At 50.9% G+C, this 143,084-nt stretch overlaps 3 protein-coding genes across 4 annotated transcripts; 1 reads left to right on the forward strand and 2 right to left on the reverse strand.

The window, feature by feature from the left end:
* Positions 1 to 30,376: 30,376 nt before the first annotated feature.
* Positions 30,377 to 46,166, reverse strand: LOC134341259 (NEDD8). The gene is made up of 4 exons (XM_063039117.1): positions 46,059 to 46,166; positions 38,442 to 38,489; positions 35,425 to 35,507; positions 30,377 to 30,873 (listed from the first exon to the last, which is right to left on the reverse strand). The coding sequence occupies exons 1-4, from the start codon at positions 46,074 to 46,076 to the stop codon at positions 30,786 to 30,788; spliced, it is 237 nt and encodes a 78-aa protein (XP_062895187.1). The 5' UTR covers positions 46,077 to 46,166; the 3' UTR covers positions 30,377 to 30,785.
* Positions 46,167 to 46,719: 553 nt separating this feature from the next.
* LOC134341255 (GMP reductase 2) lies at positions 46,720 to 78,608 on the forward strand. Its single transcript, XM_063039112.1, has 9 exons — positions 46,720 to 47,028; positions 48,596 to 48,715; positions 55,322 to 55,405; positions 56,518 to 56,691; positions 60,809 to 60,890; positions 66,149 to 66,255; positions 67,097 to 67,139; positions 76,599 to 76,758; positions 77,888 to 78,608. Exons 1-9 carry the CDS (start codon positions 46,942 to 46,944, stop codon positions 78,066 to 78,068), a joined length of 1,038 nt encoding a protein of 345 aa, XP_062895182.1. The 5' UTR covers positions 46,720 to 46,941; the 3' UTR covers positions 78,069 to 78,608.
* Positions 78,609 to 79,104: 496 nt separating this feature from the next.
* On the reverse strand, positions 79,105 to 109,206 carry LOC134341254 (uncharacterized). Of its 2 annotated transcripts, XM_063039111.1 has the most exons (12): positions 109,111 to 109,206; positions 105,259 to 105,458; positions 103,598 to 103,699; positions 98,255 to 98,356; positions 97,202 to 97,309; positions 96,805 to 96,916; positions 94,586 to 94,808; positions 91,566 to 91,648; positions 90,852 to 90,946; positions 88,635 to 88,736; positions 83,101 to 83,141; positions 79,105 to 79,765 (listed from the first exon to the last, which is right to left on the reverse strand). In XM_063039111.1, the coding sequence occupies exons 1-11, from the start codon at positions 109,127 to 109,129 to the stop codon at positions 83,139 to 83,141; spliced, it is 1,149 nt and encodes a 382-aa protein (XP_062895181.1). In that variant the 5' UTR covers positions 109,130 to 109,206; the 3' UTR covers positions 79,105 to 79,765; positions 83,101 to 83,138. The 2 variants fall into 2 exon arrangements, with proteins under 2 accessions (XP_062895181.1, XP_062895180.1); XM_063039110.1 differs by lacking the exon at positions 83,101 to 83,141 and having other exon boundaries at positions 79,110 to 79,765.
* Positions 109,207 to 143,084: the final 33,878 nt, after the last annotated feature.

A 143,084-nucleotide genomic window follows, 5' to 3' on the forward strand; every position in this document is an offset into this window, starting at 1 on the left:
CAGGCTGAAGGTCACAATGGCCCAGGTGTCAAAGGTCCGTGCAAGTCTGGGACTCGAGGCCCAAAGGTAAAACCTGTGAGCAGCGAGTCCAAAGTTGGAGGCCTGACGTTTGCAAATCTGAGATTCCAGAGCCAAGGACGGGAGGCCGGAAGCAGCTTGTCTGTGTATGTGAATGGTCCGCTGGGTAGGAAAGGGGCTTGCTTTCCTGTTTTTGTCTTGATCTGCGGTTTTAGCCGATTGTGGTGTTCAGCTGAACCTTGTGGGCATGGTATGTTGGCACCGGAATGTGTGGTGGCACTTGTGGGCTATCACCAGCTCACCCTTGCCTGTGTCGGTTAATTAATGTCAGATTTAAGATTGTTCAACGTTACTTCCAGTACAGAAGTGTAAAGGCGGACAAATAATTGTCAGCCCAGATTCAATGCAGCACAAAAAAATACACAATATCAGAAAGGAAACAATAGAAGATGGCGGTGCGACGCAGCGCGCGCGGCCGTTGTGAATGATATCGATGTGTGTTAACTAGGGGCCGTGCACAATCCTGATTTGATGGGGACAGCCGTGAGAAGCACGGAGGAACATCTGGAGAAACTTCTGAAATGCCCGCTTTGCTGCCGCTGCTACTGTGCGATCGAGAATCTCCGGAAGGGAAGGCCCCAAATCCTCGGCTTTGCCTATTGCCTGTTGCCGGGTCGGGATCGAAGCGCTTGGCAGAGATGGTGCTCGGTGCTCGGTGTCGGAGAGCTGGTCGGAGGCTCGGTGTTTTCGGACGGACTCGGAGTCGGACTGTGGTCGGATGCTTCCGGGATGCTGCATCGGCAAGTTTGCGGCGCTGGAGGTTCACCGCCTGGGTGAGATGATGGGACTTTCAAGAGACTTTGAGACTTTTACCGTGCCATGGTCTGTTCTTATCAAATTACAGTATTGCTTTGCACTGTTGTAACTATATGTTATAATTATGTGGTTTTTGTCAGTTTTTTTAATCTTGGTTTGTCTTGTGTTTCTGCGATATCACTCTGGAGAAACATTGTATCATTTCTTAATGCATACATTACTAAATGACAATAAAAGAGGACTCCGTGTCCTCATAATCTAATCTAATCTAATAACTTGGCCGTTCAGCAGGACCAAACGTCGCCTGTTTACTCTTTTCCATAGATGCTGTCTGGCCTGCTGAGATCCTGCAGCATCTCGTGTGTGTTGCTCAGATTTCCAGCGGCTGCAGATTTTCTCTTGTTTGTAAATATATAAGATAGCTCATATACATAGATTAATTGTATGTCCATAAAGTGACACTTGGTACAGGAGTGTCTGTACATAAGTCAGGAAAATAATTAATCAATTAATTTGTTCATTCATTTATTCCTTTATCTATTTCTTTATTGAGATACAGCATGGAACAGACCCTCTGACCCTTCAAGCCCCACTGCCTAGCAACCCCCGATTTAACCCCAGCCTAATCGTGGGACAATTTACAATGTCAATTGACCTACTAACCGGTAGGTCTTTGGACTGTGGGAGGAAACTGGAGCACCCGGAGGAAACCCATGTGGTCACGGGGAGAACGTACAAGCTCCTTACAGGCAGCATCAGGAACTGAACCCCTGTTGCCTGTACTGTAAAGCGTCGTGCTGGCCACTACGGTACTGATGAGAAAGTAGTGGCGGTTCGGGGCTTGGGCGGGGGGGGGGTGGAGTTGTTGATCAGCTTGGAGAAACCAATTGTTTTTTTGAGTCCGGTGGTCCTGGTGTGGGTGCTACGTAGCCTCCTCCCTGGCGGGTGTGGGACAGACGGTCCATGAGCAGGGTGGGTAGGTTTGATTAGTTGGCCAGTTGAGCCTACCCGTTGTGGAGCCTGTACAATGCGGTACAGTTTCCGTGCCGGGCAGTGATGCAGCTTGTTGGGATGCTCTCCGCTGTGCCTCCATAGAATGATGTGAGTATAGATGTGCAAAGCCCAGAATAAGACAAAAATCACACTTTTCACTGTATGTTTGGAAGCACATCTGATAAATAAATCCAAATTCTCTTCGTGGACTCAGAGAGTGGAAATTGGGAGAATGCACAACAGTTCTCATCGAGGGGTCACTAGTAGAAAGGGTCAGCAGCATCAACTTCCTGGGTGTCAACATCTCTGAAGGCCACTTCCTGGGACAAACACGTTGATTCGATTAGGAACAAGGATCACTAGTGGCCATACTTCATTAGAAGTTTGATGAAACTTTTGTTAGGTCTCCAAAGGCTGTTGCATATTCCTACATATGGAGAGCGTTCCGACTGGATTCACCCCCGCCTGGTGCGGAGGCTCCGTGAACAGGATCAGAAAAAGCTACAGAGGATTGTAGTCTCGGCCAGCTCCCGGAAAGAATAAAGTTGAATGTGATTCCTCCTTGGAATATGCCATCTGGAAGAAGGTACAGGAGACCCAGGACTCACACCACCCGGTTCAGGAACAGTTATCACCCCTCAACCATCAGGAAGAAGGTACGGGAGACCCAGGACTCACACCACCCGGTTCAGGAACAGTTATCACCCCTCAACCACATAAAATGGAAGTCCGTAAGGCAAAAAAGGTGTTAGCTTGGAGTGGGATTATTAGGAGAAAGCACAAGTGAACCAGCTCACTGCAATGCTTTCAGAAAGTTAAGGGAGTACAAGTCTACTGCCTTAAAAGGGGCACCTTCTTGGGGCGAGGGGGAGAGAGTTTTGTCCTAGGCTAGGTCACAGCTGGTGGCTAGTGTTGAGACAGGAAACAGTATGTCAAGACAGTCAGAGTATGTCGGGAGAGTTAGACTTGGAGAAAGAGGGGAGGCTGTGTGAAAGTGTGTCCACATTCCACAGATCAGTATTATTTTGATATCTGTGCTGGTACTACTCACTGCTGTAGAGATTTGCTTTCCCTTTTGTATTATATTTGTGTTGGTTGTAATGAAGTGTTTTCTTGTGGCCTTGAACACATGTGCCGTCTCCTTTGCTTCTGAGCGCATCCGCAGATTTCTCCAACCCTGCCGAAGGGTCTTGGCCCGAAACGCCGACTCTACTTTTTTCCCATGGATGCTGCCCGGCTGGCTGAGCCCCTCCAGCACTTTGTGTGTGTTGCTCGGGTTTCCAGCATCTGCAGACTTTCTCTTGCTCATGAATTTTTAAATAATTTTCGTTTTAGAGCTCCATCAGGGCAGTAGCCTGCCCACCATTGAGGATATCTTCAAAAGGCGATGCATCAAGAAGAAGGCATCTCTCACGAAGGACACTCACCATTCAGGATATGTCCTGTGCAACAGCCACAGAATGCCGGAGGAACTCAGCAGGACAGGCAGCATCCATGGGAAAGAGTGAACAGTCAACGTTTCGGGCCGAGACCCTCCATCAGGAGCTCTTCTCATCAGGATATGTCCTCCTCATTACTACCATTTCTGAGGCAGATGTTGCCAGAATAACCGATGCCAAGATCAAGGAAGGTATTTTTGTTGGTCCACAAATCAATGATAGGCAATTGAAAGAACTTCTAGTGGGACTGGAGAAAATCGCATGGAAGGCATTCAAGGATGTTGTTGAAAATTTTCTTGGCAACTGCAGAGCACCAGGTTGACAACATGCTTCAAGCATACAAAACCATGAAGTGTACCATGTCACTAAAAATTCATTTCCAGCATTCCCATTTAGACTTCTTCCCTCCAAATCCGTCAATGACGAGCACGGTGAAAGGTTTCGCTGGGCCATTGTGGTCATGGAGAAATGGTATCAGGGCAACTGGAATCCATCAATGTTGACTGATTACTGTTGGACACTTAAGCGATAAGCCTCAGACACTGAGTATAAATGAAAGTCATCAACAAAATATCTTTAGCTTAATTGAACTATTGCAAAGCGTCAGCGCCACAATACAATTAAATACATTATATTCAATAAGACCATAAGATATAGAAGAATTTGGCCCATTGAGTCTGCTCCGCCATTTCATCATGGCCGATCCAATTTTCCTCTCAGCTCCAATCTCCCAATTCCCCCCACCCATCCCCGAATCCCTTCATGCCCTGACCAATCAAGAATCTATCAACCTCTGCCTTAAATATACATAAAGACTTGGTCTCCACAGCTGCCTGTGGCAAAGAATGCCACAGATTCACAACTCTCTGTCACAATGGGGTGCTGGGAACGGACCCAAACGCAAGACACAGACACTGAAGTACAAGGAACAGGACTTGACTAGAGTAGGGACGTGACAGGATTCAGGCAAGGAGCAGGGACAAGAACGCAGACTTGTGCTTGGATCCCGATCCAGAGACTGGACAAGGACCCAGAACCTGGGTCTTGCCACTGGCTCGGGCCCCAGAACCAGGCATGGACATGACATGGCTACCGGACAGGACGTGGCTGGGGTCTTGGCTCTTGAACTTGGAGACAGGCTGGGGTCTTGGCTCTTGAACTTGGAGACAGGCTGGGGTCTTGGCTCTTGAACTTGGAGACAGGCTGGGGTCTTGGCTCTTGAACTTGGAGACAGGCTGGGGTCTTGGCTCTTGAACTTGGAGACAGGCTGGGGTCTTGGGTTTTGAGGCTGCGGAGGCTGATAACTTGGAGGCTAGAGCTCGGAGACAGACTGAGAACTGCATATCAACATAGAGCCGGGACTTATCCTTAGAAAAGCCAGGACTCATCTCTAACACGACATCAACATGAGACAGGACAGAACACAGACATAGAGCTGAGACTCATCCATAGACAAGCTGGGACTCAACTTTATCTCCACATCAAGGTGGGACAGGTCCACCTGTTGGGTAACGGCAGAATGGCCGGACTTACCCAACAGAGGCGAGGACAAGACAAGACAGATCCCCCACAAAGCAACGGCAAAATGGCCTGACTTACCCCATGGAGGCAAGGACAAGACAAGACAAGACAAGACAGGACCCCCTGCAGGGCAAAGGCAAAATGTCCTGACTTACTCCATGGAGGGGGGGGGGACAAGACAAGACCGATCCCCCCACAGGGCAATGGAAAAACGGCCTGGCTTACCCCATGGAGGGGGGGGACAAGACAAGACCGATCCCCCCACAGGGCAATGGAAAACCGGCCTGGCTTACCCCACAGAGGTGAGGACAAGAAGAGACAAACATCAAAGAACAACAGACAGTTCCATCTCTGCTCCGGGGAAGCTCCGAGTCTCAGTTCAGCCAGCAACCTCAGCTGGCTACGGAAACAGCCGGATCCCTACCTAGCTCGGAGTGGCTGGTAGCCACTTAGCTGGCCCGGGAAACAGCTGAATCCATACCACAAAAACAGCTCCGACTACCGACAGCAAGGCTCCATGAGGGGATGGTTCTCCAACACGGCCTAAAGATGGCAAGTGGCCGCTCCAGCCTTCCACCGGCAGGTTGCTCCCAGGGGATCTTGACAAAACAAACCAGCAGCTCACACTCAACCACAAGGCTACTTATATTCTGTGACAAGAATACACATAGATTAAGATGTTAGCTGTCCTGTGTGATCAGCAGTTGGTCTGCCACCTGTCTTCAGGAGAGAGAGAGATAAGGAAAATAATGGAGCAGCATTTGGAGATGTGTAATGAAGGGACGGGAGAGAGAGCTGTCAAGAGCCGCTCCCCCTTTGAACCCTGAACTGTTTGAAGTGATGGACAGGCGATACCCCAGCAGGGGGATAAAAAGGGACAGGTTCGCTAAGGCAGGACACACACACGACACCCGAGGTAACGAGACCCTGGAAGCGGTGCGTCTCTCACAAGTTGGTGGGAAGTACCGGGCCATAAATGCACAGGGTGGAAAGGCACGATCGGCGGGAACCTGGTGTGTGTCCACCCTTGCCTGGGTGCCAGGTTCAGCGCAGGGAAACGATCGTACCTGGAAACGGAGGGAGTCACGGTCGGTGACCTCAGATGACATCACAAAGGGCTCGTCCGAAAGCTGACTGCGAAGGTCTGTGTGGAAACCGTTTGAATATTCATTCGTTTTTGCTCTCTCTCTCCTTCCCCCACATCATCTCCCACGGCAGTGATTACTGCGAACTGAACTGAACTTTGCGTCACTTTGAAACTGGTCATTTGCCCCTAGACAACGATAGAGCTTGATTGATCCTGTTATCTGAATTCTGTGTACATGTATGTTTATCATTGCTGAACTGTTGCATTCATTATCCTTTTGATTAGAGTACTGTGTTGCTTGTTTCTTTAATAAAACTTTCTTAGTTCTAGTAATCCAGACTCCAACTGAGTGATCCATTTCCGCTGGTTTGGCAACCCAGTTACGTGGTATGTAACAATTCCAAGCCCCAAGATGAGAATCAGGTGCCTATGATTAACTCAATCAAAACAAGGGACAGCCGGAAGACCCGGAGTCCCGAGTCCACGGACTGGACCATGAACCGGAATGCAGACTTCATGGACCGGACCATGACACTCTCTTGCTAAAAAAATTCCTCCTCATCTCCATTCTAAAAGGACGCCCTTCTATTCTGAGGCTGTGTCCTCCGGTCTCAGACTCTTCCATCATAAGAAACATCCTCTCCACATCCACTCTATCAAGGCCTTTCACCATTTGATAAATTTCAATGAGCTCACCCCTCATTCTTCTGAATTCCAGTGAATATAGGCCCTCAGCCATCAAGTGTTCTTCATATGACAAGCCATTCAATCCTGGAGTTATTTTGTGAACCTCCTTTGAACTTTCTCCAGTTTCAACACATCCTTTTTAAGATAAGGGACGCAAACCTCTTCACAATACTCTAAAGGAAGCCTCACCAGTGCTTTATGAAGTCTCAATATTACAACTTTGCTTTTATATTTTAGTCCTCTTGAAATGAATGTGAACATTGCATTTGCCTTCCTCACCATTGTCTCAACCTGCAAAGTAACGTCTAGGAAATCCTGCACAAGAACTCCCAAGTCCCCTTGTGCTTCAGTTTTTTGTATTTTCTCTCCATTTAGAAAATAGTCAACCCTTTCATTTCTTCTACCAAAGTACATAACCAAACACTTCCCAACAGTGTATTCCATATGTCACTCCTTTGCCCATTCTCCTATCTGTAGACTCTCTACTTCCTCAAAACTACCTGCCTCTCCACCTATCTTTGTATCGTCTACAAACTTTGCAACAAAGCCATCGATTCCATCATCCAGATCATTGATATATAACATTAAAAGAATTGGTCCCAGCACAGACCCCTGTGGAACACAAGTAGCCAACCAGAAAAGGATCTGTTTCTTCCCACTCTTTGCCTCCTGCTAATCAGCCACAACTTTATCCATGCTAGAATCTTCCCTGTTATACCATGGGCTCATAGCTTGTTAAGCAGCCTCATGTGTGGCACCTTGTCAAAGGCCTTCTGAAAATCCAAGTGCACAACATTCACTTTGTCTATCCTGCTTGTTATTTCTTCAAAGAATTCAGACAGATTTGTCAGGCACGATTTTCCCTTGAGGAAACTATGCCAACTATGGCCTATTTTATCCTGTGTCTCCAAGTACCCTGACACCTCATCTTTAATAATCAACTCCAACTTCTTTCCAACCACTGAAGACAGACTAACTGGTCTATAATTTCCTTTCTTCTGCCTCTCTCCCTTCTTGAAGATTGGGTGACATTTGGAATTTTCCAGTCTCCTGGAACCATTCCAGAATCTAGTGATTCTTGAAAGATCATTACCAAAGCCTCCACAATCTCTTCAGCCACCTCCTTCAGAACCCTGGGGTGTACACCATCTGGTCCAGGTGAATTATCTACCTTCAGACCTTTCAGTTTCCCAAGATTACTTCACCCTAGTAATGCTAACTCCGCACACTTCATGCCCCCTGACATGTGGAACTTCTACCATACTGCTCGTGTCTTCCACAGTGAAGACTGATGCAAAATACTTATTCAGTTCATCTGCCATTCCCTTGTCCCCCATTACTATCTCTCCAGCATCGTTTTCCAGTGGTCTGATACCCACTCTCACCTCTTTTTTACACTTCATGTATCTGAAGAAACGTTTGGTATCCTCTTTAATACTCCTGGCTAGCTTACTTTTGTATTCCTTCTTTACTTGCTTAATAAATTTTTTAGTTGCCTTCTGCTGTTTTAAAAGTTTCCCAATCCTCTAACTTCCTGCTAATTTTTGCTCTATTATATGCCCTCACTTTAGCTCTCGTGTCAGCTTGACTTCTCTTGTTAGCCGTGGTTGTGTCATATTGCCTTCAGATTATTTCCTCCTCTTTGGGTCCTCTCCCACATTAAAGTCACTATCCCTGCTACACTGGACTCAGACCAGTTTGCCTATAAAGCAAACAGGTCCGCGGAGGATGCCATCTCATTAGCTCTTCACACTGTCCTGACACACGTGGAGGGAAAGGGCACATACATGAGGGTGTTGTTTGTTGATTATAGCTCTGCTTTTAATACTGTCATCCCCAGCGAGCTCATCTCCAAACTCCACCTGCTAGGCCTCAGTTCATCACTCTGCAACTGGGTCCTGCATTTCTTGTCAGAGCGTTCGCAGGCAGTGAGACTGGGCCCTCACCTGTCCTCCACTACCATCCTGAACACTGGTACACCACAAGGTTGTGTATTGTGTATCTACTCCCTCTTCACTTACGACTGTGTACCTGGATTTAACAGCAATACCATCATCAAATTCGCAGATGACACAACCGTGATCGGGTTGATCTCCAGCAGAGACGAATCAGCGTACAGAGCCGGGGTACAGAACTTAGTGAGCTGGTGCTCAGAGAATAACCTGTCTCTTAATGATGGATGCGTGGCTGAGAGACTGGTGCAGGGGGCAGGGCTTCAGATTCTTGGATAATTGGGATCTCTTCTGGGGGAAGTATGACCTGTTCAAAAAGGACAGGTTACACCTGAACCTGAAGGGGACCAATATCCTGGCGGGAAAGTTTAATAGAGCCGTTAGGGAGGGTTTAAACTTATTTGGCAGAGGGATGGGAATTGGAATGACAGAGCGGAGGAGGGGGAAAATAGAAATAAATCTAAGATAGTGAGCAGTAAAGATGTCAGGATAGACAGGCAGGTGATGGGGCAAATTTGTAGCCATTGGGATGAGTTGCAGTGCAATAAAGTTGCAGTGAAATCAAAGCGAAAAGTATCAAATACTGGTCTTAAGGTGTTGTACTTAAATGCACGCAGCATAAGGAATAAGGTGGATGATCTTGTCGTACAGCTACAGATTGGCAAGTATGATATTATGGCCATCACTGAGATGTGGCTAAAGGATGCATGTCTCTGGGAGCTGAATGTCCAAGGATACACGGTGTATCGGAAGGATAGGAAGGTAGGCAGAGGGGGAGGCATGGCTTTATTGGTAAGAAATGATATTAAATCATTAGAAAGAGGTGATATAGGATCGGAGGGTGCAGAATCTTTATGGGTTGAGCTAAGAAATCGCAGGGGTAAAAGGACCCTGCTGGCAGTTATTTATAGGCCTCCAAACAGCTGCAGGGATGTGGACTACAAATTACAACAGGAAATAGAAAAGGCTTGTCAGGAGGGCAGCGTTATGATAATTGTGGGGGATTTTAACATGCGAGTGGATTGGGAAAATCATGTCAGCACTGGATCTCAAGAGAGAGAATTTGTAGAATGTCTGCGAGATGGCTTTTTAGAACAGCTTGTTGTTGAGCCCACTAGGGGATTGGCTGTACTGGATTGGGTATTGTGTAATGAACCGGAGCTGATTAGAGAGATTGAAGTGAAGGAACCCTTAGGAGGCAGTGATCATAACATGATTGAGTTCACTGTGAAATTTGAAAAAGAGAAGCCGAAATCTGATGTGTCGGTATTTCAGTGGAGTAAAGGAAATTACAGTGGCATGAGAGAGGAACTGGCCAAAGTTGACTGGAAAGAGACACTGGCGGGAAAGACAGCAGAGCAGCAGTGGCTGGAGTTTATGCGAGAAATGAGGAAGGTGTAAGACAGGTATACTCCAAAAAAGAAGAAATTTTCAAGTGGAAAAAGGATGCAACTGTGGTTGACAAGAGAAGTCAAAGCCAAAGTTAAAGCAAAGGAGAGGGCATACAAGGAAGCAAAAATTAGTGGGAAGACAGAGGGAAGTTTTTAAGAACTTACAAAAGGTAACCAAGAAGGTCATTAAGAGGGAAAAGATTAACTATGAAAGGAAGCTAGCAAATAATATCAAAGAGGATACTAAAAGCTTTTTCAAGCATATAAAGAGTAAAAGACAGGTGAGAGTAGATGCAGGACGGATAGAAAATGATGCTGGAGAAATTGTAATGGGAGATAAGGAGATAGCAGAGGAACTGAACGAGTATTTTGCATCAGTCTTCACTGAGGAAGACATCAGCAGTATACCGGACACTCAAGGGTGGCAGGGAAGAGAAGTGTGCGCAGTCACAATTATGACAGAGAAAGTACTCAGGAAGCTGAATAGGCTAAAGGTAGATAAATCTCCTAGACCAGATGGAATGCACCCTCGTGTTCTGAAGGAAGTAGCTGTGGAGATTGCGGAGGCATTAGCGATGATCTTTTAAAAGTCGATAGATTCTGGCATAGTTCCGGAGGACTGGAGGATTGCAAATGTCACTCTGCTATTTAAGAAGGGGATAAGGAAGCAAAAAGGAAATTATAGACCCTTTATCCTCAAGCATAATCTTCTTCCTCTGTGCCGTGCCAATGGGTTTTGGGACGGCCAGTGAAATAAAACTTGAGGAATTTTTTTTTTTAACAGAGATGAAGGTCTCACTCTGAGTAAGAACCGGAATTCAATTGTGAACAGGGTGGGACAGCAGAAGCCTGATTGGATGAGGACTAACCAATCAGGAGGGGTGTAATATACCACTGGCCTAGCCATGTCCAGGCATCATCCCTGATGAAGATGGCAGATTTGTCATCGAAATGTTGGTTAAAGTTGATACCTGTACCTGGCTGGAAGCCCGCCAAGAGTTTATCTTTCTGATTTATTATTTATTTGTTGACATACAGTGTGGAGTACGCCTTCTGGCCCTTCAAGCCTCTTAGCAATCCCTTTGTTTAACCCTAGCCTAATCACGGAACAATTTACAAAGACCAATTAACCTACTAACTGGTACGTCTTTGGACTGTGGGAGGAAACCAGATCACTGGGAGGAAACCCACAGGGTCTCAGGGAGAACCTACAAACTCCTTATAGTCAGTGGCGGGAATTGAACCTGGGACACTGGTACTGCTGACCGCTACGCTACTGTGCTGCCCCCACCGTTGCCCGTCTCCCCTTTAATTTTAATCTCTTCCCCTGTCTGTGCCTGCAGGAAGGAGACGCAAGAGAGGGGTCTCAGGGTGCTGATGGACGTTCGTGTCAGCTGGCCGGCAGCTGCGATCTGGAAAGCCCTTGATACCTTCCAGGTGAGACCACCACCCGCAGTCCGCAGTGGGGAAGCTGAAAGCTAATGGCCTCCTCTTTCGTCCTGCGTGTTCGTCTATTTTTTACTGGGTCTCCGGAGCAGTGGGACTGTGCCTGTTTGGGCTCTGTCAAGGATGAGGTTACAGAGTACCTGGAGGCATATGACAAGATAGGCAGAACTCAGCATGGATTCCTTAAAGGAAAATCCTGCCTGACAAACCTATTGCAATTTTTTGAGGAAATTACCAGTAGACTAGACAAGGGAGATGCATTAAATGTTGTATATTTGGATTTTCAGAAGGCCTTTGACAAGGTGCCATACATGAGGCTACTTAACAAGATAAGATCTCATGGAATTACGGGGAAGTTACATACGTGGATAGAGCGTTGGCTGATTGGCAGGAAACATAGGGTGGGAATAAAGGGATCCTATTCTGGTTGGCTGCCGGTTACCAGTGGTGTTCCACAGGGGTCTGTGTTGGGGCCGCTTCTTTTTACATTGTACATCAACGATTTGGATTATGGAATAGATGGCTTTGTGGCTAAGTTCGCTGACGATACGAAGATAGGTGGAGGGGCCGGTAGTGCTGAGGAAACGGAGAGTCTGCAGAGAGACTTGGATAGATTGGAAGAATGGGCAGAGAAGTGGCAAATTAAGTACAATGTTGGAAAGTGTATGGTTATGCACTTTGGCAGAAAAAATAAACGGGCAGACTATTATTTAAATGGGGAAAGAATTCAAAGTTCTGAGATGCAACGGGACTTGGGAGTCCTCGTACAGGATACCCTTAAAGTTAACCTCCAGGTTGAGTCAGTAGTGAAGAAGGCGAATGCAATGTTGGCATTTATTTTGAGATGAATAGAGTATAGGAGCAGGAATGTGATGTTGAGGCTCTATAAGGCGTTGGTGAGACTTCACTTGGAGTAGTGTGGGCAGTTTTGGGCTCCTTATTTAAGAAAGGATGTACTGACATTGGAGAGGGTACAGTCCGCTCTTGGACTGTATTCCTTGGAGTTTAGAAGAATGAGGGGAGACCTCATAGAAACATTTCGAATGTTAAAAGGCATGGACAGAGTGGATGTGGCAAAGTTGTGTCCCATGATGGGGGAGTCTAGTACGAGAGGGCATGACTTAAGGATTGAAGGGCACCCATTCAGAACAGAAATGCGAAGAAATTTTTTAGCCAGAAGGTGGTGAATCTGTGGAATTTGTTGCCACGGGCAGCAGTGGAGGCCAAGTCATTGGGTGTATTTAAGGCAGAGATTGATAGGTATCTGCGTAGCCAGGGCATCAAAGGTTATGGTGAGAAGGCGGGGGAGTGGGACTAAATGGGAGAATAGATCAGCTCATGATAAAATGGCGGAGCAGACTCGATGGGCCGAATGGCTGACTTCTGCTCCTTTGTCTTATGGTCTTAATACAGCAAAGACTAAGGAGCTAATTATCAATTTTGGAAAGCCACGGGATGACGAGTGCGCTCCAGTCTACATTAACGGAGACGTAGTGGAGAGACTGTCCAGTTTCAGGTTTCTGGGAATACATATCTCAGAAGACTTTACATGGTCCACTAACACCACAACAATAGTTTAGAAAGCACAGCAACACTTATTTTCCCTCAGGACGCTGGAGAAAGCTGGTCTACCTGAACAGATGCTGGTGACCTTTCACCGCTGTACCATAGAGAGCATCTGAACATACTGCATCTCTGTGTGGTATCTCAGTTGTACAGCAGCTGATAGGAAAGCACTTCAGTGGGTCGTCTCTAGCACACAGAAGATCATCGGGACACAGCTCCCAGCCCTGGAGGACACCTACAGCTCTCGCTGCCTAAGGAAAGCTACAAGCATCTGTAAGGACAATACACACCCATGCAATCATCTGTTCGAACTCCTTCCATCTGGCAGACGTTATAAGATTTTCTATGCCTGCACTTCCAGACTGAAAAATAGCTTTTCCCCAGAGCTATAATTGCTCTGAACCAATCGATCAAGCATCATCCATAAATTTGTTGTATTGCTACTTTAATACTGGTTTTATGGCTGTCATGCATCTGAGTTGTGCTTTTGTACTGCAGGACATTGCTTGTACTGGCTGGTTACTCGATTTTATTTATTGTTTATTTATTTTATTTGTTGCTTTATAGCATTGAGAACGAGAGTTGCAAACTCACTTTCGCTGTATTGGTGCGTGACAAATTGTACTATGCAATGACAATAAAGATATTTCATTCTTTCATTCATTTCATTCATTCATTCTATATCCTCTGCCTTCCGAATTGCTTCCAGAAATTCCAGCGTTGCTGCTCTGCCATCATCCCTGCCAGTGTTCTTTTCCAAATCCTCTCCTACGCCTCTGAAATTCCCTTTACTCCACTGTGATACTGATGCATCTGACTTTAGCTTCTCCTCAAATTTCAGAGTGAATTTGATCATATTATGATCATTTTTAAAAGTTAATAAAAGTAAATTTCTTGTTTCTCCAAATTCCTGCGCAACACAAGCAGTCTGAAATTATATTTGTGTTCAACTTCGAGCAGTACATCATAACCACAGCAGATTTCTGAGGAAGCAATACCTCTGAAAAAAATTGCTGTCCAGTGTTATATTTACATCAAGCATTATAGTGTCCCCTCCTTCTCAGCTGTTCTCTCTGTATCGAGGACTTCCATTCCAACTCTGTTGGTTCTGAGGCTAGATGTAAGAACCGTAGCCTCTCCTGACGGCAGGGAAGCAGCCGGCAGACAGGATGGTTGGGGTGGGGTGCTCCTGAGGCAGGACCGCTGTGACCACCCCACGCACCCATTCCGACCCTTCAGACCCGTTCCGGCTTCTCCGGTAACTGAAAGAAAGCAAAAGCAGCAGAAAGTGTTGGGAACACTCAGCAGGTCGGTCAGCATGTGTGGAGGGAGAATGCTTCAGGTTTGACCTGGGGAGGAGAAAGAAAGCTAGTTTTCAGTAATGGAGGAGGGGAAAGCAGTGGATAGAAGAAGGGGAATATCTGTAGGAGAAGGAGGAGAAGATGGCGGTGCGACGGCAGCGCGCGCGGCCTCTCCAGTGATGAATATCTGTTATCTGTCAAGTAGGGTACCACGCACAATTCTGATTTGATGGAGACGGACGTGAGAGTACGGAGGAACATCTGGAAAACTTCTGAAATGCCCGCTTCGCTGCCGCTGCTACTGTGTGGTAACCAGAAGCTCCGGAGCAGAAGGCCCCGAATCCTCAGCTTTGCTTGTTTCAGCGGCCAGGGCTAGGTCGAAGGCGCTCGGCAGAGGATGGCTCTCGGAAGGCTGTATCGGAGGGGCTGGTCGGAGGCTCGAAGTTTTCGGACGGACGGACTCAGTGTCGGCTGTGATCGGCTGCTTCCAAGGCATCGGCAAGTTGACGGTGCCTGGAGGTTTATGGCAGGGAGTTTCTCCCTTTTGCCTCCTGCTATCAGGGACTAGGGAGTCGATCGACTCGGGACTTTGAGACTATTTTTACCGTGCCCATGGTTTGCTCTTCATCAAATCATGGTATTGTTTTGCACTGCTGTAACTATATGTTATAATTATGTGGATCTGTCAGTGTTAGTCTTTGGTTTGTCCTGTTTTCTGTGATATCACTCTGGAGAAACATTGTATCATTTCTTAATGCATGTATGCATTTCTAAATGACAATAAAAGAGGACTGAGTGTCCTCATAATCTAAAACAAAATCTCCGAGAGCGTTAGATCAAGTGGGGGAACGTGGAGCAGGTGCGAGCACATTATGTTTCTGTCTGAGTACTGCGTTGAACGTGAGATTGTGGGACGTACAAACCAGACAGTACAACCACGACTAGACTGAGAAACACTGAGCAGAGACCGTAGATGCTGGACCCTGGAGCAACAAGTCATCGGCCGGAGGAATCCCCGGGGCCGAGTGCTCACCTCGCCGCTGCTGTAAGACTGAACCGTTAACCACATCATCAAGTCCACTGTTGACACAGCAGGTGCTTGGCCCCATCAAAAACGGCAGTGAGACATCGCACAGAGCGGCCAGTAGAACGATGTGAGCACAGCAACTTGAATCTCACCGTGGATGAGACCAAAGAGATGATGGTGGACTTTCCAAAGGTGCAGGCTGACCACTCCTTACTGCACGTACACAGCTCAGCCACGGTGGGAGTGAGCAGCACCAAGTTTCTAGGAGTGCACGTAATGGATGATCTCACCTGGCCCCCCAACACCACCTCTTTGGTCTGGAGAGCACAGCACTTCCTGAGGAGATTGAAGTGAGCAGGGCCTGCTCCCTTCCCCCCACTCCCCCCACCCCACCATTTTAACCAAATTTTACAGGAGCACCATCGAGAGTGCCCTGACCTGGTACGGGACCTGTGAGGCATCTGACCGCAGGTCCCTACAAAGGATAGCGAGGACTGCTGAGAGGATAAATGGGGTCTCTCTTCCACCCATTTGAGATATTTCTCCAGAGTGCCGTGCGTGCAGGGCTCCCTCCCATCCGTCCAACAATCTCTTTGACACCCCCCCCCCCATCCCACTGTCAGGCAGGAGATATCATAGCACTAGGGTAAGGACTGTGAGAATAGGAAACAGCTTCCTCCTCCAGGCCGTGAGATGGACTGAACTCCCTGCCTCCATCCAGGTCTCATCACGTATCAATCACCAGTAACGTTATAACCTTTACTCTTTAACTTGTGTCAGAAATGCACCTTATGCTAAATGTCTGTCCTCTGGGATACATTCCATTATTTGTTAATTTATTTGTGGCACTGGTATTTTATGTATTGTGTGTGAGTTATATGTACTGTGATGTGCACCTTGTTCCGGAGGAACGTTGTTTTGTTTGGCTGTGAACATCTGTATGTTTGAATGACAGTGACCTTGAACTCATTATGTGTATCTGTAATGGTTGACCACAGTGACCTTGAACTCATTATGTGTATCTGTAATGGTTGACCACAGTGACCTTGAACTTGAACTCACTGTGAGCATCTGTACTGAGAGTAACCTTGAACTGAACTCACTGTGTGTATCTATACTGAGAGTAACCTTGAACTGAACTCATTGTGTATATCTGTACATTTGAGTGACAGTAACCTTGAGCTTGAACTCATTGGGTCAATCGGTGTCTGTGGGAACAAAGGAACTACTGACATTTCGGGTCGGAACCCTACTTCAGAACTGATGGTGCTGCTCCGAAGCAGTGGTTCTGTCGAACCTGTGTGCCCCAAACCTTGAACACTTAACAATCAAATGCCACAATTTCTATTTACCTCTGGAATTCTCATCCGTGATCCTCACCAAAATGTACATCGCACCAGTGGCAGACTATAATCAAGCACCTGAGATACTGCACGATGCCATCTCTAAACAAGGAACGGCCCACCCCGACACATTTCAGATCAAAGTCACGATGCCATCTCTAAACAAGGAACGGCCCACCCCGACACATTTCAGATCAAAGTCAGGGACTTCAACCAGGCATGTTTGAAGAAAACCCTGCCCAATTACCATCACCATATGACCTGTGGCACTAGGTGTCCCAACACACTGGACCACTGTTATTGTTCCTCCATCGTTGACGTCGATGAGGACCTCGACACCATTATTGATGGTGTCGAGACTCGCGCGTGATTTGGATTTAAGTGAGGGAGAGTTGCGCAGCGTCAGCCTCACTCTCTCTTCCCAATTCCCATCTGGATCCAGCGGCAAGACAGAGTCTAGACGGCTGGAGATGGGACTAGGCGCAGTGGATGACCAGGACGTCTTCTGTGTCTTGTCCTGCTCTACACGTTCCACGACGCTTGCAGAGACCGCCTTCTTGACCGTTGGACCTTCCATTGGTCTCGTCCGCTCAATCCGCCGGAGTCTGTCTTCACATGCTGGGATAGACAACTCCCTATCTCACCGAGGGGTTGAGACCCGTCGGCTACCCTCACCTGGTTTAGCCGGCTTGTCAAAGCCGTTGCCCGGGGTGTGGCCGCTATCGCATGCAAACAGCTACGGGGAGCCACAGGTGAGAGCTGAGTGCCAGGTGGGGACCAAAGGTGGACTAACCACCTTGAAAAGGACGTGACATGTTCCCCCACCAGAGGTGCTACCACTCCCTGACACCCCATACACCCCAGACCATTGTTATATTAAGATGAGGAGCGCCTACCGTTCCATGCCCAGACCTCATTTCAGTAAATCAGATCACTTGTCTGTCCCTCTCCTACCTGCATACAGGGGGAGGCTAAAGAGCAAAACTCCAGAGATTAAGACAACAAAGAGGCGGTCATGGGGGGAAGAGGAGCGACTATGGGATTGCTTCGAGTCAGTGGACTGGACTGTGTTCAAGGACTCATCTGAGTGAATACGCTGTGGTCATAATGAACTTTACAAAGACCAAGTGTGTCCTCTCAAAATCATTCAGAGTCTTCCCCAACCAGAAGCCCGAGATGAACCATGAGATCTGCAATCTGCTGAGGGGCAGGTCAGAGGCATTCAAGTCTGGAGATCAAGAAAGTTACAAGAAGTCCAGGTACAATCTCTAGCAAGCCTTCTCTCGGGCGAAGTGGCAATTCCAGACTAAACTTGATTAATGAAGGATGCTCGACAGTTGTGTCAGGGCTTGAATGCTATGATATCTTATAAAGTTAAATCGAGTGACATAGGTGACTTCGCTTCCAGATGAGCTCAATGTCTTCTCTGATCACTTGATCATCAGAACATGGAGGAAGCATCGCAATCTCCCACAGCCCCCGATGGTCCTGTGATTTCAGTCTCTAAGGCCATCGGGAGGGTGAACCCATGAAAAGCATCCGGCCTAGATGGGGGTTGCTGGCCAAGTACCAAAGACCTGTGCTGATCAACTGGTTGGAGTGCTCACTGAGATCTTTAACCTCTCGCTTCGGCAGTTTGAGGTACCCATCGGCAGGCTTCACTCCTACCGGTGCTGAGGAAGAACGTGGTGATCTGCCTCATTGACTACCATCCAGTACCGCCTACATCCACACTGATGAAGTGTTTTGAGAGGGTGGTGATGAAACACACCAACTCCTGCCTGAGAAGCGACTTGGATCCGTTCCAGTTTGCCATCAGGTCCTATCTGCAACAGGTCCATTTCATTGGCTCCCCACTCAACCCTGGAACGTCAGGACAGCAAAGATGCACACATCAGGATGCTCTTAATCGACGACAGCTCAGCATTCAATACCATCATCCCCTCAACAGAGATGCACCACAATTTGTGCTTGGTCTCCTGCCCTACTCAATTTACACCTATGACTGTGTGGACAAAACACAACTCCAACACCCTGTTCAAGTTTGCCGAGGACACCTCTGCTGTGGTGATGAATCAGCAGACGGGAAGGAGATTGAAACTCTGGCTGAGTGGTGCCATAACAACAGCCTCTCACTCAGTGTCTGTAAGACCAAGGAGATGATTATTGACTTCAGGAGTAGGAAACCAGAGGTCCATGAGCCAGTCCTCACTGGAAGATCAGCAACTTCGTTGGTGCTACCTTTTCAGAGCACCTGTCATGGGCCAGGCATGTAAGTGCAGTTACGAAGAAAGCACAGCCTCGTCTCTACTTCCTTAGGAGTTTGTGAAGATTCAGCATGACATCTAAAACTTTAACAAACATTTATAGATGTGTAGTGAAGAGCGGATTGACTGGCTGCGTCACAGCCTGGTATGGAAACACCAATGCCCTTTGAATGGAAGATCCTACAAAAGGTTTTAAGTATGGCCCAGTCCGTCACAGGTAAAGCCTTTAATTCAGCACATCTACACAGAGCGTTGTTGCAGGAAAGCAGCCTCCAACCCCTAGGTCACGCTCTCCTCTCACTGCTGCCATCAGGAAGAAGGTACAGGACCCTCAGGACTCACACCACCAGGCTCGAGAACATCAGACTCTTGAAGCAGAGGGCATAACTTCACTCGCCCCATCATTGAAATGTTCCCACAACCTGTGGACTCACATTCAAGGATTCTTCATCTCATGCTCTCGATATGTATTACATACTTTAAAAAAAATTCTCAGCTCGAGCTGGTAAAACCTGAGTACAGGCATAGCCAAGCATGCTCATGTGTCAATTGCTAGGAACTAACGGACTATTGTAGTGGTGTTTAGTGGCTGTCTGAAGATTTACATAAATATTATTATGTAGACCTAATTGTTGAATGCTATTGTGTGGCCAAGTGGTTAAGGCATTCGTCTAGTGATCTGAAGGTCACTAGTTCGAGTCTTGGCTGAGTCCTTGAGCAAGGCACTTAACCACACATTGCTCTGTGATGACACCAGTGCCAAGGTGCATGGGTCCTAGTGCCCTTCCCTCGGACAACATCGGTGTCGTGGAGAAGGGAGACTTGCACCATGGGCAACTGCCAGTCTTCCATACAACCTTGCCCAGGCCTGCCCCCTGGAAACCTTCCGAGGCGCAAATCCATGGTCTCATGAGACTAACGAATGCTTATGCACAAATTATGTAGTGATCCGTTGTAGATATTACCATTGGAACAATGTATACCCTGTTCATGTTCCACAGTCTTTCAATTTCCTCTTTTAATTCAGAATATTTCTGGTGTTTTTCATTTATTGATTTCTGTAAGTTGTGTGTGCTTGGAATGGTGATATCTATTACGTAAATAAGTTGTTCTTGCTTGTTTATCCAGATTTATTATATCTGGACAGTTATTATCGATTGTCCTATCTGTAATAACTGATCAGTCATAATATAATCTGTGCTATCTTGACTCTAAAATTGGATCAGGCTTGTATTTTAAAGTGAGATTATTATTTCTTTCTTTTTGTTGTCAAGTTGCTGCGATCTTTCATTGATCCTGTTATGGTTATTATTCTATAATAGATGTATTGAGTATGCCCACAAGAAAATGAATCTCGGGGTTGTATCAGGGGACAGGCATGTACTTTGAAACTTTGGAACTTTTTGAGAGTGGAGAGGGAAAACAGCAGAACCGAGAGGGGAAGTAGTGAAGCAGGAGTTCGAGGTGGCCGGTGGGCTGAAGACACGCTAAACATGACGGACAGAGGCACAAGAGATTCTGCTGGTCCAGAGCAGAAACATCGGCAGTTCCACCAGCTTCAAAAGGTGGCAGCATCTGTCATTAAGGACCCTCACTGGCCTGGACATGCCCCCATTCTCGTTACTACCATCAGGGAGGAAGCACAGGAAGATGAAAACATACACTGAATGGTTCAGTCAGAGTGCTTCTTGCCCTCGGCCATCAGATTTCCAAACAATCCGTGAACACCTTGTTGTTGCTCTTCTGCAGTTTGTTTATTGTCGCTTACAGTAATGTTTTTGTCTGCTGCCACTAAACAATAAATTTCACAACATGTAATATTGTATATAGGCATCCGTTAGTCTCGTGAGACCATGGATTTGCGCCTCGGAAGGTTTCCAGGGTGCAGGCCTGGGCAAGGTTGTATGGAAGACCAGCAGTTGCCCATGCTGCAAGTCACCCCTCATCACGACACCGATGTTGTCCAAGGGAAGGGCACTAGGACCCATACAGCTTGGCACCGGTGTCATCACAGAGCAATGTGTGGTTAAGTACCTTGCTCGAGGACACAACACGCTGCCTCAGCCAAGGCTCGAACTAGCGACCTTCAGATCACTAGACCAACGCCTTAACCACTTGGTCACGCGCCAACACAACATATAATAATCTGTCTTCTTTTCACTCCCCCCCCCCAATAATGCTGACTGACCAGCTGAGTTCCTCTGATGCCCGAGATGAGAGGTAGGCTGTGCCAGGCCGGGGGGAAGGAGCAGAGGTGGGGTGATGAGGCAGTTCCAGGTGGGGGGACCCAAAAGGGAGAGAGGGGAGGAGGGAGGAAAAGCAAATGGAGTGAGGTGGGGGGAGAGGAGAGTGAAGGTTGGAGTTGGCTGCTGGAGGGAGATAAGGAGGAACACAAAGGGCAGGTAGCACTACTCTCTGAGGTAAAGGGGGTGAGAATGCAGACCATTAGGGAAAGGGTGAATGAGAGTTGGAGGCAAACTGGTGGTAGTGGCGGGGGGGGGGTGGAGTGTGGTTGGATCCAGGAGCGGGGAGAGCGACAGAGATGGGTAAAGTGGGGGAAGGCAGGTTCTGGAGTGGGAAACAGGACACCAATGGTGGGACTGGAGGAGGACCAGAAGGAGAGAGGGAGGGCGAGAAAGACGTTATTTTATTCAGGGGTACAGCACAGTAACAGGCCCTCCCAGCCCAACGAGCCAGCACCACCCGATTATACCCACGTGACCAATTAACCTACTAACCTGCACGCTTTTGGAACATGGGAGGAAACCAGAGCACCTGGAGGAAACTCACGCCGTCATGGGGAGAACATAATTACAGACAGGGCACCTTTGAACCCAGGTCATTGGCGCTGTAGCAGTTTACACTAACGGCTGTGCCACACTGGCGTTCCGGGGATTTCGGAGTTTCTCTGCCGGGCCAATCGAATCAGGAGAGAGAGAAAGGAGGCGACACACACGTCCAGGACTGAGATTCAAGAAGAAGCATTTGTGGGCTTTTGGCATTTTCTTTCTGGCAGCCAAATGGAATCAGGAGCGAGGGAAGAGGCATCTCGGGTTTCTACCACTGAGTCTGGTGCTGTGGCTCAGAAGGGAAGTGAGGAGAAGGGGACTGCAGTGGTGACAGGGGATTCCATAGGACCAGACCAGACAGGAAATTCTGTGGGTGCAGTAGAGACACAGGGATGGTGTGTTGTGTCTCGGGTGTCACGGTGAGGCACATCTTGGATTGGGTCCATGGCATTCTGAAGGGGGAGGGTGAGCAGCCGTAAGTCTTGGTACATATTGGCACCACTGGTATAGGTGGACAAGGTGAGGAGGTCCTGAAGAAAGATTTTAGGGAGCTAGGTAGATAACTGGGAAACAGGAACTTCCGGGTGGTGATCTCTGAATTGTTGCCTGTGCCAGGTGCCAGTGTGGGTAAGAACAGGATGATTTGGCAGGTGAGTGCGTGACTGAGGAACTGGTCCCGGGGGCAGGGGTTCAGATTTATGGATCATTGGGATCTATTCAGGGGAAGTTACAACCTGAACAAAAAGGGGTGGGTTACATCGAAACAAGAGGGGAACCAATATCCTTGCAGGTTTGCTAGAGCTGTTAGGGAGGGCTTAAACTAATTTGGCAGAGGGATGTGAACTGGAGTGATATGACTGAGGATAGGGCTGTTGGCTTACCCGCAGAGGAAGTGCGTAGTGTGACTGACATTTATGACAGGCAGACAATAGGGCAAAACTGCAGTCAGTGGATGGGTTTTATTGTAACAGGGACAAATTCAAAAGGGTGACACTTACAGGAGTGAAGGTGTGATATTTGAATGCACACACTATACAGAATAAGGTAGATGAATTTGTAGTGCAGGTAGAGATTGGCAGGTATGACATTGTGGGCATCACTGAGTCGTGGCTGAAAGAAGGTCATAGTTGAGAGCTTAACATCCAAGGATGCACATTGTACAGAAGGATGTATTGTGCAGAGGGGGTGAACTAGCTCTGTTGGTAAAAAACTGAAATTAATCCTTTGAAAGATGTGACATAGGATCAGAAGAAGTAAAATCATTGTGGGTAGAGTTAAGACACCGCAAGGTTAAAAAGATCTTTATGAGAATTATATACATAACTCCAAACACTAGCCAGGGTGGGAGATAGAAGATGCATGTCAGAAGGGCAATGTTACCACAGTCATGGGGGATTTCAATATGCAGATAGTTTGGGAAAATCAGGTTGGTGCTGGATCCCAAGAGATGGAATTTCTGGAATGCCTATGAGATGGCTCTTGTAGTTGAGCCCACTAAGGGTATCAGCTATTCTGGATTGGGTGTTGTGTAATGAACCAGATTTGATTAGGGAGCTTAAGGTAAAGGAACCCTTAGCAGGCAGTGATCATAATATGATGAAATTCCCCCTGAAATTTGAGAGGAAGATGCTGAAGTCAGATGTATCAGTATTACAGTGGAGTAAAGGGAATTACAGAGGATGAGAGAGGAGCTGGCCAAAGTTGATTGGAAGGGGACACTAGTAGGGTTGATGGTAGAGCAGTAATGGCTGCAGTTTCTGGGGGCAATTTGGAAAGTGTAGAATAGATACATCCCATATAAGAAGATAAGGTATTTTAAAGGCAGGGTGGGGCACTGTGACTGACAAGAAAATTCAAAGCCAACAAAAAACCAAAACACACACATTAAAGTTGCTGGTGAACGCAGCAGGCCAGGCAGCATCTATTGGAAGAGGTACAGTTGACGTTTCGGGCTGAGACCCTTCGTCAGGACTCATGGTTTTGGTTCGTCAAAACCAAAAAAGAGACCAGATAAAAGAGCAAAATTAGTGTTAAGTTAGAGGATTGGGAAGCTTTTGAAAACCAACAGAAGGCAACTAAAAAGCCATAAGGAAGGAAATGATGAAATATGAAGGAAAGATAGCCAATAATATCTACGAAGATACCAAAAGTTTTTTCAGATATATGAAAAGTAAAAGAGATGTGAGAGTACATATCGGACTTCTGGAAAATGATGCTGGAGAGGTAGTGATGGGGACAAGGAAATGGCAGAGAGACTGAATAAGTATTTTGCACCAGCAGTATGCCAGTAGTTTGAAAGTGTCAGGGGAAGAAGTGAAGTCGCTATTAGTAGCGAAAAGGTGCTTGGGAAGCTGAACAGTCTGAAGGTAAATAAGTCACTTGGACCAGGACTACGCCCCAGGCTTCTGAAAGAGGTTGTGGAGGCATTGGTAATGATCTTTCAAGAATCAATAGATTCAGGCATAGTTCCAGAGGACCGGAAAATTGCAAATGTCACTCCACTCTTTAAAAAGGAAGGGAGGTAGAAGAAAGAACATGAGTCTGACCTCAGGTGTTGGGAAGATGTTGGAGTCTATTGTTAAGGATGACGCTTTGGGGTACTTGGAGGCACATGATAAAATAGACCAAAGTCAGCATGGTTTCCTTAAGGGAAAATCTTTTCTGTTGGAATTCTTTGAGGAAATTACAGGCAGGATTGACAAACGAGAATTACAAACCCCATTTCCAGAAAAGTTGGGATATTTTCCAAAATGCAATAAGAACAAAAACCTATAATATGTTAATTCACGTGAACCTTTATTTAACTGACAAAAGTACAAAGAAAAGATTTTAAATAGTTTTACTGACCAACTTAATTGTATTTTGTAAACATACACAAATTTCGAATTTAATGGCTGCAACACACTCAAAAAAAGTTGGGACAGAGGCATGTTTACCATTGTGTTACATCACCTTTCCTTTTAATAACACTTTTTAATCATTTTGGTACTGAGGATACTAATTGTAGTAGATTTGCAATTGGAAATTTTGTCCATTCTTGCTTGATATAAGACTTCAGCTGCTCAACAGTCTATGGTCTCCGTTGTCTGATTCTCCTCTTCATGATGCACCATACATTTTCAATAGGAGATAGATCTGGACTGGCAGCAGGCCAGTCAAGCACACGCACTCTGTGTCTACAAAGCCACGCTGTTGTAGCCCGTGCAGAATGTGGTCTGGCATTGTCCTGCTGAAATAAGCATGGACGTCCCGGGAAGAGACGTCGCCTTGATGGCAACATATGTCTCTCTAAAATCCTAATATATGCCTCAGAGTCAATGGTACCTTCACATACATGCAACTCACCCACGCCGCGGGCACTGATGCACCCCCATACCATCACAGATGCGGGCTTTTGCACCTTTCGCTGATAACAATCTGGATGGTCGTTTTCATCTTTGGCACGGAGAACTCGACGCCTGTTTTTTCTGAAAACTAGTTGAAATGTGGACTCATCTGACCACAGCACACGGTTCCACAGTCTTTCGGTCCATCTGAGATGAGCTCGGGCCCAGAGAACTCACCGGTGTTTCTGCATAGAGTTGATGTATGGCTTCCTCCTTGTGTAATACAGTTTCAAGTTGCGTTTCTGGATGCAGTGACGGACTGTGTTGAGTGACAATGGTTTTCCGAAGTACTCCTGAGCCCAGGTGGCTATAATTGTCACAGTAGCATGACGGTTTCTTAGGCAGTGCCGCCTGAGGGCTTGAAGATCACGCGCATTCAACAGTGGTTTCTGACCTTGCCCTTTACGCACTGAGATGTCTCTGAATTCTCTGAATGTTTTCACAATATTATGTACTGTAGATGTTGAAAGACCTAAATTCTCTGCAATCTTGCATTGAGAAATGTTCCTTTTGAACTGATTAACAATTCTCTCACGAATTTTGGCACAAAGGGGTGAGCCGTGACCCATCCTTGCTTGCAAAGACTGAGCCTTTGATGGACGCTACTTTTATACCCAGTCCTGATACCTCACCTGCTACCAATTAGCCTGCTTAATGTGGAGTCTTCCAAACCGGCATTACTTGAATATTCTGTGCACTTTTCAATCTTATTTTAACTCTGTCCCAACTTTTGTTGAGTGTGTTGCAGCCATCAAATTTTAAATTTGTGTATGTTTACAAAATACAATTAAGTTGGTCAGTAAAACTATCGAAAATCTTTTCTTTGTACTTTTGTCAGTTAAATAAAGGTTCACGTGAATTAACATATCACAGATTTTTGCTTTTATTGCATTTTGGAAAATATCCCAACTTTTCCGGAAATGGGGTTTGTAGTAGTTGTCATGTACTTGGATTTTCAGAAAGCCTTTGACGAGGTGCCATACATGAGGCTGCTTAGCAAGATAAGAGCCCATAGTATTACAGGAAAAAGTTCAGCGTGGATAGACCAGTAACTGACTGGTAGGCAAAAAAGAGTGGGAATAAACAGAATCTTTTCTGAATGGCTGCCAGTGACTAGCGGTGTTCCATATGGGTTGGTGTTGGGACCAATTGTATGTCAATGATTTGGATGACAGAATTGATGGCTTTGTGACCAGGTTTCTGGATGATACAAAGATAGGTGGATGGGCAGGTAGTTTTGAGGAAGTAGAGAGGCTACAGAAGGATTAGACAGATTAGGAGAATGGGCAAAGAAGTGTCAGATGGAATACAGTGTTAGGAAGTGTATGGACTTGCACTTTGGTAGAAGAAATAAAAGCGTAGACTATTTTCTAAATGGAGAGAAAATACAAAAATCTGAGGTGCAAAAGGTCTTAGCAATCCTTCCACATGAGGTGACACTTCACCTGTGAGTCTGTTGGGGCTATATACAGTGTCCGGTGCTCCTAGTGTGGCCTCCTGTGTATTGGTGAGACCTGACACGGTTTGGGAGACCGCTCCACTGAACATCTATACTCCAACCTCCAGAAAAAACGGGATCTCCCAGTGGCCACCCATTTTAATTCCACTTTGCATTCCCATTCCGATATGTCCATTAATGGCCTCCTCCACTGTTGTGATGAGGCCACACTTAGGTTGGAGAAACAACACCTTATATTCCATTTGGGTAGCCACCAGCCACCGCCCCCCCCCCACCTTTCACCATTTCCCTTCCTCACCTTATCTCCTTGCCCACCCATTGCCTCCCTCTGGGGTTCCTCCCCGCTTTTTTTCTTCCATGGCCTTGTCTCTTTCACCAACTTCTCAGCTCTTCATCCCTCCACCTCCAAGTTCCACCTATCACCTACTGTTTCTCTCCCTTCCCCCCACCTTTCAAATCTACTCCTCAACCTTTTTTGTCCAGCCTTGCCAAAAGGTTTTGGCCTGAAATGTCAACTGTATTTTTTTCCCCATAGATGTTGCCTGGCCTGCTGAGTTCCTCCAGCATTTTGTGTATTGCTCGGACTTGCAGCATCTGCAGACTTTCTCTTGGTTGGGAGTCCTTGTGCAGGATTTCCTGAAGGTTAACTTCAGGTGAGGAAGGCAAATGCAATGTTAGCATTCATTTTGAGAAGACTAGAATATAAAAGCAAGGATGCAATTTTGAAACTTTATAAAGCAATGGAGAGGCCTCACTTGGATTATTGAGAGCATTTTTGGGCCCCTTATCTAAGAAAGTGTGTACTGACACTAGCCAGGGTTCAAAGGAGGTTCACAAAAATGATTCCAGGATTGAATGACTTATCATATGAGGAGCATTTGATGGCTCTGTGCCTGTACTCACTGGAATTTAGAAGAATGAGGGGGAATCTCATTGGAACATATCAAAGGTTGAAAGGCCTCGATAGAGTGGATGTGGAAAAGTGGTTTCCAATTGTGGTGGAGACTGGGACCAGAGGACACAGCCTCAGAGCAGAGGGGCATCCTTTTAGAATGGAGATGAAGAGGAATTTCTTTAGCCAGTGAGTGCTGAATCTGTGGAATTCGTTGCCACAGGTGGCTGTAGAGGCCAAGTCATTGGCTGTATTTAAGGCAGAGGACGATAGATTCTTGATTGGTCAGGACATGAAGGGGTATGGGGAGAAGGCAGGAGATTGGGGCTGAGAGGGAAAATGGACCAGCCATGATGAAATGGCGGCAGAATGGATGGGTTGAATGTCTTAACTGCTCCAGTGTCCTGTGCTAGTCCGTGCGTTCCATTCGAGGACAGTTCATAACTTGAGCTGTTTGTAGGTTAGGGGTGAACGGAAACAGTGTGTGGGAGAGGGTCATAGACACAGCAGTGATGTGGGGGGGAGTGGGATAGCAGGCACCAGCCACTCTAACCAACTCAGCAAGTGATTCACGAGGCCCCCGATTGTTGTGGCTGTTTGGTGGGATGGGGAGTAGTTTCAGGGGAGAGGAAAGATCTGGATCCTGCCTGGTAGGAGGTTCCTATAGGTCTGCGGCAGCCTTCCCCCCTCCCACCTCACCATCCGTCCCCCAGTCTCTCACCCATCGGATTGTCCATCTGCATGTATTGCCCACAAGATGGGCATTTGTGACCCAGAGGGTGAAGCCTGGATTCAGTTCTCCAACTGCAGTAACTCCCTCTGTGTGGGTCAGAACTGGCTGCCTCTGCCCAATGAGTCAGTCGGTCAGTTCTTTCTGAAGAATGCGTGAAGACATTTGCTGGCTGCCCCCAGCACGTTCTTGGGCAGGTTAATGCGATAAACAAATCTGAGACTGAATCAATTTGGCTCTTGCACTTTACTGGCCAGCCGCACCGCACTCTGTCTGTAACTGCAACATTTTGTTCTTCACTCTGATTGCTTGATCTAGTTCTGTCTCAACGCCCTGCTCGAATGAGTTTATCCATATGGACAGTGCGCAAGAAAGCTTTTCTCTCTCCGTCCACAACTAAACCTTGTCTGGGATTTGGCACGTGTGGCCTGCTTTGTTTTAGATGAGAATTGAATGGATGGCCCGCACTGTGATTGACAGCCTTGCCCACTGAACACACAGGAGTGCATTGTTGGCAAGACCACACTCAGGAGATTATCTTCAGTTTTGACCACCACAGGATGATTAAGATATTGAGGGTTGAAGCCAGCATCCAGCAGCTTCCCACTTATTCAATTCCAAACACTCGTTTATCTCTGCAGATGCTGCCTGTTCATGTGAGTGTTTCCAGCACCCTCTGCTTTCATTTACTTTACACCCCGCTCCACTGGGGCTCATTTTTCTCACCTCCATTCCCTCTTAATCTCCACCCTGAATGGACCACACTGTCATGTCCACCCTTCTGAGCTTCGGGAGGGGTTTCGACATGATCTCCTCTCACTCTCTTCAACCCCAGAGTACAGACCTTAATCTCTCCTCATCGGACAATTCCACCCTGCCCCATCCTCCCTCTCCCCAATGCCTCCCCCAAGGTTTGATCTGGTGAACCTCCTCTGCAGGAAACAATGTTCCAGGTGTGGTCTCACCAGGAGCCTGCACCATTTGACCAAGGAATCTCGACTCTTGGTGTGCTAAGGGTTGGCGGAGAAAATGAGAGAGACAAAGGAGGTGTACAGTCTAATAGCAAGTGACCATCTCGGTCCCTTTTCTTGTGATCGCAACACACTTTGCACATTGTTGATGTGCCACAAGATGGATTCACTGTTTCATTGGTGGGGAGCAGGGGCAATTGGGGGGGGGGAGAGGGGCTGCGTGGCCTTGGTCATAGTGAGGACTAGGCCTGAAGCCGCAGTGTTGCCTGATTACAGCCGCCAGAAGCAGTGTGCTCCACCGGGGGGTAGTGCAGCCTCTGGGCTGCGCCCCACCCCGCCATGTTTGCTCAGCAGGAGGCAAGCTCCAATGTGGCTCGAATCTGGACTTTATAGCACAGCTGCATCTTACTGATAGCTTTATGTGCTTGCTATCTCATACATGCTACAGGTGTGCTTTGTGCTGTGTGTGACTGTTGGTACAGTGGTTTTCACGTTAGCCCTGGAGTAATGCTGCCTCGTTTGGCTGTGTTTGAGTGACAATTAAACTGGAATTGAATTGAATACACAACCCGTCCAAGGTGCTTTCCTGACTCCAGTCCCATTTTCCTGTAGTTGGCCCATATCTAGCTGAACTTTTCCTATCCCTGTACCTGTCCCCACTTCCTCTGGCAGCTCCTGCCACATACCCACCACTCACGACCCTTCTCAATCTTTCCCCTCTCACCTTAAGCTAGTTTTAGACTCCCCTACCCTGGGGAAAAAGGACTGTGACCACAGTATCTGTGCCTCTCATAATTATATAAACCTCAACAACCGTTCAGCCCCCTTCGCTCCAAACCGTCCTGTCTCTCCTCATGACTCAACCCCTCCAGTCCTAGCAACACCCCCAGGAATCCTTTCCGTGCGCTCTTTTGGCCCGATGCCCTCCTGTGGTGACCAGAATCAGTACAGTCTCAGCAGCAACTTGTAGTACCGTGACACAGGAGTCCGCGGAGATTCGGGAGCTGCAGAGTGTGGTCACAAACCATCCACTGGAGTTTCTCAGCAGGGTCCATGAAGCATCGGTGGGAAGGAGGAGACGTCGCTGCAGGGTTTTCACCCGAAATGCCAACTGTCCCTCCCCTCCTGCTCGAGGGAATGAGCATCCACCTTAGTAATCAGCCACCTGAGCAGAAAGGAGGGTGAGTGAGCGAGGCGAGGTTCCAGCCCGCCATGAGGTAACTCACAGGCCGAGCGGGCTCATGTTCATGGTCCCCACAGGCAAAAAATAAATCCAACAGCAAATGAAGGGAAACCATGGAGACGCAGGGCTCAGGGAAGCAAAACACAGTTCGGTTTAATGGATCGTTTCTCTCCCTTCACAGTGCCAACACTGTCCCCCAGCTCCCACCCGCCTGCCCGCTCCGGTGCCCCGATGCTCCGGCGTCCATGTCCCCTCCCAGTGCTGGGGTCGGGGAGGGGGGTGTACAGTGGACCGAGACAACGTAACCCCAGAAATTAGAAGCTGATGCACCTCGACATCAAAAGAGAATCCCACAAAACCAGATGCAAACTGTTCTGGCGAGTGCCGTCAAACAAGTGAAGTGTGTGTGTGTGTGTGTGTGTGTGGAGTGGTGGGGGTCTGCAGAGGGAGGCACATGGTGTGGGACCACAAATCAATGTGGGGGGGGGACAGCTTAACCCAACCACCCCCTTGCCCTGCCGTCATCGAGTTCCTCCTCTCAAGGCCAGGACCAGGTGGAGCACAGACCCTCCTTGTATCTTGTAGTCCGCTGCTGTTTTTTCATCATTCCTGTTGTGTAAAGGAAATTGCGTTAATCAAAGTCCATCTTATTCCTCCTTCGTTCTCCCCACCCCCACCTGACCCTGGTACAACCCCTCTCCGAAATCTGAGCCACTCAGAAGGTTTAATTGGCGATGAGACAGCATACCGGAGATAGAATGGCTGCTTGAGTGGTGTCATAACGATAACCTTACACTCAAGATCAGCAAGGTCGTAAGGTATAGTAGCAGAATTAGGCCATTTGGCCCATCGAGTCTGCTCTACCATTTCATCATGGCTGATCTAATTTTCCTGTCAACCTCCATCTCTTGCCTTCTCCCCTGACCCTTCAACCTCTGCCTTACATACAGGTGTCCCCCGCTTTTCGAACATTCGCTTTATGACACCTCGCTGTTACGAGAAAAAGCAGCGTGTGCCCCAAGCAGCCAAGCTCCTCCTCCTGAACTGCTTTCTAGCCGGCATTGCTTAAACATGTGCCTGTGAGCAGCCATTAGCAAGATGATTTCTGAGGTATCGGAAAAGCCTAAAAGAGCTCGGAAGGGTGTTACACTTAGCGTAAAACTGGACATAATTAAGCGTTTCGATCGTGGTGAACGAAGCAAGGACAAAGTGAGTTTGGCTGTGGAAGCTGGCGAAGAGGTTTTGGCATCTCATGCCAAGAACTGATAGATGAAGAGCTGATGCAGTTGGAAGAGGAAAGGATAACAATCGAAACCGAATGCAGTAGCGAACGGACCAAAAGTGAAGTCGTCCAAGAACTGAACGTGAAACAACTGCGTAAGATTTTCGCTTCAATGATTACAGAAAAGTACGACTTTAATTTTGAAAGGGTTTAGGGCATATTTGCAAGATGCTTTGAGTGCTTACAAAGAACTGTATGATAGAAAAATGCGTGAGGCTAAGCAGTCAAGCATACTGTCGTTTTTCAAGCCTTCCACATCAGCCACAGCAGACCACAAACCTCGACCTTTGACATCGAGGCAGGCAGACATAGAAGAAGATGACCTGCCTGCCCTGATGGAAACAGACGACGATCAGATGACACCCCAATGTCCCATCACCCCAACCCCCAGGCCGTGGACCGATACATTGCCGCGTAGAATGTAGCGGTACCTGGGATGCACCCAGCACATCTTTAAGAAAAAAGGCGAAATAAACAAGCTAATTAATTAGGTGCCACCCGGCATGTAAATGTCGGCCTAGATCAGAGGCGACACAATCAGCAATCGCCTCTGATCTGGGCCAACAATTACGTGCCGGGCGGCACCTAATTAATTAGCTTGTTTATTTCGCTTTTTTTCTTAAAGATGTGCTGGGTGCGTCCTGGCTACCGTTGGACTCCTGCATGCTTCGCGGATCAGTATTGGTCAGCGGCCCAGAGGGTGGGGGCCACTGCACCACCCAAACTCCGACTCAGCCTAACACACCATCATCAGTGTGCTCGGCGCTGCCTTCCCGATTCCGGGAAGTGATACTACACTGTACATACATTACTTCTACTTTATATCGGCTGTGTATTTTTACGCGTTACTTGGTATGATTTGGCAGCTTCACAGCTCAAAAGTTACTGGAGAGAGTGTTTCTGCCGAGAGCGCTTGCGTGAGATTTTCCCTATGGAGAACAGTGCGGCAATGATTGTGGAAAAGTATTTCTACTTTATACAGGCTGTATATTTATCATATCATTCCTGCTTTTACTATATGTTACTGTTATTTTAGGTTTTGTGTTATTTGGCATGATTTGGTAGGTTATTTTTTGGGTCTGCGAACGCTCACAAATTTTTCCCATATAAATAAATGGTCATTGCTTCTTCGCTTTACGACATTCTGGCTTACGAATCATTTCATAGGAACGCTCTACCTTCGGATGGCAGGGGAAACCTGTATACATAAACACTTGTCCTTCAGAGCTGCCTGTGGCAACAAACACCACAAAAACCACTCTCTGGCTAATGAAATTCCTTCTCATCTCCATTCTAAAAGGACGCCCCTCTATTGTGAGGCCGTGTCCTCTGGTCTTAGACTCTCCCACCACAGGACAACCTCTCCACATCCACTCTATTAATAAAGCCTTTCACCATTTGACAGGTTCCAATTAGGTCACCTCTTATTTTTCTGAATTCCAGTGAATACAGGCCCAGAACCATCAAACACTCTTTATATGACAAGCCATTCAATCCTGGAATTATTTTCCTGGGCCTCCTTTGAACGCTTTCAGTTTCAGTACATCCTTTTCTAGATAAGGGTCCAGAACTGCTCACAATGCTCCAAGTGAGCCTTTGCCACTGCTTTATAAAGTCTCAACATTACATAACTTGATTTTATATTCTGGTCTTCAAATGAATGCTAACATTGCATTTGATCTTCCTCACCACAGACTCAACCCGCAAATTAACCTCTAGGGAATCCTGCACAAGGACTCCCAAGTCCCTTCCTGCCTCAGCTTTTTTTTGTATTTTCTCTCCATTTAGAAAATAGTCAATCCTTTCATTTCTTCTACCAAAGTGCATGACTATACACTGTATTCCATCTTCCACTTCTTTGCCCATTCTCCTAATCTAAGTTTTTCTATAGCCTCAAAATTACCCACCCCTCCATCTATCTTCTTATCATCTAGTAACTTTGCAACAAAGCCATCAATTCCATCATCCAAATCATTGACAAATAAAATGTAATACGAAGTGGTCCCAACACAGACCCTGTGGAACACAACAAGCCGCCGGCAGCCAGCCAGGAAAAGCTCCCTTTATTCCAACTCTTTCCCTCCTGCCATTCAGTCACTGCTTCATCCAGGCTAGAATCTTTCCCGTAATATCATGGGCTCGTAGCTTGTTAAACAGCCTCAGGTACAGCACCTTAGACCATAAGACACAGGAACAGAATTAGGCCATTCAGCCCATCGAATCTGCTCACCAATCCATCATGGCTGATCCTGGATCCCACTCAACCCCACACACCTGGCTTCGCACCATATCCTTTGATGCCCTGACTGATCAGGAAACGACCAACTTCCGCCTTAAATATACCCATGGACTAGTCTGTGGTAGAGCATTCCACAGATTCACTACTCTCTAGCTAAAAAAAAACCTTTTTACTTCTGTTCCAAAAAGTTGCCCCTCAATTCTGAGGCTGTGTCCTCCTCTGCTCTGGATAACCCCACCAGAGGAAACACCCTCTCTACATCCAACCTATTTAGTCCTTTCAACATTCGGTAGGTTTCAATGACATCCCCATGCATTCTTCTAAATTCCAGTGAGTACAGGCCCAAAGCTGCCAAACGCCCCTCATATGTTAACCCCTTCATTCCCAGAATCATCTCTGTGAACCTCCTCTGGACTCTCTCCATTGACAACACATCCTTCCTGAGATAAGGGGCCCAAAACTGTTGGCAATACTCCATGTCCGGCCTGTCTAGTGTCTTATAAAGGCTCAGCATTATCTCCTTGCTTTTTTATTCTATTCCCTTGAAATAAATGCCAACATTGCAATTGCTTTCTTTACCACAGACTCAACCTGTAAATTAACCTGCTGGGAGTCTTGTACGAGGACTCCTGAGTCCCTCAGCACCTTTGATGTTTGAACCTTCTCCCCATTTAGATAATAGTCCGCACTGTTGTTCTTCTTAAAGACAAAGGCCTTCTGAAAATTCAAGTACACATCAACCGATTCTCCAACCAAGGAACCGAATGAGGACTTCAGGACGGGGAAGACAGAACTCACACCAGTCCTCAATGAGGGGTCAGTGGTAGAAAGTGAGCCGAGTAGAGGGGTGGTGGGCAGGCAAGGAAACTGTGGTCCCTGGGCGATGAGCTGCCCGAAGGCAACCAGGTTACTGGGTGTAAAATCCAGCTCCGGCCCGTTTTTAGTCACTATTTCCCTGCTTTCCCTGTCTCTTCCTCCTCACTCCCAATACACAGGATGACAAGTAGTTTCAGACTTCGCCAGTTCTGTCACAGGCTCAAGCCTCCTCACCATCAAGGGCACCTTCGAAATGCGGTGCCTAAAGAAAATGGCATCCATGGTTAAGGACTCTCCCCATGCAGGACATGCCCTCTGCTCATCACCACCATCAGGGAGGAGGTACAGGAGTCTGAAGACCCACACGCAACATTCTGGGAACAGCTTCTTCCCCTCTGCCATCAGATTTCTGAATAGTCAATGAACCCATGGACACCACCTCACTATTTTGCTGTCTTTTTGCAATATTTATATATTTCTTCCTGTAACTCATAGTATTTTTTAATGTCCTGCACTGTACTGCTGCCACACAAGTAAATAACAAATTTCATGACACACGTCAATGATAAAAAGCCTGATTCTGACTCTCTCTACACCCTGGTAATAGGAGTGCGAGCATGCGTGTGTGTGTGTGTGTGTGCGCGCGCATGTCCGCCCACCTGCTCAGGCCACCGGTCTCCTCTGCAGAGTAACTGAAGCCCAGCACACTTCCCCGCAGCAAGAGGAAAGCGTGGGTGCGGATCTTCCTCCTTGAACCCAGTAATGCAACCACGCCCCCAGCCATCACCGTAACCACCCCCTCGCCATGCCCCCGAACACTCACATCTGTTTTCCACTGTAGATGAGGCGCTGTTGTTGCGGGGGAATCCCCTCCTTCTCCTCCACGCGCTCTTTAATCCTCTCCACCTGCCCAGCAGAAACACGTCACTTGGTTCAGCGGGACAGCATCCACACCCCACCCCACACCAACAATGAACACTGGCCTGCCTGGGCCACCCCCACAGATACAGTCATTGCACAGAAACAGGTCCTTCAGCCCATTACATCCACGCTGATCCCCTCCCTCCCATCTACACTGCTCCTACTTGCCTGCTCCAGGACCGTTTTATCCCACACGCTGCCGACTGAAGCCTCTCGAACCAGCTCAGCCACGCTGACCGTGATATCTGTCTGCACTACACAAAACACTCGGAGACGGAGGCAGAGTTAAGATGGCGCTAAGCGGCGAGTCCTTTGCTTGCATCTTCAGAAACAGCTCTGTTTCCATCTTTATTCTTTCCCTTTCAGGGTTCTTTTGAAGACCCTGACCCGGAGTTACACACTGACCGGTTCTTTGCGGGAACTGGACCCGCTCTCGGGGTTTCAGGACCGGCCGTTGTTCGGCACGCCAAGGGGTCAGCCTGAGAGGCGGCCTAGTGTTTGGGAGCCTAAGATCTCGGGGCTCTGGAGATGGGCGGATTGAGAGTCAGTGTCACAGCCGGAGACTCGTGTGTCATTGGGGAAGCCAGAAAATCTTTTGCCGTGGGCCCGAAGACCTGAGATCTTTGCAACCTTCAGGCACAGGGCTTGTAAAAAGCAATGAAACGGATTTTTTAAGATTGTAAACCAGCGGGTTGTTATGTCTCCCGCTCGCTGTGAAAATGAGGGACACCTCCCTCTCCCTTGCCAGGGAGGGAGAGAACCTGTGGGTTGCCGAATGCCGGATGAATTGCTATAGTCTTTGGGGTAACTGCAAGGTCTGTGTCTTCACTATCGCCTAGCTCACGCCTGTGCTTTTTGTGGGGGGGATTGTTGTTCACCACCGCTAACACGCGGGAGGGGGGAGCTGAGGGGGAGACTTTGGTGTTCTCACGTTTAACTGTTGTTCATTCTTTGGGGCACTTCTCTGTTTTCGTGGATGTTTTGCGAAGAAAGAGCATTTCAGGATGTATATTGTATACATTTCTCTGACATTAAATTGAATCTTTGAACCCTGTATTCCCATTCCAGGGCTTCCCAACCTTGGGTTCACGGACCCCTCGGTTAACGGCAAGGGTCCATGGCATAAAAGAGGTTGGGAACCCCTGCCCTTTGCCTTTCCCATCCTTGTACTAGTACAACTGACTTTAACTGTACCTGCCTCCTACCAGCTCCTCTGGCAGCTCGTTCCACATTCCCACCACCCTCACCTTAAACCTGTGCTCTCTAGTTTGACCCCCCCCCCACTTTGGGGAAAAAGACCGACCATCCTCCACATCTGTGCCCCGCATAATGTTATCAACCTTCACAAGTTCATCCCTCAGACTCCATCATTCCATCATGGCAGATTTATTTGCCCTCTCAACCCCTTTCTCCCCGTAACCCTTGACACCCTTACTCATCAACAACCTACCCTCCACTTTAAATATACCCAATGACTTGGTCTCCACTCTCTGGCTAAAGAAACTCGTCACCTCTGCTCTAAAGGGATGTCCTTGCACTCTGAGGCTGTGTCGTCTGGTCCCAGACTTAAAGGACACACCCACTCTACCTCGGCCTCTCAATGTACGATAGATTTCAATGATCTAGCCCCTTGTTCTTCTGAATTCCAGCCACTACAGGCCCAGAGCCATCAAATGTTCCTCACACATTAACCCTTTCATTTCCAGGATCATTGTTTTGTGAATCTCCTCTGGACTCTCTCAATGACAGCACATCCTGCTTTAGAAGTGGGGCCAAAACTGCTCACAGTATTATTGTCATATAACTACATATATGTATACCGTCAAACGAGACGTTTCTCCGAGCCAGGGAGTAAAGCACAGTAGTACATAAAACACACAATAACTTATGAAAGCAAGGATAATATTTACAGATGAATTACACATAAAGAACATAAATTAAATATTGTAGGGTACAGAACAATTAACCAGTGACACTTCAAATGCGACAGGAAGTTCAGAAGCCTAATGGCCTGAGGGAAGAAACTGTTTCTCATCCTAATGGCTGAGCTCCTGCAGCATTTTGTGATTGTCCCTCTGGGTTTCCAGCCCCTGCAGAATCTCGTGTTTACACAAGGCTTCACGCCTTACCTCAGTACAGGTATCCCCCACTTTTCCAAAGTTCGCTTTTACGAAAGACCTACATTAGGACCTGTCGTCACCAACCGAAAGAAATCCGAGGAGGATTTTCGCTTTTACGAAAAAAGGCGAAAAGCGAAAATAGCATTCAGCGTTTGTTTTGCAGCGAGCCGTTACTGTACAGAGGCAGCGCGCACCCCGAGCAGCGAGAGTGGCGCCGCCAAGCTTCTTCCCCGGGAACTACACTCAGCATCAAGCTGCCATAGCTTTGAACTGTGTCTGTGAGCATCTGTGCTTTATCTCCATTTCTTTTGTGCATCCGTTAGCAAGATGTGTCCTAAGGTATCAGAAAAGCCTAAGAGAGCTCGTAAGGGTGTTACGCTTAGCGTAAAACTGGACGTAATTGTTTCGATCGTGGTGAACAAAATAAAGACACTGTGCGTGCGTTGAACTTGCCTGCGTCCACCATTCGTACAATTTACACGCAGAGAGAAAGAATCTTGAAAGCTGCCGATGTTACTATTGGTTCTGCTGGTAGCAAAGTGGTCTCATTTAGTTGGCATCATTCCTGCTTTTACTATATGTTTGTGTTATTGTAGGTTTTGTGTGATTTGGTAGGTTATTTTTTGGGTCTGAGAACACTCAAAGATTTTTCCCATATAAATTAATGGTAATTGCTTCTTCGCTTTACGCCATTTCGGCTTACGAAAGGATTCGTAGGAACGCTCTACTTTCGGGTAGCGAGGGAAACCTGTACACGTGACAGTAGTAAACGAGTTACCCGAGGCAGCCGAGATCTCACCTTGTCAGTGGGTTCAATGTCGATTTCAATCTCCTTCCCGGTCAGCGTCTTAACGGAAAGAAAGGAGGAGGTCAGTGTGAACGAGAGGAGCAGATGTAGAGAGATTACAGCAAGCTATAAACATAGAGAGCAAGAGATTTTAACTTCTTCCCTAACACTGACTGGGCCAACGATATTAGAATTTGAGAAACTTGTCCAAGAAAACTTCCTTTACCAATATCTAGAGGGTCCTAGTAGGGTGAACTCTCCCGTGCCTCAATGACCCAGAGGGCCAAGTTGGCTGGAGTCAGGGCCTTGTGCTTTGACTCTTGGTAGGGTCACCCATGCCAAAGGGGTCAAAGGGCAGAGGCCAGACTGAGAGTGATTCATCAGACCTCCAGGTTCAGGGGTTCAGCTCAGGGCCAGCAACCCTGACTGGTCAAAAGTTGTTTCGGAAACCGCCATGAAGAGTCATCCTTTACACTGGGAGGAGGAGGACCTTCATTGCTGCCCTAAATGCCAGCGGTGTAACGGGCAGAGAACATAGGACATTACAGTATAGCAGAGTCCAGGCTACTCTGAGACCCAGGAAGGGTGTAACACGGGACCTGTCTGTGGGGAGTGCGATAGGGCAGTGGTGGAAGTGTCTGTCAGTGACAACTTTGGGTCCAGTGGTCATCATTTTATTATTTTTTAAAATAGCCATGAGAAATGATACGACCGCTTCACAGATTAAGGCCCTGAACTGTGGCAGAGCAAAATTTCGGAGCCATTTGCTGGGATCTGCCAGATGTTAATTGGATGAGATTGCTGGTAAGGAAAGGAGAATCAGGTGTAATATCACCGGCGTATGCATATGGTTTTGCTGCAGCAGCACAACACAATCATAATAAAAACTATAATTACAACCAATACGGGGAATTCCAATTAATTGGGCTGCCAGTTAATTTGGACAGCCACTTATTTGGGACAAAAAGACAAAAGCTAAGTGCTAAGATAGCTGGGATTCCCTTCGTTTAATGGAAACACTCTGCCGTTCAATTGGGACAGGAGACTTGCCGAACGGTTTCTAACTCACATCAGTCGTGTGCCCTTCTGTGGCTGCTAGACACCAAGGATCTTAAATAGCCTCAGTTCCACGTGCCTGTGTTACGCCATCCACTTGGGCCAACAGACGCCGGTTCAAAAAGCAGTGTTTTTTGATCACTTTGTTTATTTTGACTTTATGCAGGAAGATAATCAAGGGCCCATTATCTGCTCTAGGTGCTGGCACTGACTTTGCTCGTTTACAGTCAGTCAGAAGAACACGGCAGTGTACTCTGGACGAATTCCTCCGTCGGTAACTATTCGCAAGTTTTAGAGTACAGTGGTATTGGCAATGTTCTCTATTACACTTAAATACTTAATTTGTTACTCAGTTAAACGATTGTTTAACTATTTCCATAAAACTTCAGTAAATTGGGCCAAAATGTACTGATCCCGAACAACTGGAATCCGCTGCACATAACAGTAAACGAGTAGCGCAAAAAGAGAGCAAAGAGTGACTGGGGTAGTGTACGTGGATTCATTACCCACTCAGAATTACGATGTCGGAGCAGAAGACCCCGTTCCTGAAACTTTGAGTGTGTATCTTCAGGCTCTGATGGTAGTAATGAGAAGAGAGCAAGTCCTGCGTGATGTGGGCCCTTAATGATGGATGCTGCCTTTCGGGGGCATTGCCTTTTGATGATTCCTGCTTACCGCGGAGGCTGGTGACAATGGAGGAGCCTGCTCAGTTTACAAGGGTGCGCCCTTTCGAAGTGTGACGTCAAGAGTCTCAGGGCCTGCGTGCTCTTTTTAGGGTTAAGGCTGGCAGGTTCTGTGAACCCCGGCCGCTGAGAGATATTGATGCTGTGGTTAAGGAGGCGTGAACTAGTGAATCTAGTTAATAATTAGGAACAGTTACCAGCATGCATTATGGTAGGAGTTTCATTAGATTGAGGAGATTTGGTCTGTCACCAAACACACTCAAGAACTTCTACAGGTGTAACGTGGAGAGCATTCTGACTGGTTGTATCACTGTCTGGCACGGTGGCCGGGGACTACTGCACAGCATCAAAAGGAACTACAGGAAGTTGTAAAATTAGTCAGCTCCTCCTGGGTACTAGTCTCGGTCGCATCCAAGACAGCTTCAAGGATTGGTGCCTCAGGAAGGCAGTATCCATCACCCAGGGCACGGCCTCTTCTCATTGCTACCATCCAGAAGCCTGAAGGCTCACACTCAGCGATTCAGGAACAGCTTCTTTCCCTCTGCCATCACATTTCTGAACAGACCATCAACCCATGAACACTACCTCACTTCTTTAAAAAATATTATTACAGTTTTTGCAACATACATCAAAGTTGCTGGTGAACGCAGCAGGCCAAGCAGCATCTATAGGAAGAGGCGCAGTCGACGTTTCAGGCCGAGACCCTTCATCAGGACTAACTGAAGGAAGAGTGAGTAAGGGATTTGAAAGCTGGAGGGGGAGGGGGAGATGCAAACTGATAGGAGAAGACAGGAGGGGGAGGGATAGAGCCGAGAGCTGGACAGGTGATAGGCAAAAGGGATATGAGAGGATCATGGGACAGGAGGTCCGGGAAGAAAGACAGGGGGGGGGGTGACCCAGAGGATGGGCAAGAGGTATATTCAGAGGGACAGAGGGAGAAAAAGGAGAGTGAGAGAAAGAATGTGTGCATAAAAATGAGTAACAGCTGGGGTACGAGGGGGAGGTGGGGCCTTAGCAGAAGTTAGAGAAGTCAATGTTCATGCCATCAGGTTGGAGGCTACCCAGACGGAATATATAAGGTGTTGTTCCTCCAACCTGAGTGTGGCTTCATCTTTACAGTAGAGGAGGCCGTGGATAGACCTGTCAGAATGGGAATGGGATGTGGAATTAAAATGTGTGGCCACTGGGAGATCCTGCTTTCTCTGGCGGACAGAGCGTAGATGTTCAGCAAAGCGGTCTCCCAGTCTGCGTCGGGTCTCACCAATATATGAAAGGCCACATCGGGAGCACCGGACGCAGTATATCACCCCAGTCGACTCACAGGTGAAGTGATGCCTCACCTGGAAGGACTGTTTGGGGCCCTGAATGGTGGTAAGGGAGGAAGTGTAAGGGCATGTGTAGCACTTGTTCCGCTTACACGGATAAGTGCCAGGAGGGAGATCAGTGGGGAGGGATGGGGGGAACGAATGGACAAGGGAGTTGTGTAGGGAGCGATCCCTGCGGAATGCAGAGGGGGGGGGAGGGAAAGATGTGCTGAGTGGTTGGATCCCGTTGGAGGTGGCGGAAGTTACGGAGAATAATATGTTGGACCCGGAGGCTGGTGGGGTGGTAGGTGAGGACCAGGGGAACCCTATTCCTAGTGGGGTGGTGGGAGGATGGAGTGAGAGCAGATGTACGTGAAATGGGGGAGATGCGTTTAAGAGCAGAGTTGATAGTGGAGGAAGGGAAGCCCCTTTCTTTAAAAAATGAAGACATCTCCCTCGTCCTAGAATGAAAAGCCTCATCCTGACAGCAGATGCGGCGGAGACGGAGGAATTGCGAGAAGGGGATGGCGTTTTTGCAAGAGACAGGGTGAGAAGAGGAATAGTCCAGATAGCTGTGAGAGTCAGTAGGCTTATAGTAGACATCAGTGGATAAGCTGTCTCCAGAGACAGAGACAGAAAGATCTAGAAAGGGGAGGGAGGTGTCGGAAATGGACCAGGTAAACTTGAGGGCAGGGTGAAAGTTGGAGGCAAAGTTAATAAAGTCAACGAGTTCTGCATGCGTGCAGGAAGCAGCGCCAATGCAGTCGTCGATGTAGCGAAGGAAAAGTGGGGGACAGATACCAGAATAGGCACGGAACATAGATTGTTCCACAAACCCAACAAAAAGGCAGGCATAGCTAGGACCCATACGGGTGCCCATAGCTACACCTTTAGTTTGGAGGAAATGGGAGGAGCAAAAGGAGAAATTATTAAGAGTAAGGACTAATTCCGCTAGACGGAGCAGAGTGGTGGTAGAGGGGAACTGATTAGGTCTGGAATCCAAAAAGAAGCGTAGAGCTTTGAGACCTTCCTGATGGAGGATGGAAGTATATAAGGACTGGACATCCATGGTGAAAATAAAGCGGTGGGGGCCAGGGAACTTAAAATCATCGAAAAGTTTAAAAGCGTGAGAAGTGTCACGAACATAGTTCGGAAGGGATTGAACAAGGGGTGATAAAACCGTGTCGAGGTATGCAGAAACGAGTTCGGTGGGGCAGGAGCAAGCTGAGACAATAGGTCGGCCAGGACAGGCAGGTTTGTGGATCTTGGGTAGGAGGTAGAAACGGGAAGTGCGGGGTGTGGGAACTATAAGGTTGGTAGCAGTGGATGGGAGATCCCCTGAGCGGATAAAGTCGGTGATAGTGTGGGAGACAATGGCCTGGTGCTCCTTAGTGGGGTCACGATCGAGGGGTAAATAAGAGGTATCCGCGAGTTGTCGCTGTGCCTCGGCAAGGTAGAGGTCAGTACGCCAGACTACAACAGCACCCCCCTTATCAGCGGGTTTAATAATAAGGTTAGGATTAGTGCGGAGGGAGTGGAGAGCAGAGCGTTCCGAAGGAGTGATGTTGGAATGGGGACAAGGTGCGGTGAAGTCGAGACGGTTGATGTCCCGTCGGCAGTTAGCAATAAAGAGATCCAGAGCAGACAGAAGACCAGAGCGGGGTGTCCATGAAGAAGAGGAGGGTTGAAGACGAGAGAAGGGGTCATCGGTGGGGGTGGAAGAGTCCTTGCCGAAGAAGTAGGCTCGGAGACGGAGGAAGAAGAGTTCCGCATCATGGCGAACACGGAACTCGCTGAGGTGTGGGCGAAGGGGGACAAACGTGAGGCCCTTACTGAGGACAGAGCGTTCTGCCTCTGACAGTAGAAGGTCGGAGGGGATGGTAAAGACCCGGCACGGATGAGAGCTGGGATCAGAGGGGGGAGGGGGGAGGCTGGGGGTGTCAATGGAGAGGGGAGGGTTGGGGTGAGAGGAAGATGGAGCCTCTGAGGGCCCAGGAGCTGACGGTGGGATCTGAGGAAGACGGGGCTGCGGAGTGGTGGTGGGGGAAGGGGAGACGGGAGTCACAACAGCAGCACATAAAGACCCGGCCTGGAGTTCAAGGCTGGAGTCGCAGTTGGTGGTTGCGCAATCGCTGTGAAGGTGTCCATGGTCGTTGCTGGAGTCCGGGTTTTGAATATGTCCTGAGGTGTTGGAGCCGCCGAGATCAATGGCAGGGGCCGCAATTGAAAGTTCATGCCTGCTAGCGTCGGGGCCAGCAGGCTCTGGAGTCCGTAGATGTAAGATTACAGTTTTTGCACTATTTTTAATTTACCTATTCTATATATATATACATATATATATATATATATATATATAGACTTACTATATTTGATCTACTTACTTATTTTCCCTATTTATCATACATTTCATTGAACTGCTGCTGTTAAGTTAACAACTTCCACGACATATGCCATTGATAATAAACCTGATCCCTCAATCATCAGGCTCTTGAACCAAAGAGGGTAACTTCACTTGTCCCATCGTTGAAACGTTCCCACAACCTATAAACTCACTTCCAAGGACTCTTCATCTCATGCCTTCAATATTTATTGCTTATTTATTTATTACCATTATTTCCTTCGTTTTATATTTACATAGTTTGTTGAAAACCAAGTTGATGCGGTCTTTTATCGATTCTATTATGGATCTCTGCAAGAAAACGAATCTCAGGGTTGTAAATGATGACATACATGTACTTCGATAATAAATTTACTTTGAATCTCAGATTCCTTTATGACTGCAAGAAGTGCGGGAATCCATTTAAAAGTTAGAAGGGCAGAAAAAATTAGCATTGCCTTTTGCGTATGGAGCCAAAGGAAATGGGAGAGATTTCTAAGGAATATTTTTCTTCAGTTTTTGCTGAGGAGAAAAAGATGGAAGTTGAGGAAATGGGGGGATTGAAAGGTGTTGTCTTGGATCACGCATGATGTAGCGGGAAGGAGTATTGGATGGCTTAAGGTGGACAAATTCAGAGCCGCACCTGTGGGGACTTAAGAAGAAATTGTGGAAGTCGTTGCTCCATCTCTGGGCACAAGTGAGGTTCTAGAGGACTGGAGAGCGGCTAATGTGGTGCCATTGCTTAAAAAGAGTAGAACAAACAAGCCAGGAGACGACAGGCTGGTGAGTCTGACATCGGTGGTGGGTGAATTGCTGGGGGGGGGGTGCGGCGGGCAGGGGGGGAATCCTGAAGGGAAGATCCAGCAACACTTAGAGAAAAAAAATGTTCGATTCGGGACAGTCAGCATGGCTTTGTGAGTGGAAGATAATGTCTGACAAATCTCTTGCATTCTCTGAGCAGATAACCAAGAGGGGAGACAAGGGTAGGGACGTGGATGTGAAGCAGATTTTTAGCCCCACATGGCAAGCTAATTTGGAAGGTCAGATTGCATGGGATCCGGGAGGAGATAACAGAATGGATCCACAATCGGTTCAGTGGAGGAAGCAGGGGGCGATGGTCGAAGATTGTTTCTCTGGCTGGAGGCCCACGTCAAGAGATGAGCCAGAAGTTGATACTGGGGCCTTCGTTGTTAGCAATTTATACAAACAATGTTTTTTGTGAATATATACAAGGCATTGATAACAGGTTTGTGTATGAAACTAAAATAGATGGTATCATAGACTGTTTAGGTTAAAAAAAATCAAAGACAGATCTTGATCGTCCAGTTATGTGGGCTGTGGATTAAAAACAGGCTTTCCATCCACACAAGTTCTGCATTTTGAGAGATCAAACCAAGTTAGGACTTGATGGAAGTCCTGATGAAGGGTCTCGGCCCAAAACACTGACTGTTTATCCCCATCCATAGATGCTGCCTGACCTGCTGAGCTCCTCCAGCATATTGTGTATATTGCTCTGGATTTCCACCATCTGCAGTACCTCTTGTGTCTAGGGTAGGGCTTATACAGGGAATGATACGGCCATGGGGAGTGTTATATTCAGGGACAGACCTAGGAATGCAAGTGTATAGCTTGTTGAAAAGGTGTCTCAGATAGATAGAACGGTGACAAAGGTGTTTGGCATGCTGGCTTTCTTCAGTCAGGGTCCTGAGTACAGGAGCCAGTAAGTTATGTTACATAAGATATTGCTGAGGCCACACTATGAGTATTCTATTGCATACGGTTCGGGTTATCCTGCATTGAACACATAGTATGAAAATGTAGAGTGCGGAAGAGATTATTTAATACTGGGCAGGCAAAATGGGAGGGGCTGCTGCCTCTGGTGTTGACCTGTGATAGGGAACATGGGGAGGGGGTTCACTCTAGAGGGGAATGCGGAATTACAGTGCGTTGGGGAGGCATTGTTAAAGGGAGAGTGAATGAATTTAGAGACGGGATGGGGTTATCCACCCGAGGGTGCATCTGCTAGGGGGACGGAGGGAGAGGCTAGTGGGGGGCCATGGCCAGGCTAAGGAAAGGGCGTACGGGCCGGGGGGCCGGGAGGGCGGAGGTGAGGAAGAGGGGCGTATGGGTGGATCAGAGAGAGGGGTATCGGCAAGGCGGGGAAGAAGGGTACAGGGGGAAGGGAGTAGCCCCAGCGCCCCGCTCTCACCTTCACTTTAATCAGCATCCTCGTCTCTCTTCGTTCGTCGCCGCCGCCGTCTCCGCGCTGAGGTCATTCACATCCGGGGTCGCCGCCTGCCCGTAGCCAATCGCCGTGCGCTCTCTCCCGGTTTCTATGCTCCCTCCCCGCAACCAATCGCAAGCAGTGCCTGCCCCAGATCAACCAATTGCAACGCTAGAATGTGTTTCGCCTCCGGTCCGCGCGCAGCCAAGCCTCCATCCGGCCAATCCTAGTGCCGCCCAGGGCTTCAGTTATCCAATCGTGATTCCAATGGGAGGTTGTTCCTAACTAATAGCAGCGCCGTTCTGCTAGAAATAGCCCAATCAGGACGTTGCTGCGCCAGCGATGCGGCCAATCGCAACGCGGCTTTTTCTCAGCCGATTATCCACATGATTTGACGCCTCTCCTTTCCTGACTCTTCCAACTGATCACTCATCATTTATAATATTTAATTCGATATTTCCTAGAAATGCGGAAATGAAATATGTCTCCAAAGCTATTTCGTGTAAAATTTGATACACAATTTTCCACAGGCTTGGTGTTCGCAACGGAGGCGTGAGGACATATAGACTACATTACCCGGCGTGCAGGGCGCGGTGAAGGGAGAGCCGCGATTGGTGGGTTGTGGACGCAACGTCAGGCGCGCCCACGCTCTGCTTTCCTGCCACCGGAGTTGCTGCAGAGACGGGCGGCGCGAGACGCTCCCTCGAGACGAGACCACCGCGTGAAGGCTGGAGGATCACATGACCGGGGCCCGAAGGCGCCAAAGTCGGTCGATCACGTGGCGAGAAGGAGGCGGAAGCCATTTTGCGACCCCCCCCCCCAAGAAAGGCCAAGTACCCCGTAAAGAACCCCCTGCCCCGAAAGGAAAATGCCCCGAATAGACAACGACATTAAGCTGGACTTCAAGGACGTCCTGCTCCGGCCCAAGCGGAGCACGCTGAAAAGCCGGAGCGAGGTACATCTCCCAGGGCTCGCTGGGTGGCGGGCACCTTGGCATCCAGCTTGTAAAGGAAAACCTCGCCTCCCAGACCTGCCTGTACCCGTCTCCTCAGCTTCCAGGGACCCTCGTCATGGGACGGTGGAATGGGACCGCAAATCCGCCTAAGCTCCCCCATCAACAAACCGAGCGTTGTTCGAGGATGGAATGCTCCCACCACAACAATCCTTGGCTAAATGGAGCTGGGGGAGGTGGGAGTGGCTGATGCCTGTGCCCGGCCAGATAATTCTGGCTTGTGCACGGATTACAATTACGCTCCCCCCCCCCCGAGGGAATATACTACAATCACATTCTACAGTGGAGGGGGTTGGTCAAAAGCATCGCAGGGGCTGTTCATACCGGTGCAGGAGGGGAGGCTCTTTATTTACCCCCATCTCCTCACCACCACCGTCATCCCTACAGCAGGCGGGTCGCTGTAGTCTTGGACACACTGCTGCATTTTGCCTGGTTTCTGGAAGGTTCTACGGTGGCACGAAGGGAAAGTCTGGGGTTACCTGGCATTCCACACTGTCCACAGGCTTTTGCTGGGGGCAGCGGTGTGGATGAGATGAGATGAATCAGGCTGGGTTGGGGTGGGTGAACCTTCTTTGCTTGGCAAAGACTTTGTCCAGATCTGTTTGCACACGAATATCAGGAAGCCCTCCTAAGGTTCATATAAACCGGCCTGCATCCAGTCCCCATTCCGTACCAAGCTCTTTGACCAGCACCTGATCCCGTAGTCTTCTACACCTTGGATCGGATCACTCTGTAACTCAAAACCCTGCTCTCCAAGCAACGACCTTGAGAAACCTTTTCACAGCCTCTGCAATTTAACCTCATCCTTCCTGCAGCATGGTAACCGGAACTGCAGAGCAATAACTATAACCTGGGGTCCAGCCGCTGCACCCGGTACTTTATCCAATAAAAGCCAATGTGCCAAATGCTTGTTACACCACTGGTGTTGTTACTTTCAGGGATTAACATAGTGCCTCGCCCTAAACCAGATAATAATAATCATCCCAAGAAGGATTTTAATGAGAAAATTCTTCACCTAGGAAGATTTGCATATCACCCCCATCACCCTTGCCTCCCTCGTCTGTCCTGCCCTTGAATATATCTGATGACTCAGCCTCCGCGGCTCTCTGCAGAAGACAATTCCCAAGATTGCCCACCCATCTGCAGATCAAATTCCTCCAAGTCTCCTTTGTAATATGGCCCTTGTGGCTAAAGGGATCAGGGGGTTTGGAGAGAAGGCTGGTACAGGGTTCTGAGTTGGATGATCAGCCATGATCATACTGAATGGTGGTGCAGGCTTGTAGGGCCGAATGGCCTACTCCTGCACCTATTTTCTATGTTTCTATGTCACCCTTTATTCCGGATTTGGATTCTACAACACCACCACCCCCCCTCCCCCCCCCGCCGGGTAAACTCCTGTAGAGACCCCTCAGCTCCGTCCTGTCGCGGACCATTTCATTCATAGAACAAGAGTTGACAGTGTTCAGCCGGCCAAGTCTTGTTCCGTTCTCTTGTCATGAACCTATTGCAGGTGGACCTGAAGAGGAGCTTCGTGTTCCGTAACTCCAAGCAGTCGTACAGCGGCATCCCCATCATAGCGGCCAACATGGACACGGTGGGAACATTCGAGATGGCGAAAGCCCTGGCCAAGGTACAGTACGTGGGGTGAATGGGACTCACAGTGATTCCTGCTTTAAACTAACAGAAAATCCATAATCTGATACTTGGAGTATTGCCAACAGTTTTGGGCCCCTTATCTCAGAAAGGATGTGTTGTCAATGGAGAGAGTCCAAAGGGGGTTCACAAGGATGATTCTGGGAATGAAGGGGTTAACATATGAAGGGCGTTTGGCAGCTTTGGGCCTGAACTCACTGGAATTTAGAAGAATGCATGGGGATCTCATTGAAACTTAACCGAATGTTGAAAGGAATAGATAAGGTGGATGTGGAGAGGATGTTTCCTATGGTGGGGGTGTCCAGAACTAGGGGGCACAGCCTCAAAACTGAGGGGTGACCCTTTAGAACAGAGGTAAGGAGGATTTTTGTTTAGCCAGCGAGCAGTGAATCTGTGGAATACCCTGCCACAGACTGCGGCGGAGCTCAAGCCCATGGGTATATTTAAGGCGAAAGTTGAGAGCTTCCTGATCGGTCAGGACATCAAAGGATATGGTGAGAAGGCAGTTGTCTGGGGTTAAGTTGGATCCGGGATCAGCCATGATGGAATGGTGAGCAGACTCAATGGGCTGAATGGCCTAATTCTGCTTCTCTGTCTTATGGTCTTATGATGTTGTCAACATAGCTTGGCTCTTAGGCTTGTGACGTACGTAAATTAAATAAGTTAATTTATTAATCACACCGCAGTTGGAAACAAACAGTGAAATGCATTGTGTTAACAGCCAACACAATGTGTGGCGGGCAGCCCACCAGTGCCAACATAGGATGCCCCCAGTGTTCAGCAGAACAACAGCTGGCCAGTGTACAAGTAACAGCAGCAAAAACAAGGAAGTCTGAGTCTTTTCCCCCGAGGGAGAAGTGTCCAGTGCTCGGGAGTGTAGGTTTAAAGTGAGAGAAGCAATGTCTAAGCGAGATTTACAATGCCAGTTTTTTCGGGCAGAGAGCAGTGGGTGCCAGGGTGGCAGTGGAAGCATGTATGAGAGTGGCATTTAAAAGTTCAAAGTACATTTACTATTACAGCGTGTATACTCGATACAACTTTGAGATTTGCCTCCTTACAGACAGCCACAAAACAAACTTACTGACCATTTTGGCGGTGTTGACGGCTTCCTTCATCGTGTCAGCAGCTTCGTCTCAGTTTTCACTGACGGCTTTACGAGTCCCGGGTGCAGATTCAGGAATACCGTCAAACTCGGATGTAGAAGGGTTCCTCATTGCTGTTTCCCTAACAGTTCTGTTTTACCAGTCAGGGTTGCTAGCCCTGAGCTGAAAACCAATAAAACCCGGGAAATAAAAGACCGTCAAACGCGCGGTGTACAGAAAAAACGAACAACATTCAGAACTGAAGCCACAAAACCAGTCACAGCCGATCCAGGAGCCTGTTAGGTGCAGGCCACAGCCTCGGTTCAGTACCGAGACGAGTAACCCTCAGAGAGCAGCGAGCAGTTATGAACGGACAGGGAATGGAGGGACGTGGTCCGGAGCAGGGAGATGGGATTAGGTTGGTGGGCTGAAGTGGTTTATACGGCACAATCTTTCATCCAGATCTGGCCCACCCCCTGCTCTGCTCCCGGGTGTTCAGCAGGTGGGGAGGCCCCTCCTCCTTTGATTCTTATCAAATTGCTTCTGTTCCCTGAAGACACAAAGGACTTGCAGATGCTGGATCTGGAACAACTAAGCAAGAAACTGTCTTTAAACAAATCATGGAGGTCACAAAGGCCGGTCTTAAAGATAGCGGAGTCAAGGGATATGGGGAGAAGGCAGGAACAGGGTACTGATCGTGGATGATCAGCCATGATCACAGTGAATGGCGGTGCTGGCTCGAAGGACTGAGTGGCCTACTCCTGCACCTATTGTCTATTGTCTTATGTGCGATGAAGGTGTATCCAGCCTAGATGAACTCCACCATGAACGGTGCCAGGCCCGGCTGCAAAACGAGGAGGGTGGGGCATGGGGCTAACAACCTCATCCCCTAAAAACACAGAACTACAGAACCCCCGGAGTCCTTAACCCTGGGGGGGGGGAAGATCTTTAAACATTGGTTACATTGATAACTTGAAAGACCCGGCTCAGGACAGAGGACTCTGGCGAGCTGCCGCGGCGACCTCTACTCCGGCAGGGGTGGTGGGGTTAAATAGAATCTCCATGAGCCAGTTGGGATATTGGAATCAGCGGAGAGCATGAGAGGTGTCCAGGAAGAGACTGGACAAGGGGAGACAGGATAGTATAAAGAAACGAGTTGGCTGAGGCAAGAGTGGGCAGAAACAGCGGGCCTGCTGTTGCTGGAGATGAAAGTGGGCTCTTACCCCTCCCTTGTCTACAGATTTGATGACAAAGGTGGAGGCAGTCAGGTTGGAGTGGGTGAGAGCTGAGAAGCCAAAGAGGCCAATGTTGTATTAGCAGGTGGAAGTGAAAAGACTGAGAGAGGCTGAGGAGTTGGGGAGAGGGTGTCCAGGTGGAAGGGGAGGGCTGGAGACAGGAGAAGGGGCTCCTCCTCCAGCTTTTGCCATGAGCGATGTTCACTGTGACTGCACGTTCCTCGCCTGTGCCCTCCCTTGGTAAGACTGTAGACCTCAATTCCTGTGCATCGGTGGTGGAGTGGGTGGACGGTTGTGGACAGGCTGCCAATCCTGTGCCCTGTGGTTGAAGCTGCACTTGTCCAGGTGGATTCAGAGAGGTTGGGTACGGGCGGAAACATGCTGGCGGGGTCCAGGTCCAGAGAGCTTCGATGCGACATGGCCTGGGTCCTGCTGCAAAGAACAACCCAGTCTCTGGACGGTTTAAACATTGGGCCAGATGGATTGGAAGGGCTGTATGTCGGGACCGGAGGCAAGGGTTGGGATGGTTCTGCTCGCTGCTCCATAACGTTACTCCCCTCTTTGCTGCTCTGAGGCTGTGGGCCTGCTCAAGGCTTCATGTCTGAGGACTCACTTTCATTCTAAATGCTAATTGCTTACTTTGATTGATGGCACAGTGTGTTTATTTTTCTCTATGCACATGGGGTGTTTGTGGGTCTTCATTTCAATTGGTTCTTTTGGAGTTCTTGTTTTGTGGCTGCTTGTTAGGAGATAAATCTGGAGGTTGTATAATCTGTTCCAAATTCTAAAAGCTCAAAGTCCAAAATACAAACCCCATTTCCAGAAAAGTTGGGATATTTTCCAAAATGCAATAAAAACAAAAATCTGTGATATGTTAATTCACGTGAACTTTTATTTAACTGACAAAAGTACAAAGAAAAGATTTTCAATAGTTTTACTGACCAACTTAATTGTATTTTGTAAACATACACAAATTTCGAATTTGATGGCTGCAACACACTCAACAAAAGTTGGGACAGAGGCATGTTTACCATTGTGTTACATCACCTTTCCTTTTAATTACACTTTTTAATCGTTTTGGAACTGAGGATACTAATTGTAGTAGATTTGCAATTGGAAATTTTGGCCATTCTTGCTTGATATAAGACTTCAGCTGCTCAACAGTCCGTGGTCTCTGTTGTCTGATTCTCCTCTTCATGATGCGCCATACATTTTCAGTAGGAGATAGATCTGGACTGGCAGCAGGCCAGTCGAGCACACGCACTCTGTGTCTACAAAGCCACGCTGTTGTAGCCCATGCAGAATGTGGTCTGGCATTGTCCTGCTGAAATAAGCATGGACGTCCCGGGAAGAGACGTCGCCTTGATGGCAACATATGTCTCTCTAAGATCCTAATATACGCCTCAGAGTCAATGGTACCTTCACATACATGCAACTCACCCACGCCGTGGGCACTGATGCACCCCCATACCATCACAGATGCGGGCTTTTGCACCTTTCGCTGAAAACAATCTGGATGGTCATTTTCATCTTTGGCACGGAGAACTCGACGCCCTTTTTTTCTGAAAACTAGTTGAAATGTGGACTCATCTGACCACAGCACACGGTTCCACAGTCTTTCGGTCCATCTGAGATGAGCTCAGGCCCAGAGAACTCGCCGGTGTTTCTACATAGAGTTGATGTATGGCTTCCTCTTTGCGTAATACAGTTTCAAGGTGCGTTTCTGTATACAGCGACGGACTGTGTTGAGTGACAATGGTTTTCCGAAGTAGTCCCGAGCCCAGGTGGCTATAATTGTCACAGTAGCATGACGGTTTCTTAGGCAGTGCCGCCTGAGGGCTTGAAGATCACGCGCATTCAACAGTGGTTTCTGACCTTGCCCTTTACGCACTGAGATGTCTCTGAATTCTCTGAATCTTTTCACAATATTATGTACTGTAGATGTTGAAAGACCTAAATTCTCTGCAATCTTGCGTTGAGAAATGTTCCTTTTGAACTGACTAACAATTCTCTCACTAATTTTGGCACAAAGGGGTGAGCTGTGACCCATCCTTGCTTGCAAAGACTGAGCCTTTGATGGACGCTACTTTTATACCCAGCCACGATACCTCACCTGCTACCAATTAGTCTGCTTAATGTGGAGTCTTCCAAACTGGTGTTACTTGAATATTCTGTGCACTTTTCAATCTTATTTTAACTCTGTCCCAACTTTTGTTGAGTGTGTTGCAGCCATCAAATTCTAAATTTGTGTATGTTTACAAAATACAATTAAGTTGGTCAGTAAAACTATTGAAAATCTTTTCTTTGTACTTTTGTCAGTTAAATGAAGGTTCACGTGATTTAACATATCACAGATTTTTGTTTTTATTGCATTTTGGAAAATATCCCAACTTTTCTGGAAATGGGGTTTGTATTTTGGACTTTGAGCTTTTAGAATTTGAAACAGAAAAGAAGTATGCAACAGTAATAACAACAAGTTCCTTTACTTGCAGCCGGTCTTCAGAGATGTGGTCATAAAAGATCAAAAGTGCCGACAGGCAAGAAAATTCCAACAAATCATTTCCTTTTAACCAAGCCGTTTGTGAAAGTATCCGTACCTTTCGGTATTTAGAGGTCTGTGGGAGAATTAGCATCATTGGATTTCTGAGTCTCAGGTCTTCTGTAAACCAGGGAGCACCAGTCAGACTCCCGACTCCCTTCTGTAAACCAGGGAGCACCAGTCGGACTCCCGACTCCCTTCTGTAAACCAGGGAGCACCAGTCAGACTCCCGACTCCCTTCTGTAAGCCAGGGAGCACCAGTCAGACTCCCGACTCCCTTCTGTAAACCAGGGAGTACCAGTCAGACACCCGACTCCCTTCTGTAAGCCAGGGAGCACCAGTCAGACTCCCGACTCCCTTCTGTAAACCAGGGAGCACCAGTCAGACTCCCGACTCCCTTCTGTAAACCAGGGAGCACCAGTCAGACTCCCGACTCCCATCTGTAAACCAGGGAGCACCAGTCAGACTCCCGACTCCCTTCTGTAAACCAGGGAGCACCAGTCAGACACCCGACTCCCTTCTGTAAACCAGGGAGCACCAGTCGGACTCCCGACTCCCTTCTGTAAACCCGGGAGCACCAGTCGGACTCCCGACTCCCTTCTGTAAACCAGGGAGCACCAGTCGGACTCCCGACTGCCTTCTGTAAACCCGGGAGCACCAGTCGGACTCCCGACTCCCTTCTGTAAACCCGGGAGCACCAGTCGGACTCCCGACTGCCTTCTGTAAACCAGGGAGCACCAGTCAGACTCCCGACTCCCTTCTGTAAACCAGGGAGCACCAGTCAGACTCCCGACTCCCTTCTGTAAACCAGGGAGCACCAGTCAGACTCCCGACTGCCTTCTGTAAACCAGGGAGCACCAGTCAGACTCCCGACTGCCTTCTGTAAACCAGGGAGCACCAGTCAGACTCCCGACTCCCTTCTGTAAACCAGGGAGCACCAGTCAGACTCCCGACTCCCTTCTGTAAACCAGGGAGCACCAGTCAGACTCCCGACTCCCTTCTGTAAACCAGGGAGCACCAGTCAGACTCCCGACTCCCTTCTGTAAACCAGGGAGCACCAGTCAGACTCCCGACTCCCATCTGTAAACCAGGGAGCACCAGTCAGACTCCCGACTCCCTTCTGTAAACCAGGGAGAACCAGTCAGACTCCCGACTCCCTTCTGTAAACCAGGGAGCACCAGTCAGACTCCCGACTCCCTTCTGTAAACCAGGGAGCACCAGTCAGACTCCCGACTTGTGCCTTTTAGATAGCGGAAAAGCTTTGGGGAGTTACTCACCACAGGATTCCTGGCCTCTGAGCTGCTGTTGTAACCACATTGTGTACAGGTCACTCCCAGGTATTTCACTTTTACAGACATCCATGAATTGATCGTGTCCATAAGTCGGAAAATACACAAAAAAAGAGCACACATTATGGTAACCATTCCTCCACGATATTGTACTGAAAGGCATCAAAAGAACACAATACGAATAAGAAAAAACAATCACTGAAAGTGGAGAGATCGAGAGAGAGGAGGCTAATTCTGCTGTTTATTGGAACTAAACATCGGAGGCTTGAATTTAATAACGTAACGGGATCCATTTGTACGTGGAACGTGTTTGGGACGGCCTGTATACGGCTACTGCAGTTGTATTTCTGTGTTCCTGTTTGTTTCTGAGTTGTAGAAGCTCTCTCCAAGCTGAAAGCTGGCTGGTTCTGACTTGTTGCTGCCTGTTTCCTCTCCCAGTTCTCGCTGTTCACTACCATCCACAAGCATTACACCCTGGAGGAGTGGAAGGAGTTTGCAGTCAGTAACCCTGACTGTCTGCAGGTAACCGGGGAGCGAGTGGCAGAGACAGGACGGGCAGACTGGGGCTCGGAGTCCCTGTTGAGAAGTATGTGTGTGTGGGGGTGGGGGAGCATAAAGTGAAGGAAGGAGAAACCTAAAGAGATGAAAAAAGTTGGCACTTAGACAGCCCTTTCCTCTCCCCTGTCTTTTACTGTTTTATACAGAGTGTGGTAGGTACCTGAACTACACTGCCGATACATTAGCAGTATTGAAGAGGCATTCAGTTAGACATGAATGGGCCATGGACGGAGAGATACAAACCACGTGCAGGTGGATGGGATTAGTCAATAGTTTGGATTGGTTTCATAGTCAGCACAAATGTGGTGGCCAAAGTACCCATTCCTTTCCTGTGCCTTTCAGTTATCTAGTTTCAGACATCTCTATATTGGGGACAAGTTTCTTGTCATCTGTGTCTCATCAAGATTCCTCCTCCAACTCCCATCCTCCTCAGTTCTAAGAAGAACCATTCTAGCCGCTCTAGTTCTTCTCTCATAACCAAAATGATCCATCCCAGGCAGTATCCTGGTGAACTGCCCCCCACCTTCACCATTCCCCATTCCTGTTTCCTTCTCTCTCCTATATCTGTACCTGTCCGTCACCTCCCTCAAGGTGCTCCTCCTCCTTCCCTTTCTTCCATGATCTTCTACCCTCTCCTATCAGATTCCCCCTCCTCCAACCCTGTATCTCTTTCACCAATCAACTTCCCAGCTCTTTACTTCACCCCTCCCCTTCTCCTGGTTTCTCCTATCACCTACCACCTTGTACATCTTTCCCCCCTCTCCCCACCTTCTTACTCTGACTTCTCATCTTTTGTCCCAGTCCTGATGAAGGGTCTCGGCCCAAAACGTCTCCAGTTTACTCATCTCATTAGAAGATGCCTGGCCTGCTGAGTTCTCTCAGCATTTTGCACAATACCCTGGTGAATCTCCTCTGCACCTTTCACCAGTCCTGTCACTGTAGTGGAAACACCGGGTGGAGATGTTAAATACTAGACACTGTAGGTTTAAGGTGAGAGGGAGAAAGTTAGTTGGGGGGTGGGGTGGGCAGGCACTGGAATTCGGGCTGTGAGTAGACCCTCCCTCTTTCCCCCACAGAATGTGGCGGCCAGTTCCGGCACTGGGCCCAACGATTTTGAGAGGCTGACGTCAGTGCTGGAGTTGCTGCCCGGGGTCCACTATATCTGCCTGGACGTGGCCAATGGATACTCAGAGCACTTTGTGGAGTTTGTGAAGGATGTGAGGAAGAAGTTCCCGAATCACACCATCATGGTAAGGGCCAGACTCTGGGCTCCGGCCGTGGAGAGCAGAAAAATCGGTACATGGTTTATTATTGTCACGTGTACCAAGGTAGAATGATAAGCTTTGTTCTGTGTACCATTCATTTCATCACATCAATTCATCGAAGCAGAGCGAGGGGAAAGCGAAAAGGGAATGCAGAGTGCAGTGTTACAGTCACACAGAAAGTGTAATGCAGGCAGACAATAAGGTGCAAGGCCATAACAAGGTCCATTCAGAGCTCTAGAGTCCATCTTACCGTATGAGGCAACCACCATTCAAGGTAAATTTTATCATCAGAGTCACCACATGCAACCCTGAGATTCCTTTTCCTGTGGGTATAATCAGCAAATCTATAGAATAGTAACTGTAACAGGATTGATGAAAGATCAGGTAGAGTGTGGAAGATAACTAACAATGTAAATGCAAATAAATAGCAATAAATAACAAGAACATGAAATAACAAGAGTCTTTAATATGGGATCATTGGTTGTGGGAACATCTCAGTAGATGACTGTAGTTATCTTCTTTTGTTCAAGAGCCTGATGGTTGAAGGGTGGTAACTGCTCATGAATCTGGTGGCTCTTGAACTTTCAGCAGTGAGAAAGGAGCGAGGCCTGGGTGGTGGGGATGTCTGACGATGGACGCTGCTTTCCTACAAGTGTTTCACGTAGATGTATTCAAAGGTTGGGAGGGTTTTACCTGTGATTATGGGCTGAATTCCAGGATTTTCCATTCAAAGTCTTTGATGTTCCCATGATGCAACCAGTCAATACATTCTCCACTACACATCTATAGAAGGTTGTCAAAGTTTTCAAATGTCACGCTGAATCTCTGCAGACCATTCAATAACAGCAGAATAGAAGCTGTCCTTTAGCCTGGTGGTACATGCTTTCACACTTTTGTATCTTCTGCCTCATGGGGGGGGTGGGGAAGAGAGAATAAACAGGGTGAGTGGGGCCTTTGATTATGCTCGCTGCTTTTCTACGGCAACAAGGTGTAGACAGTGTCCATGTGGGGGGGTTTCGGTGATGTGCCAGATTCACCCTATCTATGTCACATGTAATTTTATATCCCTACAGGGTTCCCAGCCTGGGGTCCATGGACGCATTGGTTAGTGGTAGGGATCCATGGCATCAAAAAGGTTGGGAACCCCTGCATGGGATCACCCCTCAGTCTCCTACACTCTAGCATCTTTATAACTCATCCCCTCAAATCCTGGCAACAGCTTTGTAAATCCTTTTTACCCTCCTGACAGTTTAGTCACATGCTTTGTATAACTGGGTGATCAAATCTGAACACAATAAGCACCCCACCCTATTTACCTTGGATATCTACACCAAAATCCCTCTTCTTCATTGTTCCCTGGGATCCTGCCATCTCTTCAAGATGTTTTACCTTCTAAAAGACAATGCTTCCCTTCAGCATTGAAATGTCCCACTTAACTAGTTGTTCAATACCTTTCCATAGCTTTATTTTATTTATTGATTGAGATACAGTGTGGATTAGGCCCTCACGGTCCCTCAAGCCCAGCTCCTAATTCAATCCCAGCCTAATCACGGGACAATTTACAACGACCAACCGGTACGTCTTTGCTTAAGAGAATGCTTCTCACAATCCACAACACCAGCAAAAACTCCTTCATGAATGTTGTGTCACTGCCTCCACTTCTCAGACCTGCTTCTTCTGATTACAGGCATCTCTGCTTACTGCTTTCTGCCCTGTCCTTCTCCCTGTAATTTTGCGTCCGCCCTCTGCCTGAACCCAGCCTCTCCAGTCTCATTTCTAAACCCAACACCCCGGTGAGGGTAGGTTAGCTCAGTCTAATCCACCCATTGTGAAGTGTGGTCGCCGAATGGGTTCTTTAGTTAGGCAAAGGCAATCGAGGAAAATGAAACCAAGGTGAGGAAATGGAGCTGAAGACCAGTCACGTCTAATGAGAGACCATTGAGGGGTGAGTTATACGGACAGACTGGATAAACTGGGACTGGGTTTACTGGAGCGAAGGGCACTGAGGGCAGACCTACAGAGGTGTATAAAATCATGAGGGTGCAGATGAGGTGAATAGTGACAGTCTAAACCTAAATCTAATTGGGGCTGAGAGGGGAAAGATGTAAAGGAGACCTGAGGGGCAAGTTTTTCCACACAGAGGTCGGGAGATTTACGGAATTATCTGCCAGGGGAAGTAAGAGTGGCAGCGAGCCTTCTGACGGTAAAGGACATTTTGACAAGTACCGTGGATAGGAATGGTTTGGAGGGATACGGGCAATGGGACTATTTCAGGTAATCAGCGTGGTCAACATGGATGGGTTGGGCAGAAGGGCCCGTTTCTGTGCTGGAAAACTGTGACTGTATGTCCTGTAGTGCGTATCCGGTGTCACTTACATAAGGACTTGAGTACTCCTGATGGACCTTTGCGAACGACTGCTTCTTCTCACTGACCGTCTGTGCAGCCGTAGCCCAGCACCATCGGGTTTGGGTCTGTGTAGCTGTCATTGAAGCCGGTGTTGCAGGGCCACAGGAATGGCTCCAACTGCAGCAGAAGTGACAAGAGGACCTCAAGACCAGGGAAGGTGGATTGGGCTCTGGGGTCCCAGTTCCTTCGAATGGACCTGTAGAGCTGCTTTCCCTGGAGTGTCGGAGGCTGAGCTGGGACCTGGTGGGTTTATTGAATTGAGAGGTATAGAGAATCAGCACTAGAGGATATGTCAAGTACTACAGGATATGAGTTTAAGGTGAGAAGGTGAAAGCTTCAAGTTGTTCTTTTGCCACAGAGAGTGGTGGGTGCCTGGAATGGTCAGCCAGGGGAGGGGGTGAAGGTCAACACATGAATAAGCAAGGAATGTAGCTATATTCCATCAGGAGTTTGAAAGGAGTTGGAATTTCACCAAAAACACTCTTAAATTTCTACAGATATACCCTGGAGAGCATTCTAACGGGCCGCATCACCGTCTGATGGTGGGGTGGGGTTGGGGAGCTACTGCACGGGATCAAAGTAAGCTGCAGAGAGTCATCTCCATCATGGGAACCAGCCTCAGTAGTATCCAGGACATCTTCAAGGACCAGTCCCTCAGGAAGGCTGCATCCATCATTAAGGACCCCTCGTCACCCAACACATGCCCTCTTCTCATTGTTACCATCGGGAAGGAGGTACAGAAGCCTGAAGGTACACACTCAGTGATTCAGGAACGGCTTCTTTCCCTCTGCCATCCGATTTCTAAGTGAACATTGAACCCATGTACACCACCTCACTACATTCCTTATTTCTATTGTTTTGAACTATTTATTTAATTTAATGATATAACATACATATACTGTATATACTTAGTGTAATTGGCAGTCTGTTTTCTATTTTGTACTGCTATCGCAAAGTTAACAAATTTCATGACCAATGGTGTGATATGAAACCTGATTTTGATTCTAAAAGAGGTTTAGTTTAATTTGATATCATGTTCAATGCAGACATCACAGCCTGAAGGGCCTGTTCCTGTGCTATGTGGTTCCTCAATGTCCCACACAATTCATGTCTCCATAATTATGCACTCTGACAATAGGATAGTACCATGGATGAGCTGGGCCGAGAGGCCTGTTTCTATGCAGTATTACCATGACTCTTACTGTCTCACTGCTACCTGTAAATAGTTTGTACGTTCTCCCCAGGATTGCGGTGGTTTCCTCCGGGTGCTCTGGTTTCTTCCCACAGTCCAAAGATGTATCGGTTGGTAGGTTAATTGGTTTTTGTAAATTGTCCTGTGATGTTGGTTAGAATGAAATTGAGGATTGCTGGGCAACGGGAGGGGTCTATAAATGAATAAATAAATATTTGCTTCAGGGTGTGGGTAAAGGGAGTTTAAAGTTGACTGGGTGGAAACCAGAACACCCAGGAGAAACCTGTGCAGTGACCGGAAGTAAACTGCCCATGGACAGCACCAGAGCTGGGATGAATCACGGTCTCTGGAGTTTCAAAGCAGCAGCTCAAGGAGCTTATTGGCTGTGGCTCAATGAGTTTTGTTGTAGTTAACCAGTGAGCACTGCAGAAGTAATCCCATTTATCCTCTCCCAGCTTCAGCCCTTTGTTCACTAACCTATCCTGTACATTTTATCTTCCCAGGCAGGAAATGTAGTGACTGGTGAGATGGTGGAGGAACTCATCTTGGCTGGAGCTGACATCATCAAAGTTGGCATTGGACCAGGTATTTACAGGAAAGAAGGAATCTACTGGGATTTGGGACTGTCAGGATTGGGCAAAATAATTAGATTAGATTAGATTCAACTTTATTGTCATTGTGCCAAGTACAGATACAAAGCCAATGAAATGCAGTTAGCATCTGACCAGGAATGCAAAGAATAGTGTTATTTACAAAATAACTGCGAATAAAATGTAAGTATTACAGCACACAAATATAAAAGTACTGAGACAGTACAATATGGGTGCAACACTGCTTAGTGCTGTGATGTGAGGTTCAGCAGGGTCACAGCCTCAGGGAAGAAGCTCTTCCTGAGCCTGCTGGTGTGGGAGCGGAGGCTCCTGTAGCGCCTACTGGATGGGAGAAGAGTAAAAAGTCCATGGTTAGGGTGAGATGCATCCTTGATAATGCTTTTCACCCTGCCCAGGCAGCGTTTATGGTAGATGTTCTCAATGGTGGGCAATTGGGTGCCGATAATCTGCTGGGCAGTTTTCACCACACACTGGGGTGCTTTGCGGTCCAATATGGGACAATTGCCATACCACACTGAGATGCAGTTGGTGAGTATGCTCTCAATGGTACAGCGGTAAAAGTCCGTCAGTATCCTGGGACAGAGGTGAGCTTTCTTCATGCTCCACAGGAAATAAAGGATAACCGTGATGGGTGGACGCTGCAACTATTTGGTTTTGCTTGAACAAATGGACTCACTTTATTGTTAATACAGAGAAGAAAAATAGAGAGTTGCAAGAAATGCTTTATATCGTACACTACCTACACCACTAATAGGTGGGGCTAACTTAAACAACCCCTATTAGTCTCATCAAGAGAGATGAGACAATTGGGTTCCTTGGAGTTCAAAAGAATGAGGGGTAACCTAATTCAAATATATAAGATCTGAAAGGGCTTGACAGGGAGGCATTGTGATATTTTCACTTCTAGGAGAGAGAAGCAAGAGGTCATTTAAGCTGAGGTGTATAGACACCTCTCCCTCAGAGTGAGGTGAATCCCAGCGATTCTCTGCCTCTGAGAATGCTGGAGGCCGGATTGCTGGATATCACGAAGGTGCTGGTAAATACAGGTTCTCCCTGGTTGACAAATGCACAACTTACGTACATCCTGTATGTATAAATGAGTATTTGGAAGACTGGCGGGATGTGTTTGTCAGCAGCTGCAGGCCTGCAAACACCTCCTGCTGCGTGGGAACTCGGCTGGAGGTCACGTTTCTAACTTAGAAACTGTTGGGGATATGGATGTTGTAAGCTGGAAAGGACCTGTATTTGAAAGATGATGAATTGTGGGTTTGGGGGAACTCGCACAGAAGAGGAGATGGGGCCAGCAAAGCTCAGCCATCATCAGGGGAAAACTGAGCTGGCCTACTGCTGTTCATCTTCCTGTGTAATACACAGCAACTCAGCACATCTTATCCAGACATCTAACATTAAATCATAACCAGTGTAAAACGCAGTTAAGATCAGGCCCCAATCTTCTTAGAAGGAGAACACTGTTACTAGAATTGGCCACTTCTTACCCTAGATTTCTTACACTCAGAGGCTGCTCAGTGTATTTCGATATGTTTGTGGCCTTCTGCTGCTATTGCCCACCCTCTTCAAGGTTCAATGTGTTATCTGTTCAGAGATGCTGTTCTGCACACCTCTGCTGCAACACATTATCTGAGTTACTGTCACCTTCTTGTCAGCTTGAACCAATCTCGTCATTCTCCTCTGACCTCTCGTTAACAAGGTGGTCAAAGGTTCATTTTACTTTCAGTGTATGCAGAATACAACTCAGATTTCTCTTGTCCAGGTAGTCATAAGATACAGAAAACCATATAAGTAGTTGAAAGAAAGACAGCAATCAAGCCCCCCCCCCCGGACAAAAAGAAACATAAACTCACAAACCCCACGCACACACACAAACTAACAGATCGTCCTCATGGAGAAATAACAAGAACGTTGAAGATCAAACCGCAACCCCAGCCCGCCAATCAGCACAAGAAAGAATGGGCGAGAAGACGAAAGAAACAGAACTGAAAGAGGCCAGTATGAACATAGTGGATGTTTTTGTTTTTCGCACCGTTCTCTGTAAACTTTAGAGACTGTTAAGCATGAAAATCCCAGGAGATCAGCAGTTTCTAGGATAAACCACTTCATCTGGCAGCAACAATCATTACATGGTCAAAGTCACTTAGATCACATTGCTCCCTCATTCTGATGTTTGGTCTGAACAACAAATGAACCTCTTGACATGCTTGCATGCTTTTATGCATTGAGGAGTTGTCACATGATTGGCTGATTAGATATTTGCATTAACGAGCAGGTGTACCTAATAAAGTGGCCACTGAGCGTATATCGCCAGTTCAATATCTTTTCTTGCAATGCACAACTGCCACTCCTTGTTCTGTATTACCCAAGACCATGACATAGGAGCCATTAGGGCTCATGGAGTCTGCTTTGCCAAGAGTGAACCGTGCAGTCTGATCCCACCGCTTGACAGGGAGAAAGTGGCTCTTTCTGTTCATGCAGATTTGATGAGGGTTTCGGCTTTCACCAAAACTAGGGCATCCAGAATGGGTTCACAGATAATGGTATGCTCCTCGTGTAAGATATAGAAACTCTGGGAGCCCTTCAGATAACTACATCAGCACAAAGTGCAGCGAGCTGCATCTTCTTAGAGACCGCGTTAAGGAACTGGAGCTGCAGCTGGATGACCTTTGACTCAGATGGAAAAACGAGGAGCTACAGTAGGTAGTCAGCCCCTAAGCTGCAGGAGGCAGGTACCTGGGTGACTGTCAGTAGAGGGAAAGGGAATAGGCAGCCAGTGCCGAGGATCACTGTTTCCGTCCCTCTCTATGATAACTATACCTAGTTGGATACTGTTGGGGGGTGTGGGATTGGGTTCACAGCAGTCTGAAGAGGGTGAATGCCTGAAGTCTATGTATATATTGGTAATAGCGACAGGGGTAGGAAAGAGGAAGTGGGGCTGAAGAGATAATATAGGGAGTTAGGCAGGGTAGTACCCCCTGGATTCCTGCCTGTGCCTCGCGCCAGTGAGAGGAAGAATAGGATGAATGCAGGGGGCTGAAGGATTGGTGCAGTGGGCAGAATCATTGGGAACTCTGTACAAATAGGACGGGTTCCACCTGAACCTTGGGGACCAGTATCCTGGTGGGCAGGTTAGCTCGAGCTGTGCGGAAGGGTTTTAATTAATTTAGCAGGGGGGTGGGTACTGGAGTGATAGAGCTGAGGATGGAACAGTTGGTATACAACTAGATGCAGTGCGTGATGAGACTGAGGAAGGACAGGGAGGATAATAGGGCAAAATTGCAGTCAGTGGGATGAGTTAAAGTGTTACGGAACCAAGCTGAAAAGCATGGTGAATACAGGACTGAAGGTGTTAGATGTGAATGCATGCAGTATATGGAATAAGGTAGATGATCTTGTAGCACAGTTAGAGATTGGCAAGTATGACGTTGTGGGCATCACTGAGTCGTGGCTGAAAGAAGATCATAGTTGAGAGCTTAACTTCCAAGGATACACATTATATCAAAAGGACAAGCACTTAGGCAGAGGGGGTGGGCTGCCTCTGTTGATAAAATAAACAATCAAATCCATAGAAAGAGGTTACATAGGATCAGATAATGTAGTATCCTTGTGGATAGAGGTAAAAAAAATCACAAAGGCACGAAGAACTTGATGGTAGTTATATACAGGCCTCTGAACAGTAGCCAAGATGTGGGAGATAGGAGAGGCATGTTAGGAAAGAAATCAGATTGGTGCTGATTTGTAGAACGACTGTGAGTTGGCTTTCTAGACCATCTTGTGGTTGAGCCCACTAGAGTAGCAGCAGTTCTGGATTGGATGGTATGTAATGACGCATACTTGGGGAGAAAATTCAAAAATCAGAGGTGCAGGAGGACTTGGGATCCCCTCAAGGTTGATTTGCAGCTGGAGTCGGAGGTAAGGAAGGGAAATGCAATGTTAACATTCATTTCGAGAGGACTAGAATATAAAAGCAATATGTAATACTGAGGCTTTGTAAGGCATTGGTCAGATCAAACAAAGTATTGTGAGCCGTTTTGGTCCCCTTATCTAAGAAAAGATGTGCTGGTATTGGAGAGGGTCCAGAGGAACTTTACAAGAACGATCCCTGGAATGAAAGGGTTAACGTATGAAGAGCATTGATTGCTTGCTGGAGTTTTGAAGACTGAGGGGAGATCTCATTGAAACCCATTGAATGCTGAAAGGTCAGAGTGGATGTGGAGAGGATGTTTCCTATAGTGGGGGAGTCTCGGCCCAGAGGTACAGCCTCAGAACTGAGGGACATCTATTTGGAAGAGATGAGGAAAAGTTTCATTAGCTAGAGAGTGGTGAATTCATTGCCACACACACCTGTGCAGGCCAGTTAGTTGGGTATATTTAAGGCAGAGGTTGATAGATTCTTGATGAATCGGGGTGTCAAAGTTTATGGAGAATGGGTTTGATTGGTATAATGTAATGGCGGAACAGACTCGATTGGCCACATGGCCTGATTCTGTCCTAGGGTCTCATGGAACAGTGATAACAAGCTTTTGAGAGGAGGGTGGATCGTACCCGGTGAATGGCAGTGGGAGTGGCCTGGGCAGTGTAACTGAACATCGAGACATCATTCATTGAAAGTGGCGACACAGATCAACAGGGTGGTGAAGGCACATGCTACACGTTCCCTCATCGGCTGGGGCACCAAGCACTGAAAGTGAACTTGAATTTGTGTGTGCAGTTCAGCTCTCCAGCTATAGGAAGAATTGCATTTAACTGGTGATTCACGGGACCAGAGGGTTAGGACTGCTTTCCCTAGAGCGAAGGAGACCGAGGACCTTATACAGTTCACAAAGTGAGGGGCTTTGATCAGATGGATGGTCACCTCCATTTCCCCAGGATCGGGGAGTCTAAAATGAGAGGGAACAGGTACAAGGTGGGAGGAGAAAAATATTTTGACACAGGGTGGTGGGCATGTGGAATGAGGGCCAGAGGAGGTGGTAGAAGTGGACAAGTAGAGTGATCTGACACAAATGCATCTCAGGTTGGTATGGACAAGTCTGCTTGTGTGCTGTGTAACTCTGACTAAAATCTGCAGTGGTGACGGAGTGGGAGCACACAGTAACAAAGGAACAGGACAGGCTCGACGTCAGGAAGTATATGCAAGGCTAAAGGCATTGAGCAGGGGGTCAGTGCGACTGTTGTAAAGAGCGACAAGTCCAGTAAAAGCTCCCTGCCTTCCCCAAACAGGCTCGGTGTGTACCACCAGGAAGAAGACGGGCGTGGGCTACCCGCAGCTCAGCGCGGTGATCGAGTGTGCTGATGCTGCCCATGGACTCAATGGTCACATCATCTCGGTGAGTGACGGGGACGGAGGGCGATGCAACACCCTGCATATTTACTGGCCACTCAAGCACCAACCAATGCCGAGCTGGGACCAAGCTACTCCTGAAACCACTGGATCCCTGTAGACTCAGACCCCAGACCCCCAACCCATTCACTGTCTCCTCCTGGACCCGGACCCCCGACCCGTTCACTGTCCCCCTGTGGACTCAGACCCCTGACCCTCAACCCGTTCACCATCTCCTCGTGGACCCAGAGCCCTGATACCCGACCCGTTCACTGTCCCCCTGTGGACCCAGACTTCTGACCCGTTCACTGGACTCAGACTGCCGACCTGTTCACTGTCCCCCTGTGGACCTGGGCCCCTGACCCGTTCACTGTCCGCCAGTTATCAAGCTCGTGTGACAATTTTGCTGCTCTCTCCAGACACCGGTCTCTCTGCCTATGTTGGTTGAATTGTAGCACGTCCCCACGGGTCCTTGTCACCCTCAGCTCCAGCTGCACATCTGGTTCAGAAGAATGAGTGGGAAGGTGGGGTGTGGGACCTTATTGAAACCTACTGGGTTCTGGTTATAATGGACGTGGAGAGGAGGTTTCCATCAGTGGGAGAGTCTGGGATTCAAGGGCACAGCCTCAGAATAAAGGGACCTCCCTTTAGAATGGACACACGGAGGAATTTCTTCAGTCCAAAGGGAGTGAAGATGTGGAAGTCGGTTGAAGCCAGAGGACGATTGGTCAGGAGGTTAGGGACTCTGGAGAGAAGACGAGAGGAAAGTCAGCCATGATTGAATGGTGGGGTAGACCAGATGGGCTGAATAGTCATCCTGTATCTCATGATCTTCTGTGTCTTGACAGGACGGAGGCTGCACCTGTCCAGGAGACGTGGCCAAAGCCTTCGGTGAGTCCACCCACACAGATGCCCAGGGTTCTGTAATGGTGATGGGGTGTGGGAGGGGGAGGGATGAGAGATGAGAGGAGAAAAGAGGGTTGGGGAGGAGGTACGTTGGGTAGGAGGGTGGGTTTGATCTCTTGGCACAGGAGGATCCTGGGGCTGAGGTCGCACTCTGACTCCAGTTCACATGCCCGATGAGTTAGGGATGGGCAGGTATTCGGGAGGCCCTGGTGCTGCACTGGCTGGGAGTCCATCCCACCGCTCCCAGTAAACCACAGTGCAGTACTAGATACACTCTGTCCTTTGTGGGCCTGGCACTCCCTCCAGGATGCCAGCATCACCACTATCAGTCACCTTCAGCACAGGTGGTGTGCTTCACCCCCGGCTCTACTCACTTCATACTTGGGTCTGTGAGGCTAAGCACAGCGCCAAGGCCATATGAAGTTTGCGGATGACACACTGTTGTTGACTGAATCAAAGGGGATGATGAATCAGCATGTGGGAGGGAGATTGAAAATCTGGCTGAGTGGTGTCATAACAACAACCTCTCACTGGCTGTCAGCAAGACCAAGGAGCTGATTATTGACCACAGGAGGAGATTGGAGGTCTGAGCCAGTGCTCATCAGGAGATTAGAGGTGGAGAGTGTCAGCAACTTTAAATTCCTTGACGTTATAATTTTATTATTTTTTAAATTTAGTTAAGAGATTCAGGGTGATATAGGCCCTTGCAGCTGCACCACCCCAGCAACCCCCTGACAACCCCGATTTAACCATAAGCTCACTTACAGTAACCAGTTAACCTACCCAGAACGTCGAACGTGGGATGAAACCAGAGCACCCGGGGAAAACACACGCATTGCACTTGGAGGGTGTACAGAGACTCCTTAAAGATTTTGCTGAACCCGGAACTCCAACACCCCGAGATGTAATTGTGTCACACTAACCGTGACACCCTAGATTTCAGAGGATCTGCCCACGTAAGTGTCATTACAAAGAAGGCATGTCAGCACCTCTACTTCTTTAGAAGTTTGTGAAGACTTTGACAAACTTCCATTGATGCGCGGAGGAGAGTACACTGACAGGTTGCATCATGGCCTGGTGTGGAAACACCATGAAAGGAGAAGCCTACAAAAAATAGTGGGCTTAAGATGGTGCTTTGCTTGCAGATCCAGTGGAAATCATCAAATGTTCCTGTTCTGGACCACCACAGCTGAGATGCACAGTCACAGCCATGGGGACTGCAGTAAGCAACGTTGTGTTAAGACGTTTTTTAAAAAATCTTCATCAATCCTCAAAATCAAGGGTCACAAGTGCAATTCCCCTGTAAGAAACGGAAGTGTGGAAAGTGGGCTGGAAAGTTCAAAGATTCAAAGTACATTTATTATCAAAGTGTGAATGCGATACACAACTCTGAGATTATACTTCCCACACACAGCCGCGAAACAAAGACCATGGAAACCATCCAGATAAAAACAGCAACTGCCCCACATGCGGAAAAAACAGAAAAGGCAACAAAAAATACAAGCGAGGAACACAGACGATAAAACACAAAATCGAAAGAGTCCAGGCATAATTCAGTTCAGTTTAGTGTTCATTATCTGCAGGTCGCCCTGATTCAGTCGCCCAAAAATGGTAACAGAAAAAGGAGCGACCATCATAATGTGAATTACAGTCTAATGCACAAACCGCAGACCCTGGGCTTTGGTACCGTGCTCCGGCAGCATCGGGGGTGGGGGGTGGGGGGGGGGAAGAGAGAGACCATTCAAATGCAGTGACTTTCCTTCTGGAGCGAGAGAGAGAGAGAGAGAGAGAGACCATCCTAAGCAGACACCTTTCTTTGGCAGCAGCAAGCGAGTGGCTGGTAGACAGCGCTGAGCACTCACTCACCTCAATGTTTCAAACTCCCTCAGTGCTTTAATCAGCTTGATCAGCAAGAAATGAATTGATCATGGGCTCGCGTCCGTCTGCAAGCTTCTTACGTCGAGGCTGCTCACCCCCCGGAAGTCTCGGATGCAGCAAAACACCAGTTCAATCAGCCCGAAGACACACCATCAAAACGCAGATCGCAGGCTCCAGCAGTACCAGAACCAGAACCACATTTGAAAAGAGGACATAAAAGAAGTAGTTTCGTGGACCTCAGAGCAAGATTGTAGTACCAGAAGGCCATCAAGGACTGCTGTGAACCTTGCTTCATGGAAACGTGGCTATCCCCTGCCATTTTGGAAGCAGTGCTGCAGCCTGATGGCTTTACTACCCACTCAAAAGGCAAGGCAGCTGACTGTTTTAAAGGTAGAGGAGGTGAAGTGTGCTTTATGATTAACTCATCTTGGTGCACAGACATGGCAGTTCGGTCTCAGTCCTGCTCGCCTGACCTGCAACATCTGGCAGCCAAGAGTTCTCTATTTTATCTGCTGAGGGGGTTTTCCGCTCTCATCCTGGTAGTGGTGTACATTCCACCTCAGACCAACGTTAGGCAGGCATCGGAGGAGCTGAGTACCGTAATCAGCAGTCATGAAACAGCGTCCCCTGATGCCTTCCCAATCATTGCGGGGGATTTCAACCAAGCCAACTGGAACAGATCTCTGAACAACTACCCCCAGAATCAGAGGAGCCAATGCACTTGACCACAGTACAACACAATCAATTACTCTTACCTTGCCACCCCAAGCCCACAGTTTGGAAATTTCAATCATCCGGCTGTACTTCTACTCCCACTGTCCAGGCAGAGACTAAAGACCACAGCACCAGTGGTGATGATCAAGAACGTATGGTCAAGGGAGGCAGAGGAGTGCTTTGATTTGTGGACCAGATAATCTTCGAATCAGAATGAATACGCCACAGTTGTCACCAAATTCATCAAGACTTGTGTGGATGGGTGTGTGCTTTCAAGAACATACTGGACACAGAAGAAAAAGAAGAAAGCCCTTAACTCCGAGTGGAGTCATCGGGACGCCGTCATGATGGCGTTTTTTTAGCAGGTTTTCTTGTTTTTATGAGGCCAAGTTGCTAGCTCGATGCTCAACCCAGCACGATGGAAAGCGTGCAAGGGAGCTGGCTGGATTTGAACTCCGGTGCCTTCGCTCCGAAGTCTGGTGCTGATGCCACTACACCACCAGCCGGCTAATACTGGACACACCCAAACCGGAATCCGTGGATGAACCAGGAGATTTGTAATCTGCTGAGGGCTGGACCTGTCATTCAAGACCATTGATCCAGAGCGTAACAAGAAGTCCAGGTACGACCTACGGCAGGATATTTCAAGAGCAAAGAAACAGTTCTGATTGAAGCTTGAGACAGAATCAGACGCTCGTCAGCTCTGGGAGAGTTTGCAGGCCATTACTTGTTACAGGGCGAAACCTAACATCATGAATGGCTGTGAAACATCACTGCCAGATGAGCTCAACCCCCCTTTATGTACACTCTGAAAGAGAGAATAAAACTACACCTGTGTGAAACCTGGTGACCCTGTGACCTTTGTCTTGGAGGCCAATATCAGGACATCTTTAGAGAGGGTCAGGCCCTGATAGGGCATTGAAAACCTGTGCCAACCAGCTGGCGGGAGTGTTCTCGGATGTCTTCCATCTCTCACTGCTGCAGGCAGAGGTTCCTACCTGCTTCAAAAGGACAACAATCATACCAGTGCCCAAGAGGATCAGGGTGAACTACCTCAATGACTATCGTCCAGTTGCACTCACATCTACTGCGATGAAGTGCTTTGAGAGGTTGTTCGTGGCCAGAAGTAACTCCCGTTTAAGCAAGGACCTGGATCTGCTGCAAGTTGCCTATCACAATAAGTCTACAGCGGCTGCAGTCTCACTGGCTGTGCGCTCATCCTAGACTAACAGCAATACCTACTGCTGCTTGTTGATGACAGCTCAGCGTTCAACACCATCATACCCCCAGCGCCAATCGCCAAGCTCCAAAACCTGGGCCTCGATACCTCCCTCTGCAACGGGATCCTCATTGGGAGACCACAGTCAATGCAGATCAGGAATAACATCTCCTCCTCGCTCATAATCAGCACTAGCACACCTCAAGGATGTGTGCTTAGCCCACTGCTCGTGCTCTCTACACATGACTGTGTGGCTCGGCACAGTTCAAATGCTATTTGTAAATTGCTGATGGCCTGACATACTGATGCAATTACAGAGAAGGCACAACAGTGGCTATATTTCATCAGGAGTTTGAGGAGGTTTGGAATATCACCAAAGATGCTCGCAAATTTCTCCAAATGTACCATGGGGAGCATTCTAACTGGTTGCATCACTATCTGGTATGGAGGGGCCACTGTGCAGGACTGGAAACAACTGCGGAGTTGCAAACTCAGCTAGTTCCATCAGAGGCATAAGCCTCCCCAGCATCGAAGCAATGTCCCTCCATTAAAGACCCTCATCACCCAGGATTTGCCCTCTCCACATTGCTACCATCAAGGAGGTGGTACAGGAGCCTGAAGACACACATTCAGCGTTTTAGGAACAGCTTCTTTCTCCCTGCCATCAGATTTCTGAATGGACAATGAACCCATGTACACTACCTCAATATTTTTAAAATCTCTTTTGCATTCATTTAATTTTTTTATAGTCATTTATAACTTTTTTATTTTTAAGTATTGCAATGTATGCCGCCACAAATTTCACAACATATCATTCTTTCCTATATTACTACTGCCCTCACCCGCATCTCCTCCATTTCCCAGACATTCTCGCTCACCCGCCTTTCTCTTGTCCTTGCCATCCTGTGAGCCTCTGCATCCAACACATCGTTCCCCACAATTTCTGCCATCTTCAATGGGATCCTACCACCAAACATATTTACCCCCTCCTCCACTCTGTTTTCCACAGGGATTTCTCCCTCCATGATTCACTCATCCATTCATCCCTCCCCACTAATCTCCCTCCTGGCAAACCACAGAAATTCTTCACTTGTCCATTCACTTCCATTCAGGGCCCCAAACAGTCCTTTCAGGTGAGGCAACACTTCACCTGCAAATCTGTTGGGGTCATCCATTGTATCCAGTACTCCCTGTGCGGCCTCCTCTGCGTTGGTGAGACCTAACGTAAATTGGGGGACTGCTTTGTTGAGCACCTCTGCTCCATCTGTCAAAAGTGGAATTTCCCGGTGGCCAACCAGTTTAATTCCTATCTCCATTCCCATTCCGACATGTCAGTCCAGGACCTCCTCTTTTGCCACAATGAGGCTTCTCTCAGGGTGGAGGAGCAACACCTTAATTCTGTCTACGTAGCCTCCAACCTGAAGCATGAAAGTTGACTTCTCCTTCCCGTAGTTTTCCCCTACCCCTTCTCTGTTCCCCATTCTGGCCTCTTACCTCTTCTCTTCACCTGCCCCTCCTCCTTCCCTTTCTCCCATGGTCCACTCTCCTCTCCTCTATCAGATTTGTCCTTCTCCAACCCTTTACCTTTCCCACACACCTGGCTTCACCATCTGGCTTGTGCTCCTTCCCGTCACCCCCACTTTTTAATTCTGGCATCTTTCCCCTTCCTTCCCAGTCCCGAAGAAGGGTCTCAGCCTGAAACATCAACTGTTTATTCATTTCCATTGAAGCTGTCTGACCTGAGTTTCTCAGGTATTTTGTGTGTTTCACAACATATGCCAGTGATATTAAGTGATTCTGAATGCAGCCCAGTCCATCCCTCCCCACCACTGAGTACATCTACATGGAATGCTGTTGCAGGAAAGCAGCATCCATCATCATTGACCCCCACTAACCAGGACCTGCTCGCTTCTCGCTGCTGCCATCAGGAAGGAGGTACAGGAGCCTGAGTACCCACATCACCAGGTTCAGGAACAGTTATTACCCCTCAACCTGAACGATGGGGCAAGTGAAGTTCTGCACTCTGGTTCCCACGACCTGTGGTCTTACTTTCAAGGACTCTACATCTCAAGGCCTCATTATTGCTTATTTATTTATTATTTTTATATTTGTGGTTTTTTTTTTTCTTTTTGTATTTGCAGGGTTTGTTGTCCTTTGCAGACTGATTGTTTGTCTTGTTCTGTGCAGTTTTTCCTTGATTTTATTGTGTTTCTGTGTGTTCACTGTGAATGTCTGCAAAGAAAATGAATCTCAGGGTAGTATATGGTGACATGTATGTACTTTAACAATAAATTTACTTTGAACTTCTCCCCAACCTGCCTGCAACTGGCTCACAGACACTGGTGTCAGGCGAGTGGACAGTAGGTGTGAGCTTGGTCCCAAGACTGAGCCTTGTGGATATGGAGATTTGAATAAATATCCACAGACAGCAATGTCCCAGCAAACCCACGGTTTCTGCCTGCTCTTACCGCACTGAACCTATCTTCTCATACCTTGATTCCATCCTTTCTCCCTTGGCCAGTCCCTGCCTGTCTACATGCAGAACACCCCACATGCCATCCTTCGTTGGCCGATTTCAGGTTCCCTGGCCCCCAAATCCTCATCTGTACAATGGACGTCCAGTCTTCATACACCTGTATCCCCCTTCAGGAAGATCTAACAGCCCCCTCCTTCTTTCTGCAGTGGAAGATACAGGCAATTCCCCTCCCCCAGCTCTCTCATCACCTGGCTGAAGTTGTTCTTCACTTTAACAACTTTTCTTTTGATTCCTCTCACTTCCTACAGATCAAAGATGTAGCCATGGGCACTCACAAGAGCCCAACCTTCGCCCGTCTCTTTGTTGGTTACATCGTACAGTTCCTGTACCAATTCCTAACGTTTTCTCTGTAACACTGATGGCTGCATTGGTACTGCTTGCACCTGTGCAGAACTCATCAATTTTATCCCCTTCCACCCTCCTCTGAAGTTCACATGGTGCATTTCTGACCCTTCTCTCCCTTTTCTAAATCTCTCTCCATCTTAGGAGATAAACTATCCACTGATAGTTACTCTAAACCCTCACACATCTACTTCAGCTACAACTTTCCCAGCCTGTCTCTTGTAAGGACGCCATTCTTTTCTCAGTCTCCACTGGATCTGCACTTAGGATAAGGCTTTCTGTTCCAGGACAACTAAAATAATCTTTTTCAAGAATCATGGCTTCCTTTCAGCTGTGGTTGACAGTACCTGATCTCTCATCTGCTGTGTTTCTTGAACATCTACTCTCACCATGCCTTGTCCCAGACAGAGCAGAGAGGAGTTCCTCTGGTCCTCACCTCTCACCCTGCATCATCCCAGACAGAGCAGAGAGGAGTTCCTCTGGTCCTCACCTCTCACCCTGCATCATCCCAGACAGAGCAGAGAGGAGTTCCTCTGGTCCTCACCTCTCACCCTGCATCATCCCAGACAGAGCAGAGAGGAGTTCCTCTGGTCCTCACCTCTCACCCTGCATCATCCCAGACAGAGCAGAGAGGAGTTCCTCTGGTCCTCACCTCTCACCCTGCATCGCCCCAGACAGAGCAGAGAGGCGTTCCCCTGGCCCTCCCCTCTCACCCTGCATCGCCCCAGACAGAGCAGAGAGGAGTTGCTCTGGTCCTCACCTCTCACCCTACTTCATCCCAGACAGAGCAGAGAGGCGTTCCCCTGGCCCTCCCCTCTCACCCTGCATCGCCCCAGACAGAGCAGAGAGGCGTTCCCCTGGTCCTCACCTCTCACCCTGCATCGCCCCAGACAGATCAGAGAGGAGTTGCTCTGGTCCTCACCTCTCACCCTGCATCATCCCAGACAGAGCAGAGAGGCGTTCCCCTGGTCCTCACCTCTCACCCTGCATCATCCCAGACAGAGCAGAGAGGCGTTCCCCTGGTCCTCACCTCTCACCCTGCATCATCCCAGACAGAGCAGAGAGGAGTTCCCCTGGTCCTCACCTCTCACCCTGCATCGCCCCAGACAGAGCAGAGAGGAGTTCCTCTGGTCCTCACCTCTCACCCTACTTCATCCCAGACAGAGCAGAGAGGCGTTCCCCTGGCCCTCCCCTCTCACCCTGCAACGCCCCAGACAGAGCAGAGAGACGTTCCCCTGGTCCTCACCTCTCACCCTGCATCGCCCCAGACAGAGCAGAGAGGAGTTCCTCTGGTCCTCACCTCTCACCCTACTTCATCCCAGACAGAGCAGAGAGGCGTTCCCCTGGCCCTCCCCTCTCACCCTGCAACGCCCCAGACAGAGCAGAGAGACGTTCCCCTGGTCCTCACCTCTCACCCTGCATCGCCCCAGACAGAGCAGAGAGGAGTTCCTCTGGTCCTCACCTCTCACCCTACTTCATCCCAGACAGAGCAGAGAGGCGTTCCCCTGGCCCTCCCCTCTCACCCTGCATCGCCCCAGACAGAGCAGAGAGGCGTTCCCCTGGTCCTCACCTCTCACCCTGCATCGCCCCAGACAGAGCAGAGAGGCGTTCCCCTGGCCCTCCCCTCTCTCTCCGTCAGCTTTGGCATCCAGGAGATCATCCTTCATTTCCACCAGCCACATCTTCTCCCGCCGCTTTCTGCCTTCCAGGGGGACCACTCTCTTCATGACTCCCTGGTCCACTCAGCCCTGCACACCCGTCCCTCCCTTCTCTTCTGCCCTCACATTGATGTAACACGTATCCTTACACCTCCTCTGTCACCACCATCCAGTGATGCTAAACAGGTGTGGTAAGGATTCATATTCACACCCCAAACCTTGACAACTGGATTTGGTGTTCTTGATGTGGCCTCCTCTACAATGGTGAGCCCAGTGACTGTTCCACCAAACTCCTAAGCTGAATGTGCAGCAGTAACCCTGAGCTCCCAGTCACAGACCACTTTCCATTCCCACACTGACCTGCCAGGGTGAAGCCCAACACAAACTGGAGGAGCAATATCTTCACCTGGGTAGCCCACAACACAACGGCAGCAATATCGACCCAATTTTACATCCCAACGCCCCCCCCCACACACACAAATTTCTCTTTTCTCTTGCCACCCATTCTTCCCTTCCTCTCAACCTCCAATCGTCAGTTTTGTCTCCTTTCCACCTCCCATCTTTGACCGTCTCCCCCCTGCCCCTTACCCACCCTGCTCCATCTGCCATTCACTCATCCCCAAAAGGTTCCATTCTTACCTCCTGTACTAGTCAGAATCCAGCACTGAGCTGTGTTCCTACATCTCTTGCTGCAGCAGATACTACGCTCCCCTCCTTCCTCTATCATCCACCTACCACTGTCTCCCACTCCCCTCCTCTACCTGACATAAACTGCCAATCCAATATCTCCTGTCTCACCCCTCCCCTCTCAGTCCTGATGCAGGGTTTCGATGTGAAACCTCAACAGTTCCGTTCCTCCCATCGATGTTTGACCTGCTGAGTTCTTCCAGCGAATCGTGTGTTGCTGAAGTGCGTTTGGGCTGGAGCAGGTCAGAGGGTGGCAGAACGACGGTGAGGGAGGACTCTGTATTCTGAGCTGCTTCCCCCGCTCACCACATAGATCCTCTCTGCAGATTGCGCATCACCCTCCGTAGACACCACCCATGGCTTCAGTCCACACTCACTGCCGCCCTTCTCTCCCTCTGCCACGTCCCCAGGGGCCGGAGCCGACTTTGTGATGTTGGGCGGCATGCTTGCGGGTCACACCCAGTGCGGAGGGGACACCATCGAGAAGAACGGCAAGAAGTACAAGCTGTTCTACGGCATGAGCTCAGAGACGGCCATGAAGAAACACAGCGGCGGTGTGGCTGATTACAGGTACGATCAGACGGGGGCGAGGGAGGGATGGAGCACGGAGAGGGTGAAGGAAGGGGAACAGGTGGGAGTGAACAGGGGTGTGGGAAGGGGAAGGTGGGGTAGGGAAGGGGACAACGGGGAGTGAGTGGGAGGACGGGGAGTGAGTGGGGGGTGGGAAGGGGAAGGTGGGGTAGGGAAGGGGATGACAGGGAGTGAGTGGGGGGTGGGAAGGGGAAGGCAGGGAGTGAGTGGGGTGTGGGAAGGGGACGAGGGGTGTGGGAAGGGGAAGGTGGGGTAGGGAAGGGGATGACAGGGAGTGAGTGGGGTGTGGGAAGGGGACGAGGGGGGTGGGAAGGTGGGGTAGGGAAGGGGATGACAGGGAGTGAGTGGGGGGACGGGGAGTGAGTGGGGTGTGGGAAGGGGACGAGGGGGGTGGGAAGGTGGGGTAGGGAAGGGGATGACAGGGAGTGAGTGGGGGGACGGGAAGGGAAGGACGGGGAGTGAGTGGGGTGTGGGAAGGGGAAGGTGGGGTAGGGAAGGGGATGACAGGGAGTGAGTGGGGGGTGGGAAGGGGAAGGTGGGGTAGGGAAGGGGATGACGGGGAGTGAATGGGGGGATGGGAAGGGAAGGACGGGGAGTGAGTGGGGTGTGGGAAGGGGACGAGGGGGGTGGGAAGGTGGGGTAGGGAAGGGGATGACAGGGAGTGAGTGGGGGGACGGGGAGTGAGTGGGATGTGGGAAGGGGATGACGGAGTGAGTGGGGTGTGGGAAGGGGAAGGTGGGGTAGGGAAGGGGATGACAGGGAGTGAGTGGGGTGTGGGAAGGGGAAGGTGGGGTAGGGAAGGGGATGACAGGGAGTGAGTGGGGGGTGGGAAGGGGACAACGGGGAGTGAGTGGGGTGTGGGAAGGGGAAGGTGGGGTAGGGAAGGGGATGACAGAGAGTGAGTGGGGGGTGGGAAGGGGACAACGGGGAGTGAGTGGGGTGTGGGAAGGGGACGGGGGGTGGGAAGGTGGGGTAGGGAAGGGGATGACAGGGAGTGAGTGCGGGGTGGGAAGGAGCAGTGAGCAATATTCAGTGATGGGGCGTGGCTAGGACATCATCAGCCCTGTTCCCCCTCTGTCTCTCCCTCCCTCACCTCCTCCCACTGCAGGGCGTCAGAGGGGAAGACGGTGGAGGTGGAGTACAAAGGTGACGTGGAACACACAGTCCGGGACATCCTGGGTGGGGTGCGCTCCACCTGCACCTACGTGGGAGCTGCCAAACTGAAGGAACTCAGCCGCAGGACCACCTTCATCCGTGTCACTCAGCAGCTCAACGCCATCTTCAGCTAGTCCGCAGGCTGGCCTCAGGCAGCCGCTGCTTCACTGTACATTCCCACAATGCCCCCCCCGCCACACTCTCCCACACAGACAATCCCGTCACTCACTGAGAAACAGTGGACAGGACTGTGTGGAGAGAGCCTCACCTTGTCCTTAGGAGGTAACGTGCAATGGGACAGTGTTAGAGGGAGTTTCACCTTGTGTCTGACCCTGCCCTGTGAGTATATCAGGACAGTGTGGAAGGAGCCTCACCTCTGGCTTTTTAGTCAAGTCTCCCCTTTTAGTGCAATATATTCTGTCTGGGACCACTTGCTTGCTTGCAATTGGGACCATCTGCTTCTCGTGCCTGACCAGGTCATCACTTCGACCACCATGGTTCAATTACTCTGTGTAATTGGAGGAAGTCATGGGGTGAGACCCTGGCATTGCATCTGCAGAAACTGAGTGGCTGTGACCTCTTCACTCCCACTCTAATTTGGCTGCTGCATTCTGTAAAACCACGTTCAGTTCAGACAATAAAATGGCATGGTGCTTTACAGAAAACCGGATTTCTTTCTGTTGAACAGACGAGAGTGTCGCATGTGTGTGTGTGTGTGTGTCTGACCCTGGCGACACAGGTATTCAGGGTGAAGTAAGCGTTTGGCCTACCTGCCTTCAGCGGTCAGAGCACATACAGCTGAATGAGATGCTGATGAGACCACACAGTGTTCTGGTCAGCCAGCTACACCCAGTCACTGGGGGTGCAGAAAAGGATCAAGATGTTGCTGGGACCGGAGGGTTTGAGTTGCAAGGAGAGACTGTTTTCCTTGGAGCGGAGGAGGCTGACGGGTGATCTGATGTAGGTTTATAAAATCATGAGGGGTGTAGATGAGGTGGACGGTCCCAGGGCAGCAGAGTCTAAAGCCAGAGAGCACAGGTTTAAGGAGAGGGGAAAGTTTTAAAGGAGGCTGAGTTTTCCACACACACGGGATGGGTGTGTGGAATGAAGAGCCAGAGGAGAAGGTACAGGCAGGGACAATCACAATGTTTTTTGTACAGGCCATGGATAAGCCGGTGAAACAAAGTGATTCGAGACTAGCTAGACATTTATCGGCACAGAAAGTGGGGCTCTCTGTGCCATCTAACTGCACAGTAAAGCTGGGTCAAACAGACTGAGGTCCTGGCTTTATTCAGCACTGCCCATCGATGTCACTGCCTTCATCTCAATTCTTTCCCCACCTTTGCCGAGAAATGCCATCCTCACTCGACTGCTGTCTCCTTGATAAGCAGGAACATTTATTGTACAAGAGAGGGGAGGAGTGAGACTCGAGATGCACAGTTCCCAACACCCAGCACAACCCGGATCTCACTTCTCACCGGTCAAATGAAACCTCAGGAACAGCACCTCCCCTCCAGGATGACAGCAACCACCCCCACCACCACTACCCTATGTCGCCTTGGCATAAGCTAGGCCCAATCCAGGCCTCAGCCATGCTCAGCTTGAAGGTGAAGGAGAGAGGGTTCTTCCGAAGGATGGGGGACGTTGCAGAGGGAGCTCAGCCAAAGGTCCATCCAGTGCCTGGGCAGCAGAGACGTCAGCACTGTCCAGCCCCATGTAACACCGTCTCTCATGTCAGCAGCTCAGGAACCACGTCCACAGAGACGAAGGCAGGCCAGCCATGGGTCAAGCTGCAGGGGGAGCCTACGCACCATCAGCTCACTCCCGGGTTCTGAAAAAGAGCAGACAGGAACAAACTGAGTCAGGGTCGTCCAGCATGGAAAGAGACTACTTTCCATACCCTTCTGTACTGAGTGGGTCGAGTACTATCTGGGTGTTTCCACAACGCTGTCAGTGACCGCGAACGTAAATTTTCCACCTTATCTAGGCACCTCATGGTTTTTATAAGCTGCAATGTTACCCCTCAGCCTCTTTCACTCCAGGGAAAACAGTCCCAGCCTGTCCAGTCTCACCTCATAACTTAAGCACCGCAGTACCAGCAAAGTTCCTGCAAACCTTTACTGCACCCTCCAGCGTAATTGTGTTTCCGATAGCTGGGCACCCAGAACTGTGCACAGTACTCCAGGTGCGATTTCCCCAGAGGCATACACAGTTGTATCATCATGTCCCAATTCCTGCACTCACAGCCCTGAACGCAGACCAACGTCCTTCTCCAAACACCCTGTCTGTCTACATACCTGTGACGCAGCTACAAATCCATTGTATCTGTTCAGCATACAGTACACGTGACAACGACTTGTCACCACATTCAGAGAACTACGTTCAAAGACAATTATCAAAGTGCAGATATACAACCCTGAGCATCTTTTTCCTGCAAGCATACTCAGCAAATCTACAGAGTAGTAACTGTTACAGTATCAATGAAAGATCAACCAGACTGCAGAAGACAACAGACTGTGCAAATGAAAATGTAAATAAATAACAAGACATGAGAGAAAGGTTCCTTGAAAGTGAGATGAGTTAGTTGTTGGTATAGCTCAGTGATGGGGCAAGTGGGTGTAGTTATCCCCTTTTGTTCAAGACCCTGATGGTTGAGGGGTAGTAACTCCTCCGGGACCTGGTGGGGTGACTCCTGAGGCTCTTGTACCTTCTACCTGATGGCAGCAGTGAGAAGAGAGCATGTCCTGAGTGGTGGGGGATCTCTGATGAGGGACGCTGCTTTCCGGGACAATGTTTCATGTAGATGTGCTCAATGGTAGGGAGGGTTTTACCCGTGATGGACTAGGCCAAATCCACTACTTTTAGAAAGATTTTCCGTTCAAAGGCATTGGTGTTTCCATACCAGGACGTGATACAGCCAGCCAGTACACCCTCCACTACACATCGATAGAAGTTTGTCAAAGTACCTATCACCCCATGTCTCTCTGTTCTGCAACTCCCTGCCAACCACGAGGCAAATTCTGTCCTGGTTTAACTGCTGTGAAAATGATAACCTCTCATCTCCATGTTCTTTGTACTAAATATAACATCAGTAAATTGGTTCATTATTGTCGCATAAACCAAAGTACAGTGAAAAACGGCACCCATGCAGATCATTTTACCACATCTGTGCACCAAGGTCGTACAAGACAAAAGCTATAACACAGTGCAGAATAAAGTGTTAGTTACAGAGAAAGTGCAGTACAGGCAAACAATAATGCAAGGGTCATGACAAGGCCGACAGTCAATTTTATCGTACTAGGGAACATTTCAATAGTCTTTTAACAGTGGGGTAGAAAATGTCCTTGAGCCTATTTGGGATTTTGTACCTTCTGTCCAGTGAAAGCAGGAGGAAGAGCCAATATCTGGGGTGGGTGGGGGAGCTTTGATTATGTTGGCTGCTTTTCCTCCATGTTAAACCTCGCATTACCACGTCCCTTGTACTAAATAATTTAATGTCCTGATGTGGAAAGTGAGACTGTCACATCAGAGCTGACACCTCCCAGGACAACAGGTGTAGGTGTAGGGGTGTGTGTGTGTGTGTGTCTGTGTCTTCAGCAGAGCTACCTCTTTCTGATCCACCGTAACCCTCCTCTCCTGCTCGTCACTTCTCTCATGGCCAAATTAGGCACATCCACTAATCCTAATAAGCTCCGGTACATTACAAGGAAGAAAACCCTGGTTTATCACGGCAGGCACACCTACCACACACGGGCAAGGTTGGGAGATAAGGCAATCATTAAATATGTGGGTCATTCACAAGCTTGGCTCAATAATTCTACTTGAGCACTCCATTACTGAAGAAAAGATACTGGTTTTGGAGGCGGTTCACCCGGTCGATTCCAGGGGTGAGATCGAGTTGCCTGCTGGAGTTCAAAAGAATGAGAAGGGATCTTATAGAAATATACACAGTCGTATGAAAAAATTTGTGAACCTATTTTTCTGCATTAATTACTCATAAAGTGTGGTCTGATCTTCATCTAAGTTACAATGATAGACATACACAACTTGCCTAAACTAATAACACAAAAACAATTGTACTTTTCATGTCATTATTGAACACATTGTTTAATCATTCACAGTCCAGGCTGAAAAGAAGTATGTGAACCCCTGTATTTCCTAACTGGTAGAATCTCCTTTAGCAGCAATAACCTCCACCAAACTCTTCCTGTAGCTGCTGATCAGATTTGCACAACAGCAAGGAGGAATTTTAGACCATTCCTCCATTAAAACTTTCAGTTCGTCAATATTTCTGGGATACCTTGCATGAGCAGCCCTCTTCAGGTCATGCCACAACATCTCAATTGCACTGTGACTTGGCCATTCCAAAACACAAATTTTCATCTTTTTAAACCATTCTGTTGTTGTTATGTTTCGGATCACTGTTTTGTTGCATCATCCAAGCTTCAGATGACTGCTACCCTAACATTCTCCTGTAAAATGTCTTGATACAATTTTGAATTCATTGTTCCCTCAATGAATGTGATCTGTCCAGGCCCCAAACCACAATGCTCCAACCGTCATGTTTCACAGCTGGAATGAGGTTTTGGTGGCGGTGTATAGTGCTCTTCTCTCCTCCAAACGTAGAAGTGTGCAATTCTGCCAAAAAGTTCAACTTCTGTCACATCTATCCACAGAAAATTGATCCAGAAGCATTGTGGATCATCCAGGTGGTCTTTTGAAAACTTGAGATGTGCAGCAATGTTTTTGTTTTAGAAAGAGCAGTGGTTTCCTCCGTGGTGTCCTTCCATGAACACCATTCTTGTTCAGTGTTTTTCTTACAGTGGACACATGAACAGAGACTTTAGCAAGTTCTAGAGATTTCTGCAGGTCTTAGAAACATAGAAAATAGGTGCAGGAGTAGGCCATTCGGCCCTTCGAGCCTGCACCGCCATTCAGTACGATCATGGCTGATCATCCAACTCAGAACCCTGTACCTGCCTTCTCTCCATACCCCCGATCCCTTTAGCCACAGGGCCATATCTAACTCCGTCTTAAATACAGCCAGTGAACTGGCCTCAGCTGTTTCCTGTGGCAGAGAATTCCACAGATTCACCACTCTCTGTGTGAAGAAGTTTTTCCTCATCTCGGTCCTAAAAGGCTTCCTCTTTATCCTCTGTTACGTACCCCATAACTGGGTTGCCAAAGGTCGCTGGAGTCTGTGATTACTAGGAAGAAATGAAGTTTTATTAAAGAAATAAGTAATACAGTATACTAATCATAAGGATATAAATGTAACAGGTTAGCAATGATAATACACACATGTACACAGAACTAGGGTAATAGGAATCAACCAAGCTCTATTGCAGTCTAGGGGTAAAATGATCAGTCTTCAGTGAAGCAGAGTTCAGTTCGGTTCGAAGTAGTCACTGTCGTGGTACCGTTGGGGGGGGGGTGTGGAGAGCAGAGAGAGAGAGAGATAGAGATAGAGAGAGAGAGAGAGAGATAGAGAGAGAGAGAGAGAGATGCAGTTGGTTTCAGGCAGACCTTTTGATGTCTTCTAATCCCACTGTGGTCACTGACTGTGACCCCTCCGTTCTGGATACAATTGTTCTTCCGCAGTGAACCCGGCACCCAGGCAAGGGTGGACAAACACCCCAGGTTCCCACCGATAGTACCTTTACACCCTGTGAGCCTCTGATCGGTTCCCACGAACCGGTCCTCCAAACTCCCACCAACTTGTGGGGGCACACTGCTCTTTCCAGGGTCTCGCGGCGTGCCTCGTGCCTTAGCAAACCTGCTCTTTTTATCCCCCTGCTGGGGTATCACCTGTCCATCAAACCTCAAACAGTTCAGGTTCAAAGCAACCGGTCTGTCAATATCTGAATTGTGTTTCTTTCTCATTAATCTCTCTCTTCTCTCTTAATAGCATTTTGAATGTTTCTCCATTGTCTTCCGTAATCTCTCTCATTCGCATCATCCGTCCGGTAGCTCTGCTTGGCCTCACATATGACACCTCAAACTGTGACCCCTCGTTCTGGACTTCCCCAACATCGGGAACCATCTTCCTGCATCTACCCTGTCCAATCCCTTTACAATTTTATATGTTTCAATCAGATCCCCCCTCAATCTTCTAAATTCTAGAGAGTATAAGCCTAGTCGATCCAGTCTTTCATCATATGAAAGTCCTGCCATCCCAGGAATCAATCTGGTGAACATTCTTTGTACTCCGTCTATGGCAAGAATGTCTTTCCTCAGATTAGGGGACCAAAACTGCACACAGTACTCCAGCTGTGGTCTCACCAAGGCCTTGTACGACTGCAGTAGTACCTCCCTGCTCCTGTACTCAAATCCTCTTGCTATGAATGCCAGTCTATGGGGTCTTTCTTTTTTGTATACATGAGGAGAAAAAATCCTTTATGTTTTACAGAGAAACATAGAAAATAGGTGCAGGAGTAGGTCATTCGGCCCTTCGAGCCTGCAGTGCCACTCAGTACGATCATGGCTGATCATCCAACTCAGAACCCTGTACCAGCCTTCCCTCCATACCCCCGATCCCTTTAGCCACAGGGCCATATCTAACTCCGTCTTAAATACAGCCAGTGAACTGGCCTCAGCTGTTTCCTGTGGCAGAGAATTCCACAGATTCACCACTCTCTGTGTGAAGAAGTTTTTCCTCATCTCGGTCCTAAAAGGCTTCCTCTTTATCCTCTGTTACGTACCCCATAACTGGGTTGCCAAAGGTCGCTGGAGTCTGTGATTACTAGGAAGTAATGAAGTTTTATTAAAGAAATAAGTAATACAGTATACTAATCATAAGGATATAAATGTAACAGGTTAGCAATGATAATACACACATGTACACAGAACTAGGGTAATAGGAATCAACCAAGCTCTATTGCAGTCTAGGGGTAAAATGATCAGTCTTCAGTGAAGCAGAGTTCAGTTCGGTTCGAAGTAGTCACTGTCGTGGTACCGTTGGGGGGGGGGTGTGGAGAGCAGAGAGAGAGAGAGAGATAGAGATAGAGAGAGAGAGAGAGAGATAGAGAGAGAGAGATGCAGTTGGTTTCAGGCAGACCTTTTGATGTCTTCTAATCCCACTGTGGTCACCGACTGTGACCCCTCCGTTCTGGATACAATTGTTCTTCTGCAGTGCCACTCAGTACGATCATGGCTGATCATCCAACTCAGAACCCTGTACCTGCCTTCTCTCCATACCCCCGATCCCTTTAGCCACAAGGCCCATATCTAACTCCCTCTTAAATACAGCCAGTGAACTGGCCTCAGCTGTTTCCTGTGGCAGAGAATTCCACAGATTCACCACTCTCTGTGTGAAGAAGTTTTTCCTAATCTCGGTCCTAAAAGGCTCCCCTTTATCCTCAAACTGTGACCCCTCGTTCTGGACTTCCCCAACATCGGGAACAATTTTCCTGCATCTAGCCTGTCCAATCCCTTTAGAATTTTATACGTTTCAATCTAGAGAGCAGGCTATTCTGGACTGGGTTTTGAGCAATGAGGAAGGGTTAATTAGCAATCTTGTCGTGAGAGGCCCCTTGGGTAAGAGTGACCATAATATGGTGGAATTCTTCATTAAGATGGAGAGTGACATAGTTAATTCAGAAACAAAGGTTCTGAACTTAAAGAGGGATAACTTTGAAGGTATAAGATGTGAATTAGCTAAGATAGACTGGCAAATGACACTTCAAGGATTGACGGTGGATATGCAATGGCAAGCATTTAAAGGTTGCATGGATGAACTACAACAATTGTTCATCCCAGTTTGGCAAAAGAATAAATCAAGGAAGGTAGTGCACCCATGGCTGACAAGAGAAATTAGGGATAGTATCAATTCCAAAGAAGAAGCATACAAATTAGCCAGAGAAAGTGGCTCACCTGAGGACTGGGAGAAATTCAGAGTTCAGCAGAGGAGGACAAAGGGCTTAATTAGGAAGGGGAAAAAAGATTATGAGAGAAAACTGGCAGGGAACATAAAAACTGACTGTAAAAGCTTTTATAGATATGTAAAAGGGAAAAGACTGGTAAAGACAAATGTAGGTCCCCTACAGACAGAAACAAGTGAATTGATTATGGGGAGCAAGGACATGGCAGACCAATTGAATAATTACTTTGGTTCTGTCTTCACTAAGGAGGACATAAATAATCTTCCAGAAATAGTAGGGGACAGAGGGTCCAGTGAGATGGAGGAACTGAGCGAAATACATGTTAGTAGGGAAGTGGTGTTGGGTAAATTGAAGGGATTGAAGGCAGATAAATCCCCAGGGCCAGATGGTCTGCATCCCAGAGTGCTTAAGGAAGTAGCCCAAGAAATAGTGGATGCATTAGTGATAATTTTTCAAAACTCGTTAGATTCTGGACTAGTTCCTGAGGATTGGAGGGTGGCTATTGTAACCCCACTTTTTAAAAAAGGAGGGAGAGAGAAACCGGGGAATTATAGACCGGTTAGCCTAACATTGGTGGTGGGGAAACTGCTGGAGTCAGTTATCAAAGATGTGATAACAGCACATTTGGAAAGTGGTGAAATCATCGGACAAAGTCAGCATGGATTTGTGAAAGGAAAATCATGTCTGACGAATCTCATAGAATTTTTTGAGGATGTAATTAGTAGAGTGGATAGGGGAGAACCAGTGGATGTGGTATATTTGGATTTTCAAAAGGCTTTTGACAAGGTCCCACACAGGAGATTAGTGTGCAAACTTAAAGCACACGGTATTGGGGGTAAGGTATTGATGTGGATGGAGAATTGGTTAGCAGACAGGAAGCAAAGAGTGGGAATAAACGGGACCTTTTCAGAATGGCAGGAGGTGACTAGTGGGGTACTGCAAGGCTCAGTGCTGGGACCCCAGTTGTTTACAATATATATTAATGACTTGGATGAGGGAATTAAATGCAGCATCTCCAAGTTTGCGGATGACATGAAGCTGGGTGGCAGTGTTAGCTGTGAGGAGGATGCTAAGAGGATGCAGAGTGACTTGGATAGGTTGGGTGAGTGGGCAAATTCATGGCAGATGCAATTTAATGTGGATAAATGTGAAGTTATCCACTTTGGTGGCAAAAATAGGAAAACAGATTATTATCTGAATGGTGGCCGATTAGGAAAAGGGGAGGTGCAACGAGACCTGGGTGTCATTATACACCAGTCATTGAAAGTGGGCATGCAGGTACAGCAGGTGGTGAAAAAGGCAAATGGTATGCTGGCATTTATAGCGAGAGGATTCGAGTACAGGAGCAGGGAGGTACTACTGCAGTTGTACAAGGCCTTGGTGAGACTACACCTGGAGTATTGTGTGCAGTTTTGGTCCCCTAATCTGAGGAAAGACATCCTTGCCATAGAGGGAGTACAAAGAAGGTTCACCAGATTGATTCCTGGGATGGCAGGACTTACATATGAAGAAAGACTGGATGAATTGGGCTTGTACTCGTTGGAATTTAGAAGATTGAGGGGGGATCTGATTGAAACGTATAAAATCCTAAAGGGATTGGACAGGCTAGATGCAGGAAGATTGTTCCCGATGTTGGGGAAATCCAGAACAAGGGGTCACAGTTTGAGGATAAAGGGGAAGCCTTTTAGGACCAAGATTAGGAAAAACTTCTTCACACAGAGAGTGGTGAATCTGTGGAATTCTCTGCCACAGGAAACAGTTGAGGCCAGTTCATTGGCTATATTTAAGAGGGAGTTAGATATGGCCCTTGTGGCTACGGGGGTCAGGGGGTATGGAGGGAAGGCTGGGGCGGGGTTCTGAATTGGATGATCAGCCATGATCATAATAAATGGCGGTGCAGGCTCAAAGGGCTGAATGGCCTACTCCTGCACCTATTTTCTATTTCTATTTTCTATTTAATCAGATTTCTATTTAATCAGATCCCCCCTCAATCTTCTAAATTCCAGGAAGTATAAGCCTAGTCGATCTAGTCTTTCATCATATGAAAGTCCTGCCATCCAAGGAATCAATCTGGTGAACATTCTTTGTACTCCCTCTATGGCAAGAATGTCTTTCCTCAGATTAGGGGACCAAAACTGCACACAGTACTCCAGCTGTGGTCTTTTGCTGATACCCATGGGTTCTTTTCCACCTCCTTCAGTATTGCACGTGGTGCTCTTAGTGTGATCTTTGCTGGATGCCCACTCCTGGGGAGAGTAGCAACAGTACTGAATTTCCTCCATTTGTAGACAATTTCTCTTACTGTGGATTGATGAGGGCACCTCTAGAACCCACACCTCCATGATCCACAATCACACCCCCAGTCTCATCTCATTGATTGGAGCACCCGACTCCAAAGCAGTTGTTGTAGAAGGCATTACCCCAGAGGTTCACATACTCTTTTGAACCCAGACTGTGACTGTTTAAATAATGTACTCAGTATTGATGAGAAGTACAATTGTTTGTGTGTTGTTAGTCCAGGCAGGTTCTGTTTGTCTATTATTGTGACTTAGATGAAGATCAGATCTGTTTATGAGTAATTAATGCAGAAAATCAGGTCAGTGCAAAGGGTTCACAAACTTTTTCCTGCAACTGTAAGACTATGAGAGACAGATAGGACATACAACAGTACCGCACAGTGCATGCCTTTTAAGATCAAACTAACCCTGACCTCCTACATACCTCAGTCCCACTCTTAACCCAGTGTCTCCCCGCAGACCCCAGTTCCTTCCTAACCTCCAATTCTCCAGCTCCCCAGCCCGGTGCGAGAGAAAGACTCACCGGCAGCCCGTCCAGGGGGTGCTTGGCAGAGGGGCCAAGGTGCTCGAGCAGGGTGGGGATCAGTGTGTTGTGCTTGGTCCTCTGGTAGAGCCGCAGGGGTGTCTGGGCAGAGTGGCAGTGGGTGGGGGGGAGGGGAAGGAGAGAGGAAGTCAGTGTATCAGCCTCTTGCCCCACCCCCCCCACCTCCTCCCATCACCAGCAGCCTCTTGTCCCACCCCCTCCCACAACTGTCCATCATCCCCTCCCCCATCTGGCTCTTTCCCCACTCCCTCCCTCCACCACCTGCCCTTCGTCCCTTCTCCATCTGGCTCCACAGCCTCTTGACCCACCTCCCTCCAAACTGCCCCTTCCTTCCCATTCCCCACTCGAAACGTTGACTCACACCGCCTGCCTCCACAGATGCCGAGTTCTTCCATGCATTATGTCTTTGAGTTAAACCACCTCAGCACTCTCTATGGGGAGGGGGGAGGGGGTGGAACAGACAGATCAGCCCCCCCTCCCCACTGCTGACTCCTCCAGACAACCTCCTCTGCTAAAGCAGCAACTCTAACTCAGATCAGCTTCAATACAACTCCAACTGAGGTGAGTTAGACCACACTCGCAGCACTGAGTGCCACAGTCCTGCCCGAGAGAGGGGTCCCAAGGACACCGGACGGCTCTAGATACAGGGAGAGACTGGGCAGGCTGGGACTGTTTGCCCCAGAATGGCGAGGTTGACGACGGACCTGATAGAAGAGGCATAGAGACGAGAGATTGTAAGAAACGTTTCCCCATGGCAGAGGTATCGCAGGACACAGGGCACAGCTTTGGGACGAGGGGTAGGAGGTGTAGGGAGGATCTGCATAGGAATTGTTTCCAGTGGGTGGGAGTTGCTGCCCAAGGAGGTGGAGGAAGCAGAGACTCTCACAATGTTGAGGAAGTAGCTGAACAAACACTCGTATCTCTAAAGTGTAGAAGGCTATGGGCCCACGTGCTAGTAAATGGGATCAGCCTCTGAGATCACTGACCTGATGGCCATTTTCTCTGCATAAATAAACCACTGAGATAAGCTTTTCTTTGAGTAATGTAATCAGGCAGTGACTCTGTCCTCCTCTCCCCCTCCCCATCTCCCTCTCCCAGCCCCAGCCACCAATGAAAGTCACAAACCCAACCCCAGTCCCGATCCTGCCTCCCCTCCTTACGTACCAAAACAGCCCTAACAGGCGACCAGTGAGGGGGATTTTGACTGATGGGAATCCTCCCTCCCTCCCCTGACCTACCCCTCCCCAATTGAAATCCTCCCTCCCTCCCCTGTCCTACCCCTCCCTAATGGAAATCCTCCCTCCCTCCCCTGTCCTACCCCTCCCCAATGGAAATCCTCCCTTCCTCCCCTGTCCTACCCCTCCCTAATGGAAATCCTCCCTCCCTCCCCTGTCCTACCCCTCCCCAATGGAAATCCTCCCTTCCTCCCCTGTCCTACCCCTCCCTAATGGAAATCCTCCCTCCCTCCCCTGTCCTACCCCTCCCCAATGGAAATCCTCCCTTCCTCCCCTGTCCTCGCCCTCCCTAACCTTTCATCTCATCTCCTTCCCCCTTAATGTCTTTGCTTCTATCGATGGAAAATTTCTTGGAGTCAACCCCCTCTGCCCCCCCGCACTACCTCCTTTCCACTCTGAGATCTCGGCCAGGCTGATCTCTCTCTTTCCCCTCCCCACCTCCACAACCCCAAGAGCTCCTCCCCACTATGAGCCCAAGGTCAGTCTGCTCTCCCCCTATCCTTGTGGCCCACATAGTCTGTGTCGACCACAAACCACCCCATCATTTGCACCCAAATTCACTTCCCCCCACCCCAACATTCTCCCCCTCACCCACACACTGGCAACTCCCAGCAGATTGACCCACTGAGACGCTTGTCTCGGGACACAGTGCCGGACCCCGTGTAGGGACTGAACCCGGATCTCCAGCGCTGTCTGGCGTGCCTGCCTCTAGCCGCTGGGGATGGTGCACTGAGCACGGGTGAACCTGTGTGGACACACCCCATGGACCTCGGCTCTGCAGCACGGAGAAGAGTCGGTCCCTGCTGACTGGTTGGCAGGAAACTCCACTGCAGATCAGAACTCTCTTGCTGCCCCCCCACCCCCACCCCAGGGTGCTCCTCGCCAGCCCTGCCCCACTCTCACCATGGTGATCCCAGGGATAGGGTCAGGATGATGTGGGGGGGGTAAACAAACCCCTCACCTTGCCCCGGAGACAGGTGGTGAGCAGATCACTGTCCCCATCCTGGGAGTCCGAGATGACTTCCATCTTCTGGCAGCTGTCCTCCTCCTCTGGCCCTGTGGGGAGGGGCATAAATAGGTCATAACCGGGAGTTGACTCCCCTCTGCCCTCCACCGCCCGCCCCCCCCCCCACCCCTGTCTCCTTCCCTCTGTGAGATCACAGCCAGGCCGATCTCCCCCCTTCCCCTCCAGAGACCAAGGTCAGTCTGATCTACCCCCCTGTATCCTCTCCTCTACAAGGACACAGCTGGTCTCATCTCCCCAGCCCCTCTCTCCCAGATTCCCAACCCCTTCCCTGCCCAGTTCTCTATCATATTCCCCCACACACCCCTCCAGAAGCTCTTTTACCCGACACCCCCAGCTCTCGGGGGGGGGGGGGGAGAGAATTCTCGAGATTATCTGTGAATATTATCAGTGCCAATCCTTCCCCACCTCCAACAACCAGATGGCCCCTCATCCTCCGAGTGTGCCCCCTCCTCCAGTTTTGAACTTCCTCCCCCACCACCCTGCCATCAGGGAAAAAAACATTCCCTCAGTCTCTCCCCCCCCAATAACCCTCAGGATCTCACACCTGTCACAATGAGATCATGTCCCGTTCCCCTGAACTCCTGCACACCGGTCCAACCCACCCAGGAACCACTACGCCACCGTCTGCACGGGGGGGGGGGTCATTACCTCTGACCTCGGTGTCTGACTCGTCCACGATCTCTGGGACGTCTAGCCGGCCCGGACCACCGCATCCCGACTCTGCTTTGTTCCTGCACCAGACAGTGAGGTGTCAGTCCGAGCAGCCTGGGGTGAGAGCGGGAGAGACGAGGGTGGGCTTCACGCGTCTGGGGGAGTGGGGTGATTCAGGCACAGAAGTCTGAGCTGGAGAAACGAGGGTGGGGTTCACGCCTCTGGGGGAGTGGGGTGATTCAGGCACAGAAGCCTTAAGACCCACACTCAGTGTTTAAGGAACACTGCCGAATTTCTGAGTGTCCATGAACAGCCTCGCTAATTTGCACTGTTTACTTTTCTCCTTCTTATTGTAATTTTAATGTCTTTCACTGCTGCTGCAAAACAACAAATTTCATGACATGCATTAGCACTGATGTGGGGGGGGGGGGACCATTGAGTACAGGAGCTGGGAAGTCACGTTGCAGATGAATATCCCACTGGCTGGGCTGTACTTGGTACACTGTGTACAGCTGTGTTTGCCCCGTTGCAGGGATGGTGTGGAGAGGGTGCAGAGGAGGCTCCCCAGGGTGCTGTCTGGACCAGAAGGAGAGGTTGGGTTGTTTTCTGGAGCGGCCGACGCCTGAGAGAGATTTATAAGATTACCAGAGGCCAGTTAGGGTAGAGGGTCAGGCCTTCCCCCCAGGGTCGAAATGTCAAATACCAGGGGGCAGAGGTGTAAGCTGAGAGGAGGGTGGGGTGGGCGAGCAGGCGTGTGGCACGCCTGCCCTCATCACTTGGGGCACCGAGTTTGGGAATCATGTTGCAGCTGTATCGAAACCCTTTAGGCCACACTTGGAACGGACAAACCCCCTCCTGAGGGCTCGAACGTGGGAATGACGATTTACACTCCACCGTTCCACCCCCCCCCCCACCCCCGCCACTTCACCATCTCAAAACAAGGGCTGTTCTGGACAGAGATGGGGAGAAATTCCTTGGCCTTACCTTGGGGGGAGGGGGGTTGTGGGGAGCCGAATTTCTGGAATTCTCTCGCTTTCTCTCTCCTCCCCCCGAGGGAGGCCAGTCAGTGAGTTCTGGACACGGAGGGGAAGTTCAGCTTGGGAACATCCCCTCGGCCTCTCATGTCTGTAACAACCATTACTTCAATCACACTGATCAATTCCTCATGCAGCTGATCCAAAACCCACTATTCCATGGGCCTTGCACTGCTCTCTGTCTGAATAAACTTTCCCCCTCCCTCCTCACACCCATGTCCCACAGTATTTAAAATTTCCACCCTGGGGAAAAGACTGCCTACCCTTTGTGTGCCTCATAATTTTACATTGGTAGCAATGCCGAGTGGTCTAGGACACAGGATTTATGCTCTAGTCTCTGAGTTCAAATCCCAGCACAGCCAGAGATTTATTTTCTTGTGGACAGTGCAGTAGTGTAGCGGCCAGTGTAATGCTTTTACAGCGCTGGCTGTAAGACTGGGGTTCAATTCCCAGCATTTCCTGTACAGTTTGATCTTTCTCTCATTTCTCCCCACATTCCAAAGACGTACAGGCTGAGGTTAAAGAACTGTGGGCATGCTATATTGGCGCTGGAAGAATAGCAATACTTTTGGTCTGCCCAGTGCAATGCCCTCTGATTTAATTTGACACAAGTGACACATTTCACTGTCTATTTCAATATACAAAGCCAATCCTTAAATTTCCAGTCAGGTCTCCCCTCAGCGTCTGGTGCTCCAGGAAAACAACACACCCTCTCCTCAAAGCCTGTACCTTCCAATCCCATGCAGCATCCAGGTGAAGCTCCCCTGAACCCTCTCCAAAGCCACCATACCTTCCTGTGATGGGGAGACCAGAACTGCACATAGCTCTCCAAGCTTTACAACTGCAACATGACTTCCTGATTCATACACTCAATGCCCCAGCTGAGAAATCAGGCATTCCATAAGCCTCCTTCACCACTCTACCTACTTTCTGTGGACTCGGGCCTCAGTGCAATATATCAGTGCCTTAAGGATCCTGCCAGTTACTGTATACTTTCCTCTTTCACCCCCAAAGTGCACCTCCCTCACTCTCGTCCAGATTAAACTCCTGACTCTCATTCCCGATGCCCCCGACCGACGGGGACAAGCAGGTCGCATGTCTCCAGGGCAGGAAAACGGGGCAGAGCGGTGGACCATCAAGTGAGGTGCAACAGATAGCAGGACTGGTGGGCTGAATGGCCTCAGATTTTTTTGGGGGGGGGGATCATGTTTACAATATGAACATTGCCAGCCAGTTTGCAAAGTCTGGAGAAGTGAACAAGTTCAGGAGCCCAGGGAACGTTGTAGGGCAGAGAGATCCGGGGTACAAGTACACAGTTCCCTGAATGTGGTGCCACAGATGGGTGACAAAGGCACATTGGCACATTGGTCGGGCACTGAGTACATGGCATGACAGCTGCCCAGGACACCGATAGGAGCTCAGTCGGAGTAGTTCCTGGTCTCCCTGCTGGAGGAAGGATGGCAGAGAGGTTAGCAAGGATGTTGCCAGGAATGGAGTGACTGGGCGGACTGGGACTGTTTTCCCTGGAGTGGATGAGGCCAAAAGCTGATCTTACGGAGGTTAATAAAATCATGAGGAGTGAGGTAAGATGGACAGTCGCTGTCTTTTCCTCCAGGGTAGGAGAGTCCAGGGCAAGAGGGGTTTAAGGTGAATTAAAAGGATCTGTCAGACAAGTTTTTCACACAGAGGATATGGGAGAGGTGGGGACAGTTATAACCTTTAGACAAGTATGTAGACAGCAAGGGTCGACAGGGATGTGGGCCAAATGCAGGCTCAGGTAGGCACAGACGAGTTGGGCTGGAGGGACTGTGTGACTCTGTGACACCAGTCAGGATGTCAACATCGAAACCCGGAGGAAGGTGGGGGGGGTGAGAGTGATTCAGCCCAAGAACATGGTTTGCCAGCGACTGACCGTGTTGAGGGGTACACTCTCTGTCACCCCCCTTCCTCTCTCTGCGTTTGGGAGCGGGGGGAGGAACTCACTCTTTCTTCGCGGCCCGTGGGTACTGCCTCCAGCTGGGAGGGGGCAAAGCATGCCGGCTCCTCCTCTCCCTCAGCGATCTCCTACTCTTCATCTTCTTGCTTGGCGGCTGCCGCCGTCGTGGGAGCTGGCCATCCACCCCTCCTCCTCCGGCCTCCAACCCATCTCCCTCTGGGCTGTCTGCTCCCTTCCCAGGCGGGTTGGGATCCAACACAAGGGGGGTTCCTGGAAGGGGAATGAACAGGTGTGAGGGCAAGCCTGATTACCCCCCCGTCCCAGGAGGATTCGTGAGATCTTCCTCCACCTCCCTGCTCCCCACCCCATGCTCCCGAGCCCCAGACACAGACTCATAGCCCTGGCGGGTCATCGAGGGGGAACTGGCTGAGTAGGCTGCAGAAACTCAACCTGTCGCCATTGACCCTCACCAGTTTTTATCATCACCATCAATTCTATCCAGATGCATCACGGCCCGGTGGCACGGCAAGCGCTCTGCCCGTGGCTGCAAGAAGCTGCAGAGAGTTGTAGACATAGCTCACAGCACTGTGGAAATGACAGAGAGCTGGGACACAGCTCAGAGCACAGTGGAAACCAGCTTCCCCTTCACAGACTCCGTCAACACTTCTCAGTGCCTCGGTAAAGCTGGCAGAATAATCAAAGACCCCCCCCTCCCATCAGGCAGGAGATACAAAAGCCTGAAAGCACGTACCAGCAGGATGAAGGACAGCTTCTGCCCGCTGTTGTAACACTATTAAATGGTTCCCTAGAACAACCAGTTGGATTCTTGGCCTCTCAATCCACCTTAATCTTACACCCCGCAAACACGAGGGAATCTGCAGATGCTGGAAATTCAAGCAACACACAAAAAAATGCCAGTGAACGCAGCAGGCCAGTCAGCATCTCTAGGAAGAGGTACAGTCGACGTTTCGGGCCGAGACCCTTCGTCAGGACTCTTCTCGGCCCGAAACGTCGACTGTATCTCTTCCTATAGATGCCTCCTGGCCTGCTGCGTTCACCAGCATTTTGTGTGCGTTGCTTCAATCTTACACCTTATCGTTTCCCTACTCGGCATATCAGAGACCATCCCCTGGCATTGGAACACAGTAAGGCCTTCCCATAACACTCCGTGGCCCCTCTCCCATGGGAAAGAAAATTCAAAACGCACAGATGCAGTTATTCCATGACAAAATACCAGGGTCACAGCAGACTTCAACAGAATGAGGGGAAAAAGGCAGAAGGCGAGAAGCAGGCTGTGTGCGTCTGTGTGTCTGAGTGTTACTGCCTTTCGCCTCTCACCGCACTTTCTCGTCACCTGTAACCTGCGTATGACTGCAGCACACTCACACATAAATGGTGTAACACACATACTCTCCTTCATTGGGTGAAATACACACACACACACTCACATACATGGTGTAACACACATACTCTCCTTCATTGGGTGAAATACATACACACACACTCTCTCCCTCTCTTACAGAAACCCAGGGTCCCACTCGGTGTAACACACACACACACACACACACACACACACACACACACACACACTGTCTCTCTTACAGAAATCCAGGGTCCCACTGGGTATAACATACATACATACACACACACACACACACACACACACACACACACACACACACTCTCTCTCACACACAAACACTCTCTCCCTCTCTTACAGAAACCCAGGGTCCCACTCCCACTCAGTGTAACATACACACACACACACTCTCTCACACACAAACACTCTCTCCCTCTCTTACAGAAACCCAGGGTCCCACTGGGTGTAACATACATATACACACACACACACACACTCTCTCTCTCTCTTACAGAAACCCAGGGTCCCACTGAGTGTAAAACACACACACACACACACACACACACACACACTCTCTCTCACACAGAAAGCCTGACTGCCACTTGATGTAACACACACACACTCTGGGTGTAACGTAGAGACAGAAACACACACACACGATTGTTGAGAACAACGGTCCCTCTCACCACAGGCACCGACCACAGGAAGAGCTGCTAGTTCTCAGGCTGAAGGGACTGTGGGACCCCCCCCCCCCACGCCACCCCATGACACAGGACAGATTCAGCCCTTCCCCACGCGACGCAGGGATTCTCCACACAGCCCCTCCCACCCCTGAACAGTGATGAGGGACCCTGTGTTTGGGAAAGGGGAGGGCGGGGTGCGGACGGAGGCCTCCCAGGAACCTACCTGGATGCAGGGAGTGTGCAGAGCCCAGGCTGGAGAGCAACAACTGCAAGCAGCCGGCAGGGAGCTGGGACAGGGCCCCGAGCACCGGCAGCTCCTCGTCAGCACGGCAGGGCTAGAGTCGGGAGGAGGGAGGAAGAGACGTCGGAAAACTGGCATCCTTCTGCAACCTCACCCCCTCCCCGATCACCACATACAGTACAGTGTTCAGAGGGGAGCTGGTTGAGGCTCCAGGGTCACTGTCAGCCCTTCTCCTCTGATCCCTCCACCCTTCACAATGACCTTCCCCCTCTCAGCAGTGACCCCCTCCCCAGCCACAGTGCCCCTCACCGCCCATGGTGACCCCCTCCCCACCCACGGTAACCCCAGCCAGACCCCAGCCCATGTTCGCCCCCCTCACCTGCAGCCTGGGAGGAACCTGCGTCTCCCCCACTCTCAGCAGGAACTCCCACAGCAGCTTGTCCAGGGCGGCCATGAAGCCCTCGCCATAGTGATTCTGCCCCTCGTCCTGCAGGAAAGGCAGCCCCGTCATTCCCTGCGCACAGCACGATCCCACCATCCACACTGGCCAGACCCCGACATCCCCTCCCAACGAGTGCCGAGCGAGATCTCACAATTACCCCCACCCCGCACAGGGCACAGAGTAAAATCACGACACCCCCCCTCACCTGATAGTGCACAGCTAGATCCCAAATTCCCCAACTCCACCCACTGAGCCCATCAAAATCACACCACACCCCCGGACAGCAAGATCCCTACGACCCCAACCCCACTCTCCGGGTGCACAGCAAGATCCCAAAATCCCGCCCATACACACACAGAGCAAGATCAGGACGTCCACAACCCCACCCAACAGGCACAGAGAAATATCCTGATGTCCCCCACCCCCACAGACACAGGAACCTGACATTCCCCTCCCACCATCACCACCACCCCACCCCCACGGACACAGGAACGTGACATTCCCCTCCCACCATCACCACCACCCCACCCCCACGGACACAGGAACCTGACATTCCCCTCCCACCATCACCACCACCCCACCCCCACGGACACAGGAATGTGACATTCCCCTCCCACCATCACCACCACCCCACCCCCACGGACACAGGAACCTGACATTCCCCTCCCACCATCACCCCCACTCACAGGGACACAGCAAGATCCTGACATTTCCCTCCCCCCCCACCCAGAGGGACAGAGGATCCTGTCAGCACCATCCACTCACACCCGATGTGCACACAGCAAGATCCCAACAGCTCTCCACCTTCTCCCCCAACTCATCTCTACCCTCTGGGACACCCTCCCTTGTCTTTGCGGAGAGAAGTTAAGTGGGAGGGGTGTGATGTGAGGGGAGTGACAAGGAGGTGAGAGAGTGTGGAGACATGAAGGGGAGGTCAGGTGCAGGTGGGAAGCCGCCATCGTTCTCCCTCCCCTCCCCAGTCCGTTCTACCTGCAGGAAAGAGGTGCGGAACGATGGGTCCCTCAGGAGGTGGAGGACCAGCTCCCGGAACTGCTCCTGAATCCCACGCACCTTCTGGGTGTCTGCGACTGTCTGCAGGACAGGGAGCGAAACCATGAGACCCTCTGTACCTCCCCCCAACCTCTCCATCCCTCCCTCTCCCTCCACCTCTCCATCCCTCTCCCTCCACCTCTCCATCCCTCTCCCTCCCTCACCTCTCCATCCCTCCCTCTCCCTCCACCTCGCCATCCCTCCCTCTCCCTCCATCTCTCCATCCCTCCCTCTCCCCCACCTCTCCATCCCTCCCTCTCCCTCCACCTCTCCATCCCTCGCTCTCCCTCCATCACTCCATCCCTCCCTCTCCCTCCACCTCTCCATCCCTCCCTCTCCATCACTCCATCCCTCCCTCTCCTTCCACCTCTCCATCCCTCCCTCTCCCTCCACCTCTCTATCCCTCTCCCTCCACCTCTCTATCCCTCCCTCTCCACCTCTCCATCCCTCCCTCTCCCCCACCTCTCCATCCCTCCCTCTCCCACCTCTCCATCCCTCCCTCTCCCTCCACCTCTCCATCACTCCCTCTCCCTCCACCTCTCCATCCCTCCCTCTCCCCCACCTCTCCATCCCTCCCTCTCCCATCACTCCATCCCTCCCTCTCCCTCCACCACTCCATCCCTCCCTCTCCCTCCACCTCTCCATCCCGTCCTCTCCCCCCACCTCTCCATCCCTCCCTCTCCCCCACCTCTCCATCCCTCCCTCTCCCACCACTCCATCCCTCCCTCTCCTTCCACCTCTCCATCCCTCCCTCTCCCTCCACCTCCCCATCCCTCCCTCTCCCCCACCTCTCCATCCCTCCCTCTCCCTCCACCTCCCCATCCCTCCCTCTCCTCCACCTCCCCATCCCTCCCTCTCCCTCCACCTCTCCATCCCTCCCTCTCCCTCCACCTCTCCATCCCTCCCTCTCCCTCCACCTCTCCATCCCTCCCTCTCCCCCCACCTCTCCATACCTCCCTCTTCCTCCACCTCTCCATCCCTCCCTCTCCCTCCTCTCCATCCCTCCCTCTCCCTCCATCCATCACTCCATCCCTCCCTCTCCCTCCATCCATCCCTCCCTCTCCCTCCATCACTCCCTCTCCCTCCACTTCTCTATCCCTCCCTCTCCCTCCACCTCTCTATCCCTCCCTCTCCCTCCACCTCTCCATCCCCTCTCCCTCCACTTCTCCATCCCACCCACCTCTCCATCCCTCCTTCTCCCTCCACCTCTCCATCCCTCCCTCTCCCTCCACCTCTCCATCCCTCCCTCTCCCTCCACCTCTCCATCCCTCCCTTTCCCCCCACCTCACCATCCCTCCCTCCCTTTCCCCCCACCTCACCATCCCTCCCTCTCCCTCCACCATTCCATCCCTCCCTCTCCCTCCACCTCTCCATCCCTCCCTCTCCCTCCATCCATCACTCCATCCCTCCCTCTCCCTCCATCACTCCATCCCTCCCTCTCCCCCACCTCTCCATCCCTCCCTCTCCTTCCACCTCTCCATCCCTCCCTCTCCCTCCACCTCTCCATCCCTCCCTCTCCCTCCACCTCTCCATCCCTCCCTCTCCCCCACCTCTCCATCCCTCCCTCTCCCCCACCTCTCCATCCCTCCCTCTCCTTCCACCTCTCCATCCCTCTCTCTCCCTCCACCTCTCCATCCCTCCCTCTCCCACCACCTCTCCATCCCTCCCTCTCACCCACCTCTCCATCCCTCCCTCTCCCCCCACCTCTCCATCCCTCCCTCTCCCTCCACCTCTCCATCCCTCCCTCTCCCTCCACTCCATCCCTCCCTCTACCTCTCCATCCCTCCCTCTCCCTCCATCCATCACTCCATCCCTCCCTCTCCCCCACCTCTCCATCCCTCCCTCTCCCTCCACCTCTCCATCTCTCCCTCTCCCTCCATCCATCCCTCCCTCTCCCTCCACTTCTCCCTCTCCCTCCACTTCTCCATCCCTCCCTCTCCCTCCACCTCTCCATCCCTCCCTCTCCCACCTCTCCATCCCTCCCTCTCCCTCCATCCATCACTCCATCCCTCCCTCTCCCTCCATCACTCCATCCCTCCCTCTCCCTCCATCCCTCCCTCTCCCCTACCTCTCCATCCCTCCCTCTCCCATCACTCCATCCCTCCCTCTCCCTCCACCACTCCATCCCTCCCTCTCCCTCCACCACTCCATCCCTCCCTCCCTCCCTCCACCTCTCCATCCCTCCCTCTCCCCCACCTCTCCATCCCTCCCTCTCCCCCACCTCTCCATCCCTCCCTCTCCCCCACCTCTCCATCCCTCCCTCTCCCTCCACCTCTCCATCCCTCTCTCCCTCCACCTCTCCATCCCTCCCTCTCCCTCCACCTCTCCATTGCTCCCTCTCCCCCCACCTCTCCATCCCTCCCTCTCCCTCCATCACTCCATCCCTCCCTCTCCCTCCACCTCTCTATCCCTCCCTCTCCCTCCACCTCTCCATCCCACCCTCTCCCTCCACTTCTCCATCCCACCCACCTCTCCATCCCTCCCTCTCCCTCCACCTCTCCATCCCTCCCTCTCCCTCCACCTCTCCATCCCTCCCTTTCCCCCCACCTCACCATCCCTCCCTCCCTTTCCCCCCACCTCACCATCCCTCCCTCTCCCTCCACCATTCCATCCCTCCCTCTCCCTCCACCTCTCCATCCCTCCCTCTCCCTCCATCCATCACTCCATCCCTCCCTCTCCCTCCATCACTCCATCCCTCCCTCTCCCCCACCTCTCCATCCCTCCCTCTCCCATCACTCCATCCCTCCCTCTCCCTCCACCACTCCATCCCTCTCTCCCTCCATCCCTCCCTCTCCCCCACCTCTCCATCCCTCCCTCTCCCCCACCTCTCCATCCCTCCCTCTCCTTCCACCTCTCCATCCCTCTCTCTCCCTCCACCTCTCCATCCCTCCCTCTCCCTCCACCTCTCCATCCCTCCCTCTCCCCCACCTCTCCATCCCTCCCTCTCCCCCCACCTCTCCATCCCTCCCTCTCCCTCCACCTCTCCATCCCTCCCTCTCCCTCCTCTCCATCCCTCCCTCTACCTCTCCATCCCTCCCTCTCCCTCCATCCATCACTCCATCCCTCCCTCTCCCCCACCTCTCCATCCCTCCCTCTCCCTCCACCTCTCCATCTCTCCCTCTCCCTCCATCCATCCCTCCCTCTCCCTCCACCTCTCCATCCCTCCCTCTCCCACCACTCCATCCCTCCCTCTCCCTTCACCTCTCCATCCCTCCCTCTCCCTCCATCCATCACTCCATCCCTCCCTCTCCCTCCATCACTCCATCCCTCCCTCTCCCTCCATCCCTCCCTCTCCCCTACCTCTCCATCCCTCCCTCTCCCATCACTCCATCCCTCCCTCTCCCTCCACCACTCCATCCCTCCCTCTCCCTCCACCACTCCATCCCTCCCTCTCCCTCCACCTCTCCATCCCTCCCTCTCCCCCACCTCTCCATCCCTCCCTCTCCCCCACCTCTCCATCCCTCCCTCTCCCTCCACCTCTCCATCCCTCTCTCTCCCTCCACCTCTCCATCCCTCCCTCTCCCTCCACCTCTCCATCGCTCCCTCTCCCCCCACCTCTCCATCCCTCCCTCTCCCTCCATCACTCCATCCCTCCCTCTCCCTCCACCTCTCTATCCCTCCCTCTCCCTCCACCTCTCCATCCCACCCTCTCCCTCCACTTCTCCATCCCACCCACCTCTCCATCCCTCCCTCTCCCTCCACCTCTCCATCCCTCCCTTTCCCCCCACCTCACCATCCCTCCCTCTCCCTCCACCACTCCATCCCTCCCTCTCCCTCCACCTCTCCATCCCTCCCTCTCCCTTCACCTCTCCATCCCTCCCTCTCCCTCCACCTCTCCATCCCTCCCTCTCCCTCCATCCATCACTCCATCCCTCCCTCTCCCTCCATCACTCCATCCCTCCCTCTCCCTCCATCACTCCATCCCTCCCTCTCCCTCCACTTCTCCATCCCTCCCTCTCCCTCCACTTCTCCATCCCTCCCTCTCCCTCCACCTCTCCATCCCACCCTCTCCCTCCACCTCTCCATCCCACCCTCTCCCTCCACCTCTCCATCCCTCCCTCTCCCTCCACCTCTCCATTCCTCCCTCTCCCTCCACCTCTCCATCCCTCCCTCTCCCCCCACCTCTCCATCCCTCCCTCTCCCTCCACCACTCCATCCCTCCCTCTCCCTCCACCTCTCCATCCCTCCCTCTCCCTTCACCTCTCCATCCCTCCCTCTCCCTCCACCTCTCCATCCCTCCCTCTCCCTCCATCCATCACTCCATCCCTCCCTCTCCCTCCATCACTCCATCCCTCCCTCTCCCTCCATCCCTCCCTCTCCCTCCACTTCTCCATCCCTCCCTCTCCCTCCACTTCTCCATCCCTCCCTCTCCCTCCACCTCTCCATCCCACCCTCTCCCTCCACCTCTCCATCCCACCCTCTCCCTCCACCTCTCCATCCCTCCCTCTCCCTCCACCTCTCCATTCCTCCCTCTCCCTCCACCTCTCCATCCCTCCCTCTCCCTCCACCTCTCCATCCCTACCTCTCCCTTCACCTCTCCATCCCTCCCTCTCCCTCCATCACTCCATCCAAATCCTCTCCCCGCAACCGAGGGCCAGTGGCCGTGTGGGTGAGTGAGTGAGTTTTCCCAAGTCCGTTGTGTAGAAGGGCCCAGAGAACAGTGAGAGGGTACCCGGAGCCTGCGACAATACCTTTACCCAGAATCGGGGGGGGGGAGGGGAGGGGCAGACTGCTCTCCGAGGGACAGATGGAGGGGCAGATCCTCACTACGTCCGAGTTGATATGAACAGAAGTGTGTCGTTTTTGATCCGCTACTTCCAGTTAGGTCTCCGCGTAGAAATGAGTGGAGTTTGCACACTTGCCCTGACTGAGTGGCGCTCCAGTTCCATCCCTCATCCCAGAGACGTGCGGGTCATTGGGTGAATCGCACTGGCAATTGCCCCCCCCACCCCCCAGTGTGGAGGGGAGGGGGAGACTCCAGGGGGAACGAGTGGGCCGGCAGAGACCCAAGGGGCCGGAACTCTCCCCATTATGTCAGAAGGGAAGGCAGATGAGGGTCTGGGCTGAGTGGAGGTAAATAGGATTAGAGGCGCCAGGTACAGTTTGGAAATTGTGGGCTGAAGGGCCTGTTTCTGGACCACGCGACTCTCTGAGAAACCTCGGCAGGCCACCTCGGGTAGAGCCCAACCGAAAGGCGCCAGCGACTGCACAGACCCGAGCCTGGACAGGCCGCCAGCTCGACTGGGCCCTTTCCAATACCCAGCTCCCCTCAAAGGGACTCACCGTCTCAGAGGAGTGAGGTGGATCTTCCAGCGGGAAGAGATGTCCGAGCTGGGTCCGGATGTCGGCCAGGCAACAGCCCTTTTGGAACATTTCCAGGATCATCTGCAGAGATCCGGGGGGGTGGGGGGGGGGAAAATGAGGGGTCGATCAGAATCAGGTTTAATAACACCAGCATATGCTGTCAACTTTGCTAACCTTACAGCAGCAGTACAATGACGTACACGATAAATAGGAGAATAAAACTAAGTTAGTCAGTATATTGAAAAGTTAAACTAAATAAGTTGTACAAAAATAGAAATAAAAAGTAGTGAGGTAGTGTTTGTTGTTTCCACGTCCGTTCAGAAATCTGATGGCAGAGGGGAAGAAACTGTTCCTGAATCGCTGAGAGTGTGTCTTCAGGCTCCTGTACCTCCTCCCTGATGGTAACAGTGAGAAAAGGGCACGATGGATGTTGGCTTTCTGAGGTAACACCCCTCGAAGATGTCTTGGATGCGCTGGAGTCCAGCTCCCATGATGGAACTGACTAATTTTACAACTTTCTGCACTTACTTCGATCCTGTCAGTAGTTCCCACCCCCATACCAGACAGTGACGAAGCCAGTCTGAATGCTCTCCACGGCACGTCTGTACAAATTTTCAAGTGCTGTAGTTGACAAACCAAATTCCTCAAACCCCTCATGAAATACAGCCGCATCTTTCCTTCTTTATATCTGCATCGATATGTTGGGACCAGGTTAGATCCTCAGAGATACGGACACCCAGGAACTTGAAACTGCTCACTCTCTCCACTTCTGATCCCTCTGTGAGGATTGGTGTGTCCTACCCTTCCTGAAGTCCACAATCAGCTCTCTGGTCTTGCTGACGTTGAGTGCCAGCTTGTTGCTGCGACACCACTCAACGAGCTGGTATATCTCGCTGCTGTACGCCCCGTCACCACCTGAGACTCTGCCAACAATGGTTGGATCATTAGCGAATCTATAGATGGCATTTGAGCCACACAGTCATGGGTGCAGAGACAGGAGAGCAGTGGGCTAAGCACACACCCCTGAGGAGAGCCACTGTTGATTGTCAGTGAGGTATCGTTTCCAATCCGCAGAGATTGTGGTCTTCCGGTGAGGAAGTCGAAGGACCTGGGTACAGAGGCCTGGGGTCTGCGAGTTTTTTCCAGTCAGGATTGTGGGAATGATGGTGTTAAATGCTGAGCTACAGTCAATGAACAGCATCCTGACATCGATATTTGCATTGCCCAGGTGACCCAAGGCCGCGTGGACAGCCACTGAGATCGCGTCCTCCGTAGACCCTACTGTGGCGATAGGCAGCCTGCAGTGGGTACAGGTCTTTGCTGAGACAGGAGTTAATTCTAGCCATGGCCAACCTGTCAAAGCACATCATCACCGTAGATGTGAGTGCTACTGGACAATAGTCGTGGGGCTGCTCTTCTCGGGCTCTGGTATAACTGTTGCCCTTTTGAAGCAGGTTGTAAATTCTGTCTGATGGGAAGGAACATGGACGTGGGGAGTAAGGGACTTGGGAGGGAGGGACGGGTGTGGTAGGGGGAGGGAAGGGTAAAATCCCATGTTTCATTCAGTCCCTCTTCCCCCATACTCCCTGGCCCTCCTCGCACCCCCTTGCCACTTGGTCTGTCCCTCCCTCCCTGCCTACCTTGGCCTTCAGTCCCAGCTGCAGCTTAGCCAGGTGCCGGTTGGACACCAGGCCTGGGGCGGCCCCGCTCAACGTCTGCAGCAGCTCCAGCACCCGCTCATAGCTGCTCACATCCCGCCGCAGTACACACACCCACACGGCCAACACCGTCACCTGCAGCGGGGCCATCAGCAGCTGGGAGCCTGGCCGCAGGCTGGTACCTGTGGGGGACAGGAAAGAGGGTGGAGGGGAGCCAGCAAAGAGGAGGCGATGGGAGGGAGGGGTTAGAGGGGGAGAGAGGAAGGGGTTAGGGGAGAGGGGGAGGGGTAGGGAGAAGGGGAGGGGGAAGGGAAAGCAAGGGGAGAGGAAGGGGAGGGGAGAGGAAGGGGAGGGGAGAAGAGAGGGGAGGGGAGGGGAGGAGAGAGAGGAGGGGAGGGGAGGAGAGAGGGGAGGGGAGGAGAGAGGGGAGGGGAGGGGAGGAGAGAGGGGAGGAGAGAGGGGAGGAGAGAGGGGAGGGGAGAGGAAGGAGAGGGGGAGGGGAGAGGAAGGGGAGGGGAGAGGAAGGGAAAGGGGAGGGGAGAGGAAGGGAAGGGGGAGGGGAGAGGAAGGGAAGGGGAGGAGAGGGGAGGGGGAGGGGGAGGAGGGGGAGGGGGAGGGGGGAGGAGGGGGAGGGGGAGGGGGGAGGAGGGGGAGGGGGAGGGGGGAGGAGGGGGAGGGGGAGGGGGGAGGAGGGGGAGGGGGAGGGGGGAGGGGGGGAGGGGGGAGGAGGGGGAGGGGGGAGGAGGGGGAGGGGGGAGGGGGGGGAGGGGGGGGGGGAGGAGGGGGAGGGGGGGAGGGGGGGAGGGGGGAGGGGGGAGGGGGGGGAGGGGGGAGGGGGGGGGAGGGGGAGGGGGGAGGAGGGGGAGGGGGGAGGAGGGGGAGGGGGGGAGGGGGGGGGAGGGGGGGGGGGAGGGGGGAGGGGGGAGGGGGGGGGAGGGGGAGGGGGAGGAGGGGGAGGGGGAGGGGGAGGAGGGGGAGGGGGGAGGGGGGAGGAGGGGGAGGGGGGGAGGAGGGGGAGGGGGGGAGGAGGGGGAGGGGGGGGGGGAGGGGGAGGGGGAGGGGGAGGGGGAGGAGGGGGAGGGGGAGGGGGGAGGGGGAGGGGGGGAGGAGGGGGAGGGGGGAGGAGGGGGAGGGGGGAGGGGGGAGGAGGGGGAGGGGGGAGGGGGGGAGGAGGGGGAGGGGGGAGGAGGGGGAGGGGGGAGGAGGGGGAGGGGGAGGGGGAGGGGGGAGGAGGGGGAGGGGGAGGGGGAGGGGGGAGGAGGGGGAGGGGGAGGGGGGGGAGGGGGAGGGGGGAGGGGGGAGGAGGGGGAGGGGGAGGGGGGGAGGAGGGGGAGGGGGAGGGGGGAGGAGGGGGAGGGGGGAGGAGGGGGAGGGGGAGGAGGGGGAGGGGGGGAGGAGGGGGAGGGAGGAGGGGGAGGGGGGAGGAGGGGGAGGGAGGAGGGGGAGGGGGGAGGAGGGGGAGGGGGGGAGGAGGGGGAGGGGGGAGGAGGGGGAGGGGGGGGGAGGAGGGGGAAGGGGGAGGGGGGGAGGAGGGGGAAGGGGGAGGGGGGGAGGAGGGGGAGGGGGAGGGGAGGAGAGGGCAGGGGAGGGGAGGGGTGGAAGGGAGGGAGAGGGAATGTGGTATAGGAGGGAGACAGAGAGAGAGGGGGAGAGGAGAGAGGGAAGGGAAGAGGAAGGGGAAGGGAAGAGGAGGGGGAAGGGAAGAGGAGGGGGAAGGGAAGAGGAGGGGAGAAGGGGGTGGAGGGGAGAAGGGGGTGGAGGGGAGGGAGAGGTGGGGGAGGGGAGGGGAGGGAGAGGTGGGGGAGGGGAGAGGAGAGAGAAGGGGGGAGAATGGGGAAGGGGGAGAGAAGGGGGAGAGGAGGGGGAGAGGAGGGGGAGGAGGGGGAGAGGAGGGGGAGGAGGGGGAGAGGAGGGGGAGGAGGGGGAGAGGAGGGGGAGAGGAGGGGGAGGAGGGGGGAGAGGAGGGGGAGGAGGGGGAGAGGAGGGGGAGGAGGGGGAGAGGAGGGGGAGGAGGGGGGAGAGGAGCGGAGGAGGGGGAGGAGGGGGGAGAGGAGGGGAGGAGGGGGAGGAGGGGGGAGAGGAGGGGGAGGAGGGGGAGGGGAGAGGAGGGGGAGGGGGGGAGGGGGAGGAGGGGGAGGGGGAGGGGGAGGAGGGGGAGGGGGAGGAGGGGGAGGGGGAGGAGGGGGAGGGGGAGGGGGAGGAGGGGGAGGGGGAGGAGGAGGAGGGGGAGGAGGAGGAGGGGGAGGGGGAGGGGGGGAGGAGGGGTAGGGGGAGGGGGGAGGAGGGGTAGGGGGAGGGGGGAGGAGGGGGAGGGAGGAGGGGGAGGAGGGGGAGGGAGGAGGGGGAGGGGGGGAGGAGGGGGAGGAGGGGGTGGAGGGGGAGGGAGGAGGGGGAGGAGGGGGAGGGGAGAGGAGGGGGAGGGGGAGGGGAGGGGGGAGGGGGAGGGGAGGAGAGGGGTGGAAGGGAGGGAGAGGGAATGTGGTATAGGAGGGAGACAGAGAGAGAGGGGGAGAGGGGAGAGGGAAGGGGAAGGGAAGAGGAGGGGGAAGGGAAGAGGAGGGGGAAGGGAAGAGGAGGGGAGAAGGGGGTGGAGGGGAGGGAGAGGTGGGGGAGGGGAGGGGATAGAGAAGGGGGGAGAATGGGGAAGGGGGAGAGAAGGGGGAGGAGGGGGAGAGGAGGGGGAGAGGAGGGGGAGGAGTGAGAGGAGGGGGAGGAGTGAGAGGAGGGAGAGGAGGGGGAGGAGGGGGAGGAGGGAGAGGAGGGGGAGGAGGGGGAGAGGAGGGGGAGGAGGGGGAGAGGAGGGGGAGGAGGGGGAGAGGAGGGGGAGAGGAGGGGGAGGAGGGGGAGGAGGGGGAGGAGGGGGAGAGGAGGGGGAGAGGAGGGGGAGAGGAGGGGGAGGAGGGGGGAGGAGGGGGGAGGAGGGGGAGGAGGGGGGAGGAGGGGGAGAGGAGGGGGGAGGAGGGGGAGGAGGGGGGAGGAGGGGGAGGAGGGGGGAGAGGAGGGAGAGGAGGGGGAGGGGGAGGGGGAGGGGGAGGGGGAGGGGGAGGGGGAGGGGGAGGGGGAGAGGGAGGGGGAGGGGGAGGAGGGGGAGGGGGAGGGGGAGGAGGGGGAGGAGGGGGAGGGGGAGGGGGAGGGGGAGGGGGGGAGGGGAGGGGGGAGGGGAGGGGGAGGGGGGGAGGGGAGGGGGAGGGGGGGAGGGGAGGGGAGGGGAGGGGAGGGTGAGGGGAGGGGGAGGGGAGGGGGAGGGGGAGAGGGAGGCGAGGGGGAGGGGGAGAGGAGGGGGAGAGGAGGGGGAGGGGAGGAGGGGGAGGGGGAGGGGAGGGGGAGGGGAGGAGTGGAGGGGAGGGAGAGGAGAGAGAAGGGGGAGGGGGAGAGGAGAGGAGGCAGAGGGGAGGGGGAGGGGGAGAGGAGAGGAGGCAGAGGGGAGAGGAGGGGAGGGGTAGGGGAAGGGAAGGGGTGGAGGGGAGGGACAGGGAATATAGGAGGGAGACAGAGAGAAAGGGAGGGGGAGGGGGAAGGGAAGAGGAGGGGAGAAGGGGGGTGGAGGGGAGGGAGAGGAGAGAGAAGGGGAGAATGGAGGAGGGAGAGGGGAGGAGGAGGGGAGAGGAGGGGAGGGGTAGGGGAAGGGAAGGGGGCGGAGGGGAGGGACAGGGAATGTGGTATAGGAGGGAGACAGAGAGAAAGGGAGGGAGAAGGGGGTGGAGGGGAGAAGGGGGGTGGAGGGGAGGGGGAGGGGCGAAGGGAAGAGAAGAAGAGAGGAAGAGTTAGAGCGGGACGTATTAGGCAATTGACCCCTGTTCCCTCCCCCCGTTCCCCACCCCCGGGGTTACTCACTCTCTCCCCCCTCACTCATCGCTGCCCCTCCTCCAGACCAGAAGCGCGTCCCCACCACCGCGCTCTCCCGCCATTTCTACGCGCGCCGCCCTCCCGCGGTAGCGACACTCCGAGCGTAGCGGCCGCGACTGGAAGCGCAGGCCGAGCAGACGGCGAGACCGAAACCATCAGTCTGGATACTCTCTCCAGACAGTAAATATTGACAGGGGCGGGGTGTTGCAGGCAGAGGTGATGGAGGGGTCGGGGAAGGAGTGGAGAGGGTAGGGTGGCCAGAGCTGGATTTAGTGGGGCCCCTGCCGACACCGTAAAATGCTGCTGTACCAAGCAAAAAAAGGCAAGAACGAGGGTAAGATCTAGCATATACTAACCTATTGCTGTGTTGTGTGGCTTGCAGAGTAAAGACCACTTATTACTTACTAGGTTTGTAAACAGTCAACTATTAGCCTATTTCCTCAAAAACAGGAACAGCACTGACACACAAGCCTAGGTATTTACAAACTCAGATGCTTGTTTTATCAAAATTAAAGCCTAGTTCCTCTGGATTTCTTCGCACCAAAGTCCTTGATCAGATCATTAAAATCCATTTTCCGAACGAGATCACTTTCAAGTGATATCAGAGTAAGACGGTTCAGCCTGTCCTGTCCCATTGTGGATCTAAGCCTATTGTTCACTAGCTTGAGCTTGGAGAAAGATCGCACTTGTGACAGGGAGTCAGGTAAAGCCTCAAAGCAATGCTTACATTTGGGAAGATGACCTGCAAGTTTTTTTTTTCTCTGAGGAAGCATAAAAGCTCTGTTGCAGATGAAACATCTTTGCCACTTACAAATTCCCTGAAATGGACAATCTCCTCCACAAAGTCTAACTCTAGGTCTGCTGAATAACTGCTTTGGAGATCAGATGCTCTCTTGCGCAGATCTTGTACAGAGACAGAAGGGATATTGTTTAGGATGCCAAATGTGTTGTTAAGGTCATTATATGATGCAAACTGCAATCAATTTCTGCGAGTAATCTATCCATGACGACCAAAAAAAAACAGTAGCTGAGAACTTTTCTCTGGCTGACAAGCCAACATCAGGTGTTGCGGATTCACCTAGAAAGGTTTTACGTTTTCTTTGTCCTCGGGTGTCTTCTTTGTACACTTGTGAGACAGTTGGAGACATAGTTTTAGCTTGGGTCTCAAAAGTATCAAACTGATCAGGCAGGCTTGCTGTGCATCCCCGTAGTGATCTCACCAAATCCACAGCATTACACAGGTCTAGATTTCCAGCTTGCAATGCAACACTTGCACTTTCAAAGCGCTGAAGAATGCAGTGCCACAATTTGCTCAGAGGTCAGTATCGTTTCCCTGTGGTGTTCGCTATTTTCATGCTCTCCTATGCGCTGAGCGGCATGTTTCCAGTTGCTAAAACCAGTTTCGAAGATGGACTGACAGTTACCATCACTGAAGATGCGGCTTGCAAAACAAAACACACAGCCGGTGGAAGGGGGATATAAGAGCCATTGCCTTGATATGTACTCACCATTTCCGAGCTTGCGTTTGAAGTAAAATTTGGAGAAAAAAACGTCTCTGCTGTTTGTGTACTCATTCCGAAGCTTTGATATCCACATCCCTATTCTGGCAGGACTCCGGCCCTTTCTTAGCCCAGTATGCTCAGACTGAATCATCTAAAGTTTCCTTTCCCCAGCGAGCAGGAGCAGTGATGTAAGGTCCTCAGTAGCGGTAACGTTAACATTAATGGCGGCCCGACTTGGTTGTTCGGAGGCCTCTGTGGTCGGGAATCCCAAAATCATGCTCTCTGCCTCTTCAACGTTAGCTGCTGACTGTGGCAAGGACGGTGGTCCTGTGCTAACGCTGGTGCTAGCTGGTCTCCATTTGTCCACCGGTCTCAGACTGTGACAAGAGCGATGGTACTGCTGCACCATCGAGAGCAGGTTTAAAAAATTCTGTCAATTTCAATGTCTTTTTTAATGCTTCCTTCTCACGGTCCTCTTTTTCTTATTTCTTTTTGTCTTTTCTGTGCTCCACTCTCATATTTTTTTTTGTCTGCCATGATTTTAGCTACCTATTTTGGGCCCCTCTGCAGCTCGGGCCCCTGGGCTGCAGCCCAGCCTAAAGTCCGGCCCTGAAGGTGGTGATAGAGGGAGTGGGGTATTTGGGGAAATCCTGCACGAGGACTCCCAAGTCCCTTTGCACCTCTGTTCTTTGAATTTGCTCCCCATTTAGAAAATAGTCTACGCTTTTACTCCTTCTACCAGAGTGCATGACCGTACTGCACTTTATTCTATCTGCCACTTCTCTGCCCATTCTCCCGATCGGTCCAAGCCCTTCTACAGTGACCCTGCTTCCTCTGTAACTGCTACCCGTCCTCTCCATCACCGACCCCCGCAGCTCTCACCCCCCCCATCACTGTCCCACACCCCACCACTGCCGTCACTGTGCCCCACCCTCACAGTCATCACCAGCGTCTCCCCGAACCACCTCCCACCGCCACTGCCCCCTCTGTCACCTCACCTCCCCTTTCCTCTCCTGTCTTACCGCTCCCACCCCTCCCCTGTTCCCGACACTTCATTCCATCTACCGCTTTGTTAATTCCCCTGATCTGTCCAAGTCCGTCTGCAGACTCCCTGCTTCCTCAGTAACAGTGATTCCCAACGGGAGCGGCCGCCTCCCCCAGGGAGCGGTTACGTCCCCTAAGGGGGCATTAGGGGAAATAGAAGTCATGGGGGGGGGACAGTAAGCAACACCATAACTTGACCTGATTGACCATGTTAACTCCCTGTCGTCATCAACATCCGACGGGAATTCCCAGTTTACGTTCATTATGAATTTTAATTTAGCCCCGTTAAGTACATATTCTAATCCTGCTAAGAAACAGAAACCGCATCGATACGATGTTACGTACCTGGAGTTTGGTTTTATTCCATTCCTGTCAGATCAGCGACGACCCATGTGTCTTATTTGTAATACTGTACTGTCTAATGAAGCCGTGAGACCATCAAGATTGCAGGAGCACTTCCGTAAAAGACACCCTGAAAAGGCTGCTTATGGTATCACTCGGTTCCAGAAGGTGAAAGAGGCATTTGAAAAGTACTAACAACGGAAAGTCTGCAGATGCTGGAAATCGGAGCAACACCCTCGAAATGCTGGGGGAGCTCAGCCAGCCAGGCAGCTTCTGTGGGAAAATGTACAGGTTGACATTTCGGACCAAGTCATGCTGAAGGGTCTCGGCCTGAAACAATTGGTGAAAGATTAATAATGTCCGCTGTATACGAGGCACTCCTCACTGTTCCCAATATGGATAAAATCAATTCCTCCCAGTAATAACTCTGTAGTTCGTCGTATTGATGAAATGAGTGAAGACATTGAGGCATTAAAACAAGTCATTGCTAATGGCATAGTTTATGGAAAAGTGTATGAAGGGGCTCTCTTTTCTAAAAAGTTTTAAAACAAATATCAACAGAGAATCAATCTACGACAAGCTCAAAATGTATATTGAGGATAAAGGTATTTTGATTAGGAGCGTGAGTTCTTGTGCAACAGGTGGATCACAGGTTGCCATGCTGGTTTAGTGGCATTTATGAAAAAGGAAATTTCAAGTGTGTTTGCAATCCATTGTGTAATTCATCAACAACATCTTGCAGCCAAAAACCTCAATATTACTAGTAAATATTAATCTTGTAATATTTACTATCAACAAAATTAAATAACAGAATATTTCACCAGTTATGCCAAGATAATGATCAAGAGTTGGGACACTTCTTTCTTCACACTGAAGTGTGCTGGCTGTCAAAAGGCTGCTGCTTAAAACATTTCTTTGATCTTTTTGGCACTAGGGTTAAATTTTTGCTCAAAGTCAACAAGAGCTTAGGATCCAAGCTTGAACATCTATGTGGAGATGTGTCATACCTTGCCAACTGTATGACAAAATGAACATTCTATATATGAAACTGCAGGGTGAGAATTTCAATTTAATCCAGGCAAACAGTGCAGTGTCTGCTTTTATAGGAAATTGTTAATATACAGTATAAGGAAAACACTGGGAGAAGAATGTTCTCGCAGTCCCTCCATGGGAAATATGGCACTCTCTTTCACAGATGCTGATTTGTAAGGGTACTGCTTACGCCTGCAATCACTGAAGAAGGATTTTCAGAATTGATTCAAGGATTTCAATGATCTGGAAATTCCAGACTGGGTAATTAACTGATTTTTTTTTGCAAGTGGACAAACAGGAAGAGAACTTGCAAGAAAAAAAAACCGAAGTTCAAAATGATGACGCAAAAAATGCTTTTCAAAAATGTTGGCCTTTGTGGTACGTGGCTACACTGTCATTTGAAGTTTCCTGGTCTTTGAAGAAGAGCCAAACTGCTCTTCATTGCATTTCCATCCTCCTACCTGTTGAAAGGGGTCCAGTGCAGTGAACCACATACTCACAAAAATCAGAAACCACTTGGATGTTGTTACACCTGGGGACTTGAGGCTTTTGCTGTCACAACTTGAACGGGATATTTCAACTCTTGCTAAAAACCATCAAGCTCAAGGTTCACATTGATATCGAAGCTGATTTACAGTGCACAGGTACTCTGTAAGCTGGGTTTAAAGACAAGTAAAAATTTAAAGCAGAAACATTTTTCTCATGTTAGCATATGGTAGACATGTTTTTACACAAATGGGGTCCCAGAAAGTGTACTGTGCCTAAGAGGGCTGTTGGCAAGTATGAACGTGCTTTAGGGGAGTGATGGCAAGTATGAAATTGCTTTAGGGGCTATTGGGCTAAAAAAGGTTGGGAAAAATTGCCCTAAAGGTTAATTTACAGGTTGAGTCAGTGGTAAAGAAGGTAAATGCAATGTTAGCATTCACTTCCAGAGGACTAGAATATAAAAGCAAGGATGTAATGCTGAGGCTTCATAAGGTATTGGTCTGAACACACTTGCTGTACTGTGAGCAGTTTTGTGGCCCTTAGTTAAGAAAAGATGTGCTGGCAATGGAGAGGGTCCAGAGGAACTTTACAAGGATGATCCCTGGAATGAAAGGGTTAACGTATGCAGAATGTTTGATGGCTCTGAGTCTGTACCTGTTGGAGTTGAGAAAACTAATGTGGGGGGGGGTGGAATCTCATTGAATATGGAAAGGCCAAGTTACAGTGGATATCTGGAGGATGTTTCCGACTGTGGGAGAAGCTGGGACCTGAAGGCACAGCCTCAGAGTAGAGGGTCATCCCTTTAGAACAGAAATGATGAGGAACAAACACAAAGTGCTGGTAAGATGGTGATGCTTTCGGATGCTGGGGCCAACCAAAGGTGCCCTTTTCTTTGGTAAATGCCTTTTTATGATCCTAAGTAAATACTGGACTACAAGAACTTCTGGTACAGCTGGTGAGCTTTTTGTTGATCAAAGGAGCCGGTCTTCCTGTGCTGGAGCCTGACTGGGTTCGGAGGGGCTGCCTACTTACTGGAAGGCATCGGAGTTGGTGTGAGCAGTATAACCATTGGTGACTGTCCTGGATGTTTCTCTTGCGATTGCAAGACCCTGTTGGACAGTGATGATGTAAGATGCCACAGGATTGCTTCTCTTGTTTGGCGATGCGACAGGAGGCAGGGAAGCTGCGTGGCCTCAGTTGCTACGAGAATTAGGCCTCAAGCCGTGGGCTTTCCTGCTGCTGCAGTCCAGGAGAGGAGGTGCCAGAGGCGGGGCAGCATGGTATCTGTGCTCGGTTGGGGGCTGGCCACTCCCATCAGTGCTGCCCTCTGGTGCTCAATCGGTGGAATAACAGGCTGGAACCATCGGGAACTGTACCATAAATTTGCAGGATATATCGCTCAGGGTCTTGGGCTACAGACATGTGTTTTTTTTTTTGCATGACTTTCTTTTTGCTCATTATTTTGAACGTGCTGTGTATGTATTGCACCTTGGCCGCCGAGGAACACTGTTCAATTTGGCTGTACCATTGTGTGGTTGAGTGATAATTATACTTGATTCGATCTGATTTGAAAATGCTGGAGGGACCCCTGAAGGGACTCAGTCTGAAATGTCGGCTGTTTGTTCCTCTCCGTCGATGCTACCTGACCTGCTGAGTTCCTCCAGCACTTGGTGTATGCAATCTGGATTTCCAGCGTCTGCAGAACCTCTTGTGATTAAGAGATGAGCTGGAATTTCTTTAGCAAGAGAGTGGTGAATCTGTGGAATTCATTGCTCCAGACTGCTGCGAAGACTGAGGCGTCAGGGATATTTAAAGTGAAGGTCGATAGGTTCTTGATTAGTCAGGGCATCAAGGGTTACAGAGAGAAGGGAGGATAATGGGGCTCTGAGGAAGATTAGCTCAACCATGGTTGCATACTTGATTCAAAATACATTTATTATCAAGCTATAAATTATACAACCTTGAGACTTGTCTGCTTACAGGCAGCCACAGAGCAAGAAACTGGAAAGAAACCAATTTTAAAAAATGACCAACAACCAATACGCAGAGAACGAGGGGGAAAAAAACACAAATCGTAGAAATGGGAAACAACATTCCGAACCGGGATGAGTGAATTAATTCCGATGTTCTTATGGGCAGGGGCAGGGAGTGGGATGGTGACAGGGTGGTCAGCATTACCATCACTTCAACATGAGTGAGGACACTGTGAATCTCCGGGCTGCGCCTCCTCCTCGAGTCGTTTGAACATAGTAACCGCACGATCTGCGAATGTAATGGTTTCTCTGTAGCGCACTGTTTGGGTTACGACTAGAGACAACGGGGGATTTGGAATGTGCCCTGGCCAATGAGGGGAGGTGTTTTTTCTTTCTTGAGAGCCTGAGCGAAGGTCTTGCGGTCTTTTGTTTGGCGGAAGATGGAGAAAGAAGATGCCAGAACGGGGAAGTCGTAGTCTGCAGGATGAAGTGGACTTGGAATGGGGTCGGGAGTCGACGCCCGAAGGGAAAATCCATGGAGAACGAACAGACGGGAAAACCGTGAGCTCCAACATCGCGCGTTAGACTGTTTTATGAAAATGGGCCTTTTTCCTTTTTGTTTCTTTACTAACTTATAGTCAAATTAAGAATTATAGAGCTAAATCGTTTAATTGCATATGGTGTACTGTTTGTTATTTTGTGGTACTGATCTGTAACAGGGGAACACATCACGCAGAATCCACCCAAACAAGATTTCTCAGGTTTGGCCGGGCTGGGGTCTGTCTTCCCCAAGATTAAGCCACAGCCGAACACGAGGGTTACAATATCTTTTGCCTTTATTAGTGGAGCTGCTAAGTTCAAAGGTCGGGAGGTCACGTGGCAGCTTTACAAAACTGGGAGAGCCACTTTCGGAGGGCGGTGTCCCTTTCGGGTCACTCTGCTACAGGAGAGGTGTGTTGGCTTCGGCGAGGGTACCGAGGGGGCTTCCCAGGATGCTGCCTGGATCTGGGGAGGAGATGACCTATTAGGTACGATCGAACAAAATCGGGTAGTTTTCTCCGGAACGTCAAAGGCGGAGGGAAGATCTGATAGAGGTCTGTAAGAGTATAGACCGAGTAGACAGCTAGCATCTTTCTCCCCAGGGTCAGTAAGAAGCGACATCAGCACTTCAGGTCATTGAACTATACCATACACCGTCAAACGAGACCCGCCTCCAAACCAGGGTGTAAAGCACAGTGATATTGATGTTAAGGATACTATCAGAATGAGCTATTCAAGTGCCAAAAGATTTGTTTGTTTGTTTTATTGACTACACAAAAGCATTTGATAAAGTGAAGCACAATAAATTATTTGAAATATTGCAGAAAACTCTAGATCCAGATTCGAAAGACCTCCACCTAATCAGAAATCTGTGCTGGGAACAAACTGCCGCTGTAAGAATAGATGGAGAAGTGAGTCGGTTTATGAAAATCAAAAGAGGCGTTAGACAAGGGTGTGTTTTCTCCCTGATGTATTTAATGTGTACAGTGAAAGAACATTACAAAAAAAAGAGACATCTTGGGAATCAAAGTTGGCAGTGAAAACATCAATAATTTCAGATATGCGGATGACACTGTGTTAATTGCAAGTACGGAGGAAGAACTACAAAACTTAATTGATACAGTTGTTGAAGAAAGTGCAAAAATGGGTCTCTCGATCAATTGCAAAAAGACAGAATGTATGGTGATATCCAAAAAGAAGGAGAATCCTATCTACGGGCTGAGAATAAATGGGGAAGACATAAAACAAGTCCTGACGAAGGGTTCCGGCCCAAAATGTTGATTGATCATTTCCATGGATGCTGCCCGACCTGCTGAGTTCCTCCAGCGTGTTGTGAGTGTTGCTTTGACCCCAGCATCTGCAGAGTATTTTGTGTTTAAGTACAGAACTTTTGCTACTTAGGAAGCTGGGCGACATCAGATGGCAGGGGTGACATCAGATGGCAGGTGCGACTTGGACATCAAAAGAAGAATAGGGATGGCAAAAGTCACCTTTACGAGAATGAAGACTATACTGACCAATACTAAACTAGGCATGACAACCCACCTCAGAGTACTGAAATGTTACGTTTATCCAGTTATGTTGTATGGCTCAGAACGTTGGACAATATCTAGTAACATGAGGAAATGAATTGAAGCAGCAGAGATGTGGTTTTTGAGGAAGATGCAAAGAATATCATGGATGAAACGAATATCTAACGCGGATGTCATGAACAGAGCAAACACAAGAAGAGAAATAATGTATGAGATCATGAAAAGGCAACGTAACTTCATTGGGCATGTGATTAGGAAAGAGGAGTTAGAATGCACGGTAATTATGGGAAAGATTGAAGGGAAGAAAGCAAGAGGAAGACAAAGACAAATGATGATGGAGACAGCAGCCAGAGAACTGGAAATGAATACAAATGAATTGATCCTCTTGACCCGAAACAGGAGTGTGTGGGCCATGGCAGTCAAAGCTCAAACTGGGCACGGCACCTGATGATGATGATGAAAACACGTAACACACATACCATGTAGGAAAGAATTAAATCTACAAATGAATTAGGCATAAATAAATGAAGTGCATAAATCAAATATTGTAGCGTACAGAACAGATTAACCAGTGACGTCCAAAGGCAATGTGGCTGGGAGTTCAGGAGCCTAAAGGCCTGGGGGAAGAAGCTGTTTCCCACCCTGACCGTTAATGTTTTTATGCACCGGAGTCTCCTGCCCTACGGTAGAAAGTCAAAGAGGACGCTGGATGGGTGGGTGGGATCCCTGACAATACTAAGGGCCCCACGCATGCAGCGTTCCTGATAAATGTCCCCGATGGATGTCGGGAGACCCCAGTGATCCTCTCAGCCTTTGTAGAGACTTGCTTTCCGATGCTCGGCTGCTCCCAGACCAGGTGGAGACACAGCTTGTCAGGGCGCTCTCAACAGTGCTCCTGTAAAATTTACTTTTTAACGTGTGACGTTATTTTTTATCAAGCGGTTGCAAATCAAAGCAGCTAGACTCGCTGTGTTGTCTGGAAGCCATTTTGCCATTCATCCGAGAGGCTTCTTCAGTTCTGATCCACAGTGGGTGGTTTTCCGGCTTGTAAACTCTGTGAGTTGTTTCAAGGTGTAGCGATCACGTGAGGGTCGATAAGAGTCGTGGAGGTAATGAGTCTTACCCTAACATGAATGGAGGAGGCTGCAGAAGCCATCTTTGTCAAACTGGAAAACCCATCCCTGAACACCACCTCTCAGCTACCTACAATGTAGTCCTACCAACTCGACCCCAGCATCTCCACAACAGTTCACACCTGCATTCATGCAAAGGTGAGACTAATGACCCTCTCATTACCTCTATGACTCTTAAAGACCGTCGTGTGATTGCTGTACCCTGAAACAACTCACAGAGTTTATAAACTGGGAAGCTACCCACTGTGGATTACAATTGAAGAAGCCTCTGATGAGTCTAGCTGACTTGATTTACTACTGTTTGATATACAACGACCGGAATGACCAAGAACCTTCAGAGACACTTTTGTTAAGTTATTTGTGGTGATATTACTCTGTGAGTTATATACACCGTGTTGTGCACTTTGGCTAGAAGGAACATTGTTCTGTTTGGCTGCGTAGACGGACACAGTTCAAGTGACGATGAATTTGAACTTGAACTCGAAATATCTAATACTAGAGGGCATGTATTTGAAGTGAGAGGGGGGAGAGGAGATGTGCAGGACAAAGTTCTCTTTACATGGAGAGTGGTGGGTTCCTGGGACACAGTGGTGGAGATGGAAATAGTTAAGAGCAGGCGTGGCCAACCTTTTACATTCCATGCATCGAAAGAGACTTCTTTTAACAAATATATTTTGATTTCTTCCTTTTTCTTAATCACATATTCTTTCCGTAACTCAGACCCAAGCACTAGCTTCAGTTTTCCTTCTACTTCAGTCTGATGTTGTGTTTTATAGTGTCTATTAAGATCATGTCTCCTATTATGTGAGGAAGTGTGTTCACAAACAATGCACAATGGTTTTCCTGACAGACCCACTATAAATAAGAAGTCATTTTTCCACTGTTCATTGAATTCACACTTACTATCATTTTCTGCTTTTCTTTTGCACAGTGATGGGTAACTGAATGTAAAAACAAGGCTTAATTTTGGAAAAAGTACAAAACTGCAAATGTTCACAAAGGACGAACAAAAGACAGCTCCGTAGCGCATGAGTATCAATTGTAAACTGGCAAAACCCTGCGACGCACCGCTGGTGCAGACGCCTGGCGCCTCAGGATCAAACAAGTATCAAACATGTATTGAACAGTTATGGGACGACTGCAGAACAAAAGTCCTTCTTTCCTAGTTTGACTCATTGAACATTTTTTAAAATTGAAAACAGATTAATGTGAAAGAAGATAACATTCACCGAAAGATGTACTCAAAATAATAAAATCGCTAAAAATAATTGCTTAGTTTTAGACTTATTCTTAATAAAACCCATTTCTAGCTCGAAGCTGCTTGAATTCCTCTACTGTAAAGATGAAGCCACACTCAGGTTGGAGGAACAACACCTTATATTCCGTCTGGGTAGCCTCCAACCTGATGGCATGAACATTGACTTCTCTAACTTCCGCTAAGGCCCCACCTCCCCCTCATACCCCATCTGTTACTCATTTTTATGCACACATTCTTTCTCTCACTCTCCTTTTTCTCCCTCTGTCCCTCTGAATATACCTCTTGCCCATCCTCTGGGTCACCCCCCCCCCTGTCTTTCTTCCCGGACCTCCTGTCCCATGATCCTCTCATATCCCTTTTGCCAATCACCTGTCCAGCTCTCGGCTCCATCCCTCCCCCTCCTGTCTTCTCCTATCATTTTGCATCTCCCCCTCCCCCTCCAACTTTCAAATCCCTTACTCACTCTTCCTTCAGTTAGTCCTGACGAAGGGTCTCGGCCTGAAACGTCGACTGCACCTCTTCCTACAGATGCTGCCTGGCCTGCTGCGTTCACCAGCAACTTTGATGTGTGTTGCTTGAATTCCTGTTATAGATTTTTTTTCTACAAATCGGTTTTTGGTTAATACTTTTTGCACGAGTAGGCTTACGTTTTTATTATTATCACTGGGGTGCAATGTGCCACTTCTAATCATCCAATGCGTCACTTTTGCCACATGCACCGTAGATTGGCCATCCCTGGTTTAGAGGCTCTTAGATAGGCAGATGACTCTGCGGAGATTCGAGGGTTAGGGATATTCAAAGGGTTCAAAGTGCATTTATGTATAAATTATACAACTTGAGATTTGTCTGCTTACAGACAGCCACAGAGCAGGAAACCCGAAAGAACCCATTAAAAAAAGACCCAATGTGCAGGGGGAGAGAAAACACAACAAATCACGCAAACAGGAGACGGGAGCGACAGCATTCAGAGCCACACCGAGTCCATAGACCTGGAGCAGGCCCACAGCCTGGGTCTCAGTTTGTCGCTCAGCGGGGCGAATCCCCGCAGGCACGAAGCGCGTAGCAGCCGGAGCGCCGCGGAGAGAGGAGAGAGAGTCGCGGAAGAGCCTCACCTCTGGTCCCAGCACCCTGCTGGGCTGCTTCGATCTATCAGGGCCGACGTTCAAATTGTCCAAGCTCTGGATCGCTCCCCCCCCCGGCCCCCCACCGACCGACCCAGGCCCTGCTGCAGCGATACACTCAGCAGTGGAAGGGATTGGTTAATTAGATCAGCACACCGATGGGCCGAAGGGCCTGTTCCTGTGATGTTTGTTGTTCCTTGTTGGCTCTGAAGGTGTTTCCCAACGCCACCCTGGCTGAGCCGGTTGGACAGTGATGATCTGACTGGGGGGTGTGAAATCCTGAGGGGGGGGTGTGGGGAACTTGACAGGCAAGATGTTGAGGGGGTGTCTCCCCCCAGTGGGGAGGGTGGTGTGCACCATCTCAGGATGAAGGGACAGGGAGGAATTTCCTCTGCGGGAATCTCAGGAATTCTCCCCTCGGAGAACCGGCAGGTGGGGTGGGGGAAGGGGTTGAGCTGCCAGATGTATTTGGGAGGAAGGAGAATAGCGAAGTGGATGGGAATCGAGTCAGGAGAGGGCTGATCAGATCCACCTCGAAGCGGCGGGGGGGGCAGAGGAGCAGGACTGAGAGGCCAGCTCTCACCTGGACTTGTTCACTCAAGTTCGAGAAACATAGAAACATAGGTGCAGGAGTAGGCCATTCGGCCCTTCGAGCCTGCACTGCCATTATTCTGATCATGGCTGATCATCCAACTCAGAACACCGCCCCAGCCTTCCCTCCATACCCCCTGATCCCCGTAGCCACAAGGGCCATATCTAACTCCCTCTTAAATATAGCCAATGAACTGGCCTCAACTTTTCCTGTGGCAGAGAATTCCACAGATTCACCACTCTCTGTGTGAAGAAGTTTTTCCTAATCTCTGTCCTAAAAGGCTTCCCCCTTATCCTCAAACTGTGACCCCTTGTTCTGGACTTCCCCAACATCGGGAACAATCTTCCTGCATCTAGCCTGTCCAATCCCTTTAGGATTTTATACGTTTCAATCAGATGCCCCCCTCAATCTTCTAAATTCCAACGAGTACAAGCCTAGTTCATCCAGTCTTTCATCATATGAAAGTCCTGCCATCCCAGGAATCAATCTGGTGAACCTTCTTTGTACTCCCTCGATTGCAAGGATGTCTTTCCTCAGATTAGGGGACCAAAACTGCACACAATACTCCAGGTGTGGTCTCACCAAGGCCTTGTACAACTGCAGTAGTACCTCCCTGCTCCTGTACTCGAATCCTCTCGCTATAAATGCCAGCATACCATTCGCCTTTTTCACCGCCTGCTGTACCTGCATGCCCACTTTCAATGACTGGTGTATAATGACACCCAGGTCTCATTGCACCTCCCCCTTTCCTAATCGGCCACCATTCAGATAATAATCTGTTTTCCTATTTTTGCCACCAAAGTGGATAACTTCACATTTATCCACATTAAATTGCATCTGCCATGAATTTGCCCACTCACCCTACCTATCCAAGTCACTCTGCATCCACTTAGCATCCTCCTCACAGCTAACACTGCCACCCAGCTTCGTGTCATCCGCAAACTTGGAGATGCTGCATTTAATTCCCTCATCCAAGTCATTAATATATATTGTAAACAACTGGGGTCCCAGCACTGAGCCTTGCGGTACCCCACTAGTCACTGCCTGCCATTCTGAAAAGGTCCCGTTTATTCTCACTCTTTGCTTCCTGTCTGCTAACCAATTCTCTATCCACATCAATACCTTACCCCCAATACCGTGTGCTTTAAGTTTGCACACTAATCTCCTGTGTGGGACCTTGTCAAAAGCCTTTTGAAAATCCAAATATACCACATCCACTGCTTCTCCTCTATCCACTCTACTAGTTACATCCTCAAAAAATTCTATGAGATTCGTCAGACATGATTTTCCTTTCACAAATCCATGCTGACTTTGTCCGATGATTTCACCGCTTTCCAAACGTGCTGTTATCACATCCTTGATAACTGACTCCAGCAGTTTCCCCACCACCGACGTTAGGCTAACCGGCCTATAATTCCCCGGTTTCTCTCTCCCTCCTTTTTTAAAAAGTGGGGTTACATTAGCCACCCTCCAATCCTCAGGAACTAGTCCAGAATCTAACGAGTTTTGAAAAATTATCACTAATGCATCCACTATTTCTTGGGCTACTTCCTTAAGCACTCTGGGATGCAGACCATCTGGCCCTGGGGATTTATCTGCCTTTAATCCCTTCAATTTACCTAACAGTACTTCCCTACTAACATGTATTTCGCTCAGTTCCTCCATCTCACTGGACCCTCTGTCCCCTACTATTTCTGGAAGATTATTTATGTCCTCCTTAGTGAAGACAGAACCTAAGTAATTATTCAATTGGTCTGCCATGTCCTTGCTCCCCATAATCAATTCACCTGTTTCTGTCTGTAGGGGACCTACATTTGTCTTTACCAGTCTTTTCCTTTTTACATATCTATAAAGCTTTTACAGTCAGTTTTTATGTTCCCTGCCAGTTTTCTCTCATAATCTTTTTTCCCCTTCCTAATTAAGCCCTTTGTCCTCCTCTGCTGAACTCTGAATTTCTCCCAGTCCTCAGGTGAGCCACTTTTTCTGGCTAATTTGTATGCTGCTTCTTTGGAATTGATACTATCCCTAATTTCCCTTGTCAGCCATGGGTGCACTACCTTCCTTGATTTATTCTTTTGCCAGACTGGGATGAACAATTGTTGTAGTTCATCCATGCAACCTTTAAATGCTTGCCATTGCATATCCACCGTCAATCCTTTAAGTGTCATTTGCCAGTCTATCTTAGCTAATTCACGTCTCATACCTTCAAAGTTACCCCTCTTTAAGTTCAGAACCTTTGTTTCTGAATTAACTATGTCACTCTCCATCTTAATGAAGAATTCCACCATATTATGGTCACTCTTACCCAAGGGGCCTCTCACGACCCTTCCTCATTGCTCAAAACCCGGTCCAGAATAGCCTGCTCTCTAGTTGGTTCCTCGACATGTTGGTTCAAAAAACCATCCCGCATACATTCCAAGAAATCCTCTTCCTCAGCACCTTTACCAATTTGGTTCACCCAATCTACATGTAGATTGAAGTCACCCATTGTAAAGGAATTAAGTAAAACCGTGAGGAAACTCTGGCTGGAGTGTCCGGGACGAGTCTGGGCCTTGCGAGCAAGGTGCCCGGGACAGGTCTGGGGAGTTCCTGCCAGATCCGGGGCCCTGTGAGGTAGGACTGTGTTCACCACTGGAGAGAAATCCCCCTAGTCCCTGTAACAGTGATGGCAATCCCAGCTTTCCCAGTGCCTCTGAGCTCCTTCTGTGCTTTGGGCCGCAAATGGGATCACAAGACAAAGATGAAACCAGCCAAAAAAAAAACAACTGTTTACTTTAATTAAATCGGTTCTTCCTTTCTGTTAATTTTCCACAGTAAGGACTTTATTTTTTAAATTAAAGTATAAAACTTATTTAGCAACTTTCTCAAAAATAAATTGAGGACATAGGTCAAAGGACCTCTGACAGGCAAAAGGGCAGGGTGAGAATTAAGGGGAGGTCAAAGGGTGAGGAGAGGAGGAAGGGTCACGGGGAGGTTAATGGCATGGTGGGGGTACTGGATGGGTCAAAGGGTGGGTTAGGGTTTAAGGGAAGCACAGGGGTAGGAGGGGAAGGAGGAAGAGGGTGAAGGTCAAAGGGCAGGTAGAGTGGGCAAGGGTCATAGTGAACAAAGGGCTGGAGCAGGAGGGTGAAGGTCAAAGGGCGGGGAAAAGAGGGCAAGGACCAAAGGGGTCGGAGGAGACGGAGATCAAAGATGGAGGAGGGTCAATTTCATGGGGGGGGGAACCAGGTAGGAGAGGAAGTGAGGGGAGGCAAGGGGGAGGGAAAGAGGGTCCAGGAGAGGCGAGGATTTGTGCTGGGACAGCTTGGGGTAGGATGGGTTTTATCCGCCTATTCGCCTCCTCCACACTGACCCCTGCCCTCCCCCGCCGGCCTCTCGCTCCCTGCTCGTCCGTGGCACGAGGAGGCCGCAGTGACCACTTCCTTCCTCCCGTTCAGTCCCTTTACTCACACGCAGCCCCCCCCCCGAGTCTGCTTACAGGGAGGTCTCAGCCCGCCCGCTTCCCCTACATCCCCTCTCACCGCCTCCCGCCCCCACCCTCAGGACTGGTTGCTCCCTGCCTTGAGCCAGGGCAGGATGCTGTGACGGTTCCTCATGCGGCTGGGTGGCAAGTAGAGATTCTCTATGCCCATCAGCACGTCCACCGGCCGCTCTGTCAGGAAGTTCAGCACCCAGTGCTGGCTGAACAGATCCACCATGGAGCAGCGGGAGGTGGCGTGGGTGAGGATCCTCAGGATCAGCTCCTGTTGGGGGGGGGGAGAGTGGGAGAGAAGGTGGGAGGGGTTAGCGGTGGCTCGCAGGAGGAAGAGGTGCCTATGCTCAGACTCAGGGGAAGGGTCCCCACTGTCCCCAACCATCTTCTGCTTTCTAACCCTCCCTCTCTTCCCCCTCCAACTCCATCTACTGCCTTCCTGCCTCCCACTTCTCAGCTGCCCCTCCTTACCTCCTTCCTCCACCTCCCTACCTACTCTTCCCCATCCTTTTCCCCGATTCTCTCTCCCACTCCTTCACCTACCCCTGACCTTCGACCCCATTCTCATTCACCCTGCCTCCTGCTCCAGCCTTCTGCCCTTTTCCTCCCCTTCCCCTTGTTTCCCCATCTCCCTCCACCCTCTTCCCCCATACCTCTTCCTCCCGCCTCATCTCCATCCTTCCCCTCCTTTCTCCTCCCCTTTTTCCGCCTCTCCCTCTCCCTTCAATACAGCCAATAACTTTGCCTCCACAGCCCTTTAAGGCACAAATGACTTCCACAAATTCGCAGCCTCTCACTGATGAAACCTCTCCTCATCTCCATTGTAAAGGGTGGTTATTCTGTTCAGAGACTGTGCCCTCAGATCTCAGACTCTCCCACTGATGGAAGCGTCCTCTCCATGTCAACGCTATCCAGACATTTCAATATTTGGTAGTTTTCAATGAGATGCCCCCTCATTTGGGTGGTGGGATGGAGGTACTTCTCCACCAAAGGAGGTGTAAGGCACTCCTTCCCTCCACCATCCCGCAGGTCACCCTTGGGCACCTGCTTAGCCCCCATATGAACCCATGGGAGAAGGTGGCGGATGGTTGTATGAGCAGCTGGTGCATGTCACAAGTCCTGGTTATTCGACCACCGACACCAGGTAGACAATCTCTGAAGAGTATTGATAATGGTTGGGGTCACCCATCTTGTAAAGACACTGCCCAGAAGAAGACAATGGCAAACCACTTCTGTAGAAAGATTTGCCAAGAACAATGGCGGTCAAGACCATGATCACCCATGCCACATGACACAGCACATAATGATGATTTCATACAACGTGGCACATAATGATGATGTCATACGACACAGCACATACAATGATGACCCCTCATTCTTCGAAACTCCATCGAGTACAGGCCCAGAGACATCAGGTGCCTCGTATGTTAACCCTTTCATCCCCGGGATCATTATCATGAACCTCCTCTGGACACTCTCCAGGACCAGCACCTTTTCTCAGAAATGAAGCCCATGTTCCTCACCCACTCACTTTCCCCAACAAGATCCTCCCGTAATTCCAGATAACCACCTTGGTTGCCAGCGATACTAGCTGCCTCAGTCTCCTCGGTAACCTTACCGAACCAAGTCCTGGACATTCTCACCCCACAGATTTCTAGTTGCCAGATTTTTCTTCAACATTACTTGAACCTGCAACCACCTCTTCCGCTGACTGTTCACTGCACACTTGTACCACCCTCAGATTCCTCTGAAATATTTCACCTTTCACCCTAAACCCATGACCCCCAGTTCTGGTCTTACCCAACCTGAGGAGAAATAGCCTGCTTGCATTTACCCTACCTATACCCCCTATAATTTTGTAAAACTCTGTAAGCCCTCCTTCGTCCTCCTGCTGTCCAGGAAATAACGTCACAAAATATTCAACATCAGCCAGCTGGTGGCGTAGTGGCCTCAGCGCTGGACTTCGGAGCGAGGGCGCTCGAGTTCGAATCCAGCCGGCTCCCTTGCATGCTTTCCACCCGTGCTGGGTTGAGCGTCGAGCTAGCAACTCGGCCTCGTAAAAATAAGAAAGTCGGCCAAAAAAACGCCGTCATGACGGCGTCCCGATGACTCCACTCGGAGTTAAGGGCTTTCTTCCTCTTCTTCATATTCAACATCTCTCTGTAACTCAGGTGCCCCCAGTCCTGGCAACATTATTGTCAATTTTCTCTGTACTCCTTCAACCTTACTTACATCTTTCCAGTAGGTAGGTTTACCAAAACTGCACACGACACTCCAAATTAGACCTCACCAAAATCTTATGCAACTTCAACAACGTATCCCATCTCCTGTACTCAATTCTTTGATTTATGAAGGCCAATGTCCCAAAACCTTTCTTCATGACCCTATCTACCTGAGATGCCACATTCAAGGAACTATATATCTGTATTCCCAGATCCCTCTGTTCTACCACACTACTCAGTGCCCGATCGTTCACTGTGTAAGACCTTCCCCGGCTGGTCCTACCAAACAGCAACACCTCGCACTTGTCTGCATTACATTCCATTTCTCAGCCCATTTTTCCAGCTGGTCCAGATCCCGCTGCAAGCTTTGATCGTTTTCCTCGCTTTCTACCATGCCTCAGTCTTGGTGTATCCACAAATTTGCCAATCCAGCTTACCACATTATAGTCATAGTCATACTTTATTGATCTCGGGGGAAATTGGTTTTCGTTACAGTTGCACCATAAATAATAAATAGTAATAGTAATATTACTATTAGTAAATAGTCATAGTCATAGAAATAATAAATAGTAATAGAAAATAGTAATATGTAAATTATGCCAGTAAATTATGAAATAAGTCCAGGACCAGCCTATTGGCTCAGGGTGTCTGACCCTCCAAGGGAGGAGTTGTAAAGTTTGATGGCCACAGGCAGGAATGACTTCCTATGACGCTCTGTGCTGTGACTCGGTGGAATGAGTCTCTGGCTGAATGTACTCCTGTGCCCACCCAGTACATTATGTAGTGGATGGGAGACATTGACCAAGATGGCATGCAACTTAGACAGCATCCTCTTTTCAGACACCACCGTGAGAGAGTCCAGTTCCATCCCCACAACATCACTGGCCTTACGAATGAGTTTGTTGATTCTGTTGGTGTCTGCTACCCTCGGCCTGCTGCCCCAGCACACAACAGCAAACATGATAGCACTGGCCACCACAGACTCGTAGAACATCCTCAGCATCGTCCGACAGATGTTAAAGGACCTCAGTCTCCTCAGGAAATAGAGACGGCTCTGACCCTTCTTGTAGACAGCCTCAGTGTTCTTTGACCAGTCCAGTTTATTGTCAATCCATATCCCCAGGTATTTGTAATCCTCCACCATGACCACCCTAACTCCCTGGATGGAAACAGAGGTCACCGGTACCTTAGCTCTCCTCAGGTCTACCACCATCATCTAGGTCATTAAGAGAGATGATAAGCCACCGTGAACCCAGCACTGGTCCCTGCAGTACACCACCAGTCACAGGCCTCCAGTCAGAGAGGCAACCATCTACTACCACTCTGCCACCAAAACGATTTTACTCCCTCATCCTGAGCGTCCGCATTTTTTTCCCTCGGGAGCTTTGGGAAGTTGGGCGCGGCACGCTCCTTGGGATCGGCTCAAAGCCGACTTTTACATGGGGGTCTGCTCGGGAGAGTAGACCTTCGGCAGAATGAGGTTCCAGAACTGTGTGGGGTTGGGTTGTGAGGCCTGAAACCCCTCCTTGGTCTCCCACGACTGGAATAACAGTCCCTTGGAACCAGGAGGAGACTGTTCAGCCCAAACTGTCTCCAGCTCCAGCTCCTCCATCCTCTGGCAGCCTCCAGTGTGCCTGACTGTGGCATTTTTCCCCTTTTGGCTGGGAGACCCGGATCCCTCTCTCCTTAGGTCATTCGTTCCACTCCACAGAGACCATTTCCCTCACAGTCCTAACTTTCAACCATCAGTCCAAATCTCCCCACTGACAATCAACCAGTCGCACCTCGGGGATGTTTGCTTCGCCCTCTATTCTACTCTCTCTACACTCACAGCTCAAACACTGTCCATAAATACGCCAAAGACACCACTTTTGTCAGCAGAGTCTCAGATGGCCATGAGGAGGTGTACAGGAGTGAGATAGATCAGCTGGTTGAGTGGTGCTGCAACAGAAACCTTGCAAGAGTGAGGGATTGACCGTGGACTTGAGGAAGGGGAGGTTGAGGGAACGCACTCCAGTCCTCATTGGGGGGGGGGGTCAGCAGTGGAAAGGGGGTGAGCAGCTACAAGTTCCTGGGTATCAGCTTCTCAGAAGATCTATGGGCCCAATATATTCATGCACGCCAGAAGCTATACTTCATTGGGGGTCTGAGGAGAGGACCCTCGCCATCCAGGACATATCTTCTTCCCATTACCACCATCGGGGAGGAGGTACAGGAGTTTGATCAGCCACACTCAGTGTTTTAGGAACAGCTTCTTCCCCTCCGCCATCAGATTTCTGAGCGGTCCATGAACACAACCTCAATATCTTTTACGGTATTTACTTACTGTGTAATTCATAATATTTGCATTGCACTGCTGCCATAAAACCACAAAATTTCATCATATATGTCTGTGATAATAAACCTGATTCAGATTATGGGGGTGAAGAGCAAGGGGATAAGATGTGAGAGAATGGCACCTATCAAATGTGACAGTGGAAAAGTGTGTATGTAACCAGAGGAGATAGCAGAGATACTTAATGAATACTTTGCTTCAGTATTCACTACGGAAAAGGATCTTGGTGATTGTAGGGATGACTTGCAGTGAACTGAAAAGCCTGAGCATTAGATATTAGAACTTGAGCTTCCTAGATGTTAAGGAAGAGGATGTGCTGGAGCTTTTGGAAAGCATCAACTTGGATAAGTCGCCAGGACTGGATGAGATGTACCCCAGGCTACTGTGGGAGGTAAGGGAGGAGATTACTGAGCCTCTGGTGATGATCTTTGCATCATCAATGGGGACGGGAGAAGTTCTAGAGGATTGGAGGGTTGCAGATGTTGTTCCCAGAGATAGCCCAGGAAATTATAGACCAGTGAGTCTTACTTCAGTGATGGAGAAGATCCCGAGAGTCAGGATTTATGAACGTTTGGAGAGGCATAATATGATTAGGAATAGTCAGCATGGCTTTGTCAAGGGAAGGTCGAGCCTTACAAGCCTGATTGAATTTTTTGAGGGTATGATTAAACACATTGATGAAGATAGAGCAGTAGATGTAGTGTATATGGATTTCAGCAAAGCATTTGGTTAGGTACCCCATGCAATGCTTATTGAGAAAGTAAGGAGGAATGGGATCCAAGGGAACCTTGTTTTGTGGATCCAGAACTGGCTTGCCCACAGAAGGCAAAGAGTGGTTGTAGACAGGTCATATTCTGCATGGAGGTCGGTGACCAGTGGTGTGCCTCAGGGATCTGTTCTGGGACCCCTACTCTTCATGATTTTTTATAAATGATCTGGAGGAGGAAGTGGAGGGATGGGTAGTAAATTTGTTGATGACACAAAGATTGGGGGTGTTTTGGATATTGTGAAGGGCTGTCAGAGGTTACACTGGGACATCGATAGGATGCAGAACTGGGCTGAGAAGTGGCAGATGGAGATGGTGGTTCATTGTGGTATGTCAAATATGATGGCAGAATAATGGTAAGACTCTTGGCAGTGTGGAGGATCAGAGGGATCTTGGGGTCCGAGTCCATAGGACATTCAAAGCTGCTGCGCAGGTTGACTCTGTGGTTAAGAAAGCATACAGTGCATTGGCCTTCATCAATTGTGGGATGAGTCTAAGAGCCGAGAGGGTAATGTTGCAGCTATATAGGACCCTGGTCAGACCCCACTTGGAGTACTGTGCTCAGTTCTGGTCGCCTCACTACAGGAAGGATGTGGAAGCCATAGAAAGGGTGCAGAGGAGATTTACAAGGATGTTGCCTGGATTGGGGAGCATACCTTATGAGAATAGGTTGAGTGAACTCGGCCTTTTCTCCTTGGAGCGATGGAGGATGAGAGGTGACCTGATAGAGGTGTACAAGATAATGAGAGGCATTGATTGTGTGGATAGTCAGAGGCTTTTCCTCGGGGCTGAACTGGCTAGCACGAGAGGGCATAGTTTTAAGGTGCTTGGAAGTAGGTACAGAGGAGATGTCAGGGGTAAGTTTTTTACACAGAGAGTGGTGAGTGCGTGGAATAGGCTGCCGGCGACGATGGTGGAGGCGGATACGATAGGGTCCTTTAAGAGATTCCTGGATAGGCACATGGAGCTTAGAAAAATAGAGGGCTATGGGTAACACCAGGTAATTTCTAAGGTAGGGACATGTTCGGCACAGCTTTCTGGGCCGAAGGACCTGTATTGTGCTGTAGGTTTTCTTTGTTTCTATGTTCTCCAACACGCACCCACCCAATGCCAACTTTTGAATGGAACAAGGTTGCCAGAGGCAGTGGTGAAGCTGGGTACATTTCCTTAAAACCATAAGACCTAGGAGCAGAATTAGGCCATTCAGTCCATCAAATCTGCTCTGGTATTCGATCGTGGCTGACTTATTTTCCATCTTAACCTCCATTCTCCAGCCTTCTACCCATAACCTTGGACGCCCTGACTAATCAAGAATCTATCAATCTCTGCTTTAAATATACCCAACGACTTGGCCTCCACAGCCGTCTGTGGCAAAGAATTCCATAGATTCACCACTCTCTGGCTGAAGAAATTCCTCCTCATCTCTTTCTAGATCGACGTCCTATTCTCAGGCTGTGCCCTCTGGTCCTGGACTCCCCCACGATAAGAAACATTCTCTCCACAGCCACTCTGCCTCGGCCTTTCAATATTCAATAGGTTTCAATGAGATCCCGCCCCCCCCAGATTCTTCTCAACTCCAGAGAGCACAGGCCCAGAGCCATCAAACGCTCCCCATATATTAACCCTTCCATTCCTGGCTTCATTTCCCAATGACACTCGGACCGGTCCGGGGATAGAGAAAGGTTTTGGTTGCATTCCCAACGCTGGTAAATGGGACGGGCTGGCATGCACCAGATGGGCCAAAGGGCCTGTTTCCTGCTGTGACTGTCTGACGGAAATTGCCTTCCCTCCAAAGTCTCCAAGGGTGGGGAGGGGGTCATAATTCAGAGCCTGGTATTCCTCCTCCCAGAACAGTTCCTGTAAATCCCTTCCGGATCTGCACATCATAGACATCCAGGCCCTTTGGCCCATCGAGCATCTGCCCACCTCCGACCACCATACTTACTCCGATCCTATTTCATCAACCCCCACCTCCACACACACACACACACACACAGACACACACACACACACACACACACACACAATCAATGCCACACAGATTGCTCCCTTCACCCACACATTGGGGAGAGTGGGGAATTGACAGCGGACGATTAGCCCACCAACCTGCACCTCTCTGGGATGTGCGAGGGAAATGGAGCCAACCCCCCCCCCCCGGGAAAGGACACGGGGGGAGGGACCGAGTGGCCTCACTGCCCTGTTGGGTGCACACAAATGGATTCCCTCCCCTGAGAGACAGCGAGCAGCCAGGTACAGGTCCAATGAGAGAGTTCCAGGGGCTGTTGTCAATACTAATACTTGTTCATAAACTCGATGTTCCAGTGGAATCGGGTGGGAATTCAACCCGTGCATCTGGATCGCAGGATACTGACCACAACTGGTAACCCATCGCTCTGCCCTGATTCAACTGAGCAGGTCACGTTCCACTGAAGATCTTCCCCCCCATCCTCTGTGACTCTCTCCCCTTCTCCTTTCCCTCCCCGTCCCCTTCCCCTCCCCCTCCCCTCCCCTTCCCCCTCCACCCCTCCCTCCCCCTCCCCCTCCACCTCCCCATCCTCCTGCCCTCTCCTCCCTTGCTCCTCCCCTCTCCCACCACCTCCCTCTCCCCTCTCCCTCCCCTCCCATTCCCTCTCCCCCTCCCCTCTCCCTCCCCTCTCCCTCCCCCTCTCCCTCCCCCTCCCCTTCCCCCTCTCCCTCCCCTCCCCCTCCCCTCTCCCTCCCCTTCTCCCTCTCTCTCACTGACATGCAGCTCTTCCCATCTCTCTCTCTCTATCCATCCCTTGCTTCTCGTTCCCCTTTCTCCACCTCCCTCCCTCTCTCCATCTCCTCATCACAGTTTCCACACCTCTGCCCCCAATTTCCTCTCGGTCTCCATCTCTCCTTCATACCATTTCTCTCTCTTCCATCCACCCCTCTCCCAGTCTCTCTGCACTACGAGAGATACCCCTCCTCAACCACTCCACCCAGCCGACCCTGTGTCTGACCCTGTCCCTGGGAGTGTGTGACGGGACGGTGTGGAGGGAGCCTCACCCTGTGTCTGACCCTGTCCCTGGGAGTGTGTGACGGGACGGTGTGGAGGGAGCCTCACCCTGTGTCTGACCCTGTCCCTGGGAGTGTGTGACGGGACGGTGGGGAGGGAGACTCGCCCTGCGTCTGACCCTGTCCCTGGGGAGTGTGTGACGGGACGGTGCGGAGGGAGTCTCACCCTGTGTCTGACCCTGTCCCTGGGAGTGTGTGACGGGACGGTGTGGAGGGAGTCTCACCCTCTGTCTGACCCTGTCCCGGGGAGTGTGTGACGGGACGGTGTGGGCGGAGCCTCACCCTGTGTCTGACCCTGTCCCTGGGAGTGTGTGACAGGACGGTGCGGAGGGAGTCTCACCCTGTGTCTGACCCTGTCCCTGGGAGTGTGTGACGGGACGGTGTGGGCGGGGCCTCACCCTGTGTCTCACCCTGTCCCGGGGAGTGTGTGACGGGACGGTGTGGGCGGAGCCTCACCCTGTGTCTGACCCTGTTCCTGGGAGTGTGTGACGGGACGGTGTGGAGGGAGCCTCACCCTGTGTCTGACTCTGTCCCTGGGAGTGTGTGACGAGACGGTCTGGAGGGAGCCTCACCCTGTGTCTGACCCTGTCCCTGGGAGTGTGTGACAGGACGGTGCGGAGGGAGTCTCACCCTGTGTCTGACCCTGTCCCTGGGAGTGTGTGACGGGACGGTGTGGGCGGGGCCTCACCCTGTGTCTCACCCTGTCCCGGGGAGTGTGTGACGGGACGGTGTGGGCGGAGCCTCACCCTGTGTCTGACCCTGTCCCTGGGAGTGTGTGACGGGACGGTGCGGAGGGAGTCTCACCCTGTGTCTGACCCTGTCCCGGGGAGTGTGTGACGGGACGGTGTGGAGGGAGCCTCACCCTGTGTCTGACCCTGTCCCGGGGAGTGTGTGACGGGACGGTGTGGGCGGAGCCTCACCCTGTGTCTGACCCTGTCCCTGGGAGTGTGTGACGGGACGGTGTGGAGGGAGTCTCACCCTGTGTCTGACCCTGTCCCTGGGAGTGTGTGACGGGACGGTGTGGGGGGAGTCTCACCCTGTGTCTGGACCCTGTCCCTGGGAGTGTGTGACGGAACGGTGCGGAGGGAGCCTCACCCTGTGTCTGACCCTGTCCCTGGGGGTGTGTGACGGGACGGTGTGGGCGAAGCCTCACCCTGTGTCTGACCCTGTCCCTGGGAGTGTGTGACGGGACGGTGCGGAGGGAGTCTCACCCTGTGTCTGACCCTGTCCCTGGGAGTGTGTGACGGGACGGTGTGGGCGGAGCCTCACCCTGTGTCTGACCCTGTCCCGGGGAGTGTGTGACGGGACGGTGTGGGCGGAGCCTCACCCTGTGTCTGACCCTGTCCCGGGGAGTATGTGACGGGACGGTGTGGGGGGAGTCTCACCCTGTGTCTGGACCCTGTCCCTAGGAGTGTGTGACGGGACGGTGTGGGCGGAGCCTCGCCCTGTGTCTGACCCTGTCCCGGGGAGTGTGTGACGGGACGGTGTGGAGGGAGCCTCGCCCTGTGTCTGACCCTGTCCCTGGGAGTGTGTGACGGGACGGTGTGGAGGGAGCCTCGCCCTGTGTCTGACCCTGTCCCTGGGGGTGTGTGACGGGACGGTGCGGAGGGAGCCTCGCCCTGTGTCTGACCCTGTCCCTGGGGGTGTGTGACGGGACGGTGCGGAGGGAGCCTCGCCCTGTGTCTGACCCTGTCCCTGGGGGTGTGTGACGGGACGGTGCGGAGGGAGCCTCGCCCTGTGTCTGACCCTGTCCCTGGGGGTGTATGACGGGACGGTGCGGAGGGAGCCTCGCCCTGTGTCTGACCCTGTCCCTGGGAGTGTGTGACGGGACGGTGCGGAGGGAGCCACGCCCTGTGTCTGACCCTGTCCCTGGGGGTGTGTGACGGGACGGTGCAGAGGGAGCCTCACCCTGTGTCTGACCCTGTCCCTGGGAGTGTGATATGGGACAGTGCGGAGGGAGTCTCACCCTGTGTCTGACCCTGTCCCTGGGAGTGGGTGACGGGACGGTGCGGAGGGAGCCTCACACTGTGTCTGTCCCCGGGAGTGGGTGACGGGACGGTGCGGAGGGAGTCTCACCCTGTGTCTGACCCTGTCCCTGGGAGTGTGTGACGGGACGGTGTGGAGGGAGGCTCACCCTGTGTCTGACCCTGTCTCTGAGAGTGTGTGATGGGACGGTGTAGGGGGGAGCCTCACCCTGTGTCTGACCCTGTCCCTGGGAGTCTGTGACAGGACGGTGCGGAGGGAGTCTCACCCTGTGTCTGACCCTGTCCCTTTTTTTTTACAAAATTCTTTATTACACATGTCGGTGCTATACAATATTTACAAACCCAGTGACTAACATATTTACTACACTACATACAGACAATACATCTTAAACCAATATATTGCCATCCTCATCAATGATGGCATTTACACCCCGCGGAGCCCAACGGTCCCGGAACACCTCTACGGTCGCCGTGGACTGTGCGTATTCCTTTTCAATGTTCACCCGGGCACGAACATACCCCCTAAACATAGCCAGGCAGTCCGCCCGGGGAGAACCTCCTGCCACCCTTTTCCAGGAGCCACGGATGGCAATTTTCGCCAGCCCCAGGAGCAAGTTGACAAGGACATCCTCATCCCTCTGTGCCCCCCTCCTTACTGGATGACCATATATAAATAGGGTGGGACTGAAATGCAACCAGAAGGCGAGAAGCAGCCCACGCAAAAACGCGAAAAGGGGCTGCAGCCTCACACACTCCACGTACATGTGGTACACGGTCTCCTCCAGCCCGCAGAAGTGACACGCGGCTGGGAGATCCGTGTACAGACTGAAGAACTTATTGCAGGGCACCGCTTTATGCAGCACCCTCCAGCCGAGATCCCCAAGGTGCATGGGGAGGACTCCCTTGTAAAGGGACTTCCATTGGGGACCCCCCTCACCTCCAGGTGGAAAGACCGACCGCCATGGCGTGTCGGGACGGTGGACAAAGGCGAGGAAGTGGAGGGTGTGGAGCAGCAGCAGCCCATAAAGGTACCTCCTGCCTGCATCCCTGAATGGGATTGTGGGTGTCGATGAAAGACGGCTCAAGTTGTGTGGATTCGTCTCTCGGGTAAGGCTGCGGGGCCTGGGCCCGACGAGCAGCTCAGCTTGAGTCGATCCACACACCTGAGCCGCACCGACATCCGCTGAGGCAGGGCAAGGGTCGGCCAGGACCCCGCCCTCTGCCAGAGGAGGGGATTCCCGGCCTGAGGCAACCATGTTCCAGACTCTCAGTAGGTCCTGATAGAAGCCGGGCAGCCTCTGCAAAGCAGCACGGCTGACGCCTGCCGGTGGTAGCTGCATGTCTTCGTGAAGGCAGCAGCCCCTCCGGAGGAAGAAAGTCGCCAACACGTGCCACCTGGGAGGGCGCTTGGCGTACAGGAATCTCTGCAGAGTCCTGAGGCGGAGAGCCGCCAGTCGTGTGCGTACACACACCAGCGACTGTCCGCCCTCTCCTACTGGGAGACTCAGAACCGCTGCAGAGACCCAGTGTTTCCTGTTTCCCCAGAAGAAGTCCACCAGCTTCCTCTGCATTCTCGCAACAAAAGGGGCAGGGGGGGCCAAGGTGACCATCCGGTACCACAACATGGAGGCCACCAGCTGGTTTATGACCACCACCCTGCCTCGATAGGAAAGCACCCTGAGAAGGCCTGACCAGCGCCCTAGCCGGGCCATGACCTTTGTCTCCAGGTCCTGCCAGTTCGCCAGCCAGGTCTCCCCAGAAGGACTCAGGTAGACTCCCAGATAGAGAAGACGTCTGGTGCTCCACTCAAAAGCTCTCATCTCCTCCGGCAGGGAGTCCACCTGCCACTGGCCTACTAAGAGTCCGGAACATTTCGCCCAGTTGATCCTGCCGGAGGATGCCGCCGAGAAAACATCTTGGCACTCGCGCATCCTCCGCAGGTCACAGGGGTCTGTCATCATGAGGAGTACGTCATCGGCGTAGGCCGAGAGGACGACCCCCATGTCCGGTTCGCGCAGAACCAGACCTGTCAGCCTTCGCCGAAGAAGGCCGAGGAATGGCTCGACACAGATCGCATACAGTTGACCGGACATGGGGCACCCTTGACGCACTCCTCTTCGGAAGTGGATAGGTCCTGTCAGTGATCCGTTGATCTTAACTAGGCACTCTGCGGCAGAGTACAGGAGCCGAACTCGGGCCACAAAGTGTGGTCCGAGCCCAAAAGCCTGCAGGGTGCCCAGCAGGAAACTGTGGTCCACCCGGTCAAACGCCTTCTCCTGGTCAAGAGAAAGAAACGCCGCCGGGGTCCCAGTCTCCTGGAGCAGGTGGATCAGGTCCCGTACTAGGTGGACATTGTCCTGGATGGAGCGGCCCGGGACCGTGTAAGATTGGTCAGGATGGACCACCTGTCCAATTACCGAACCCAGACGGTTGGCCATTGCCCGGGCGAAGATCTTGTAGTCCGCGCACAAGAGGGAGACCGGCCGCCAGTTCTTTAGCAGGCGGAGGTCTCCCTTCTTGGGCAGTAGGACCACAACAGCTCTTCGCCATGAGAGGGGCATTTCTCCGGTGGCTAGGCTCTCCCCTAGGACAAGGCTGTAATCATCCCCCAGGACATCCCAAAAAACCTGATAAAACTCAACACTCAGTCCATCCAAACCAGGGGACTTGCCCCTCCGGAGTTGCCGAAGGGCAGTGGACAGCTCCTCCCGAGTCAGGGGGGCATCCAGACGCACTGCATCCTCTGGACTGACCTTAGGCAAATCCTTCCAGACCTCATTGCACGCCTCCGCATTTGACGGATCAGGCGAGAATAAGGACCGATAGAATGAACGGACCTCGTTGTTAATTCCATCAGGGTCCGTGATGGAGGAGCCATCGGCAGCCAGCAATTCCACTAGCTGCTTTTGAACTCCCCGCCACCTCTCCAACGAGTAGAAGAAGGGTGAGCCACGGTCCAAATCCTGCAGCATTTGGATCCGTGACCTCACGTACGCACCTCGGGACTGCTGAAGCTGCAAGTCCCTCAGTGCGTCCTTCTTCTCCTGGTATTCCTGCCACAGCTGCTGGTCTCCAGTGGTCGGACCGAGGTGGGACTCCAGGTCAAGCAACGCTCTCTCAAGCCGCTCAATCTCAGAGCCCCGCCCTTTGGTCGACCCCCTAGTGTACTCCCGACATAAAAACCGGATGTGGGCTTTGCCCACATCCCACCATAGACCCTGTCCCTGGGGGTGTGTGACGGGACGGTGTGGAGGGAGTCTCACCCTGTGTCTAACCCTGGGAGTGTGTGACGGGACGGTGCGGAGGGAGTCTCACCCTCTGTCTGACCCTGTCCCTGGGAGTGTGTGACGGGACGGTGTGGAGGGAGTCTCACCCTCTGTCTGACCCTGTCCCTGGGGGTGTGTGACGGGACGGTGTGGAGGGAGCCTCACCCTGTGTCTGACACTGTCCTGGGAGTGTGTGACGGGACGGTGTGGAGGGAGCCTCACCCTGTGTCTGACCCTGTTCCTGGGTGTGTGTGACGGACGGTGTGGAGGGAGTCTCACCCTGTGTCTGACCCTGTCCCTGGGGGTGTGTGACGGGACGGTGTGGAGGGAGCCTCACCCTGTGTCTGACCCTGTCCCTGGGAGTGTGTGATGGGACGGTGCGGAGGGAGCCTCGCCCTGTGTCTAACCCTGTCCCTGGGGGTGTGTGAGGGGACGGTGTAGAGGCAGCCTCACCCTGTATCTGACCCTGTCCCTGGGAGTGTGATATGGGACAGTGTGGAGGGAGCCTCACCTTATGTCTGACCCTGGGAGTGTGTGACGGGACGGTGTGGAGGGAGCCTCACCCTGTGTCTGACCCTGTCCCTGGGAGTGTGTGACGGGACGGTGTGGGGGGGAGCCTCACCCTGTGTCTGACCCTGTCCCTGGGGGTGTGTGACGGGACGGTGTGGAGGGAGTCTCTCCCTGTGTCTAACCCTGGGAGTGTGTGACGGGACGGTGCGGAGGGAGTCTAACCCTCTGTCTGACCCTGTCCCTGGGAGTGTGTGACGATACGGTGTGGAGGGAGGCTCACCCTGTGTCAGACCCTGTCTCTGAGAGTGTGTGATGGGACGGTGTAGGGGGGAGCCTCACCCTGTGTCTGACCCTGTCCCTGGGAGTGTGTGACGGGACGGTGCGGAGGGAGTCTCACCCTGTGTCTGACCCTGTCCCTGGGAATTTGTGACGGGACGGTGTGGGGGGGAGCCTCACCCTGTGTCTGACCCTGTCCCTGGGAGTGTGTGACGGGACGGTGTGGAGGGAGACTCACCCTGTGTCTGACCCTGTCCCTGGGTGTGTGTGACGGGACGGTGTGGAGGGAGTCTCACCCTGTGTCTGACCCTGTCCCCGGGAGTGTGTGACGGGACGGTGTGGGGGGGAGCCTCACCCTGTGTCTGACCCTGTCCCCAGGGGTGTGTGACGGGACGGTGTGGAGGGAGTCTCACCCTGTGTCTGACCGTGTCCATGGGAGTGTGTGACGGGACGGTGTGGAGGGAGCCTCACCCTGTGTCTGACCCTGTCCCTGGGGGTGTGTGACGGGACGGTGTGGAGGGAGCCTCACCCTGTGTCTGACCCTGTTCCTGGGTGTGTGTGACGGACGGTGTGGAGGGAGTCTCACCCTGTGTCTGACCCTGTCCCTGGGAGTGGGTGACGGGACGGTGCGGAGGGAGCCTCACACTGTGTCTGTCCCCGGGAGTGGGTGACGGGATGGTGCTGAGGGAGTCTCACCCTGTGTCTGACCCTGTCCCTGGGAGTGTGTGACGGGACGGTGTGGGGGGAGTCTCACCCTGTGTCTGGACCCTGTTCCTGGGAGTGTGTGACGGGACGGTGCGGAGGGAGCCTCGCCCTGTGTCTGACCCTGTCCCTGGGGGTGTGTGACGGGACGGTGTAGAGGGAGCCTCACCCTGTGTCTGACCCTGTCCCTGGGAGTGTGATATGGGACAGTGTGGAGGGAGCCTCACACTGTGTCTGACCCTGTCCCTGGGAGTCTGTGACGGGACGGTGTGGAGGGAGCCTCACACTGTGTCTGACCCTGTCCCTGGGAGTGTGTGACGGGACGGTGTGGAGGGAGCCTCACCCTGTGTCTGACCCTGTCCCTGGGGGTGTGTGACGGGACGGTGTGGAGGGAGCCTCCCCTGTGTCTGACCCTGTCCCTGGGAGTGTGTGACGGGACGGTGTGGGGGGAGCCTCGCCCTGTGTCTGACCCTGTCCCTGGGAGTGTGTGACGGGACGGTGTGGGGGGAGCCTCGCCCTGTGTCTGACCCTGTCCCTGGGAGTGTGTGACGGGACGGTGTGGGGGGAGCCTCGCCCTGTGTCTGACCCTGTCCCTGGGAGTGTGTGACGGGACGGTGTGGGGGGAGCCTCGCCCTGTGTCTGACCCTGTCCCTGGGAGTGTGTGACGGGACGGTGCGGAGGGAGCCTCACCCTGTGTCTGACCCTGTCCCCGGGGGTGTGTGAGGGGACGGTGTAGAGGCAGCCTCACCCTGTATCTGACCCTGTCCCTGGGAGTGTGTGACGGGACGGTGTGGAGGGAGCCTCACCCTGTGTCTGACCCTGTCCCTGGGAGTGTGTGACGGGACGGTGTGGAGGGAGCCTCACCCTGTGTCTGACCCTGTCCCTGGGAGTGTGTGACGGGACGGTGTGGGGGGGAGCCTCACCCTGTCTCTGACCCTGTCCCTGGGGGTGTGTGACGGGACGGTGTGGAGGGAGTCTCTCCCTGTGTCTAACCCTGGGAGTGTGTGACGGGACGGTGCGGAGGGAGTCTAACCCTCTGTCTGACCCTGTCCCTGGGAGTGTGTGACGATACGGTGTGGAGGGAGGCTCACCCTGTGTCAGACCCTGTCTCTGAGAGTGTGTGATGGGACGGTGTAGGGGGGAGCCTCACCCTGTGTCTGACCCTGTCCCTGGGAGTGTGTGACGGGACGGTGCGGAGGGAGTCTCACCCTGTGTCTGACCCTGTCCCTGGGAGTGTGTGACGGGACGGTGTGGGGGGGAGCCTCACCCTGTGTCTGACCCTGTCCCTGGGAGTGTGTGACGGGACGGTGTGGAGGGAGACTCACCCTGTGTCTGACCCTGTCCCTGGGAGTGTGTGACGGGACGGTGTGGAGGGAGTCTCACCCTGTGTCTGACCCTGTCCCTGGGAGTGTGTGACGGGACGGTGTGGGGGGGAGCCTCACCCTGTATCTGACCCTGTCCCTGGGAGTGTGTGACGGGACGGTGTGGAGGGAGCCTCACCCTGTGTCTGACCCTGTCCCTGGGAGTGTGTGACGGGACGGTGTGGAGGGAGCCTCACCCTGTGTCTGACCCTGTCCCTGGGAGTGTGTGACGGGACGGTGTGGAAGGAGCCTCACCCTGTGTCTGACCCTGTCCCTGGGAGTGTGTGACGGGACGGTGTGGAGGGAGCCTCACCCTGTGTCTGACCCTGTCCCTGGGAGTGTGTGACGGGACGGTGTGGAGGGAGCCTCACCCTGTGTCTGACCCTGTCCCTGGGAGTGTGTGACGGGACGGTGTGGAGGGAGCCTCACCCTGTGTCTGACCCTGTCCCTGGGAGTGTGTGACGGGACGGTGTGGAGGGAGCCTCGCCCTGTGTCTGACCCTGTCCCTGGGAGTGTGTGACGGGACGGTGTGGGGGGAGCCTCGCCCTGTGTCTGACCCTGTCCCTGGGAGTGTGTGACGGGACGGTGTGGGGGGAGCCTCGCCCTGTGTCTGACCCTGTCCCTGGGAGTGTGTGACGGGACGGTGTGGGGGGAGCCTCGCCCTGTGTCTGACCCTGTCCCTGGGAGTGTGTGACGGGACGGTGCGGAGGGAGCCTCACCCTGTGTCTGACCCTGTCCCCGGGGGTGTGTGAGGGGACGGTGTAGAGGCAGCCTCACCCTGTATCTGACCCTGTCCCTGGGAGTGTGATATGGGACAGTGTGGAGGGAGCCTCACCTTATGTCTGACCCTGGGAGTGTGTGACGGGACGGTGTGGAGGGAGCCTCACCCTGTGTCTGACCCTGTCCCTGGGGGTGTGTGACGGGACGGTGTGGGGGGGACCCTCACCCTGTGTCTGACCCTGTCCCTGGGGGTGTGTGACAGGACGGTGTGGAGGGAGTCTCACCCTGTGTCTGACCCTGTCCCTGGGAGTGTGTGACGGGACGGTGTGGAGGGAGGCTCACCCTGTGTCAGACCCTGTCTCTGAGAGTGTGTGATGGGACGGTGTAGGGGGGAGCCTCACCCTGTGTCTGACCCTGTCCCTGGGAGTGTGTGACGGGACGGTGCGGAGGGAGTCTCACCCTGTGTCTGACCCTGTCCCTGGGAAATTGTGACGGGACGGTGTGGGGGGGAGCCTCACCCTGTGTCTGACCCTGTCCCTGGGAGTGTGTGACGGGACGGTGTGGAGGGAGACTCACCCTGTGTCTGACCCTGTCCCTGGGTGTGTGTGACGGGACGGTGTGGAGGGAGTCTCACCCTGTGTCTGACCCTGTCCCCGGGAGTGTGTGACGGGACGGTGTGGGGGGGAGCCTCACCCTGTGTTTGACCCTGTCCCCGGGAGTGTGTGACGGGACGGTGTGGAGGGAGTCTCACCC

Source organism: Mobula hypostoma, assembly GCF_963921235.1.
Source record: "Mobula hypostoma chromosome 10 unlocalized genomic scaffold, sMobHyp1.1 SUPER_10_unloc_4, whole genome shotgun sequence".
In the NCBI taxonomy this organism is placed as follows: Eukaryota; Metazoa; Chordata; class Chondrichthyes; order Myliobatiformes; family Myliobatidae; genus Mobula; species Mobula hypostoma.

Bases quoted from the DNA above. Each gene is read 5' to 3' on its own strand.
- LOC134341259 (XM_063039117.1), bottom strand. The intron at 35,508-38,441 runs GTGAGATCTCGG...TCTGCTGGGCAG, and splicing joins ACATTGAACCCACTGACAAG to GTGGAGAGGATTAAAGAGCG. The intron at 30,874-35,424 runs GTGAGTGTTCGG...TTTACACAACAG, and splicing joins ATCTACAGTGGAAAACAGAT to GAATGATGAAAAAACAGCAG.
- LOC134341255 (XM_063039112.1), top strand. From the start codon at position 46,942: ATGCCCCGAATAGACAACGACATTAAGCTGGACTTCAAGGACGTCCTG. The intron at 67,140-76,598 runs GTGAGTCCACCC...CCACGTCCCCAG, and splicing joins AGACGTGGCCAAAGCCTTCG to GGGCCGGAGCCGACTTTGTG. The intron at 76,759-77,887 runs GTACGATCAGAC...CTCCCACTGCAG, and splicing joins GGCGGTGTGGCTGATTACAG to GGCGTCAGAGGGGAAGACGG.
- LOC134341254 (XM_063039110.1), bottom strand. The intron at 91,649-94,585 runs GTGAGTTCCTCC...TGTCTGGTGCAG, and splicing joins CCACGGGCCGCGAAGAAAGA to GAACAAAGCAGAGTCGGGAT. The intron at 90,947-91,565 runs GTAATGACCCCC...CCCTCCCCACAG, and splicing joins GTCAGACACCGAGGTCAGAG to GGCCAGAGGAGGAGGACAGC.